General features: G+C 30.4%; 7 protein-coding genes, 1 long non-coding RNA gene and 1 pseudogene across 18 annotated transcripts; 4 read left to right on the forward strand and 5 right to left on the reverse strand.

The window, feature by feature from the left end:
• Nucleotides 1–11,762: 11,762 nt before the first annotated feature.
• On the forward strand, nucleotides 11,763–13,484 carry LOC111288393 (transcription factor JUNGBRUNNEN 1-like). Of its 2 annotated transcripts, none has more exons than XM_089760316.1 (3): nucleotides 11,763–12,007; nucleotides 12,461–12,755; nucleotides 12,852–13,484. In XM_089760316.1, exons 1-3 carry the CDS (start codon nucleotides 11,781–11,783, stop codon nucleotides 13,257–13,259), a joined length of 930 nt encoding a protein of 309 aa, XP_089616442.1. In that variant the 5' UTR covers nucleotides 11,763–11,780; the 3' UTR covers nucleotides 13,260–13,484. The 2 variants fall into 2 exon arrangements, with proteins under 2 accessions (XP_089616442.1, XP_089616441.1); XM_089760315.1 differs by having other exon boundaries at nucleotides 11,763–11,971; nucleotides 12,434–12,755.
• Nucleotides 13,485–16,619: 3,135 nt separating this feature from the next.
• Nucleotides 16,620–20,417, forward strand: LOC111287236 (elongation factor 2). Its single transcript, XM_022877616.2, has 4 exons — nucleotides 16,620–16,765; nucleotides 17,137–17,175; nucleotides 17,286–17,373; nucleotides 17,719–20,417. The coding sequence occupies exons 2-4, from the start codon at nucleotides 17,173–17,175 to the stop codon at nucleotides 20,157–20,159; spliced, it is 2,532 nt and encodes an 843-aa protein (XP_022733351.2). The 5' UTR covers nucleotides 16,620–16,765; nucleotides 17,137–17,172; the 3' UTR covers nucleotides 20,160–20,417.
• Nucleotides 20,418–35,117: 14,700 nt separating this feature from the next.
• LOC111278514 (aminoaldehyde dehydrogenase 1, peroxisomal pseudogene) lies at nucleotides 35,118–35,956 on the forward strand (annotated as a pseudogene).
• A 9,301-nt stretch (nucleotides 35,957–45,257) lies between these two features.
• Nucleotides 45,258–47,088, forward strand: LOC111287654 (Ubiquitin carboxyl-terminal hydrolase family protein). 2 transcript variants are annotated; one of them, XM_022878328.2, is made up of 2 exons: nucleotides 45,258–45,489; nucleotides 45,597–47,088. In XM_022878328.2, the coding sequence occupies exon 2, from the start codon at nucleotides 45,686–45,688 to the stop codon at nucleotides 46,865–46,867; it is 1,182 nt and encodes a 393-aa protein (XP_022734063.2). In that variant the 5' UTR covers nucleotides 45,258–45,489; nucleotides 45,597–45,685; the 3' UTR covers nucleotides 46,868–47,088. The 2 variants fall into 2 exon arrangements, with proteins under 2 accessions (XP_022734063.2, XP_022734064.2); XM_022878329.2 differs by having other exon boundaries at nucleotides 45,656–47,088.
• Nucleotides 47,089–64,194: 17,106 nt separating this feature from the next.
• LOC111287509 (putative BOI-related E3 ubiquitin-protein ligase 3) lies at nucleotides 64,195–66,649 on the reverse strand. 2 transcript variants are annotated; one of them, XM_089759384.1, is made up of 4 exons: nucleotides 66,470–66,649; nucleotides 65,965–66,352; nucleotides 64,930–65,443; nucleotides 64,195–64,467 (listed from the first exon to the last, which is right to left on the reverse strand). In XM_089759384.1, the coding sequence occupies exons 1-4, from the start codon at nucleotides 66,523–66,525 to the stop codon at nucleotides 64,436–64,438; spliced, it is 990 nt and encodes a 329-aa protein (XP_089615510.1). In that variant the 5' UTR covers nucleotides 66,526–66,649; the 3' UTR covers nucleotides 64,195–64,435. The 2 variants fall into 2 exon arrangements, with proteins under 2 accessions (XP_089615510.1, XP_022733854.2); XM_022878119.2 differs by lacking the exon at nucleotides 64,195–64,467 and having other exon boundaries at nucleotides 64,798–65,443; nucleotides 66,470–66,647.
• Nucleotides 66,650–78,893: 12,244 nt separating this feature from the next.
• LOC111288625 (uncharacterized) lies at nucleotides 78,894–83,263 on the reverse strand. Of its 5 annotated transcripts, none has more exons than XR_002690119.2 (6): nucleotides 82,572–83,254; nucleotides 82,440–82,485; nucleotides 81,092–81,171; nucleotides 80,878–80,975; nucleotides 79,576–79,699; nucleotides 78,894–79,146 (listed from the first exon to the last, which is right to left on the reverse strand). It is a non-coding gene; the product is annotated as an uncharacterized LOC111288625 (long non-coding RNA). The 5 variants fall into 5 exon arrangements; XR_016341477.1 differs by lacking the exon at nucleotides 78,894–79,146 and having other exon boundaries at nucleotides 79,493–79,699; nucleotides 82,417–82,485; nucleotides 82,572–82,656; nucleotides 82,783–83,263; XR_002690120.2 differs by lacking the exon at nucleotides 78,894–79,146 and having other exon boundaries at nucleotides 79,493–79,699; nucleotides 82,572–82,656; nucleotides 82,783–83,256.
• Nucleotides 83,264–87,549: 4,286 nt separating this feature from the next.
• Nucleotides 87,550–92,244, reverse strand: LOC111289098 (uncharacterized). 3 transcript variants are annotated; one of them, XM_022879971.2, is made up of 4 exons: nucleotides 92,122–92,244; nucleotides 90,040–91,134; nucleotides 88,846–89,223; nucleotides 87,550–88,165 (listed from the first exon to the last, which is right to left on the reverse strand). In XM_022879971.2, coding segments are annotated over exons 2-4 (1,425 nt in total). In that variant the 5' UTR covers nucleotides 91,085–91,134; nucleotides 92,122–92,244; the 3' UTR covers nucleotides 87,550–88,163. The 3 variants fall into 3 exon arrangements, with proteins under 3 accessions (XP_022735706.2, XP_022735705.2, XP_022735707.2); XM_022879970.2 differs by having other exon boundaries at nucleotides 88,840–89,223; XM_022879972.2 differs by having other exon boundaries at nucleotides 87,746–88,165; nucleotides 88,900–89,223.
• Nucleotides 92,245–93,005: 761 nt separating this feature from the next.
• LOC111288158 (uncharacterized) lies at nucleotides 93,006–98,839 on the reverse strand. 2 transcript variants are annotated; one of them, XM_089759386.1, is made up of 13 exons: nucleotides 98,548–98,815; nucleotides 98,428–98,469; nucleotides 97,468–97,536; nucleotides 96,884–96,972; nucleotides 95,938–95,984; nucleotides 95,778–95,858; nucleotides 95,524–95,689; nucleotides 95,192–95,426; nucleotides 95,046–95,108; nucleotides 94,613–94,729; nucleotides 94,065–94,131; nucleotides 93,941–93,978; nucleotides 93,006–93,266 (listed from the first exon to the last, which is right to left on the reverse strand). In XM_089759386.1, the coding sequence occupies exons 1-13, from the start codon at nucleotides 98,679–98,681 to the stop codon at nucleotides 93,203–93,205; spliced, it is 1,212 nt and encodes a 403-aa protein (XP_089615512.1). In that variant the 5' UTR covers nucleotides 98,682–98,815; the 3' UTR covers nucleotides 93,006–93,202. The 2 variants fall into 2 exon arrangements, with proteins under 2 accessions (XP_089615512.1, XP_089615511.1); XM_089759385.1 differs by having other exon boundaries at nucleotides 98,428–98,839.
• Nucleotides 98,840–120,143: 21,304 nt separating this feature from the next.
• Nucleotides 120,144–121,437, reverse strand: LOC111288434 (auxin-responsive protein SAUR78-like). Its single transcript, XM_089760317.1, has one exon. The coding sequence runs from the start codon at nucleotides 120,949–120,951 to the stop codon at nucleotides 120,571–120,573; it is 381 nt and encodes a 126-aa protein (XP_089616443.1). The 5' UTR covers nucleotides 120,952–121,437; the 3' UTR covers nucleotides 120,144–120,570.
• Between the last annotated feature and the right edge of the window lie 9,275 nt (nucleotides 121,438–130,712).

Raw genomic sequence — 130,712 nt, forward strand, 5'->3', positions numbered from 1 at the left:
ATATAAAATGGTGTTTACAGTTGCCACTCTTTACCCATTTTTGAGAATCAAGAATAAGACAAAAACAAACAAACAACCATTTTATTTGGAAAGAAGAAACATTGAGCACAAAATCTTTTTTTTTAAAAGGGTTCCTCTAAACAGAGGTTCAATGACATTTTTGAAAATTTAAAAAGCTCCTATGAGCAGAGTCTCAACAACTTTTAAAAATTTAAATAGGTTCCTCTAAGTAGAGGCTCAATGACTTTTGAAAATTTTAAAAAAGGCTCCTTTAAACAGAGACTTAACAATGTTAAAATTCATCATCTTGAAAAAGCTCTTCTAAGCAGAGGCTCAACAATTTAAAAATCTCATCTGAAAAAGCTCCTCTAAGCAAAAGCTCAACAATTTTAAAAATCTCATCTGAAAAAGCTCTTTTAAGCAGAGGCTCAACAACTTTAAAAATCTTATATGAAAAAAGCTTCTCTAAGCAAAGGCTTAACATTTTTAAAAATCTTATATGAAAAAAATTTCTCTAAGCAGAGACTTAACAATTTTAAAAAATCTTATCTGAAAAAGGCTTCTCTAAGCAGAAGCTCAACAACTTTAAAATTCATCATTTTGAAAAAGCTTATATAAGTAAAAGCTCAATAACTTTAAAAATCTTATCTGGAAAAGGCTCATTTAAGTAAAGGCTCAATAACTTTAAAAAAATTTATCTGAAAAAAGTTTCTCTAAGCAAAGGTTCAACACTTTAAAATTCATCATCCTAGAAAAGCTTCTCTAAGCAAAGGTTCAACAACTTTAAAAATCTTATCTGAAAAAAGCTCTCTAAGTAGAGGCTTAACAACTTTAAAAAAATTAAAAAAAACTCTTCTAAGTAGAGGCTCAATAACTTTAAAATCTTATCTTGAAAAAGCTCATATAAGCAGAGCCTTGACAACTTTAAAACTCTAATATTAGAAAAGCTCCTCTAAGTAGAGGCTCGACAACTTTAAAAATTCATCTTGAAAAAGTTTCTCTAAGCAGAAGGTCAATAACTTTAAAAATCCATCTTAAAAAAGCTTATCTAAGCAGAGGCTCAACAACTTTAAAAATTCATCTGTTCTTGAAAACTGAGTTCTCATCTTTGAACAAATAAATTTTTCTCTTTTGAAATCTTTTACTTGATTATTTTTTTTATCCAAATATCAAAATCTTATTTTTCATTAAGAAATGAAAAGTCTCTCTCCTTATTATAACTGCTCATGGATGCATGTACTGAGTGTTTTAAGTGCAATGCATGTAATGCAATCAAAATTATTCATTGTAGTAAAAAGGTTCTTGAAATCTCTCATTTTTTACTTTTTTTTATCAAAATTCTCAACAATTGCCATATGACCAATCTATTCTTAACATTTGACCATTGTATTCTTCCTTAACAATACTTTTCTTCTTCAAAAGTCTGCAACATTAATGTCTTGTCATGCCTTTCTCATCTTTTTTCATTTGCTTTTGTCAACTTTAGAAAAGTAATGCTAAGATCTTTCATGTTTATTTTTTCTTTTCATCATTTTAAGTTCAAGACAAACAAAATACAATCACACATTTCTCCTATTTAATTGTAAGGTGAACAAAAAAATCAAATGAGAATAAAGGAATGGATAGATGTTATTTCCAAAGGAAAGATAACATATTTCATTAGGCTAATAATAAGTGCATGGCAAAGTGTTTGAGTCAAAATAAAGGTGCCCCAAATAATGATCATAAGATAATCCTAAACAAAATATTCTCAGATTCTTTTTCTAAAACTAAATCAAATGACTTCTTTGATCCTTCAGAGTTCGTCAAACTACATTTACCCTCATGTTGTGGGATCTTCTCTTAATGATGCTTCTTCTTAGTACCTAAGCCATCTTTTTCAGGTTTTCAGCTTAGATACGTCATTCTTTTTCATTTTTCATTTTTTGTTTTTATTTTTTTTATCTTTTTATTTTTATTTTTTTAAGCAAAATATTTCTTTACAGCATTTGAATTTATCGAAGTAGGTAAATCACCTCTATCCATCTTCGTTAAAATCAATGCCCCACCAGAAAAGGCATTTTTCACCACGTACGGGCCTTCCCAATTTGGTGTCCAATTTTCTTGATTGTCATATTGATTTGGAAGGATCATTTTCAACACTAAGTCTCATTCTCTAAAATGACGGGGATGAATTTTCTTGTCATGTGCTTTCATCATCCTCTTTTGGTATAATTGACCATGACAAAATGCTGTAAGTCTTTTCTTTTCAATGAGGTTCAATTGCTCGTAGCGATTTCGAACCCATTCTATTTCCTCTATTTTTTTTTATTTTAAAAATTTTTTGGTAGTCTTTTCGATCCTTTTCATTTTTTGGTGCCAAAATCAAGCTCTATTTATAAAACTTTCTCGGATTCAAATCTCAGATTTTCAAGCCGAAATTCACTTTGCTAAGTTAGGTAGGGTGTTAAGTGGCTGTCGGTGGTGACGGTGGCTAGGATTTTGGACTTTCAGTGATGGTGTATTTAATACATTCATACTTTTGTCAAACTGAACCAGATAAGGAAAGAAGAATAAGGAAAAAGAAAGAAAATAAATAATAAATAAATAAAAAAATACAAAATGGTGTTTACACACGACATGCTAACCATGCATGTCTAACTAATTCTTCAATTCATAAGGATATGAAAACTTATAATTGAACTCATTAGTCATATGATAAAAAAGTTGAAGTACAAAGATGCGGAATAAACTATATCTATTTATTTAGTCTTACAATTAAGATAAAAAATTAACTCAATTGATAAAATTAAATTATATATATACAAAAACAAGATCAATGAATCAATTAATATTTCATATAGATCCTAAGATTACTAAATTAGTCTTTTTATTACTCAATTGGTCAATGTATCATAATATATATGAAAATGATAAAAAAAAGTACTAGATTATAGATGATAACGTGACCTTAAATTTTTTTTTTTTTCAATTAATGTGTAAAAAGCGCTCAATTTGGAATTTAACCAACTTTACTATAAATAGTTATTTAAATTTTAGCTTAAAATTTAGAATACTAACAAACATGTGCATTCTTTAAATTTTATAGCCTACTTTGAATTGGAGATTTTATAATTAAGAAGATATTTAATATATATCTATATTATATATAAAATGTGATAATTTACTAACTTATCTCTACTTATTTTTATTTAATATTTTTTTGGCAAATTAAAATATTGTCTACTTTTTATTTATTTTCTTATTAAAATAGTTTTTCTCGGTTAAGTCATTCATGCCCTACTTAACGTAAGCAATATGGCTAGAAGATTTAAAATAGTTTTTTTTATATAAGAATATTTTAGTGTTTGTAACACATTACACTAATTAATATGTTTTCACAATTAAATTAATTATAGAGGATTTAGTGGTAAATAAATTATAACATAGTAATAAATGTATAATAGTCTCTTTATCCTATTTTCCTTGTCCATCTTTTCTTTTTACGATGTCCCAAAATTATGTCTTATTTTCTGTTTTATATATCTAAAACTCTTATTTTTTATGTTTTAAAATTTTTTATGATTTTTTTTTAGTTTTTAACATTAAAAATCATAAAATTTTAATTTTATAAAAAAATTTTAATTTTAATATTAAATATTTTAAAGTTAAAACTTTTTTCTTAAACTATGTGAAATCACTACAAGACAAACAAATAAAGACGGAAAGAGTAATATAGTCAAATTATTAATAATTTTGTTATAAATTAGTAATAATTTAGACAAAATCAGTAGTAACTTTATATTAAATCAATAATAACTGTGTATTAAATTATAGATAACTTAATAGTAAATTAATAATGACATAATAGTAAGTAACTAATAATTTAGTAGTAAATACTTGATAAGATAGTTGTATGCCAGTAATAACATAATAATAAATATATAATAATATAGTAGTAAATAACAAATAAGTTAATAGTAAATCATTTATACATAATTGTAGATACATAAAAATATAGTAGTAAATTAAGAACAATTTAACAAAAATAAGTGATAACTTAATAATAAATCAATGATAATTTAGTAATAAATTAATAATAATTTAATAGTAAATAAGATTCGGTTTAATATTTCTTCCATCCCAGTAAAATTATCATATTTTTATTTTTGTTGGCCAATTTTTTAATTTTAATCAGTTATTATTTTATATTTATTATTGATAAAAATATGAAAAAATATATTGTAAAAACTTTAAATGAAGTGGTTTATAAATATATGTTTTATAAAATTTAATTTATTAAAATATTTAAAATAATAGATGTCAAAATAGAAAAATTTTAACAAAAAAAGTTAACTAGGATAGATAGAGAGAGTAGTAATAATTAATTGACAAATTTAGCAATAAATCATCAATAACTTTATAGCAAATTAGTAATTACTTTATAATAAATTATCTATAACTTAATAGTAAATTATCAATAATTTAGTCGCAAATTGTTTATAACTTAATAGTAAATCATCTATAACTTAATGATAAATTGATGATAATTTAGTAATAAATCAGTGATAAAATAATAATATATAATTTATAACTTATTTGTTAATTAGTGATAACATTTTTTTTATACTTGAAGTTACCGGTGATTGAATCCTAATTACTAGAAAAAGCAAAGCTAGAACTTTCATGATTAGAAACTAGAATAAACCTACCATTAACCTATTCAATAAAAACATTTAGTAAAAAAATTCTAAATTTGAATGAAACAATGATGTTATTATATAAAAAGAAAATTATCTCATATATTGTAATTGATTGATAAATTAATAGTAAATCATAAATAACTTACTAATAATTCAACTAATAACTTAGTAGTAAATAATTAATAACTTAATAGCTAATTATTAAAATGTTAATAATAGATCAATGGTAATTAGTAAATGCATAATAATATAGTAGTAAATCATTGAATTTAGTAGTAAATCACTAATAACATACTAATAAATCACTTATAATGTAGTTGTATATTAATGATAATTTAGTAGTAAATTAGTTAATCATTGATAATTTTATAGTAAATTATTGATAATTTCATAGAAAATTAGTTATAACTTTATAATAAATTATCATAACTTAGTAGTAAATTATTCATAACTTAATAGTAAATCATTAATAATTTAATAATAAATCATTGATAACACAGTAATAAATTGGTGATAACTTAATTATCAATTAGTGGTAAGTTTTTTTATACTTTAAGTTTTTAAGGATTAAACTTAGTTACTAGCAAGAATGAAGTCAAAACTTAGTAATAAATTAGTTATAATAATAAATCATTATTAACTTAGTTGTACTTTGTTAATAACTTAATGATAAATTAATTATAATTTAGTTGTAAATCAATGATAACAATAAACTAATGATAACTTATAATAAATCAATTTTAGCTTAGTAGTAAAATATGGATAACTTAATAATAAATTATTCATATTTTAATTGGTAAATTAGTGATATAACTTAGTAGTAAATCATCAATAATATATAGCAATAAATCATTATTAACTTAGTAAAATTTTTTTTTTGTTTTGGTTGAATATTGATATAGAGCTATATTTTTTTTAATATGTGTAACATATTTGATTCGTTTAAAAAATTATATTTATTGCCATTTAATACTAAGGTATTGAATTACAAATATTTGTAGATATTGTACACATATAAATAGTTAAAACAATATTCATGTACCAATTACTATAACAACATAATTTTATTGAAACAAAATCAATTTTTGAAGTGAAAATTTGGAATGACTTTATCTAAATTTGTATGTCATTGATTGTCTACTTGATAATAAATTAATAGTAGCTAGACTAATGCTATATCTTTTCTAAAAATTAATTGTTGTGTTATGTAGTAGCTTTTATAACATTGATAGCAACTATACAAAAAATTATTGTCTTTAAAGATATTTTTGAAATAAAAGAAAGAAATAATGAGTATAAACTTATTAGACAACACCATAGAAAAATTACCTATAAATTATTTTCTCAAGTACATAATATTTTAAATTAAAATATATGATTTAATAATATTAATAATAGTTTGAATTCTATAAATTATAATTTTATAAACAATATCAGTTAAATGATGAATTTTTTGTATGACTTATATTATATGTATAATTAAGTGTTTGTCTAATACAAAAATTACTCCTTTTTAATTAGAAAAGAGTTCAAATATTAAAAATATATTCATTATCAATTTTAAAGTTTAAGATTTAAAACATAGTTTACTTTCAAAATATAATAATATCTTTTGATATTTATCTAAAATAGGTCATATCTTATTAATTTTAGAATTCTTATATTTCATTATTTAACAAACAATAATAATATTGAACCAAAGTTAATTGAGAAAAGTATTTCAATATTTAAAGAACAACATAAAAAAGCCTATTTGATTTTGATAAGATATACCTTTAAGTAAAGTGTATTATTTAAACTATTATTATAACATATTTTAGTAAGTTATACATATTTAGTGACTTTTAAGAAATCAATATTCGATATTAAAAACAGTTTTAGTCAATATCCCTTGTAAATATATAAATAAACATCATTGATGATTACATTGAGATATTAATAGTTTTTGAATGCTTCAAATCCATTTTTTTAGAATATGTTTATAAATTAATAATTTTTAATTTGTAAAATTCATGTAAGTATGCATTTTTTTCTATAAAATGAAACTACAAAATGATTTATATTACATAAATAAGTACATATAAAAACAGAAATAAGTGATCATGAAAAAGAAAACATTATATATTTACTTTATTTCAAGCAACAAAAACTTTATAACAATATGGTTTCAAATTAAAATAAGGAATTTAAATTTTCAATAATAAATAGATGAAAAGCAAGAGTTTAAACGAGTTCAATGAATGATCGATTGGCTCAAAAATTTATAAAATTGAAAACAAAAATCCATTACAAAAAAAGTTAAAAGAAAAAGCTTGAAAAAAAGCATAAAATAGAGAAGAAAGGGAAATGCAAAATCCGAATTGATTGTGATAGAAGATAATTCTTTAAAATTTTTTTTTAAAATAAATAAATAATATATATATATATATATAATGAATGAAGATGATGAACTAAAATCAAAAGACTTAAAAGAAAACTTAAAAAAAAAGTCAAAATAGAAAAAAATTAAATATTTATTCTTTATTGGAATTTTAATTTAAAATTTTTGTTATATTTATTTTTTCAAACTTAAATTTATATTTTCAATTTAATTTAATATGATGATAATTATTTCAATTTTATTATTATAAAAATATTAAAATTATAATTTGGTTAACAATTACATACATATAGCACGAGAAAATAAACTAGTTTATATAAATGTAGTACTTGTATCAAAAATCCGAAATTTTGGGTTTGGTCCAGTGTGAGTGAGGATCTCTCATCTACAATTGCTCCTCTCTGAACCCATCAACATGAAATTTATTGCCGAAGTAAGATTGACAACTCAAATTTAGGCCACTGTAAATTTGAATGCAGCACCATTTCTTTCGCTTACAAAGGCTCACAAGTCGGAAGGCACTTTTTACCAATGTAAGGGCCAGAGGGCAAGATCCACAAAGAAGATGCATGTAACAATGGACTTGAATTCCAACAGCATAGAGAATGATTCAAACTTGGGCAGTGATCTTAGATCTGGCACTGACTAGACAGTCCAGCTTTAATGATAATCAGAAGAAAGAAATCTGTGGAAATGAACTGCTCTATGACAGTTAATTTGTCAGAAAAAAGGTGATTGATTAGGCCTAGCCAATATACATAGCTTGAAATGCACTCATCTCGATTCTTGAAGAATCCAAGAAAGACTTGTCTTGAAGCAAAGAATCAAACAAAAGGGGACTAAATTGGAACCCCAGAAATTAATTAATCCAAATATACAAACTACGAATTAAGGATATGCAAAAAAACAGTGTGCATGTTCTTTCTGTTACATCGTAGCTCCCTCCACATAAGTAATAAATCAGTAAATTGTTGATTTTGGACATGAGTAGGAAATATTCGAGATCAAGAGAGTAGGTAATATTCGGTCATCAATTTGATTTCAAGATTCTTACAATTTGTCCCATGAACTCAACCTGGTCATACATTACTTTTGACTCAAAATGGTCAACAAAACATGGTGTACAAATTAAGTAGTCTTCAGCTCATGGTCTTTATTTGGTTGATTAAAGTGGTTACCTTTTTACCATTTCCACTACTTCCACGTTGTGCATCATATATAACTTAAAGCATTTACATAAGATAGGGATGAAGACGAGCAAACTTTACATCTGATTTGAGCTCATTCCAATTTGCATGTCTAAGTGGAGTACAAGAAACCAAGATTTTAATCCTTCAATATTTTCTATGTTTCTTGCATGAATCATCAATCATACAGGGAAGCCTAGCTTTGAATATCATCCAACCTTCTTAAACAACAATGTGAATTTGGAGTCGTCCCAAATGCTGGTTGTTCAGGTCAAGTCAAATTATGGACTCTTCGGCAGAGGAGCCTAATCAGCTTAGAAAGAGTCTTTCTTTCTAGTTTCAAAATTTTTTTTTCACTTCCCTGTGCCAAAAACCACATATATGTACAAAATGGTTATAAGGTGAGTAATTAATTTTGGGTAATCAAATGTCAAAAAGATCTGTTTTTGAGCATTATTCAATATATAGTGATCTGAGGTGTGGGGCTCCACATTGAAAAAGGAAGCAAAGAAGAAAATTAAGTCATATATATGGGACATGAAAAATGTACATGTTTATGCTCGACAATAGCTTTATGGGCCTTTTAAAGGTCCATTTGGCGTTGTTTTCGCATTCCCAACGGTCCATTTTGACATATGGAAAAGAAAGCAGAGAAAGTCTTTCTGCAAACTTGAATTATGTAGGTTCGATTTTGAAAACCAAGAACGCTGGTTACAGTTTACCAGAAATTTAATTACTGACTTTATCATCTATAAAGCAAAGGAATAACCATGCATGAATATGCACTTCGTAGGTACAATTGATATCTTTAATTTTTTTAATAACAAGTTTAAAGTAGATATTCATATGGATGATCAAAGTTGTAAAAAAATTCGATTTGATTACATAAACTACAATCCCAGACAATTACAATAAAAGAAAATAGCAATTATTGATTTTCTAAGGCGTACCACACAGGTCAAGGCTTACAGGAGGACTCTAAAAGGGAAAGAAAACGGAGGACACCAAAGCTGAAGTTAGAAAATGGGTAGTCCAAATGCTAGGTTATGCTATTTCTTTTGATCTGCAGGATTTGGATGGGAGAGAATTTGGCCTAGTTCGAACCCCAAGCCTTCATGTCTTCTTTATCCTTTTGTTGTCACTGATTCATGAAATTGAAGGCTATATCATTTCGTTTTTATCTTCATGGAGTCAAATACATAAATGCTATATTTTTTTGGATGACATTAAACGATCCGAAATCCAAAGAAGAGAGAAAAAGTAATGAAATATAAACGTAAAAAACACAAATTTTAAGAACAAAAAGTGTAATTATATATATTATTTGGACTATTCAAATCATTATATTTTAGAATTTTTATCATCTTTCTTTTTTTTTAAAAAAAAAAATGATGTTAAGGCCTCTGTAAATAAAAGAAATAGAGAAGGTTCGAAATTATAAAACTATGGATTCCATTTCAGAAATTATAGAAAAATGGATTCTATATATCTTGACTGAGGACTTTGAATTTTGTTCAAACAGCTACAGAAAGCAAGCGGGCTTTTTCAAATTCTAAACCACGTGGTTAGATGACTTATAATTCTACAATTCTTTTGAATAATAATAATAACACCATTGTAATTTTTTACATATATACGTGCCGTAAGAGAACTGAAAAAAGGTCTGCGTATGCTGAATTATTTATTATTCATGTCATTAATGGAAAATTCATATACAAGGGAAAGCGATTTATGGCATCAAGTCAAACAACATATCTATGAAATTTGCAAAAATTTCAAATCTTTTAAGACGGTGTAATTGTAATTTTGATAATTTATGAGTAAAATTGGTAGAATTTTCTTAGAATTATATATCTTTCCCTTCTGATTGTCCAATGGAATAAAATAATTAGCTAACTGTTTAATTAATTAATCAATTAATTATTATTCCTCCATCTATAATTTTGTAAGATGAATTAGATGGATAAATTCCGTCGAAAATGATATGTTAATTGTTAAAAATACATGAAGAAAAGTCTCTTCTTAATTTTATAAAGATCATTAGTGTGGTAATTAAGATGATAAAATAATCTAAATTAGTAAGAAGATGACAACAAAGAAGATTAGCTTCAAATTGAATCAGCCATTCTTATCTGTTAAAATTTGTTTCATTCATAAGCAAAATTGATCTTCACTTGACAAGTTGATCCTTCTTGACTTACGATTTTGTGTTTAAAAAGATGTTGAGGGAACGTCTTGTATCTTTAATTATAGTGGATTAACGTTTGTATAATAATGTTTAATTTTCAGATAAAACTATTTTTAGGTGAAATTATCGTCCAAACTTTTTTTTTTTTTAATGTTGCCACTGACCACTTAATCTCTTATGCAAAATAATTAATATACTTTAAAAGTTTTTTGTGAAGAAAAATGTACTTCAAAGTTAGACAATAATTGTAGGAGGAAATAACAGTGAATGGCAAGTCAAAGCAATTCCAGCTATTATGACATTTTCTTGGATTGCAATGGGAAGAGGTTTAAAACTTTTGTATGCGCAAGAAAATAGTGTTAACTGATTTTGTGGTCAAATATCGTGCACTCAACTTCTAGAATTTCTTTTACTTTGATTTCGCAAACCATTTTTGGAATATAATATATATAAATATTTAGCCAAGAAGGAATGAAATTCTTTCAAACGCCATATTTATCAAAACAAGAATAGTACTACTGAAGATGACAAGACAAGAAAAGAAAATTTAATAGTAAAAAACAAGACATAGGAGGATCATTGATCTTTTAATTTCCATAATTCTTAATTAACACATTACATAGTCATAGTCTATAGTCTAAATATGACAGCATGAACTGATCAATCTAATATTTCTTCATGTACATTTTAAATTTTCTGTCTAGGGTTCTACTTATATGAAAAAAACAAAGATTTGAACCTATAAGTTTATTAGTAAAACAATTGTGATTTACATTGAATTCGGGCATTTGATTAAATATATATATATATATATGTCATTAATTTTATGCTAAAAAATGGGTTCAGGTTTTCCCTTTTCAAGTTGTTGGAATGAAATTTACAGAACTATCTTGATAATTTGAAAGAATTATGATTTACATTTTTCCCCTTTTCATGTTATAATGTGCATAAAATTTGTTGCAAATACTTTTTAAAGCCTTACTATTTGCAACATAACATAAAATTTTATTGCTAAATATTATATTTTTTGCAGTGAGTTAATGGATATACATATACATATCGATATTAACTTTTCTACAAAAAAAAAATGTCAATATAATATTTCCAATAGAAAAGTTGAGGCCTCTTGTTAACAAACTCTATTAAACTCTATTAAACTACTACGTATTATATATACAATTGATCATCGATGGAAGACTCTTTCTTAGCTAATTGGATGGTGGTTTATCAAAGAGTCAAGAGCATTGACTTTTGACTATTTCAAAATGCGAAGTAGTATTTAAGAAATAGGTTTTACACAGTTGAAAGTACAAAGGATTCATTTACTGCACCAAGAAATTAAGATGAACGTCCAAGATGGTATTACTGGTAAGGTGGAGGAAGCCGAAGATGTTCCACTTCCAGGGTTTCGATTCCATCCAACAGATGAAGAGCTTCTTAGGTTTTATCTTCGACGAAAGGTTGATAAGAAACCCATCAAAATCCAACTCATCAAACAGTTGGATATCTACAAATATGATCCTTGGGATCTTCCGAGTATGATCTCTATATATAACTGCTACTACTTTCTGTAATTATTCTGCATATCCATAAATATTTTCTCTACTTGTTAAATCAAGTTGCTAGCGCTGCAGCCTACAATCATCAAGTTTAGTCTCTTTTGTTTTACTTTTTTTGATTTAATTATTTCTAAAATTTTATGATATAACGTTCTATCCATCCAAAGTTATTGTGTTTTATTTAAGAGTGAAGCCTCCAAAACCAATCATCAAGCCTCTTTTGAAAAATGAAATAGATAGCTTGATAATTCTTTATTTTCATAAATTTTGCACTTTGTGTTCTACAGTAAGTAGTAATTTCACATGAAACCCTATATATAATTGTTTCGGTCAGTTTTCTTTTTTAATCTGTGTATTTCATCTAGCATCAATGGAATATATATTTCTGTACAAATATTTGCATCCGGCGGGGTTTTTTTATTTCATCTAATGTATTTCATAATCAATAATCATGCAGGACCTAGCAGTGAAGGAGAAAGTGACTCATATTACTTCTGCAAACGAGGAAGAAAGTACCGAAACAGCATTAGACCAAATAGGGTGACAGGATCAGGATTTTGGAAAGCAACCGGCATTGACAAACCTGTCTATTCACATGGAGGAGAAGGCCATGGCCATGAGTGCATAGGGCTAAAGAAAACATTAGTATACTACCGTGGAAGTGCAGGAAAAGGAACCAAAACTGATTGGATGATGCATGAGTTTCGCCTTCCTAGCAATCACAATAACACCAATCCCAAATATACTACCCAAGAAGCTGTGAGCATTAATCTTTTTTATTTTATTTTATTTTTTTTTCCCGTTGAAGTGTTTAGTTAATCCTAATAAATCTTTAATTCTGGGGATTAATTACAGGAAGTATGGACTATATGTCGAATTTTCAAGAGGAACGTATCACACAGAAAATACACACCGGTTTGGACAGAAATTGCTGCTAAACACAATTCAATTACTAACACAACAAGTTCTCAAACATGCAGTGTGGAATCCAACAGTGATGAGGAAAATTACATAAGCTTTGGTGCTCCAATTCTTCAGCATTATGATGACGATCAGAAGCAAATTGTTGATCAAATCAATGGAAGCTTCCAAAATTGGCATGTAGCAGCTGATCAATTGAGCACCATAGCTCAACCAGCTCAACCTCCATTTATTGCACCATCTTCAAGCTTTTCAAATCCAGAAAATGACTTCTTCACAAACGCAAATTGGGATGAACTCAGATCAGCTGTAGAGTTTGCTTTTGATCCCTTTCTTCTGTAAATGCATGTGTAATTATATGTTGTTGAAGCTTACATCAATAGAATTGTATTGTCAATATATTACTAGAATTCTCCTTTTTCCTTTTGTTACAACTAGAATTCTCCTTTATATATGAAACTTTTGTAGCAAAATTCACCACGCTTGTTGCCTCTACTTGAATAGCATAAGGCCTATTGAATTAGTCTTTTGGGAGAATTGATGTTAAAGGAAGACTTTTTCTCCATTGAGCCTTAATCCTGAATAAAATGTATCATATATCTATAGCTTTTGTGCAATATTTTATATTTATTCATGAATATTAAAACTTAATTTTTTATCTATCATCTTTTAAAAATATTTCAAATTCATTCATTCCATCAATCGTCATTAAAATTTGATAAAATTTGTCACCTCAAAATCTCATATATGTTCATGTGGATATTCACATTACAAAAAGTGAATCCCTTTGATTTTTTTACACTAAAATTTATGTAATACTAACATTAATGCGGCATATTTCAACTTGGAAGACAACACTTAAATGTGGCATTCTACATTATCAAATTAGCTAATGGATTTATGTACCTAAAAAATTAACTAATGGGCTTATATGTTAATATATATCATATAAAGTGATATTAGTGATGAGTTATATCATATAATTAATCAAAATAAAAATTTTTTGTTTATAATAATAACATTAAATACAAAATAACTGTAATGTTAATATTATTTGTGATAGTCTTAAAAATAATCAAATAACTTAAAACTAAAATTATAGAAAACAATAAAATGTTGATTAATCATTCAATAAACTTAGTTGTGAAAGTTTTCACGACTTATGTAAGGCTTGAGTTGGGGCAAATTAACATTCCGTTTGATAAAAAATGTTTTAATCTAATGATTGAGCTACATAACAATATTATGGTTCAATCATTAGGGTAAAATTTTTTTTCTTTTGTTTTTCTTTCTTTTTCTACCTATCAATAAAAACCCAAGGGTCCAATTATATCGTCTACACATCATTTAATTAAGGATTCTACATTTGATGTGTCAAATTTTAAATGAAATAGAGTGGCAATTGCTAAAGTGAAACTAATAAAATTTTTATTCAGAATAAAAGAGATTACTAATTACCATGTTTTGAGGGGAAGTTATTGAAATAATAGACCTTAACATTGTTAAAAAAACACATTACATTAAATTTTAAAGCTAATGAAATCTAATTTTATGTATAAAAGATATGAAACAGTACAAACTTTTTGTTAAATCTTTGCTTTTAGGTCCATTTTGCAGTTGAATGACTTTGGTTTTCATCTATAAAAGTAAACTCCATCCAACTAATTCCTTGCTCAAGTTTTGACATTTTCTGCATTAGGTTTGATTTTCATGTTTCTCTGTAGATAGACGTGACTATTAAAATTGCTTAAATTTTCGATCCTCAGGATCTTTGTAATTGTATAAATGAATTGACTTTTTACTGTTTTTTCATTGCCTCGCACTTTTGCATGTGCCTTTCAATGTTATCAGTATGGCTGGTGTACCAAAAGTCTTGGTGTATTTTGAAAGTAAAGGTCACGATTCTTGTATTCGTGTGTGTGGTGTAAAATTATTTGTATCAAATTTTGAATCCAGGGTAAAACCTTAAAATTATGAGAGAGAGAAAAAAACGATTAAAGATAAAAGTAATGAATGTTTTTGTATTTGTATGCTTTAATTAGATCGATTATAAAAAATTAAAAAGAGAGTAAAACAAAAAGAAATAGAAGAAATTAAAATCAACACTTGAATGACTTTATTTATAAATGGAAGGAAAGAGATTTATGAAATAAATTGATATGTGATCGAGTTGAGGTGGTATTGTAATGTCAAATTGACTCAAAACTTAAAAATATTTTTGGTTGTTGGTTAACAGTTCTTAATAAGGGAAAAAATTTATTTTATTCTTTGGATTTAAAAATATATTTAATAAAAATATTACAATTTGTGTATTTATATTATGTTTTATATCAAAATTACATATTATAATTCTTATCGATATGAAAATATAAAATATATTTTTTAATTTTATTTAATTTATATATAATTATTACTAAAATTTTACATTATGTCATATTTATTTTTTTATTATTTGGTATCATATTACAGTTTTGTATTTTAAAATTACCAGATTTATTTGGATGATGGATTGGGTGGGTTAATTTATGTAATGATGAATGCAAGTATGGGTCATTTCGGAGTAGGAGTGGGGAATATCTGATGCATACTAGTGCAAAGAGTGTACACAGCAAGAGAAAGATGAAGATGGTTATCCCAAAATCGTTCCCTGGGGAAGTGCCGAAACAGACTTGTTCTACGAACGAAAATTATGATTTTAAGAAATGATGATTGCTTTATAATTTTATCTTTTATGATTTTCTTTTGCCCTGCTTAATTATGTACTTGGAAATAATAGATATATATATATTTATAAATATAAGGAATTATACTGAAGACATTGGTTTCTGAATATATTGTGTTGTTCAATAAGATTTCTCAGGAACTCTAGTGATAAAACTGGATGTCTGGGGGAAAGATGTTTGCTTCCCTGCAAGTTTTCTTCTGATTGATGGTCTGTGGTATACGAAAGAACCACGTTGAAGCGGCAACAACGGAATTGCCAAAGTGAATATTGCCATTACAATTGCACGAGGCACAGAAAGAAAGAGAAGAACTTGGTAGTCGACCTGTCAGGAATTATGGTAAATGGCCCTTCAAGATAGTTTATGGGATTCAGTTTTGCTTTATAATGCATTAATCCTGAATAAAGATTTCTTTTGGAATGTTTTCATGGTTTTATGCGATATTAATTAATCTTGATGTTGTTTATTAATATCCTCTGGAACCTGCTTATGTGGCTTTCTCTGCTCTCATCCGAGCAATGCATTTTCATGGTTGGCTTGGCTATATCCTTTTTCATCCTTCTTTATTATGTACTGTGAGTTAACAAGCTTTCAATTGTTGAAGAGTAATTTGTCTGGCACTCTCAATCTTTTGAGATGGTACCGCAAATCTAGGTCTGGCTTTGTTACATTGAGCAAAGTTTATTTGCTGGTTTGGACAAGCATTTTAATTCTTGATCCTGGTTGCATAATTGTATTGACATAACTTAATGTTCTGCTCATAATTTTCTGCCTCCAATGACCTGAAATCAAACATAATACAAAATAAAATAAAGTAATTATCAAGGATGATGAAAAGAATAATTAAGAAGAATTGAAAATATCCAAAGAAAGGAAATTAAGATTTTTTTTAGATACCTAGCAACATCAAAAGCCCAAAGCCCAAAGCCCAAGCCCAAGGCGGAAATGCAAAATAGAACAACCCTAACTGGCACCCCTCGCACTCACTCTCTCAAACGAACTTCGTCCACATCTCATCGAATATAAAGAGGCATTTCCATTAGAGAGAGCTTTCCTAAAATCTCCATTTCTTTCCTTGCTCTCTTCGTCTCTCTCTCTCTCTCTCTCTCTCTCTCTCTCTCTCAGGTTCGCTCTTCCTCGTTAACTTTTATCAAAATTGTCTCGATTTAATATTATTAGATATTCATTTCTTCTTGCTTTTAATGTTAGATCGCGATTTAATTTTCCTTTCTTCTATGTGATCGGAAATTTTAATCTGTTTAGTAAATAAATCGTGCAGTTACTTTAATCTAGAAAAGCTGTTGGATTATTTTTTTAAATTTTCTGGGTATTGAATATTGAGTGTAGATATGTATAGCTAATTTGATTTCAGATCTCGAAGTATTCATTTTTTTCATCGGATGGTTTTGGATTTTTCAGGCTATGCATGTTTTGATGTTACTGTGTATTTATCCTATTTGGAAGATTAAGAATTGTGTGTTTTGTTTGCTGGGCAGGTTTTGATAGTTCTGGGAATTTAAGGACAACTCAAGATGGTGAGTTGAATTAATATATATTGTGTTTTTTTATTGCTGTTTTTTTTGTTTTGTTTTTATTTAATCTTTTGCTGTGACTTTTTTTTTATGTGAGCTATGTTATGTAACAGGTGAAGTTTACAGCTGACGAGCTCCGTGCTATTATGGACCGTAAACACAACATCCGTAATATGTCTGTTATTGCCCATGTGGATCATGGTATGCTTTCTTCGTTCATGTTTGTTATCACTAAGCCTTATGTGAAAAGTCTATCTTGTTTGAGTAAATTTGTCCTTCGACAATGTTGATCGTGTACATTGGTCATGGTTCTGTTTATGAAATTTCATCTGTGTAAGATTTTTGAGAACTAGCTGGTAGTAATATGAACATGTAGCCTATACGAAAGTTATGCTAGATTAGTTGCAAATTGAGAGCCAGTTTTGTTTGTTGCTGTGAAAACACTTCACTTCTTGATGATTGACAAGTATTAATGCAAGTTGTTATGTTGTTGTTAAGTGTTGACTTTGTTGGCATTAGTTCTGATTTAGTTTTTATGATATGCAGGGAAATCTACTCTTACTGATTCTCTTGTGGCTGCTGCTGGTATCATTGCACAAGAAGTTGCTGGTGATGTTCGAATGACAGATACCCGTGCTGATGAAGCTGAGCGTGGTATCACAATCAAGTCTACCGGTATCTCTCTGTATTATGAAATGTCTGATGAATCTTTGAAGAACTACAAAGGAGAGAGACAAGGGAATGAGTACCTCATTAATCTTATTGATTCCCCTGGGCACGTTGACTTTTCATCGGAGGTCACAGCTGCTCTTCGTATTACTGATGGTGCACTCGTGGTTGTTGACTGTGTTGAAGGTGTTTGTGTGCAAACAGAGACTGTCCTTCGTCAAGCTCTTGGAGAAAGGATTAGGCCTGTCTTGACCGTTAACAAGATGGACAGGTGCTTCCTCGAGCTCCAGGTTGATGGAGAGGAGGCTTACCAGACATTCCAGAGAGTGATTGAAAATGCTAATGTCATCATGGCCACCTATGAAGATCCTCTTCTTGGTGACGTTCAAGTCTACCCTGAGAAGGGAACAGTTGCCTTTTCTGCTGGTTTGCACGGTTGGGCATTTACCCTGACCAATTTTGCTAAAATGTATGCCTCAAAGTTTGGAGTAGATGAGGCAAAAATGATGGAAAGACTCTGGGGTGAGAACTTTTTTGATCCAGCTACCAAGAAGTGGACCACCAAGAGCACTGGCTCTGCCACCTGCAAGCGTGGATTTGTCCAATTCTGTTATGAACCCATCAAGCAGATCATCAACACTTGTATGAATGACCAGAAGGATAAGCTCTGGCCTATGTTGCAAAAGCTTGGTGTCACCATGAAATCTGAGGAGAAGGACTTGATGGGGAAGGCCCTAATGAAGCGTGTAATGCAGACTTGGCTTCCAGCAAGCAATGCCCTTCTGGAAATGATGGTCTTTCACCTTCCCTCTCCTAGCAAGGCTCAGAAGTATCGTGTTGAGAACTTGTATGAGGGTCCTCTTGATGATGTCTATGCCAATGCTATCAGGAACTGTGATCCTGAGGGTCCTCTTATGCTTTATGTTTCGAAGATGATTCCTGCTTCTGATAAGGGCAGGTTCTTTGCTTTTGGTCGTGTCTTTTCTGGGAAAGTCTCAACTGGTTTGAAGGTCAGGATCATGGGTCCAAACTATGTCCCTGGTGAGAAGAAAGACTTGTATGTTAAGAGTGTTCAGAGAACTGTTATTTGGATGGGTAAGAAGCAGGAAACTGTTGAGGATGTGCCTTGTGGTAACACAGTCGCCTTGGTTGGTTTGGATCAGTTTATCACCAAGAATGCTACTTTGACTAATGAGAAGGAAGTTGATGCCCATCCAATTCGTGCCATGAAGTTCTCTGTCTCTCCTGTTGTCCGTGTTGCTGTTCAGTGCAAGGTTGCATCTGATCTTCCCAAACTTGTTGAAGGGCTGAAGCGTTTAGCTAAGTCTGATCCTATGGTTGTCTGTACCATTGAAGAGTCAGGAGAGCACATTGTTGCCGGTGCTGGAGAACTCCACCTTGAGATCTGTCTCAAGGATTTACAAGAAGATTTTATGGGTGGTGCTGAGATCATTAAATCAGACCCTGTTGTGTCATTCCGTGAGACTGTCCTTGAGAGGTCTTGTAGGACAGTGATGAGCAAGTCTCCTAACAAGCACAACCGTCTGTACATGGAAGCTCGTCCATTGGAGGAAGGTCTTGCTGAGGCCATTGATGAAGGACGTATTGGTCCAAGAGATGATCCCAAGGTTCGTTCTAAGATCTTGGCTGAGGAGTTTGGTTGGGACAAAGATCTTGCTAAGAAGATTTGGTGTTTTGGTCCTGAGACCACTGGTCCTAACATGGTCGTTGATATGTGTAAAGGAGTTCAGTACCTTAATGAAATTAAGGATTCTGTTGTTGCTGGGTTCCAATGGGCATCGAAGGAAGGTGCAATGGCTGAAGAGAACATGAGGGGTATCTGCTTTGAAGTCTGTGATGTGGTTCTCCATGCTGATGCTATCCACAGAGGTGGTGGTCAGATCATTCCAACTGCCAGGAGGGTTTTCTATGCTTCTCAGCTTACAGCCAAGCCAAGGCTTCTTGAGCCAGTTTACTTGGTGGAGATCCAAGCCCCTGAGCAGGCACTTGGTGGTATTTACAGTGTTCTTAATCAGAAGCGTGGACATGTCTTTGAGGAGATGCAGAGGCCTGGTACCCCACTTTACAACATCAAGGCTTACCTTCCTGTCATTGAGTCTTTTGGATTCTCTAGCACTCTGAGGGCTGCAACATCAGGACAGGCATTCCCACAATGTGTGTTTGATCACTGGGATATGATGTCATCAGATCCATTGGAACCTGGTTCCCAGGCAGCAGGCCATGTTGCTGAGATCCGGAAGAGGAAGGGATTGAAAGAGCAGATGACCCCACTTTCTGAGTATGAGGACAAGCTGTAAGGTAGAGAATAATTGAGAGGGTATAATTGTGCGGCATATTTTCATTTTCTGGTGGATTTTAGTTTTGTTTTCAGTCTCTTTATATTTTGATGGTAGTTGCTTCTTGGGTGCTTTCACCCATTTCTATCATGTAAGGTCTTTTTTAGATGGTTTTTAGAATAGACTCTAGAATTGGTCTGTTGGTGTTAACATTTTTATGTTTTGATGATGATTCCAATAGACACTGGTTGTGTTAAAGTTATATTTTTTTCACATTCATATTTCTTTTGTGATTTATTTGCAACGCTGATTGCTTTTATCATTTATTTTTTTTTGTAAATATTTGTGGTATATTTAATGTTTTATGTTATTAGGGATTTTAGTTTGTGTTTTGGTTTTAATTCTGACTTAAGTTATGTAAAGGGAAGTTAGTGAATGGAGAAGATGAAGGGCATTTGAAGATGGTTTTCTGTTGTCCATTTTTACTTATTTTTGTGATGTAAATCATAATGTCATTAACTCAACGGCTTTGTTAGAGGCAGTTGTGATTTTAAGGCATAGCAAATGGCTTAAAACTGCGGATTATCTGTGAAGATGCATACCAACCACTCTCTATGATTCAAAAGTCAGAATAACCTATATAAACAAAATCACAAGTGGTTCTATGAACATTAATGACAGTTAAGATAATATTCTTGATCAAACTTCCAATCTCCCAACCCGCGGTAAGTTGAACTAGGTATAAATAATTTATCAAATACTAATCTGTTCAATTGGTGTAAGTGAGGATTTAGTTACTAAATTCACTTTATCATTTAACTATGTTGTCACTTTCATTTTCTTGTATTATTATTGTCTAGAGGTTAAGGTGAATCTCTTATTGTTCTTATTATTCATACTGCACTCTTTCTCAGGTAATCGGGTCTGAGTCCAAGACAATATGGAAATTAATTATGCTTCTTCATTGGTGCTTAATTTTGGAGACATGCATTTTTAACATAATCAAGCTCAAAAAATATGGAGACCAAGGGTTAGGTGAGAAAATATTGAGAGTCGAAGCAGAATTTGAAGAAGGGAGCAAATCTCAAACTTTTGGAATGAAGGAGCAAAAATATGACCTACTGGTTACTTTGTTGTTGCTAATTTTATGACTCTATAAGCCTGTTTGGTCTAAAAAACTAGGTCTTTTTTTTTTTTCCTTAAGAAAAGAAATGGGGTGGCCTAGTTACCGTCTTAAGTATTAACTGAAACAGATTTGGCATGGTGTTTTTGTATTCTCAAGGGGTGAAGATGAATTTCATACCAGCCCCTACTGCTTAAGTTGGATGTTACCTTGGCCATACTCTGTTCTTGAACCCATAACCCAATCCTCAAAATTCAAAAAGCTTAAAAATATTTATTGCACCATATTATTATTATACAATAGAATTATTATTATAAAATAGAGCAGCGTCGCCTTTTAAAAGTTAGTCAAAAACTGAAATGTAAACGTCACACACACACACACACACACACACATATATATGTGTGAATGCAAACTCAATGGAGGAATAAAACTAGATGGTAGGAAACTCTTTACTTCGCGCCCGTTTAACAAAGAAGCCATTATTGGTTTACCTTAAGAGTGATCTGGAAATTAGCAAAATAGATGGAGTTAACAGTCTTGGATACAAACTTATTTAATTTGGTTCAAAGTCTGATAAAAAAAAGAGTTATGGATGGCTTGCCATGGTGCTTTGGGAAAAACCTCATAGTATTTAAGGACTACGGTGGAGACTTGAGGCCAACAGATTTTGTCTTTGATAGAGCCATGTTCTAGATCAGGATCTACGGTCTATCGTTGAAAATGATGCATAAGGGAGTGGCAGAAAGAATCGAAATGAAGGTTGGAGTGTTTAAAGCAATAGACAATAACATGTCATGCTCAGCGGGGGGAGTTTTTTGAGGGTACGAGTTGAAATTGATATCACAAAACCATTAAGGAGATTTGTATCACTAGCTGGAATGAATAAAGGAGAGGCAACTTGGGGCAGATTAGAATACGAGAGAATGCCAAACTTTTGTTATATCTGCGGGAGAATAAGTCACACTGATTTGGAGTGCGATGAAGTTATAGAGGCAGACAACGAGAATAAAGTGAACCAATATGGCGAATAGATGAGAGCATCCTCAGTCAAGAAGGGTAAATGGCTTTTTCTGGAATGACAAAAAACTTTCCTACAAATCTAAAAGATGAGATATTAGATGAGATGAATAGGAAAGATTATGGAGCAGCTCATGGAGATCAGGATATAACACAGAATGGAGAGGAACAGGGCGCAGAATAACAAGGAACAGAGGAAGATGGTGGCGGCGAGGCGGTAACAGAAGGGTGCAAATTGGGTAAGAGAGGATTTTCAGGAGAGAATCAAGCAAAGAGGATCATCTATGAGAAGGGAAGCGAAAATCATGGGATGAAAGGGAATCATGCTGATAGAGACTAGTGGGGGTCAAAGATGGTACAATCAATTATTACAGTTGGAATAAATAGAAAGGAAAAAAGGGATAGAGGATTTAAAGTATGGGGAGGAGGTTACGTTGCATGGGATGGTTGAAGAAAGGACATGCAAACACGGTATCATTAATGATGTGGCTGCTTTGCATGATGTGGCAGTGTTTGAGGTGCAAAACTCTGGAGGAAATGACTTTGAAGGAAAAGAATTAGAGGAATCGAAGAGCAAAGATGGTGGAAGACACACATGGAAGAAGAGAGCGAGGGCAACATCAGGGAGTAAAGGGGTGGAAATTGCGAAATGCTTGAACGGCAAAAGGAAGGCTACAGATAAGGATAGTGATTTCGTAGAGGTCGATACTCAGGGAAAGAAGAGTAGAAATGTTAACTACGAGGTAGCAGGTTCACAAAGCATATCGGTGGCGACTGGAAACCAGTCCCTCAGGGACAAATGAGGTGCTTAGCATGGAAGTGCCGTGGGCTTGGGAACCTACGTGCAATTTGAGCTCTTCGAGACTTATTGTAGAGGCAAGAACCTAATGTAGTTTTATAAGCAAGACAAAACTACACGAGAATAAGATGGAAAGAATAAAACAGAAATGTGGCATGCATGGATGTTTAAGTGTCAATGATGAGGGGAGCAGGCGGGCTCGTGTAGGGAGAAAGAGTTGAACTAAAATTAGTAAATTTCTCTAAACATCATATAGATATAGAGGTTAGTGATGGTATGGGCAAGCTATATGGAGACTGACAGGTTTCTATGGTGAACCAGATGAGAGGAAAAAGCATGAGTCTTGGGCGTTGATGAGGACATTAGCAGGGCAAACTAATGAACTATGGCTATGCATGAGAGATTTCAATGAAATATTATGGAGTCATGAGAAAACGGGGGGAAGTGTTGAGACAAGAAAATCAGATAATGGAGTTTAGGAAAGCACTGAAAGACAGCGAACTGGAAGACTTAGGGTCTAGTGGGAGATGGTATAACTAGGAGAGGGGAAAACAACAGGCAAAGAAATGTCCTAGAGCTATTTGATCAAGGATTCGGTAATAAACAATGGAGTGAGCGGTTCTCGAACTATAAGGTTCAAATTTGGAAGTGTCAATCTCAGACCATCCATCTTGTTGAACATCGAAGAGAGGAGCTCAATATGAAGGCACCAAAGAGTTAAGAAAAGGTTCAAATTTGAAACAATGTGGGTCAAAGAAAATGAATGTGAACGGTTTGTGAAAGATGCATGGAAGGGTAACTTTCTGGGACTTGGCACTTATCAGCTTTTGAAACATGTTGAAAGTATGCTGGGGAATTGGCACTTATCAGCTTTTAGCAGTTTAAAAGTGGACATAGGAAGACTTAGAAAAGAGATACAATATTTCCATAACTTGGCACCGACGATGCTTTAAAAAGGGAACAAGATCATGCTTGGAGAAAGAGGAACTTTTCTCGTCGCAAAGGGCCCGAGTAAATTGGCTGAGAGAGGGGGATAGGAACACTGCTTTTTTTTCACAGGCAAGCTCCGGTTGGAAAACATAAAAACACTATATAATGGTTAGAAGATGTAAATGGTATTTGGTGCGAGGAGGGGGATAAAATCCAACAAATTGCCACTGAATACTTTAAAAAGCTATTCTCCTCCAAGGAAACTACCACCTTTGTATATATATTGAAGGCTGTAGACCCTTGTGTGGCAGACGGGATGAACAAGCTTCGTCTTGCAAATTTCAAGGCATAGGAAATTCAAATGGGCATTAGACTAATGCACCTTACCAAATCACCTGGACTTGACGGTATGCCTGCTTTATTTTATCAACAATTTTGGCATATAGTTGGTGATGATGTAGTTAATTTTTGTCGGGGGGGGGGGGGGGGGGGGAGAGATATGACTTAAATCAACCAAACCAACATTATTCTCATTGCCAAAATAAAAGACCCTAGGAATATCATACAATTCCTACTTATTAGCTTGTGTAATGTTATTTAAAAGTCATTGTGAGTAGGCTTAAGATTATCCTTCCTATTTGTATTAGTGAATCACAAAATGCTTTTGTTCTAGGTCAACTAATAACAAATAATCTTTTAATTGCTTATGAGCTTTTGCACAGCTTGAAATTAAAAAGACAAGGAAGGGAAGGATAGAATAGGGTTCCACACAAATTGGATTTCTTTAATGATGAACCGTGTTACTTTTGTTTCATATTCTCTTGTTATTAATGGTGATATGACTAAAGCCTTCAAACCAGAAAGAGGACTTGATAAGGAGACCCTCTATTGCCCTATTTGTTTTTTATCTATACAGAGGGTTTATCAGCTTTGTTTAAAAAGGTAGCAATAGAACTTTATCAATGGAGTCAAAGCCAGTCATCTTAGTCCAAAAGTTACCAACCTTTTCTTCGTTGATGATAGCCTACTATTTGCCAAGGCAAACAAAAGCGAAAACGAGAGGGTGAAGCATGTGCTACAAAGATATGGGAAAAGCTCAAGACAAAAGATTAACTTTGATAAATCAACTTTATTTTTCAGTAGTAACACAAGGGAGGAAAAAAAGAATGACATTAAAAACTGTTGAAGAGTGATCCAAAATTTAATTAATGTTTGGGTTCAATGTCCTGGTTTTTAGGATATAGTTGGTAGTAGTTATTATACATGGTTGATTCCAATATTGAGCCACTTTCTCCACTTTCTCATTATTTGTTAATTATTTGAGCTTTTTACTCTGTTAGTTATCTTGTAAGCCTATTAAAATGATGATTGAATTTAATAGAAAGGTAGAGCAATTTATATGCAATTACCCAAAATTGATTCTTTCCTTGACATCAGTAATTTAATTCCTTGACATCAGTAATTTAATTTTAAAAAACCTACCTCTTTTCCCAATAAATTTTTAGTATCAAAGCCTTAAGATCCTTACCCATTTTTTGTATCCGCTGAATTGTCAATGATGGCAGTTCAAATGTAACCCAACCTCTCATTACCGTGTTCGACGAAAAACGTTACGACTTCTAGTGTATCAAGATAAAAACACTTTTCAAATCTCAAAATCTTTGGGATTTTGTAGAGATTGGATATGACAAGAATGATAACAATGAAGGACGATTGAAAGACAACAAGAAAAAAAATTCCAAAACCTTATTTATCATTTAGCAGGCAGTTCATGAGACACTTTTCTCCAGGATTGTAGTAGTCAGCACTTTAAAAAAAGCTTGAAAAACCTTGTAAAAAGAGTTTCAAGGCTCTTCAAAAGTTATTACAGTGAAACTCCAAACTCTCATGAGTTTGAAACTTTGATGATGACAAGTAAGAAAATAGTGTAAGATTTTCTTTCTAGAGTAATTTATATCGTTACTCAATTGAGATCTTATGGTGATAAGATTACTAATGAGACTGTTGTTTTCAAAGTTTTACGAAACCTAACTTTAAAGTTTGATCTACAATAGAAGAGTCTAAGGATCTATTTTTTTTTAAAACTAATAGGTTCTTTGCAAGCTTATAAGGCTAGGCTGAATAGATCATAAAAAAAAACTGATGATAAGGCATTTTAAGTGAAAGGAGAGAAACTAGAAAAGAAGTGTTCGTTGGCAACAGATGTGGCAAATGAAGCTTTTGTGGAAGAAGATGTGGCAGAGGTAGAGGAATAGGTTGTTCTTATGGAAAAGAGAGGCAATTTGTTGGTGAGTAAAAAAAGAAACAAAAATTCTATCCAGTGTTACAATTGTAAAAAATTGGACATGTAAAGGTAAATTGTTGGAACTGAGTGAGTTGTGTGGAGGAAAAAAGCAAAGAAATTAAGTTATTCATAACTCATTTACTTATTAATAAAGTTTCAAATGATGTTTGGCTTATGGATAGTGGGTACTCAAACTATATGACTCTTAATAGATTGCTGTTTAAGAATCTTGATAAGTCATAAAAGTTGCAAGTTAGACTTGAGAATAACAAGTAGATGCAAGTTGAATGAAATTGTACTATTGCAACGGAAGCAAGCAATGGTAAAATAAAATTACTTTTTGATGTCTTCTTTGTTCCTAATTTAGCATATAGTTTGTTGATTGTTGGATAACTAATGACTGGTAGATGTGCAATTGTGTTTGAAAATGGAGAATATGTGATTAAAGATATATTTGGGCAATCTATGGTGAATGTGCATCTAACAGAAAATAAGATGTTTTCACTTAAAATTTCTAACATGAAAAAGCAAGCTCTTATTGTTAGCAGAAAGTATGAATCGAAATTCTGACATTTACGATATGAACATCTTAATATCAAAGGCTTACAGTTACTAAGTAAGAAATGTATGGTTTTTGGATTACCTCAAATTGGATCTTTTGATTTATATGAACGGTGTATTTATGGGAAATAAGCAAGAAAGTTATTTCTAAGTAGACGGTTGTGGAGGGCCTTTGAATGCCTTGAATTGATACATGTTAATCTATGTGGGCCTATAAGAACTATATCACTTGGTGTGAGTAAGTATTTTTTGCTCTTTACTGATGATTGTAGTCCAATGAGTTGGGTTTATTTTCTAACTAACAAGTCAGAGACTTTTAAGAGTTTCAAAAAATTCAAGGCTTTTATAGAAAAGTAAAGTGAAGCTTTCATAAAGACTCTTTGCACTAATCCAGGAGGAAAATTTTTATCTAATAAGTCTAACTTTTTTTATGAAGAAAATGACATTCACAAGGAATTGACTGCACTCTACACTCTAGAGCAAAATGTAGTAGTTGAAAGAAAGAATCGTACTATGAAAATGGCTAGAAGCTTATTGCAAGCTAGAGTACTATCGAATCATTTTTGAGCTAAAACTATGGCAACTGCTGTTTACTTGATAAATCTTTTTCTTACAAAAGCAATCCTCAATCAGACACCTTATGGAGAGATACAAGATCGATGGTAAGCCACTTGAGGATTTTTTGTTGTGTTGCATATACTTTGGTTAATTCTCAGGCTCATCACAAACTTGAAAAAAATTCTAAAAAATGCATTTTTGTGGGGGTATTGCAATCAATCCAAAGTATATTGTCTATATAATTCTTTTAACGATAAGGTGATTATTAGCATAAATGTGGTTTTTGATGAAAATACAAGTTGGGAGTGGAATGGTATAAATGAGACAACTCAAATTTTGATTCTAAGTGAAAGTGAGAATCCACACGAGAATGCAGCAAATGAAGGTGTTGAATCAACCCCTATGAAATCTTCAGTCAGTTCTTATTCACTAGCTTCCTTATCACACTTTTCCCCTTCAACCTTATGACAAAACCATTCACTTTCTTTGAAAGAATTATCAGATAAAACACCTCAAAGAAAGTTCAGATCTTTGAAAGATATTTATGAAACTTGTCAATTTGCTCTTTTTGTTTCAGATCCAATAACTTTTGATGAAGCAACGAACCAAAAAGAATGACAGAATGCAATGCAAGAAGAGATGATGGCAATTCAAAATAATGAAACATGAGAGATGGTAGATCTACCTAAAGGCAAAAACACAATTGGCCTCAAATGGGTGTTCAAATGAAATACCATGCTGATGGAACCATCAAAAGCACAAAGCCTGGTTGGTGGCAAAAGGATACTCATAACAACAAGGTATTGATTTTGAATAAACTTTTTCTTCGATTGCTCGATTTGAAATTGTGAGAATTATTTTAGTCTTGGCTGCACAACTTCATTGGGCTGTTTATCAATTTTTTGTCAAGTCTACATTTTTAAATAGAGCCTTGAAAAAATATGTATATGTTAGTCAACCTGAAGGGTTTGTGATCAAAGGCAAGGAGATAAAGGTGTACAAGCTAAATAAGGCATTTTAGGGGCTGAAACAAGTGCCACAGGCATGGTATAGTAAAATTGATAGCTATTTTTGTCACAATGACTTCACAATAAGTGAAAATAAGCCTACTCTTTATATGAAGAAGAAAGGAAAAAATGATCTTAAGTTTACCTTTATTAATGATATTATTTATATGGGCTCATGTGATTCTCTTGTTGTTGAATTTAAATCTAACATGATGAAAGAATTTGAGATGTCAGACATGGGTTTGTTGCATTATTTTTTAGCACTAGAGTTGAAGCAAGATATGGATGAAATTTTCATTTCACAAAGGAAGTATGGAATAGATCTACTCAAAAGATTTTATTTACTTAATTGCAATCCAATTGCCATACTTATGAACATAAATGAGAAGTTACAACTTGAAGATGGTTCAGAAAAGGCTGATGCAAAGACTTTTAAAAGCTTAGTATGAGGTTTGATTTATCTTACCCATACTAGACTAGATATTGCATTTTCTATTGGTGTAATATCCAGGTTTATGCAAAGTCCCACAAAAGAGTCTTATGTTATATTGCAGAAACTCATGATTTAGGATTTGGTATTGGCAAATTACAAACTTCAAGTTATATGGCTTCATAGATAGTGATTGGGCAAGTTCGTTGAATGATAGAAAGAGTACTTTGACAAGTGTTTTCACTCTTAGATTAGGTGCGGAGTTCAAAGAAACAAGCTACAATAGCTTTATCATCTTCAGAAGCTAAGTATGTAGCAACAACTGCAGTAACTTGTTAAGCAATTTGGATTAGAAAACTTCTTGCAAATGTGAATTTCTAATGTTTTAAATGAAAACTTTTGAACTTAGATGTGAAACTCTAAGTTTATTACATGTGAGCCTTTGAACTCAAATAAAAAGCTTTGAATTTTTGGATGTGAATTTCCAAAATTCAAGTGAAAAGCTTTAGATTTTTGGCTATGAATTTCAAGTTTGCCAAATGAGAACCTTTGAAAAGCCTTGAACTTTTGGATGTGAGCCTCCAAAATTCCAATGAGGATCTTTGATACGAGTCTTGCAAGTTGCAAAAGTAAATCTTGAGATCTTGCAAATTTGAACGAAACTAAAATTTTGAAAGTCAAATTTTAGTAAATTCTTACGAAGTTGAAAGGTTCTTGTGAATCTGAACCTATGAATGTGAACTCAAATTATGAATCTTTCAGTTCTCATTACAAAATTTCTTCAATCACGATCTATAACTTATTTGGACATGATTGTCAAGGAGCCATTTATTTTTCAAAGTTTCGTTACCTCTATTTAGAGGAGCAATTTACTTTCTCAAAGTCGTGGGGCCTTTATTTAGAGGAGTAATTTACTTTCCAAAAGTCGTGGTACCTCTGTTTAGATGAACAATTTACTTTTCAAAAGTTATGGTGCCTCTGTTTAGAGGAGCAATTTACTTTTCAAAGTCGTAGTGCCTCTGTTTAGAGGAGCAATTTACTTTCCAAAGTCATTGAGCTTCTGTTCAGAGGAGCTTTGAAAAAAAAAACAAAACAAAAAAATTTACCTCTGTTTAAAGAAGCTTTGTTTATGTTTTTCAAAGTCGTTGAGTCTCTGCTTAGAGGAGCTTTGATCAATTATTTTTTAAAAAAAAAGTAAGAAAACAAAAAAAAAGTTGCCTCTACTTAGAACTTTGTTTATGTTTCTTAAAGTCATTGAGCCTCTGCTTAGAGGAGCTTTGATCAAAATTTAAAAAAATAAAAAAATGGGCAAAAAAAAATCCAGTTGAGTCTTGATTGGGTGTCTACGTCTTTGCACAATTTTTGTTTCACAAAAAATATGCAAAGAGGGACAGCTGTAGACATCCCGTTTTGTTCGAGATTTTTTTAAAGTTTAGTTGTAGGGATTTTTATTCATTTTTATTTTAAATTTTTTTTATTTCATATTTATCATTTTTATTTTTATTTTTATGATTTATTTTCTTTTTTTTCTTTTGATTATCTGATTAATTAAAAAAAAAAGAGGGAAAAAAGCTGAAAGATTGAGATTAAGCTTGGTGATTGTGATGATTGTTATCTAGATGCTAATCTTTAGCATTGGATGACTAATTGGAATTGAATTGAAACTCTATCAGCATGGGTCCATATATCAACAATAAATATACAAGCTGGAAGAGAAGAAAAAAATGGAGAAAAGATAGAGGAGGAATCCGAATAGGGGAGAAAAGATAGAAGGAGAATCCGAATAGGAGAGGGGAGGTAGCAAAAGAAAAGGCCAAACAGAAACCCAGAGAAAGGGGATGAGGGAAAAAAATAGGGAAGAACGGGACGTGAGTTTCCTGGAGGAACTTATACAAGTTAAAGAAACTGCTCTTTTTTGTTTTTCTGTTAACCGAAACAGCCCTCATTTTTCCTCCTGTTTACCACCTTTGCCACAGCCGCCACCACCACCATCAACATCGTCATATCATCAATCCCCGTGTTAAGATAGCAAGGCTTTCTCCCTTTGAAAGTCCCTGGAAATCGTTCGCCCTTTCAGAACCCACCAGTGAAATATTTTGTGAAGTTTGTGTGGCAATGTTCTGGTGCCCCGATTGTTCTTGAACCCAGGTTGGTACTTCAGAACTTAGTGATATCGTCAACAACAACCAGATCAGAGTCCAAATAAATGTACTACTCCTTTGACTCCTGTGTGGCTAGTTTACGGTTCTGAAAATGCTAGGAATCTCGAGGTTGAGTGTTTAAAGAAGGAGTTGGGACATATTTCAAAGCAGCTAGCAGATCTGGAACGAGAGTGTTCATAGTTTAAAAAGGAAAGAAATAAGAAGGATCAGCTTGCATTTGTGGATTCAAATAATGAGGTGAACGTTGCTAATTTTCATAAATCGAGAGACGATCGTCCGATGCAAGTATAGCAAAGACCTCTCTTCATTTGGTTCTCTTCCTTGTCTTCATTGGAACTATCACCAGATTTCAAGTCAAGGAACTCTCAGGCAAAGGAACGTGAAGCTGCTGGCACCAAAAAAAAAAATTCTAAAGAGAAATGACTCTCTCTTTTATACAAGTACCTTTTTATTTTAATAATCTAGGGTCTGAAAATTACAGTGCTCAACAAAGGAACAGAAGCATTAGAAAAGACAAATGCCACTAGGAAAAAAATTGAAAGCAAGAAAAAGAGATGCCATTAGGAAAGAAATTGAAGGCAAGAAAGAGTTGCTGTTGAGTAAAAAGAATAAATTGGCATCAAAAACTGCATTAGAAACTAGAGCTAGAGATGCACTTGATTTTTACGTGTCTGGGCTTTAATCCTATCTAGTGCTCGATAGGGCAGTGCAACTTGAGAAAGAACTATCTGCCCTTCAGTCTGAGTTGGATCGGGTCTTGTACCTGTTGAAGATTGCTGATCCAACAGGAGAAGCTACTAAGAAAAGGGATACAAAGGCACAAGCTCCTACACTGGACAAATCTAAGCCTTCTGCTACTGCTGTCAAAAAGTAGTCTCTAAAAGAACCCGAATAAATTAGTACATCTACAGAACCAATAAATTATCTCATACAGAAAGAGGGTGATGCAGATGTCTCTATGGAATCAATCAAGAAACCAAAAAAAAATATTGTTAGTGATACAGCTAGGAGGCATGTAAGAGGATGCTATTGAAGAAGCAGAGGATGATGCTGATGAAGTGACTTGGCAAATCTACAAAGGACAGCTTACAGAGAAACAAAAAAAAAACCCGTGATAGGATAATAAAAAAGATTGAAAAGGTGATGTCAAATGGTTTGGCTAGAAAAAGACTTGAATGTCATCAAAGAAGCTAAGATGCGAGAAAAGACGTTTGATCGAGAAGCTTCACTTAGATGAGCAAGGGTAGAAGCATCTCTTTCTGATGATGTCTCATGAGGCAAAGAGGAGGAGAAGAACTAAAGGGAATTTACGCCAAGCTCGTGATTGTTATCGTGGTACTGCTGATCTGCACACTCTCGCTTTTGTTTTCAGCTACAATTAGTGGAAATCACGGATTTCTCCAGCCTTCTGAGATCAACGTAGAAGAACTTACGAAGGTACCGAGGCTGGCGACTGGAAGCCATCATCTGTTCCAACCACAAATGGTGGGCTTTCCATGCTTATATATTGGCAAGGTTACTACGGGTCAACTAATGGCTTTCTTCCTTAGCAGCAACCTTTACTTCGACTCCCACCTGGCTTGCCAATGCCACCTTCCATGCAGTAATCTATGCAATATCTAGCCATGAATGTGTCATTACCTGTTACAGCTTCTAACTTGCCAACTTCTCAGTTTTCTGAAAACAGTCAGTTGTTGCCACCTTTTGCTCAGAAGGACGTGAAGACTGTTCGTGTGTCATCTCCAAAATTGACGTTAGCACCAGACATCTCTGTATTTATTCGAAAAAGGGTAGCTACCTATCCTATGTTTGTGATGATAGAGAGGAATACAATTAGCAAAACCAGTTTCAAAACAGGCTCACCTAAGACCTTATACCCGAGCCATTCACTAATCAAAACCAAAGCCTTGAGTTGGAACCTATTCAAGAAATAATTAGGCTTGATTCAGAAAGTTGACTTAAATTGGTTTTGATCCAGGATTAAGCTCAATTTTTGGTAAGATGTTTTCTTTCCCGTTTTGATTTTTTTGGTTGTAGCATGTCATTTATTCACTCATTTTATTTTGTGTTTTCATGATTTAAAAACATTGGTTAATAATAAAAATAATAATTTCAAGAAAAAAAAATATTTTTGAAGAAAAGTTGAAAGTATCAATTTTTCTTGAAAATAAGCTTTCCAAAAAATATTTTTAGGGAAAAGTTGAAAATATCAATTTTCCTTAAAAATAAATTTTCAAAAAAAGGTTTTTGAGGAAAAGTTGAAAATATCAATTTTCTTCGAAATTAAAAGTTTTCAAAAAATATTTTTGGGGAAAAGTTGAAAGTATCAATTTTTCTTAAAAATAAATTTTCAAAAAAAAGTTTTTGAGGAAAAGTTGAAAGTATTAATTTTCTTCGAAATTAAGGTTTCCAAAAAATGTTTTTGAAAAAAAGTTGAAAGTATCAATTTTTCTTAAAAATAAATTTTCAAAAAAAAGATTTTGAGGAAAAGTTAAAAGTATCAATTTTTCTCGAAATTAAAGTTTTCAAAAAATATTTTTGGGAAAAAGTTGAAAGTATCAATTTTTCTTGAAATTAAAGTTTTCAAAAACAAAATATTTTTGGGAAAAAGTTGAAAGTATCAATTTTTCTTGCACAAAAAAATCATTCTTTTCTTTTTTTTTTTATTTTTTTTAATGTTAAATAATCCGACGATGGAGCCTCTGCAAGTGAAACAGTAGTTTTCTTGCATACTCCTGAGGTGAGGGTATTTTCTCAATTTTTTGCTAAAAGTATTAGAGTCAATTGAGAATAATTTTTAATAATTAATTATTTGATAAAATTTTAAAGCTCATTTGATAACACAAATTTAAGCTGGTATTATTTTTTTATGGGCGTTGTGAGGGTGCTATAACCTTTCTCACACGTAACCGAACTCCCGAACCCTGTTATGATTAGTAGACCTGAGCTTATTCTTTTAGGGACCCTTAAACTTAGGTGTTCCTTGATAGGACAGATTCCTTAGGTGGTCAATCGTACCTTGATAAAAAAGATTGGTGGCGACTCCCTTAAGTCAATGTCTAGCGATAGATCCTCGGATCTAGACGTTATGACAGCTTGGCGACTCCGTTGGGGAAGTTCGAGAGTCAGGCCAGCAAATAAATTTGTGTTATCCAAAAGCCTAATACAATTGAACCTTTTTATAGATGTTTTATTCATTCATGTTTATTTACTTTATTAATTATGTCATTCATATGCATATGCATAACATGAGCTCTATACCCGAGCTCCGTCCCTCTAGGAGAGAGTAAAGTACCTATTGCTTTCGTGAGGTTTAATACCTCCGCAGTGGCTAGCGAAATACTCCCATTCAAATTAAATATTTTCCTCTTGTAGCCTGTAATGGGTAAGGATTAGGGTGCCTTACTAGTCTGTGATGGACAATGATGTAAGGAGCAATTTGGAAACCTTTAGATTTTAACCTTGAACCACATATAGTGAACCTTAGAAGTGCCTAAACCTAGGATAGAGCCCTTTCTACCCAATGATAGATATATCCTGAAATTAAGACACAAAAAGGGTGTTTATCTAATCATTTTGATTGTCTGACTTTGTGCATCATTTTTATTATCATATGTAACATTATGCATCAGCATCATTTTCATTTCATCCATGAAATTAACTATATTGTTTGTCTGATTTTATGCATCTGCATTACTTTCATGATCATGTTTTAACACAATCATTTGCATCCATTTCATATTAGATTTTATTTAGGAAAATGTACATTTCATTTATGTATCAACGAATCATACATGAAGCATAGCATAGCATTTTTAATCATAATTGTGATGTTAAAGGTCCAAGGATAGCTCCACCAAACAACCTCATTCACCAATACAATACAAGAGCTCAAGCCAGACTAATGAAACAAGAAAATTTTAGTCGTCTCGAGAGAATAGAAAAAGTTAGAAGGGGAGTTGAATAAGATTTTAGAGGCTTTGAACAAGTTAAATAAGGGAACACGAGTATAGAGATTAGGGAAAGATCATAGAAAAAAAAAAGCTTCTTAGACACTGGTTTAAGGATGAGAGTGAAACAAAAAAAAAGGGCAAACTGATTTAATATGGTGATCTAAATTTTAAGTCGAATGTTACTCATCGACAGCGAGTGGAGAGAGCCTGTTTTCAAGAAGTGAATTTCAATTATCTATCATACAATTGAACAGAACATCGATCATATTCCAGCAGCTACAGCTGAAGATGTGAAGCTTACGGTGGCTGCTACTCAGAAAGCTTTTTCTAGAAACAAAAGCAAAAATTAAGCTTCAGCTTCTGACGTTGTTCATGCCAAGTATTTACGGGCCATCGTTTCCAAAATAACAAAGAGATAATTTGAATTAGCAAAGCTTGAGCAATTGATTATGGGAAACCACTTGATGAAGCAACTTGAGATATTAATGATGTTGTTGGATGTTTTTAGTACTATACATACCTTATCGAAAGTTTAGATGCGAAGCAAAAGGTTGTCATCTCTCTTCCTATTAAGACATTTAAGAGTTATGTGCTTAAGGAACCACTTGGGGTTATTAGATTGATTACTCTATGAAAGTATCCACTATTGATGGCCTCCTGAAAAGTAGCTCTTGCTTTGGCTGCAGATTGTGCTACAATACTGAAGCCTCTCGAGTTGGTATCTATCACCTGTTTGAAGCTGGTTGACGTGTGTAGGAAGGTTGATTTTCCTTCAAGTGTCTTGAACATTCTGATTGGATCAGGCCCGAAAGTTATGATTCTTTTGGCATCTCATTCCAATGTTGACAAGATTGCCTTTACCAGAAGCACTACAACATGGAGCATGATAATGGAAGCAGCCGCTCAAATAGTCAAGCCTGTATCTTTAGAACTCGACAGGAAAAATCCAATCATTTTATTTGAGGATCAAGAATATGAAAAGTCACAATGAATCAATGGGGCGAGATAAAAATCTTTCACTGGATTACACAGGGACATGATTTTAAAGAGGATGTTAAAACTGATTGAATGCTACTTGTCATTCTCAGAGTTCTTTTAAAGTAATGTTAAGATTTTTTTCTGCAATATGATTTCACTTGATATCATCTTAATAAGGGCAAGTTAATGCATTTAATTACATTTTCTCTTTCACTCGACCATTATTCCATGCCCTGTTACCTTTCATAACTTTACATTTCCATTCTCAAATTTTGGATGATGAATATTTAGACAATGATAACAATAATTTTGAGATTTAATTTTGAAAACTCATCCACATTAATATGAGAAGATGATTTGAGCAAAAAGTAAGCTGTTACTAAAGGTGAAATAGATATATCTTGAAGATGTGTAATCTTTTATACAAGTTCATGAGCTTTTTTCAATAAATAGTGTTCAAAAAAGGCATTCATAATTGAGATGAAAAATGGCCATATTTCTTTTACCATTCGAAAAATCATTTATTGCTACCCCTTTGAGCCCATTATGATTTTTTTTTTTAAGAACCCCAACCAAGGATCACCTTCTACACTAGAGGGTAATTTTTGAAAAAAATATCACAAAAGGTCTCAAAAATAAAAAAAAATAAAAAATAAATACCACACATGACTTAGGGTAAAATAATGAGAATCTTTTATGTGAAGAAAAAAAAAGTAAAAAAATGATGTAGGGGCAAAATGCCAAGTTACATCAAGTGATCCTTCGGTCTTGAACCTTTTTAATATATGTTTTAAGCCTATTATATCCATTTCTTTTATGACCCCTCGCCTTGACCTACATTACAACCTTGAAAAGCCCATTTGGATCAAGTGTAAATGCTTAACTTGAATGATCATATGTTGAGCGAAGGCATGCTCATGATGAAACAATGGAACCATGCTACATTGCTCTAAAGTTGGATGTATGAAAGATATCAACAATGGATGAAAAATGAGAAAAAAAGAAGATGATGAAAAAAAAATAAAAAAAAATTAGAAAATGAAAAAAATATATTCAAATTGAAAACTTGAAAAGGTGATTTTGGTAGAAAAAGATCCAGGTCAAATGGTTCACATGAATGAAAGATCAAAGACATCTGAAGATCCCTCAAAGACTGGGGTAAAGTTCGCCAAGCTCAAGATGACTTCAATAGTAAATGGAATGAGTTTTGAAAAAAAAACCTAGATTAATGTTGAGAATTGTCTAAATATTCATCATTTGGACATACCATTCATCCCAATGACATGTATCCAATTTATTTCCTTTCCCATTTATTTTGTACCAAAATAGATCTTTATTGATTATCTTTACCATAATTCACCTTGTGTTCTCTTATTGTTACACCCCTAGAATAAATTGAAAAAATGCTTGATTGCATTGTATTTGTCAAGATTTGAAATGATAATGAATGAATGAATATGTGTTTAAAAGAATCTTGCATTCATTTGAAAAGAAATCTAAGATGATGGTGGTAATAAAATGAAGAAATGGTAGAAACCTAAAAGAGATGATTTGGAAAGATATATGACATGATCAAATGGAGAATATAATGGGACAAATCTTGAAAAGTGGTATAATCAAGTGATGAGTACAAGGATGAATTGGTCGATATGACTTGCAAGTTATGATTGAATGATGAAAACAATCAGTGGACAAAGTTTGTTTTGGAATGGTTAATGTTGAGACACCTATGAGTAATGACCTAGTGATGGTGGATGAAACTTGTTTTGAAATTTGTTAGTGCTGAGAAGTTCATTGAATAATGGTCAAGTGATGATCGATTGATGAAGCTTATTCCAAAGTATTGAGAAACTGAACAAGAGAAAATGTGATATGGTAGGGTCTTGAGGACCATATTCCATAATTATTTAAAATTTTGTTACATAGACATCTGCATTACATGCATCATAGTGACATCATTGTTTAAATAGTACATGCACATAATTTGATGAATTAAACTTTGTTTAAACATGCATGGCACCATGAGAATATAGGTTGCCGCATTTGCATCATTAAGAAGGCATGTGCATATTTGGTCATGACATTTATTCATACAAATTTTTGAGTCACTTGAAAAACAAATTGTGAATATTTTGATGAGAATTTTTGAGAACTCAAATGAGAGTCTTTGAGGAGTGAAACCCTAAAGTTCGTCAAATGTGAATCTTCGAACAAATGAAAAGTTTTGAACTTTTGGATGTGAATCTCCAAAATACAAAGCTTCAACCTTTTGGATATGAATTTCTAATGTTTTAAATGAGAACCTTTGAACTTAGATGTCAAACTCTAAGTTTATTGCATGTGAGCCTTTGAACTCAAATGAAAAGCTTTGAATTTTTGGATGTGAATTTCCAAAATTCAAATGAAAAGCTTTAGATTTTTGGATATGAATTTCAAGTTTTCCAAATGAGAACCTTTGAAAAGCTTTGAACTTTTGGATGTGAGCCTTCAAAATTCCAATGAGGATCTTTGATGCGAGTCTTGCAAGTTGCAAATACAAATCTTGAGATCTTGCAAATTTGAACGAAACTGAAATTTTGAGAATCAAATTTCAATAAATTCTTACGAAGTTGGAAGGTTCTTGCGAATCTGAACCTATGAATGTGAACTCAAATTGTGAATCTTTTAGTTTCCATTACAAAATTTCTTCAATCACGATCTATCACTCCTTTGGACATGATTGTCAATGAGCCATTTATTTTTCAAAGTTTCATTGTCTCTGTTTAGAGGAGCAATTTACTTTCTCAAAGTCATAGTGCCTCTGTTTAGAGGAGCAATTTACTTTTCAAAGTCGTGGTACCTCTATTTAGAGGAGCAATTTACTTTTCAAAGTCGTGGTGCCTCTGTTTAGAGGAGCAATTTACTTTTAAAGTCGTGGTACCTCTGTTTAGAGGAGCAATTTACTTTCTAAAAGTTGCGGTGCCTCTGTTTAGAGGAGTAATTTACTTTTCAAAGTCGTGGTGTCTCTGTTTAGAAGAGCTTTGAAAAAAAAACAAAACAAAACAAAAAAACAAAACAAAAAAAATAAAAAATAAAAAATAAACAAAAAGAAAAACAAAAAAAATTACCTCTGTTTAAGGGAGCTTTGTTTATGTTTCTCAAAGTCGTTGAGCCTCTGCTTAGAGGAGCTTTGATCAATTTAAAAAAAAAAAGCAAGAAAATAAAAAAAAAGTTGCCTCTATTTAGAACTTTGTTTATGTTTCTCAAAGTCATTGAGCCTCTGCTTAGAGGAGCTTTGATCAAAATTTAAAAAAATAAAAAAATAGGCAAAAAAAATTCAGTTGAGTCTTGATTAGGTGTCTACGTCTTTGCACAATTTTTGTTTCACAAAAAATATGCAAAGAGGGGCAGCTGTAGATACCCCGTTTTGTCCGGGATTCTTTTAAAGCTCAGTTGTAGGGATTTTTATTCATTTTTATTTTTATTTTTTTTATTTCATATTTATCATTTTTATTTTTATTTTTATGATTTATTTTCTTTTTTTTCTTTTGATTATCTGATTAATTAAAAAAAAGAGGGAAAAAAGCTAAAAGATTGAGATTAAGCTTGGTGATTGTGATGATTGTTATCTAGATGCTAATCTTTAGCATTGGATGACTAATTGGAATTGAATTGAAACTCTATCAGCATGGGTCCATATATCAACAGTGAATATACAAGCTGGAAGAAAAGAAAAAAATAGAGAAAAGATAAAGGAGGAATCCGAATAGGGGAGAAAAGATAAAAAGGAGAATCTGAATAGGAGAGGGGAGGTAGCAAAAGAAAAGGCCAAACAGAAACCCAGAGAAAGGGGATGAACAAAAAAAAATGAGGAAGAACGGGACGTGAGTTTACTGGAGGAACTTATACAAGTTAAAGAAACTGCTCCTTTTTGTTCTCCTGTTAATCGAAACAGCCCTTCTTTTTCCTCATGTTTACCATCTTTGCCACGGCCACCACCACCAACATCGTCACACCATCAATCTCCGTGTTAAGATAGCAAGGTTTCCTCCCTTTGAAAGTCCTTGGAAACCATTCACCCTTTCAGAACCCACCAGTGAAATATTTTGTGGAGTTTGTGTGGCAATGTTTTGGTGCCCTGATTGTTCTTGAACCCAGGTTGGTACTTCAGAACTTAGTGATATCGTCAACAACAACTAGATCAGAGTCCAAATAAATGTACTACTCCTTTGACTCTTGTGTGGCTAGTTCACGATTCTGAAAATGCTAAGAATCTCGAGGTTGAATGCTTAAAGAAGGAGTTGGGACATATTTTAAAACAGCTAGCAGATCTGGAAGAAGAGTGTTCATAGTTTAAAAAAGAAAGAAATAAGAAGGATCAGCTTGCATTTGTAGATTCAAAGAATGAGGTGAATGTTGCTAATTTTCATAGGTCAATGGACGATCATCCGATGCAAGTATAGCAAAAACCTCTCTTCATTTGGTTCTCTTCCTTATCTTCGTTGGAACTATCATCAGATTTCGAGTCAAGGAACTCTCAGGCAAGGGAACGTGAAGCTGCTGGCACCAAAAAAAATTTTAAAGAGAAATGACTCTCTCTTTTATACAAGTACCTTTTTTTATTTTAATAATCTGGGGTCTGGAAATTACAGTGCTCAACAAAGGAACAGAAGCATTAGAAAAGACAGATGCTATTAAGAAAGAAATTGAAAGCAAGAAGATGCCATTAGGAAAGAAATTGAAGGCAAGAAAGAGTTGCTGTTGAGTAAGAAGAATAAATTGGCATCAGAAACTGCATTAGAAACTGGAGCTGGATATGCACTTGATTCTTACGTGTCTGGGCTTTAATCTTATCTAGTGCTCGATAGGGCAGTGCAACTTGAGAAGGAACTGTCTACCCTTCAGTCTGAGTTGGATCAGGTCTTGTACCTGTTGAAAATTGCTGATCCAACAGGAAAAACTACTAAGAAAAGGGATACAAAGGCATAAGCTCCTGCACTGGACAAATCTAGGCCTCCTGCTGCTGCTGTCAAGAAGCAGTCTCCAAAAGAACTCCGATAAATTAGTACATCTATAGAACCAACAAATTCTCTCATGCAGAAAGAGGGCGATGCAAATGTTTCTATGGAATCAATCAAGAAACCAGAAGAGAATATTGTTAGTGATACAGCTGAGGGGCATGTAAGAGGATGCTATTGAAGAAGCAGAGGATGATGCTAATGAAGTGACTTGGTAAATCTACAAAGGACAACTTACAGAGAAATAGAAAAAAACCCGTGATAGGATAATAAAAAGGACTGGAAAGGTGATGTCAAATGGTTTGGCTAGAAAAAGACTTGAATGTCATCAAAGAAGCTAAGATGCGAGAAAAGACATTTGATCGAGAAGCTTCACTTAGATGAGCAAAGGTAGAAGCATCTCTTTCTGATGGTGTCTCATGAGGCAAGGAGGAGAAAGAGAACTAAAGGGAATTTACGCCAAGCTCGCGATTGTTGTCGTGGTACTGTTGATCTGCACACTCTCGCTTTTGTTTTCGGCTACAATTAGTGGAAATTATAGATTTTTCCAGCCTTCTGAGATCAATGTAGAAGAACTTGCGAAGGTGCCGAGGCTGGCGACTGGAAGCCATCATCTGCTCCAACCACAAATGGTGGGCTTTCCATGCTTATATATTGGCAAGGTTACTACGGGTCAACTAATGGTTTTCCTCCACAGCAGCAACCTTTACTCCGACTCCCACCTGGCTTGCCAATGCCACCTTCCATGAAGTAATCTATGCAATATCTAGCCATGAATGTGTCATTACCTGTTACAGCTTCTAACTTGCCAACTTCTCAGTTTTCTGAAAATAGTCAGTTGCTGCCACCCTTTGCTCAAAAAGACATGGAGACTGTTTGTGTGTCATCTCCAAAATTGACGTTAGCACCAGACATCTCTGCATTTATTCGAAGAAGGGTAGCTGCCTATCTTATGTTTGTAATGATAAAGAGGAATACAGTTAGCAAAACCAGCTTCAAAACAGGCTCACCCAAGACCTTATACCCGAGCTATTCACTAATCAAAACTAAAGCCTTGAGTTGGAACCCATTCAAGAAACAATCTAGGCCTGATTCAGAAAGTTGACTTAAATTGGTTTTGATCCAAGATTAAGCTCAATTTTTGATAAGATATTTTCTTTCCCGTTTTGATTTTTTTGTTTGTAGCATGTCATTTATTCACTCATTTTTATTTTATGTTTTCATGATTTAAAAACATTGGTTAATAATAAAAATAATAATTTCAAGAAAAAAAATATTTTTGAGGAAAAGTTGAAAGTATCAATTTTCCTTGAAAATAAGCTTTCCAAAAAAATACTTTTAGGAAAAAGTTGAAAGTATCAATTTTTCTCAAAATTAAAAGTTTCCAAAAAATATTTTTGGGAAAAAGTTGAAAGTATCAATTTTCCTTAAAAATAAATTTTTAACGATTTTTGAGGAAAAGTTGAAAGTATTAATTTTCCTCGAAATTAAGGTTTTCAAAAAATATTTTTGGGGAAAAGTTAAAAGTAACAATTTTCGTTAAAAATAAATTTTCAAAAAAAAGATTTTGAGGAAAAATTGAAAGTATCAATTTTCCTTAAAGATAAATTTTCAAAGGTATTTTTCAAGAAAAGTTGAAAGTATCAATTTTTCTTGAAATTAAAGTTTTCAAAAAAAAAATATTTTTGGGAAAAAGTTAAAAGTATCAATTTTCCTTAAAGATAAATTTTCAAAGGGATTTTTGAGGAAAAGTTGAAAGTATCAATTTTTTTCGAGATTAAAATTTCTAAAAAATATTTTGGGGAGAAGTTGAAAGTATAAATTTTCTCTGCACAAAAAAAATCATTCTTTTCTTTTTTTTTATTTTTTTTAATGTTAAATAATCCAACGATGGAGCCTCTGCAAGTGAAACAGTAGTTTTCTGACATACTCCTGAGGTGAGGGAATTTTCTCAATTTTTTGCTAAAAGTATTAGAGTCAATTGAGAATAATTTCTAATAATTAATTACTTGATAAAATTTTAAGGCTCATTGGATAACACAAATTTAAGCTAGTACCATCTTTTGATGGGTGTTGTGAGGGTGCTATAACCTTCCTCACACGTAACCGAACTCCCGAACCTTGTTCTGGTTAGTAGACCTGAACCTATTCTTTTAGGGACCCTTAAACTTAGGTGTTCCTTGAAAGGACAGATTCTTTAGGTGGCCAATCGCACCTTGATAAAAAAGATTGGTGACAACTCCCTTAAGTCAATGTCTAGCGATAGATCTCCGGATCTAGACGTTATGACAATTGCGAACAAGTTATTACCAGGAATATGTCTAATCTCAAATACTATAATGAAGGATTACTGCCATGAAGAAAATAGGATATGATATGTAGGGGAATGTCCAAACAAATATGGATGTCTTACACAAATGAGTGTTGCATGGGATTAACAATTTCTAAATTTCAATTTTTCCAATACCAAATGAAATTCAATTATCTTATACGCATAAATGAAAACAAAATTTTAATTCGTTATCTAAATTATACATTTATTGATTTCTTAAATATTATTATATGTAAAGAGAATTATGTTAATTGATTTACTTGATCATTTCTTTTGAAAATTCAAAACGAAATTAAAGTTCACATTAATCACTTAACGTACAATCTCAATTAATTACCTCTAACTAAAGGTATCTTAATGTTTGAAAAATGCATTAGAAATGTATTGACATTTAATGGAGTAAATTTAACAATAGAGATAATAAATTATTATATTACTCGGGATTTATATTTACCCATTAATAGGCCTTGGCAGTTTCAAAAAATAGATCCAATAATAAGAAATTATATTAATAGGTATAAAGTTTTTAAGAGTAAATTTGTTTTTTAGAAATTAAAGTAAAAATCAAGTTTTCATATATTGTTAGTATTGATCAAATCGAGTATTATTAACAAAGTAAAATTAAATGAGAATTTAAACCTCTCAAAAGATTAAGAGTTAAGAATTGATTTATCTAAATGGCTTGTACAATAAATATAATATTACAATTATTTCCTTATAAATAGCTAATGTTTTTGCCTTTTATGAATAAATTACAATTCAAGTTACAATTAAAATTTAATTTTTCATTATTGTTTACCTTAAATTGATTAAAATTAAATTACATTCTTAACTTTTAACATTCAATATTGACACTACATAAAAATAGGAGTTTGCTTTGATGCATTATCATTTAATAATTAATACTGAAAATTTTAAATTTTAAATTATTATCAAAAAACCAAATTTCAATTTTATATATTGTCTTTCTAATATTATAATATTACATTAAATGAAAGATTTCTTTTCTATCTCATGAGAAAAGAATTTGTGTTACTTCCAATTAATTAATTCATATAAAAGATATATTTTAAAAAATTATTATCTATCAACTATTTGAAATTTGACCACAACTTATAAAATTTGAAAACTATATAGTTATTTAATTAATAACTATATACTTTTTATTAAAAAATTTATTAATTTCATTATCTTATTTATATAAATTTTATCCTACATTAAATTAGTACTACGTACTCTTGATTTGATTTTTATATCATCTAATATTTTATATTTATAATCTTGCCTCAAATATAATCTTAAAATATATGTTAAAATATATGTAGATATCAATGGGAAAAAATGTTATCCAATAAATGTGCTTGCTGATAAAATCTTTTAATTTATTATTTAATGGTTAATTGATAATGATAAATATAAGTGAATTTACTGTAATTAAATTATTAAATTTTTTTAACATATAAAAATAAAATTTTAAAAATTAATTTTAACCTATATTTTTTAATTATAAATTTTTTTAATGTTTTTATTTGATTGATGAATTCATAAAAATTAAAATAACTTATTTTAAAATGAGTGATTGTCTAATCATGAATTAATTTTATATTTTTATGTTCTTTATCACACATATTACACTAAAATCTAAATCTCTTCTTTTAGTTTTATGTCACCAAACCTAATAAATAGGTTGTTGGAAAAATAAAGACAAAATATGCTTTCCAATTTTAAATGAAATTTTTTATGGAAAATTTTTTATATTTTAATCTCATATTGAAATAAATACAATAACAACATAAATTTAGTTAAAAAATATATAATATTATCATATTAAATTTAATTAATTAAAATAATTTTATAAAAAAATAAAAATTATGTTCATCCGATCGATCACAAACTAGTATAAATATGATATATAGAGTAAAATCAACTTGTGGATTAATTAATAAAATCAATCCCCTTTACAGTTTTTTATATTTTTTTAAAATAAATCATTACGTAGTATTAATCTATTCCTTTAACTCTAAACAATTAAAACATATAGTTCCGATCAAATTAGCGATTGGAACATTTGTTTTTTCATTGTTTTTTTAAATTTCTAAAATTTTAAATATTTTAACTCTAATTAACCGGTTGAGCCGAGGCTTAGTTACCCTCCTCAGCTATTGAGCGGAGGTTAAAGCATAGGGAGATATACCTTACTTCGTCTCCAAACGCCAGGTATTGTCAAAAATCCCTTCACATTTCTAACTTAAATTCCAATCAGACATTGACTACGTCAACTAAGATCTGTTTTCCGTTTCTGGTTTTTTTTTTTTTCAAATTAGTGTTTTCGATAATATTGGTTTTGGAATTTGCACACCAACTGTTTGAGGTTTTGTCTCAGAAAAGCAGTGTCGTTTCATATTACTTGATAATGAAAAGAAGATCGATAATGACGTTGTCATCTTCAACAATCCCATGTCCAAAATCAGACTCTATGTTTGTTTCAGTGAGGCAAATATCAAGTGGTGGAAAGAGATCAAAGAAGAAAATATACCATAGAGACTATCAACTTGACAAAGTAATGGACTTGCAAAAGAAGCCATCTTTAATTCTTCAGCTAAAGTCCATTATCCAATCTCAAAAGCATCAATCTCTTCTTCTTCGCGACCTTGAAAAGGAAGTTGGGTTTGTGGAAAAATGGACCTTCGTGTCCATCATTGAGAAGTACCCTTCAATATTCCATGTTGGTGGTGGTAGTGGAAAAGAACTCCCTTTTGTTACACTCACTCGGAAAGCCCAAAAGATTGCAAGTGAAGAGGGTGAGGCGAGGAATTTGATGGAACCCATTTTAGTTAAGAATCTAAGGAAGTTGTTAATGTTGTCGATTGATTGTAGGGTGCCATTGGAAAAGGTTGAATTCATTGGAAATGAACTTGGTTTGCCTCTGGATTTTAAAAAGTCACTGATTTTGAAATATCCCGAATATTTTTCCATCAAAGATATCAATGGTAGAGCATATGTTAACTTGGAGAACTGGGATTCTTCACTGGCGGTGACTGCTCGCGAGGAGAGATTTGCGAGTGAAGGTGTGTTGCAGTCTGCTGGGGGTCGACAGAAGGTTAGGATCATGAAAGATGGTAACTATCTGGGTCCATTTGCATTTAAAATGTGTTTTGCTGCTGGTTTTAGACCGAATAAGAGTTATCTTGAGGAGCTTGAGAGGTGGCAGAAAATGGAATTCCCTTCTCCATACTTGAATGCAAGGAGATTTGAACATGCAGATCCAAAGGCTCGGAAAAGAGTGGTGGCATTACTTCATGAGCTCCTCAGTTTGACTATGGAGAAGCGGATGACATCTGCACAATTGTATGCATTTCATTCAGAGTACCTGTTACCATCTAAATTAGTGCTATGTTTGATAAAGCATCATGGTATCTTTTACATTACAAATAAAGCTGCAAGGAGCACCGTACTCCTTAAAGAAGCTTATGATGGTACAAAATTGGTAGATAAATGTCCTATGTTGATGTTCAATGATAAATTTATCGCCCTTAGTGGTAGAAATGAGATCAGTTCATGTAATAGTTTGAATTCTTCACAGGCTTTTATGTGAAATTTTGATTCAGCTACATCAATAGTATTGAATAAGGGTTATTTAAAAACTAGTTGATGTTAGATATTAAGCATAAAGTGAAGCTCCCAAAATCCAAACAATTACACTCCTAATATGTTGCAGTCAACATTTAATGTTTCATCTTGCTGAAACAACTAATAGTGTCATTGCCTATGTAATGATATCAAACATTTATATCCAGATATAATGGATTTTTTCTTCTTGTTTGTTTTTGGTTTGAACATAGCCAAGACTGGTATATAGTAATAGTGAAATGCCTTCATAGAGTTTCTTGATATACTTAAATTTTGATACATAGGAGTTTATGAGACATAGTATCACACTGATGATTATAATGATGGTATACTATAAGTACCATGACCGAGAGACAACATTTTAACCAAAATGCAACATGTAAAATCCTTTGATACCAACTCACCGGATAAAATGATCCAAACCCCCAAATAAGTTTCATTCTTTAATTTTTTACATGTTAAGAAAAGAGTATGATTTCAACCTTACGAGTTTTTGAGTTTGTATTAAGCATTACCATGATAGTGTATGGTGCTAATGTACTTGATATAAAAGCTGACCATTTTATGTCTTTGATTTGGATGGAGAAAACCAGTTGGTGGAATTCTTTCACTGTCTTGCCTCATTGAGAATGGAGGGCAACTCTTTCGTTTCGTGGTCCTCTATTTTAGACAACAGAAAGAACCTCACTTATCCACTGTTCCAACATGTTCCAATAGAGATAACTTCTCGTTGTTTCCTCTCTATGTTCCGAGTTCTCTGGGTTTGGAGAATCCTTCACAATACTACATTCAGTGAACAAGGCAAAATAAGAAAGGCTGGAGAATTCAAGCTCAACAATGCCCTACAATTAAGGTGAAGTGCTTATGGGACCTTATTATTCATGAGGCCTTAAGTGGTTTCACTATAGTTTATACTTTTCAACTCAATTTTTTTTAATAAACTTATGGGCTATAGTTTTGGGTCCAAATACTAATTTATAATTTATAACTTTCAGTCCAACAATTTTTTATTAACTTATTAGGTGTAGGCTTTGGCCCAAAATATAACCTATATCTTTTTGTCTATTTTTTAGTTTTTTATTAACTTATTAATAATAGTCTTTAGCCAAAATAGTAATCTACAATTTATAACTATCAGTTCAACTTTTTTTTATTAACCTATTGACTGTAAACATCAACCAAAATATTAACTTATGACCTATAGCTTTTGGTCAAAGTTTTTCTTTTTATTAATCTATTGGCTTTAACTTTTGTCTCAAATACTAATCTACAGCTTATAGCATTTGGCTCAATTTTTTTTTTACTAACCTATTTGCTATAGCTTTACATCAAAATAGTAACCTATATCCTATAATCTTTAGTCTAACTTTTTTATTTATTATTAACATACTATTTAAAACCTTTGGACTAATATTACTTATAACCTATAGCTAGACTTGGCAATTTCTATTATGATGTTGTGTTTCATTTTAAACACGATTTCAGATTTGACACGAATACTTAAATGACATGAATAACTTAAATACAAATACGATATGTTTATTATACATGTTACGCGTGACACGACATAACTAATACATTTAAAATTAATTTGTTTAACACAACTCAAGTAACACAACATAAATAACACAATTAGATACGATTAATTCATTTATTTAAAAAAATATATCATTTAAATTAGTATTTAAACAAAAAATTATTTAAAAATTAAGAAAGATCTTTGCAGCAAAAATCACAAGAGACATGAGCACACAAATAAGGAATAAGTTAGAATGGAATTGGCACAAGAATAGAATGTAACATGCCTGAAATGTGGCTTTGATGCATAATCATTCCCAATGCTACCAATTTTGAAAAAGTCATAGGTTACGAGCTTGGGAGGCTTTAAAAAGTGAACTTTGCTGAGCTTAAGTGGCTACCAACACACTTCACATATGGCTATTTAGCACCCTTCCATTGGACCACACATTGAAGCTCACATGAAAGAAGAATGATATGGACAAAAGAGCACTAGCAATTTCAATTTTTCTTACCTTTAAAATAGTCTATGTTTGACCTGGGATTTTGAAGGTTGAGTTGTATTATTAAAGGTCATTTATTGGCTAAAAATAGACCTAACTTTACCTTTAAATAGAACATTTTAAGGCTAAAAGAAGGAAGCCACCTTTGGGTATTTTTTTTTTTCTTTTTTTCATTACCTTAGGTGTAATTCAACAGACAGCAGCCATTGCTGATCGTGTTGAGTTTTTTTAAGCCCTATTTTAGCTTTGTTTTTTTGCTTTTAAGTAGCTTTGTTCTGTCTTTAATTTATTTTATTGTATTAGGCCTTCACTCCTTTAAATTTTAAGCTTTAAGCTTTATTTTCGTTCAAAGTTCAAAAAATTTTCAATTTCCATGCTAATCCATTTTCAATTTGGTTTTGCTTTGATTTTTTGTCATTTTTATGTTGTTTGATATTGGATTTGGCTTAAATGTGAAACTTAAGGTGACATTGAGTATGAGAAATCATTTAAAGGGTACTAAATGGCTTAACTCTATTTTAGTTTATTTTTATTTTCAATTTTTATGTATTATTTTCAACCCAAATTTTCATGATGTTGTGTTCAATTTTTGGAGAGGCTTATCTATGCATTTTTGCTTGTTTTTAAGTCTATTTTCAATACATGTTTTTAGATTTAATGTATTTTTCATGTACCTTAAATTATGCTAGCATTTAGGCAGAAAAGTCGATGTTGTTCTCATTTTTCATGGTGTATTTTCAATACTACTTTAGTTTTTGTTTTATTTTTAAAAATTTGTTCCTATAGATTTTTGTTGCATTTTAAGTTTACTATATGTTCATGATGTTTATTTTGATAGATTCCTGCATTTCCTTTAATTTTTCCTTACATTTTAGCTCATAAGTACATTTTAGTAGTTAATTTTTCTTCTTTTGTAAAAAGGTTGTTTTGATTCTATTTAGGCTATTTTGTAATTTATAAATCTACATTTTCAAGTTGTTTCTAGTTCTGTTTAATTTGTTTTCATGTCATTCATACTTAGAACTCATGTTTAAGTCAATTTGCATGTAGCTATTTAGGTGTATTTTTGCTTATTTATGTGATTTTCTCTTGTTTATGTTTCGGTTTAACTATACTATTTAGGACCTACTTTAAATCTATTTTAAATGTTTAAATATAGCATTTTAAGTCAGTTGCATATTTAAATCTTGTTTATATAATGTCTTACATGTTAGGTTAGTGTTGGCGTTTATTTTAGATAGTTTAGTAAGTATTAAATAATTTTTTCTTGTTTATTTTTAATAGGTTCTATTTTTCAGTTTGCATGGCTATTTAGGTTTTATTTCTGGCACTTAATCTTGTTAATTTTAGTTTTTAAATCATGCCTTTACTTGTTTTATGAGTATGTCTATAAATATGTTTATCCTCTAGCTCATGTATAATTTAGGCTTATAAATTGATACATTTGTATTTATTCCATTAGATAGGCCAAATACCATCTAGCTCATTTTAGGATTTTAATTCCATGCCTTATTTTTTTTCATGCATCTACATGCCATTTAGGGTTTAGGTTATCATTTAGGGTAAATTGCATTTTTATTCATTTTTGTTCTAGTTAACTTTATCTTGTGCATGTTTAGCTATTGCATTTTACTTTTATAATTTTTATATTTTAATTTAGAGCCTTTTTATTTAGGGTTAGAAATTTTTCATTTTTAGTAACTTTCTATTTTAGGTAACTTTTTAATTTTAATAAGTTTTACGATTAATTTAAAAGTGTCCATAATTTGTTTGTAATTAGGGTTTAATTTCACTTGGTATAATTTTTATGTTTAATTAATTGGTAATGTAGGTTTAATTTAGTTAATTTAGTTTAATTAAATAATAATTTCCTTACAAACCAAATATATCTTAGATGTCTAATTTCAATAATTCATCCTAAGCTAGAAACCCAATCCCTAATAAGATAATAACTCAAAATACTTCCAATCTATATTATTTGTTTGGCCCACTTACAGCATGACTAGCATAAACCTTGACTCAAATAATAACCTATAACTTTTGGCTCAAAAATTTTTTTTTTTAAGTAACTTATTGGCTATAAGCCTTTGACTCAAATACTAACTTATAGCTTATAGGGTTTGGCTTAACTTTTTTTTTTTTTTTTGCTTACCTATTGGCTATAACCTTTGACCTAAATACTAACCTATAGTTTATAGCATTCGTCATAATTTTTTTATTTTTACTAACCTATTAGCTATAGCTTTATACCTAAACAATAATCTATAATTATTGGCTTAACCTTTTCATTCATTAACCTTTTGGCTATAGCCTTTGGTCTAAATACTAATCTATAACCTATAGTCTTTGATCCATTTTTTCATTTTATTAATATATTGGTTATAACTTTTGACTCAAATAGTAACTTATAACATATAAGACTTTGTCAAAATATTTCCTTTTATTAACCTGTTAGTTATAGCATTTGACTTAAATGCTAACCTATAGCGTATTGACCTAATTTTTTTTTTCTACTAAACTATTGGCTTTAGCCTTAGACTCAAATAGCAACTTGTAGCATATAGCATTTGGCTCATTGTTTTCTTTATATTAAACTGTTGATTATAGCCTTTTGACTTAAATACAAACTTATAATCTATAATATTTGTTCGAACTTTTTCTTTTTATTAATTTATTGCTTATGATTTTTGGCTCAAATAGTAACCTATATCTTGTAATCTTTTACCTAATTTTTTCTTTTTACTAATCCAATAGCTATACCCTTAGACCCATATAATAAAACTATCATCTTTGGTCCAAATCTATATTATAACCTATAGCCTTTTACTCTATTTTTTCTTTTTTTAACCTATTAGTTATTGTCTTTAGACCAAATAATAATTTATAACTGATAGGCTTTGGTTTAACAATAAACTAGGCATTTGGCTTAGGTTAAAAAAATTAAATTTTTCTTTGGCAGCATGAATAGCAAGTTTATGCAAACTATCAACCCTAAATTTTTAAAAAATTTCATTATTTTCAAATTAATGATGAAATTTGAAGCATTTGATTGATTTTGACACTTACTCAAAAACAATGACACAAGGAAACGCTCTCAATACGAACATAATCAAATGCTCTATTGGCATTTATTGTGTTAAGTATCTCAAAAGCTAAAGAAATCAAATTATGTTAGAGTTTTTTACTTTGACAAAAATTTAGAATTTAACACATATGTTGTACAATAAAAAACAATAATAATAAATTAAGTCTTATATCCCATAACTCTGGAGTCAACTGTATAAAAAGCCAAAAAAAAAAAAAGAATTATGCTAAGTTGTAATTTTGAATTTTTATACGTCACTCATTTCTATTAAAAACAACATTGTCATCTGTTACCTTAAGCATCATATTATTTTTTATTACTTACATCCACATCTTTCATGGTTTACTTCTAAAAGCTTTAGTCTGTCCCAACGCTATAAGCTTATTTCTTGTGATTGATGCACAGATAAGCCTAAGTTTCACATGTCCAAACTAGGGATATAAATGATATATTACTACTCACAAATTACTTGGGTTTGTTTTGAATTAAACTCGAATTTGGCTTGGTTATTATCGAATTGAGCTCAAACTTGAGTAGTTTAACATATCGATCGAGTCGAGTTCTAGCATTTTTATACCTGGCTTAAGTTCTTTGTGAGCCTAATCGAGCTTTTATATTTCAATATATTTTAATTATTTTAATTGATAAAATATTTCAAACTTGAGTTCAAGCTCGAGCACAAATAAACGAGCTTTTGTTGAATATAAGATCAAGCTTATATTTACATATTAATTGAGCTTAATCGAGCGAGCTCGAGTAGCTCAATTTATATCTCGAGTCGAGCTTGAACTAAAAAAATAAAACTCAATCAAGTTCGAACCGAGTTTCGAACATCGAATTTGGAGTCGAGTTTGAGTTCAAGCTTAGTACTTATAGCGATTCAAAATCAATCGATTATACCCCTAGTCCAAACTATCTCAAATGGTACTCTCTTATCTTTTTCTTAATTCAACAAATCCTTAATTTTCCTTGAATACCTTCATTTTTTATTTTATCTTTTTTAGTCTTGCCACACATCCATCTAAGTATCCTCTATGCTTATTTTCTTCTCATGTCATTTTTTAACGGCCTAAGACTCAGTCTCATATAACAATGCAAGTTTTACAGTTATTGTATGCAACTTTACCTTTAACTTTAAAGGCATGTTGCAATCACAAAACATATTCATCATATTTTGCCACCTCACTCATCATGCTTGAATCCTATGATTTACATCTCTTTCTATCTCAACATCACTTTGAATAACTGATTTTAAATATAAAAAATGACTATTATTTGGTATTACCTCACAATCTAACTTAATCACATTATCACTTGCTTCCCTATTACTACTAAACTTACATTTCATATATTCAATTTTAGATTTACTTAATTTAAAGCCTTGAGACTCCAACTTATGCCTTCATAATTTTAATTTTGTATTAAGATTATCACTAGTTTCAGCAACTAAGATTATATCATCGGCAAATAACATACACCATGACACTTTATCTTAGATATGTCCAATGAGCTCATCTATAACTAATACAAAAAGAAATAAACTTAGTGCTGAGTCTTGATGCGATCCTAATGTAATGAGAAAGTTATTAGTCAAACCTCCAAATGCCCTCACATTTGTTACAACTCTTTCATACATATCTTTAACTATGTTAATGTACTTTAAAGGAACTCATTTCTTCATTAAGGCCCACCAAAGCACCTTTCAGAAAACTTTATCATATACCTTCTCCAAGTCAATAAATATCACATATAGAGTAGATCTTTCTTTTTTGCTCGAAAACCCTTCAACAAAAGTCTTAATAGGTGAATTACCTTTATGGTTAAACGTTCTGGTATAAACCTAAATTGGTTCATATATTCAGTTTTAAATCTACTAAATTTAGAGTTTTAAGACTCCAAGGTATGCCTTCATAATTTTAAATTTGCATTAAAATCATCATTAGTTTTAGTAACTAAGACTATATCATCAGTAAATAACACACATCATAGTACTTTGCCTTGGATATTTCTAGTAAGCTTATCCATAATTAATTTTTAAAAAAAAATGAACTTAGTACGGAGCCTTGATGCAATCTTAATTTAATGGGAAAGCCATGAGTCAAACATGGGATTTCACTTCTTTTAAATATTCTCTTTCCTTTTTTAAAGAAAAAACACCAGTCCTCATTTAATGGGAAGAAAAAGTTAAAAATTTCATAAATATTTGGTATTGCCTCCAGTGGATGCATATTGTTTGAGCGAAAAGTGTCATCTTGACATCCTGGTTAATGGTTATACCATAATTGCCCCTGACAGGATTGTGCTTCGAATAAAATTAGGCATGGTATGAAATGATAGGTGTTGTGGGAACTGATATGAAAGGATAAATAGAAAAAGAAGGTATGAAGCTTGAAGGGGATTACTAGGAGTATCTTATTCTGCGAAAGATCAGGATTAATTATATTCAACTTTTTACTTTGCTCAAGCTTTGCCTAATTCTATATTTGGCAGAAATGATGTGACCTTCCACTTTGAGAGGATCAGAGAATATAACAAAAGAAAAAGAGATAAGTTTGCCCTTCGACCGAGGTAAGAATATTGCATCAGTTCAGCACCAATTTTTCCCCTTCTGCTGTTACTTTTTCAACCTTTTTCCATCATTAAGAAAACCTTTTTTTTCCTCCTATTGTATATGAAACAAGCCTTTCATGAATATATATTTCTACATCAATACAGCGCATTTAGTAAAAAAGAACATCATGAATAACCTTAGCAAAACCGACACTCAACTTGTGTACTTCTGGACAGATTTTTATGTTTAACATGCATATCATTGTTCATTATGTTTTGTCGTTAAACTGTCAAACATCTCAACCATATCAGCTTTGTGGTAATATGCTAAGCAAGATGATATCGAATGCCTGAAAATTTCAAAAACAAATTGAATAAGAGTTTGATATGAATGAGAGAATGAGTGGACAAAATCATCCCGAAATTTGCAAGTGGGGCTCTAAATTGATGTTTGGTTAAATGATAAACTTTTGTAGCTTTATATCATACAGATAGCAATAAATAATTCCTTGAGGCAAAAGATTTAATAACTTTTGTAATTACATTGAACTTTTTGGTAATTTTGCTGCTGCATCTTGCTGTGTTGTGATTTTTTAGGAAAACAATGACAAGAAACAAACAATCTTTTTTATATATTTATGGTTGCCTCTAGAATAAATGGGCCTTCGTTATTAGAACATCTATGTCTGGTTTTCTGAATAATGTGTTTATGAAGGGTCCTGTACCTGATGTGGTGTATGCCCAAGGGTGGGACGGGTCTAGCCTGTACAATTACTGTCATCATTCCATTATAAGGCTGAGAGTCAGATTTTGAACAAAAAAAGTCGGTGTTTGATTATCGATAGGGCAGGTAATAATTATATCATTCATGGTGGATCCCAATATGAGGCCCAATATATTAACGTTATCCTGTCCTGTTGTTTCGCATGGCCCGTTTGGCTTTTCTTTGATTTAGGCAGGCTAAACCCCTATAGCATCATTAATGCTGTTAGAAAACAACAGGTTGTTTCCATGTCAGATGATGGTGATAACACCTAGCTAGTTATAGTGATTGTCAATAATTTCATCAGTAAGTTTGGCTGTTAGTTTCAGTAGAATTTCTGTGAGATTTAAAATTACATAGTTTTTCTTTCTATTGACTGATCAAAGAGTTTTTCTATGTAACTTACTGATCAAAGACATTAATAGAAGATAAAATATTTGTCAATAGCTAAGTAACACTATTTTATTGATGTCCCATGGGAAAATGAGGGGAAATGAAGGGATTGGTTGTGGAGTGGAGCAATCTTGTCTTATCCGCATGCTGAAATATAATTGGAAAAGGTTTTAATAGCTTCAGATTTTTTTTCTTCCTTAAAAGTTTCTAACTACATCTAGAAACCACTTGCTGAACCTGCTACTGGGCCCCATGTTTTAGCTGATAGCATTGGCCACCGCGTATTGGTTGACAAAGCACCAAAATTCCCTGTCCTGTCCTGTGAAAGATAAAAGGAGATGCTAGTGTTGCATTGACATGTTTGAAATTAACTTGAACCTTCCAACATGTTGATTGATTGATTGATGAAGATTAAAAAAATTGATGTAATCTTTAGGATTTTGCTTTAATCCCTCCATTAATAGCAGAAATAAAAAAGAAGAAGAACAGATTGATTAGATAGATAATAGTGCTATTAAAGTGGAGGCAGCTGGTCAAGTTTTCATATATATATATATATATATATATATATATATATAGAGAGAGAGAGAGAGAGAGAGAGAGAGAGTTTGAACACTGCAGTAACACGTTTTCTCTCAAAGTCGGTCCATATACAACCTAGTTTGGTGCAGTCATGAAAACATGAATTATATCCCCTCCCAAATCGTTTAAATTTATATGTATATTAGTGCTGAAAGCATGTTGGTGTCATAATCATCTATCTGGAGTTGTGATTTTTTAGGGACAAAAAATTTTGTATGACCCATTCATCGGTGGGCAAAATCTTCCTCCCTGCATTTGCATAATGAATTGTCTGAGAGACAGCACAATACATATCATGCATTCTGATATTGGATAATAGGATCATATATTTTCTTCCAATCTATCTAGTCCAAAGTAATGGCTGATTCTTTGTAATGTCATCTTCAACTCCATGATCATGTCTTTGTCACAGTTACAATGTACAACTTTGAAAAATAAAAGGGGGTGGGGTGGGGGGGACAGGGAAAATGGAGAATACAGAATAAAAACATAGTACATCCCATCTATCTTTGTTATTGGAACTGGTCATTGCATTTGCACCAGAAGCACTTTTAATTTTTTGGACCTGTAGTTCGTCCAATCCAGTGTTGTCTACATATCGTATCCATCCACATTGAAAAATTCATACTATTCTATGTTAGAAATCACGTGTGCCCACTTTCCTCAACCCAACAAAACTACATGAATGATTTGAGTGGTTGGCTTTTACATTGGTTGCCTAATGTAGACAAGATGGAACTATTTACAAACACTTTTAGACAGAGTACCCACTCATGAATAGTGAGAAAGAGAGAGAGAGAGAAAAAAGAGGCATAATGATTTTACCCAAGAAGGGGGGGAAGTTGGGTTTGCAACCACAATCCCAAGAGCCTATTATGGTCTTGGGCACATGGATATTGAGTTAGTGGGAGAAGCTGATGTTTACACTTGCACAACCATCTGTCAAAACCTAGAGAAAAGAAGAGAAAAGAAGAGAAAAGAAGAGAAAAGAAAGGAAAAGAAAACAAGAATAGATGCAATAATAGTTTCCTTTGCCTTTTTTTTTTGTGTGTGTGTGTGTTTCTTCAGTTTCTCTTTTCAATGTTTCATTCATTTAGTGGGGTTTGCTGGATTCAAATTTGCAATAAATAATGTCTCTCTGTAATCTGTAGCCTTACTCCACCCATCACACCAAATTGTGATCCCATCCAAAAGTAGACTCATTGAAGCAGGTCATTGTGTAAGATACGATTTCTAGGTGATTGGCTTACGCACTCTTCGTTCTGGGGGCATGTGGGATTCTTATCTTGACTTCCTAAAGATAATTATATAACCTATCATCCTTTCATTGTTGAATGAGAAGAGTGCATTTATAGTTAAGAGAACGGGAATCATCACATTCCCTTATTTAGTCAAATTAGGTTTGTAGAACCCCAAAAATAGTGATTCATCTTCTTTTTCTACTACTAATAACTTAATACTCCTCCGCTCCTATTTTAAATATTCATATTGTTTTTAGATCCCCTAAAATAAAGTTCTTTTTAATTTTTAAACATCTTATACTCTAATCTTCATTATATTTAAATTTTATTTTTCAAAATTTTTTCTTTTTTAACAATAAAAAATATAGTACATTAATATTATAAAAATAGTTTGGATTATAATATTAAATACATAAAAGTTAAAATTTTTTCTTAAAATGAGATGGAAGCAGTAGTATATTTTTTACTGCCCACAAGAGCTAAAACAAGATACCTTGACAGAAAAAGTTCCAATCCAACAAGTTGATGCCATTGAAGATTGAAACTTCTTTCTTTATGCCCATGATGATCCTACCATTGAAATTTGAAAAATGAGCTGTAAAACTTGTGCTAAACTTGATTCCCATGACTCCTTTGAAATGTTCCCAATCAAGTACCAACATGATTTTCACAAAGGCTTCTTTTCTTTTTATATTTGTGATTCAGATTTCACACTTATTAAGAAATGATACAGTGAAATGATAGAGTGGGGGCCAATTTGATCTAACTTGGGTCCTTTCAATCATCTCTTAATTGATGACTTGTGAAATGAGTGGGAGTGTGGGGTCATGACTTTCAAAGAGAAGGGAAGAAAAAAAATTATGTTAGGAGAGAATAAATTAAGGGAAGCAACAAAATCAATTCCAAGATGATGGACTTAGCATACATGACTGCCTTCTTTCACAAGGGACGAAGAAAAGTTTGGGTTCCCATCCATCCTTCTTGATTGGATCCATATCCTAATGCTTTTGCACAGTCCATTGCCGCACACTCAACCGAATTTTGGAAAGGAAGAAGAATTTTTTGGTAGATTATTCTGATTTATGTATTAATGTCAAACAATTATTATCGGAGAAGAAGAGGGAAAAAGATGCGACCCACAATCAAAATGATGCGTGATTCTATGGGAAATGGGACCAAAACCAATATGGTTGGTTTCAGTTTATTCACACATCTTTTTCTTGAAAGGGAGACATGAAGTCGTGTAGCTGTTGGTTGCCTTTCTTGGGCAATCAGTTATAAAATCTTTGCTTTGATTCACGCTTTGAGTAAAGGCTTTTCAAGTTTCGTAAAAGGAAAATCAGGATTTGGGATTCCGACGTGCAATGCACCACTTAAACTTAAAAACTTTGACTTTGATGATGACAATCCCTACAATCTTCAAAAATACCACATTTTATGCATTTTTTTTTTTTTTTTTGGAATTGAATCTATACCTTAAGAAATTATCAACCATTACCATTTAATTCAAGAGAATTGTTTCTTTTCCTTTTATAATATTGGCATTAGGATGCGAGTGATGACGCTGAGATTAATCGATAATTAAGCATATGATTCGATCATAAGTACAAGAATTAGTATTTACACCGCCAGAAAATGAATCCTCTTTACTTGTCAACAAAGAATCAGTATTTGCGGAAAATATTTTAAGAATAAAATTTTAAATGTATCTGAGAGAATACTCATTTAAAATCGTTGAGGGAGAATAATGCTCCTTTGAAATCTAAATTCAAATACGGAATCAACAACTGGCAAAGAATATAAGACCAAAATCAAATGTGCACGAGATTTGAACATCAAAACCATATTAAATAGTGGGCCATAAATGATGCTTCAATCGCCACAATAAATCCCAAAGAGATAAAACTTTGACAACACACATAAGAGGATGGATCATCATTATTTCTTTTTCTAGTAAAATTGTTCTCTCAACTTTTGATTCCTAGTCAAAAACACTTTTTTCAATTTAGGTGAGTTCATTTTACTGATAAAATGTATAGAATATTAATCTAATAATAAAATACCTTATTCTCCAACTACATAATCTATGCATAAAATTATTAATTACAATGAATGTGTTTTTTTGTTCTGAAATGAATTTATATATGAAAAATCTATTGTACTTCTTCAATTTAAAAAAATAAAATTATTAAAACAATTTAATAAAATCTAGAACTAAAATTTAGAATTGTGCCAAATTTATGGAAAGGAAAACGAAAAAAAATCAATCATAATAATAAAAAGAAGAAACTAGGGAATCGGATTCGTATGATTTGGAGGGCATGCCGGTCATAAAGGGACAGATGGTCCCTAAAGGCTCGAATATCCTTCAAACAAAATCTTATTTTACTATTATTACTTTTTTATTTATTTTTGTGATTTTGTTTTGTTATTTCTTGTGGACCCACATTCTTATACCCAACCTAGTTCTAAAATTGGCCACCTTATTGGACAAAATTTGAAGCTTTGATTTTGGTTGTTGAAATTGAAATTAATGAATTGAAAGGTGACATATTTCTAAATAAACGGACATATTTTGGGGACCCTTGATAAACAAGGCAAAGATATAAAAAAAAGAATTATATGATGTGGTTATAAAAAATTAAAATTTCCTTTTCAAATTTTTTTATGTTTTCATAAATGAAAAGTTTGTTATTAAAAGCTTTCTTGCAAATCTTTGTTGAAGATTGTGAGAAAATAATTTATTACATTAATCACATAAGACAATAACATATGGCTAATAGAGAAAAGGTAGTGAAGCTATTCCTCACTTGATAAAATAAGAAACCTCCTTTGTTAATGAAAAAAATAGATATACATACAATCATTAAAACACATGCATGAACCATTAAAAAAAGTTACTTGAAAAATTTATGAATCCTTAAGTCATTTTCAACTTATGATAAGTGGCAATCAAAGTATACAGCCAATGTCCCGTACCCTTATCTCTTGTTTTTGTCAATATATATGCATGTGAACATGCTAAACTCATCCTAAATACAAAGGAATTAATGAAATATGATGAAATATCCTACATCAAGTAAACATGGTTATAGGTACCAAATTTGCCTGATATATTATTATTATTATTATTATTATTATTATTATTATTATTATTATTAATTAATCTTTAAAAAAGAAAAAAAAAGTAAAAAAAAAAAATGCATGTTTCAACTCTGGCAATTGAAATTTTTTTTCCTAATAATGCCTAACTTGACAACTTGAAATTCGATGATCAAAAGTCATTGGACAAATCTTCAAATTTTCCACAAAAAAAATTTCAAGATATCTAAGATTTAAATCCTAGAAGCTTTATAAATAAAGTTAATTTCTACAAAACAAATGAGGGAGAAAATGGTGAAACTTAGGGATTTTGAAAAAAAAAACAAGAAACACATAAGCTATATAAAAAAAAAAAACTTATTCCTCTTAACGAGGAATGAGCAACAAACATAAAAAAAAAACTTTTTGGGAATGAAATTCTCAATTTATGAGGTTTGAGATTCTTTTTTAAAAAAATCTGATTTTAAGAGAGTGTTTAGAAAACAAAAAAAAAATTAATTTAAGATTTTTTGAAAATTTTTGAAAAATTTTTTTGGTTTGTCAGAAATTAAAAAAGTTTAAAATTTTCAACGACTGTTGAATTTTTTTACCACAAAAAACTAAAAAGTTGGTCAAAATCTGAGAAACTTTGAATTTTTCAGTGCCGTTGAAGATTTCAACTATCGGTGCACGGCGATGACCAACCATAATCTAGGTTGCCATGGTGACTGACAAGAGAGGCTGGGTTTTTAGAGAGAGATGCTCGAGGATAGAGAGAGGGAAAATAAAAAATAAAAAAATTGAAATAGGCCTTTTATAGGCATTTCAAAACGCGCCGTTTTAGGCGTCTGAATCGCAACTGACCCAAGTAGGATTCACTTGTCAACCCTCGAGCCGACCCGACCTGTTTCGCAAATTTTCTCTTTTTTTATTTTCTATTTTGATTTTGATTTTATTTATTTTATGTTGATTTTTATGTTGATTTTTTATGATATTATTATTATTATTATTATTATTATTATTTTATTACTAGTAATAATTCTTTTAGAAATAAATAAATAAAATTAAAAAACAGAACTAAAATAAAATATGACTTTAAAAATATAATATAGAAAAAATTAATAATAATAATAACTATTTAAAAAAAATAAAATTTTATTGCAAGCAAAAATATTATTTAAAATTTTTAGAATTTCGTAAAAAAGTCAGGATAATCTTAAAATTTTTTTTAATAAATTTTGAAAACTCACCAAAGAATTGAGATATTCTTAAAATCGTTTTAATAAATAAATAAAATATTTTATGATGAAATTTTAAAAATTTTGTGAATGGTTAATTTTTTTGAAATATTTTTTAAATAATGATTTTTTATAAATTTCATCAAAGCGTTTGAGAATTTATATAATACGAAATAATAATAATAATAATATTATTATTATTATTATTAATAATTTCATAACTAAGAAATATTTTTATTATATAAATAAATTTTAAAAAATTAAATTTAAATATAAAAAAGATTATACTCCTGTGTAGGTATCAAAAGACCTATTATCAAATTTATAGGATTATCAAAATTATAGGTTAAATCGAATGGACGAATTGAATGTGTTGATACCTTCTCCACTCGTAACCGTATTCTCGGATTTAATTTTGATTTCGTAAACTTAAACTTCGTTTAGTAAATCTTAATTAATTTAAAAATTTTTACTAAAAGATGATATTTTAGGTGACCAATCATATTTTACAAAAAAAAATTGGTGACACACTCCAAAAATTTTCTTCAAATCTAACGAATGAATCTTTCCAGACTAAAAATCGTTATGACAATAGTCATACAAAATTAAAATAATTTAAAAACTAAATAATTAAATTGTAAATTTTTTATATGAAGTCAAAAAAAAATTTAAAGTTTTACATATATAAACTTATTGATTTCAATCTAAGACAACTCAAATTAATTTTAATTTAAATTGATTTGACTCAAAATTATTTAATTTCAAAATGATTATAATTTTTCATTCAAAATAATTCGAGTTTTTCTTGATAAAAATGATTTAACTTGAAAAATGATTTAATTTAAATTTAATCTGATTTGTTAATTTGACACATCTAGTTACATCATCTTAATTATCAATTACTATAATTTATTTTTTAAAAAACTTACTATTCTCTCCATCTCATTGGGTTTGTCCACCTCTTTTTTTTTTTTAGATATCCTAAAATTATATCTTTGTTTTTAATATCCAAAACTCTTACTTTCTATATTTTAAAATTATTTTTAAAATATTTTTTACATTTTGATATTAAAAATTTTAAGACTTTAATTTTATAAAAAAATTTTAAATTTTAATATTAAATACATTAAAATCATTTTTTAAAAATTTCATAAAAATCAATATATAATAAATATTTTAAGATGAAGAGAATATAACTTTTAAATAAAGTACTAATATAATTATTTAAAACTTAAAATATGAAGACTTAACTGATCTTGTAAGATAAACAAAAAGATGCGTGATAAAATAAAATATACAAAAAGGTATTCAAAAGAAAAAAAATATGATTTTAAATTAAAAGAAAAAAAAATGAAAAGAAACTATTGAAACCGTACGTTTTGTCGTGTCATGTGTGAATGAGGAAAAAAAAATAAAGAAAAGGGTCGTGGGAGTAAGCTTAATAATTTTAGATATGATGTTACAATATGAAAAAAATTATATATATATATATATTTAAAAGTTATATGTTTGTATTTATTTATATTGATATGAATTTTGATATGATATAATTTGTATTATATATATGTTAATTTATTTAAATATGTGATACGATATAAATAATATATTTAATTTAATTTTATTATATAAGTATATGTTTAATCCATTTAACATATTTTTTTTATTTATTTTAATTTATATAAACATATAAAAATTATTTTAATTTTTAATTTTTTAATTATGATACTTAATTAATTATTTAATTTCATATAAAAATTATTTTAAACATTTAATTATGATACTTATTTAATAATTATTATAACATTATTTTTATATTAATAATATAAATACAATACAAATATTAATATTAGTCTTATACATTATTATTTATTCTTTAATTTTTAATAGTTTATCATTTTGAATTTAATTATAAAAATTAATATAGTTATGTAATATAAATTAAAATTTAAATATATATTAAATACATATTAAATGAATATTAAATTTTTTATTTTTTTAATATGTAAGTATTTTTTTTATATCATTAATATATCAAAATTATTGAGATGTAAATTATATATATTTTATAATTATTTATTATTTTAATTATATTTTTATATATATTCATATTAATTGTATTTATTCATATATATTCACATATATTCATATTATTTATATTATATTTAAGTAAATTAATTATATATATTAATCATATCATATTATATATAATATATATTAAATATATTATATTTAATATTTAAATATATTTTATAATTCGTATCATATTTTTATTTTAATAAATTATATTATTATATGTGTCAATCGATACAAAATACGAATTATCGTGTGTATGGGCGGGGATTACCGGCAAACAGCGGCATTTGCGCGCGTCCAACGTGTCAGCTTTGACTCACAACAGTACCTTTTCACTCTCACCTTGTTGACTCCAGCTGCTCCACCGCGTCACCCCTGCGCTCGTGTCTACTGTTTGCTTAGCTTCTTCCCTCTCTATCTGTCGTGTAGTTGCCCTCGTTGGGTCCCACACTTTCCCTTCCAGCTTTGTTTTTTAACTTCCTTTGCTAACATACGCCGTCAATTTTCTAATATGCGCCCATATTTATTATTTTTTTAACTGTTTCCAGACCGAGAGGATAACAGAACAGAGTAAATGTTAGAAGCAGAATTAATATAATTATCCGAGTTCGAAAATTTCATTTAAATCTAATTTGATCCAATTAATTTGATTTAACAAAAAAATCAACAATCTACTCAAAGCAAACGCGATACATCTTGAATCCAAATTAACATAAATTCACAATTTACTCCATCTTGTCCTAAGATTTACGAACTAAATATTATAAGTAACGAAAACTAACGTACTTATATGATCTAAAAACCAAAGTAAAAAATAAGAAAAAATAAAGCATTAATCTAACTAATTACAAAAATTTTGGTTCCAACATTTCTTCTTGAAACATTTTGTTTTTTATTTTTTTTTGGGTGTGTAATTTATATTTCTTCTACGACATGTTAACATGAACATAAGCATTTTTTGTGGATTTACAAATAGGGCAAATGAGAAGACTAGACTCACAAACAGTACACAAGCATAAATGCCTGCATGGTAACAGCAACACACTCGATTCTTCCTTCCTACAATTCCTGCACAGCCTGCTGTCTTCTTGGTCACCATTATTGTTATTTTCCTTCAATTTTTTCTCCGCTCCTTCCTCTGCTAACGTGCGCCTCTCCACTTCCCAACTGCTGCCACAACATGATTGCGCATCGTCAATCTCGTCTGACGCTGCCTCCTCGAATCCTACGCCACGGGTGTGGTCCTCCTTAACCTGCGCTGCAAGGACTTGTTCTAGGCTGGTCCGTAGGGCGTTGGCCGTGGCCTCATTGGTTTGAGCCAAGTCTCTCCAAATTTGGTTCTCTATACAGAGTGACTTCACCCTTTCTTCAAGTGCCCAATTTAATTTTCCAATTTTCTCAATTTCTTCCTCTTTGGCTCTTACTTTCTTCATTACTCCTTCTTCAATGGCCTCCATTATTTTCCTTGCTTGCCTTTTCCTATTTTCCTCTATTTCCATCTTCACTTTATTCATCTATAAAGAAAACCCAAAAATCAATCAATATTAAAGTTTTAAAAAATAATTAATAAAATTAATTCATCCTACTTTTTTATTACAAAATGCAGAATCGGAAAATAAATAAATAAATCTTGAAATCAAAACTTTCAATTGAGATATGTTAAACTGCCACAACAAGACAGGCTTAAGATTTTGCAAATTTATTATATTACAACGGTTAAAACTTTAAATTTGATTTAAAATGTATTAAAAATAGAAGAAAACTAAGGGTTACATTTTTTTTATTTAAATTTATCATATATTAAAATTTGACTATTGAAATTAAGAATTCAATTATATGATGATTATTTATTGATAGTTACATATTTTTAATCCAGTGAGTTTTCAAGTGATTTAAAGAAAATGTTCAATCTTTCATGAAAATCATTATTAGTTGATTAAGACTTCATTTCAAAGCACAGAAAAGGATTCTCACTGCGCTAGAGTATTAAAAACCGTTTTACCCAGCAGGAAGCGTAATATTAAGAGAGACTTACATGTTGGGAGATGAGGTGATCAATATCCAATTGTTGCTGCTCCATATGAAGGGAAATATCATGGCCAAGAAAAGAAAAAGGAGAGCAAATTGGGTTGATGTTGTTGTTGTTGGTGTTATGGGGTTGTTGAAGTGGACAAGGGAAATAAAGGATTGGATTAATGGAATCTCTCGAACGCTTCCTCGGTAACGGAAGATTGTTGTTCGTCAAACTACTCTCTGATTTCATCGCTGCTGCAGCCTTTTGATGGATTGAATCAGTAACCAAAGAGTTGTATAAAGGAAGCAATCCATCTGTTGCCGCCGTTGTTGTTCCTAATAATGGTACCCCATATCCCATCTGGGTTTGAAACATATTCCCGTTTGCTTCAATGGGATTCATCATTTCCCTGTAAAAAGATTTTAGGAAAAAAAAAAAAACGACGTTAGACGACAGACGTACAATGTTTCGTTTAAGTATTTGATTCAATATTATTTAAAGAATGGAGTTTTCAGAAAGAACGAACCTGTTTCCTAAGAATTGAGGTGGGAAGAGATTGATATGCCTAGCTTCAACAGCCATAGATTGTAGAAAAAGATTGCGTTTGAGTTTGGTTTGCTTTGGTTTTTAAGCAGGGGATGAAATGAAAAAGAAAGAGACAAATAAGAGGGGCATGCAACAGAAGTGGCAAGGCTGTATGGTGGGGATTATAAAGTTTGGTTCGGTTTAGGGATAGAGTGAGAAACGGGAAAAAAAAAAAACAGATGAAGTTAGTTCGTAATTCTAGCAACTTTATAGGGGTATTTCCGGAATAGAAAAATCGGGTTTACCGTTTCCTAACTTAACTGGCTGTGATGAAAGAATTAATAACTTACAGTCAGGGTATCTGCCACGTGTAATTCCACGTAAGCAGCTGATTGTTTCCCCTCTCCTGAAACAACTTGAAAGAGGTGGGGTCCAGACTACAAGTGTGGGACAGGGTGAGAAAGGGAGGACAAAGTAGTGGGGCCCACGTGCAGATTGTCAAAAGATGAAAACAACAAGTGAAAAAAGGAAACTAATTAGGCGGAGCAGGCGTTGAGAAAGAGAGAAATGGGGGAGGAGTGGCGTTCCTTTGGCTTTTTTTGCTCATTTTGATTGAAATTGATTCCACGATGATCGCATGGGAAACGTAAGCGTCATTTTTTTGGGATCTATTCTGCCACGTGTCTAAATTTCCATCCTTCTTATTATTATTATAAAAAAAATCAACCATAACCACAAAAATTTTAGCTTAAATACAAATTTATCGTTTCATTAAATTGGTATCTAGGCATGGAAAACGTAGGGACAAATTGTCCTAATAAATTAATGCAGTGGGGCCACATCTTCAAAAGATGAGTGAAACTTGCCTCAAAATAGAATATAAATTTATGGGTGGATATTTGATTTCAAAATGAAACATTTAATGTAACTATGTTTCTTAATATACATTGTCGTACACATACATTTGAGGTGCCATTAGTCTTCAAAAAACGTGTTTAATGTTTAATAATTATCTTTACTTAAAGTCAAGCTTTTAGTTAAATACTAGAAGGCAAGGGCTTTGAAAAATTAAAAAGTGAACATTCAACTAAAATTCGTCATAAAAAAAATATATTACTACTACACATGGGTTCACACTTGCTATTAATTTAGCAAATTTATTGTTATTAATTGTTGGATTTATGTGTGTTCATGTGAGAAATTTTAATAACGTGTTGTAACTTAATAATTAATTGAGCATACTATGAGTTTTAGAAACCATTTATATAACTTCTTGTTTGATGAAAATAGTTTTCAAAGAAATTTTGAGTTTGAATTTCGATGAATCATAGATTTTTTTTGGGATAAAAAAATTAAATACAAATGCTTCATTAATAGAAATAAAAAAGATACCCTTCTAAGTGTTTAAAGAAACTAAACAAATTAAAGTCTAGATGGTTGACTTGATACTTCAAGTTTCTATATTTATACATAATATGAATATACATAATTTTAAAGGTGTTATTGATTTTTTTTTAGATTAAAAAAAAATCAAATTCAACATTTTTTATTTGAGAGCTTCACTAGGTTAAAGGCTAGGATACTTTATAAAAACTTATTAGATTTCAACTATATATACAAAAAGTAAGTATGTAGATGTAATTCTATATATACTAGAAAAACTAGGTTTAATTGAATCTCCTTCCTTTTAAAAAAAAAATTATATAAAATATATTTTAAAATCTAGTATTATTAATTTGGTTTAAGGATATGTGCATGAATCCCTTAATCAAATCTGAGTTGGAATTTTCCCTTTCACAAAATAAAAAATAAAAAACTATTTTTAATTATTGTTTTCCAAGTCCCTTTGAGGCTCTTTGGTTTGATCATATTATAGCCGGGTATGAAGATGTGCCTTAACCAAAAACATGTAGATTTGAGTTTCTTGATTTAAGACACAGGACAAACACAAACAATTTTATGTCACATAGTAACACTAATGTAGTAATTGATGCTTCCAAGGCAAATCAATCCATCTTGGTTAATTAATAAACTTGATTTTTGACATATATATACATATATATATCTGACTGTATAACTTTAGCATTTTAAAAATAAGGTTATTTAAGCAAGATTATACAACTTAGCTTCATTTAAGGAGACAAAGATGACAATTTGGGTTTTGCCAAATGCTAATTGAAGCTGCCGACAAAGGTTTTTCAGATGTTGTACTTATTCCTGGTAGCATTGATCGGACATTTTGAGGAGAGATAATCTTATATCCTAATATAAAAATATAATTTAAGTTATAGGTTATTAAAGTTTTGATTATCACACAGTACTACTCACAGGGTAATTTTATCAAATTAATTTATAATTTATAAGGTAATGTTCCTTGCAAGGCAGGCCGTCGAGATAAGAGAAAAAGGCAACCACCAGACAACTGCTTGGCAAAGAAGTAATACTAGAGATTAGATAAAGAGAAACGCTAAATTAAATGTGAAAATTGTTGCAAAATATAATTGCATAGAAAAGATAGATGTACTCGTTACTAGGAGAGAGTATAATATGTAAAAGAGATTGATGGATTCTTTGTTCATTGTACTTTTCTTCAACTCTCTTTTTTCGTTTTCTAGCTCTATTATTGCTCACAAAGCTCCAATCCTATGAACATTACTCTCAACCAACCAAGCACCGAAATCATAGAAGTAAACACCAAAAAAAACAAAAGTATATTATTATAATGGCGATCAGCTTTACTTTAATGTTTAAAAAAAAAAAATTCCAGTGAGGCTTTATCTTAACAGAAAGGCAATTCTAAAGCCTTAATGTTTCGGTTTTAAATTCCGTCGTATGTAAATTCGATCTAATTTTATATTAAATTTATTTAATTATATGTTAATTTATTGATTCAATTTAATTTATTAATTTTTATATAAAATATAATATTTAATTATAATTGTAATTAATTATTACTCGTAACTTTATAAAAAATAATTAAATGCTTAGGGATTATTCTTGAATGCATGTTAGATTTATTCAATTTTATCTCTTGTATATTTTCCTTGACGTTCATCTTCTCTCTTCGTTTTATCTCTCTTATCAAATATAACGTTACTGAAACGCTCGATGTACGGGTTCTGTTTGAGCTATCATTATTTTTTGTACCGGAAAATACAAGAAATAAATTCATAAATGTTACGGCATATAATAGTAAAAAAAATATATTAATTTTTTTCTTAATTTTCAATAAATAATTAAAAATATTTTAGTTATTTGTATTAATCTGACATGTCAAATTAATCTGATATGTCAGGTCAGTCTAACATTTTCAGTGCTACCTCAACTTAACTCTGTTCTAATTGCTTTTTTTTTATCCCCCAACTTACCTATAAATATGAAGATTTAGACAATATGAAGTCAAGTTTATCTAATTCATATCTTTTTCTCCTTTTTAGTTTCTCATTTCCTTTATGACTTGATCTTTATTGACTTGCACGTCGAAGTGCAAACGTAGAGAATATCCCTTATCTTTATCTCTAACCGTCTTTTTTTATATTTAAAGGAATACCCTCAGGTCGGAGCTTGACATCAATATTTGACGCGCCAGGTAAGGGATCAACATTTTCATATCAGCTGACCACAAAATAATGCCACTAAGAAAAAAAACCTAAAAGGAAGGAGAGACAGCCGCTCTAGTTAGAACATAAACTCATCAAAGTTAGCATTCTATCTACCCAGCTCAACCACATGCAGGTCCAATCATAGAGCAACTACAAGCCCTCAAGCAAATGCTACAAAGGATAATCCCACCATAAGTTTCTAAAATGCCAGACTTAGTCACATTGGGTCGAAAAGCTGTTGTCAGGCAATCGAGCTACGAAAAAATGAAAACTTCATCTGCTTCCAAAGAAAAAGAACACACCAATCCAACTTCTCACCACCCTAGCTACAATTCTACATATGCCACAACCAAAAGTCTAAACAAACAACTATGAACTTCAACCAAATAGAGATTCAGAAGCTCGGATGCAAGCCATGGAAAAAGAGTTGAAAACAAAACTGTAGCATTGAAGGATGAGCTCAAGTTCTTAGAGACCTCAACCTTTACTAAGGAAATTGATAGAACTATGCCTCATAAGGGATTTAAAATGAAAATCTTGGAGACATATGAGGATATTTATGACCCTTTGATTATTTGAAATTTTAGAGAACTAACATAATGATACAAATGGTGGACGAGGCCCTGATGTGCAAAGGTCCGACCACTATGTTGAAAGGCGTAACTTTATCTTGGTATAACAGTCTGGAGCCAAGGTCAATCACTACTTTCAAAAAACTCAGCTACTTATTCTTATCCTGATTCGTAAGTAGTCGAAGAGCTAAAAAAACAACCCTGAACCTGATATCAATTCATCAAGGGTGAAATAAAACTCTAAAAAGCTATGTTACGCATTTTAACGTGAAAGTTTTTTAGATTAAAGACCTAGAACAGATAGTCGCTGTTGCCACACTGACTAGTGGACTCAATGATAAGGAGTAGCACTTAAAATTGACATTGTCATTGGAACCGCCCAAAACTCTGGCCAACACCCTACTAATAGCAAAGAAATATATCAACGCTGAAGCTATAATGAAAATAAACCAATGTGAGAGAGGCTCATCCCCCCTCCTCAGTGGTTAAGGTGAAAGAAGCTTATCCCCTTCTTCGATTGTAAAAAAGGTAAGAAATTCTATAATCCTCTCCTAATAGGGAGACAACACAAGGCTAGAAACTTTAGTAGAAAATGAAGTTATACTACACTAAACACCTTTTGAGAGAGGATTCTGATGTAAATCAAAAGAAATCTCGATCTCAAATGGCCTAAGCCACTGAGATAGAATACAAAATAGGATCTAACAAAAAATATGCCTTCCATCAGGACATCGACCATAATACTGAAGACTGTATCAATCTGAAAAATGAGATTAAAGCTTTGATAAGGTGAGGTTAGTTGAAAAGATTTGTTAGATAGAGAAGACAAGTCCAATTTAGAAAAAACTATAGAAATAACCACAGAGCGCCTACCTAGGGTAAAGAAAAAAGATCAAATCAAGGAAAAAAAGATGCCCAAAGAGAATAGTTGAATTAGAAAGAAGATCGAGTTAACAATAGCAGGCTAATTATTGAAATGATTAATATGATCACAGGAGATAACTCCACCTTGGTGAAAAAAAGGTTTAACCTGAGCATTGTAATGGCAATAGACACCTTGGCTAAAAAAGAAAAAGACTTGAGAGACGAGCTAACCTCGTTCAGTTTAAAAGATTTGGAAAGGATCCAACACCCACATAATAAAGCCATAGTGTTCAAAGCCTTAGCATATAACTATGTAGTCAAAAGAATCTTATTTAACAATGAGAGTTCTATTGACGTTATGTACTATGGCTGCTTAAAAAAAATAAAGATTGACAAAGATTAGTTAAAGCCTATCATTACAACATTAGTAGGGTTTAAAAATGAACAAGTACTAGAAGATGAACTATCAAGCTCTCAATCTCCCTGAAGATAGAGCTAAAGATGATTACCTCAATCGTAAAGTTCATGGTAGTAGATGTCTCATCTACCTATAACATAATATTAGGCTGATCTAACCAGTCTATTATGCGACTCATAAGCTCAGTTTCTTACTTGAAAATGAAATTCCCAACACTTGCAGGGGTTGAAAAAGTTTGGAGAGACTAGTCCATGGTATAATAATGTTATGTCATAACAATGAAGGGTAGGACTGGGAATAGACAGTCAGCTTGGCCAATATCAAGGTGGAAACCAAAGAGGAATTGACATAGAGAATTGAAAAAGAGCAAAAAACCACCAATAAGAGCACAAACGTAAGACTAATCTGAGATAAGCACACTTTTAAGCCGCTTTGAGCTTTTAAGTTATGTAAAAAGTTCAATTTTGTTCAATTTTAAAAATTTTTTAAGGCAATAGTAGAAATGATCGAGCTTTTAAGTCGACGTAAAAATTAATGTTACTTGGACTGAGCTAACATGTCGACCAAAATACAACATTAAATGAAGAACATACTTCACTTCTATTAATATGTTCAATAAATTGTTTAATATATTGATCATCACGTCAGGACTTATTTTCATAAAAAATGATCTTGACTTAATTGAACAAAAAGAGATAATCAGTTAAAAACTGGACTCGAATGCAAATCGACCCGAGTCAGTTAAGGACCTCATAATAATTTTATTTTAAAACAACATTCCTAAAAAATACATATAGATCAAAGCCAAGCTTCAACATAAAGACCAACTAATTTAACTCATAAAAGATAATACCGACTTGTTTACCTAGACATTATCCAATATACCCAAGATTGATATCTAAATAATGGTCCACAGGCTACATACTAATCATGAGGTTAAATTAGTTTAGTAAAAGAAAAGAACTTGCACTCCTGAAAGACAACATGCCATTGAGAAAAAGGTTGACAAATTATTACGAGCTGACTTTATCAAAGAGGTCTACTACTTTAAATGGATAATCAATGTGGTCATGATAAAAAAGTATAATAGAAAATTGATAATGTGCATGGATTTTACCAACCTGAATAAGGTTTATTCGAAGAATAGCTTCCCTCTATCTAGCATAGATCGACTAGTAGATGATAGTATCGAGCACGACCTTTTTAACTTCATGGATGCTTATTCTAGCTACAATCAAATTAAAATATTAAAAAAAAACAAGGATAAAATAGCCTTTATTACTAAAATAAAACCTTTACTACTATAAGTTTATGCTTTTTGAATTAAAAAATATAGTGCTGACCTACCAAAGATTGGTCAACAAAGTATTCAAGGACTAGATCAGTCGTAATATGAAGGTATATGTAGATGACATGATAATCAAGAGCAAGAGATTGATTGAGCATCTGGAAGATCTTAAAAAAACCTTCAACACTTTAAGAAAGTATAATATGAGACTTAACCTAAGTAAATGTACTTTTAAGGTTACATCAAACAAGTTCCTAGGCTACATAATCAACCAAAAAGGGATAGAGGTGAACCTCGAAAAGGTTCAGGCAATCCTAGAAATGAAAGCGCCAACTTCGGTAAAAGAGGTGTAGAGGTTAACAGGTAGAATAGCCACGTTCAGCCAATTCATGTCCAGATCGACAAAATGATATCTACCGTTCTTCAAAACTCTTAAAAATGTTTCTGACTTCATATGGACTCTTCAATACCAAAAAGCTTTTGATGAACTTAAAGAGTTTTTATCCTCTTCACTTGTCATGTCAAAATCAAGGACTGACAAAACACTATACTTATATTTGGCTAGCATCGATCAGGCTGTTAACTCAGTTTTAATCTAAGAAAAAAAAAGGGAAACAATGATCGATCTATTTTGTAAGTAAAATATTGACAGGGCCTGAAGTTAACTACAACAGTATAATGAAATTGGTCTATGCCATGATCACATTGGTCAAAAAACTTAGGTCATACTTCCAGGCCCACACGATCTACATTCTGATCGATCAACCACTAGGACAAGTTTTATAAAAACTTGAAATGTCGAGAAAGCTAATCAAATAGGCAGTAAAGCTTAATGAATTTGATTTACAATTTTTATCCAGATCGACATTAAAATTATATGTGCTGGTAGACTTCATAATAAAGTGTACTTCGACATAATTAAAAGGACAACCTAAGGAAAAGAAAGAAATTTTAGATAAAGATGACTAGAAACTCTATGTCGTTGAATTCGTTACAAGCCAAATTAGAAGAGTCGACCTCATTTTGATTAGTTTAGAAGGGCTATAGTACCTATACACCTTGGGATTCAATTTCAAGGCATCTAATAACGAAGTGAAATACAAGGCATTGATAGTCAGCCTAAGGTTAGCAACCGAGTTGAATGTTCAACACATAATCACTTATAGTTACTCCCAACTAGTAGTTGATCAGGTCAATTGAGAGTTTGAAGCTCAATAAGATAGAATTCAAAAGTACTTTGACAAAGTATTAGCCTTGATAGTTAGCTTCAATAAAGCCGAGGCGAAAAAAATATTGTGATAAAAAAATTCAATAACCGACTTCTTGTCTAAGTTGGCTTCAAAAACAGTAATGGGAAACCTGAACCAAGTTATAGTAGAAGAATTAGTGCATAAAAGCACCAAAGATAAGCTCGTGGGATAGGTCATAAAGAAAAAAACCTGGATGACATCAATTAAAGCATACCTGACCATAGAAATGCTACCTGATGAAAGAGTTCTAGCTAAAGCATTGATGAGAAAGGTCATCCGACACATAATGATCGAAAAAAAATTATACAAGAGATCTTTTACTCTACCTTCTTGAGATGTGTTGATGAAGAAGAGATAGAGTACGTATTGAAAGAAATCTAAGAAAAAATATGTGAAAATCACCTTAAACCTTGACCTTTAGCTTATAAACTGTTGAGGAAGGGCTATTACTGGCCCACTATTAGAAGGGATGCAGCCAAACTGGTGAAAAAATACAACAAATGTCAAAGGTTTGCCCAATGTAACATTTCCCTTTAACCAAGTTCACTCTTATCATTAACCTGTGACCATTCATGCAATGAAAGATGAAAGTTCTCAGACCATTCAACCTGACCATAGGTTAAAAGATATTTGTCTTAGTGACAGTAGATTACTTCATAAAATGGTTAAAAGCCAAAGCCTTAGCCACTACCACAAAAGCATAAATTGATAAGTTTGTGTAGAAAAACATAGTTTACAGATTTGGACTACCTTAGTCTATAATAATAGACAATGGCAAACAATTCAATAATCTGAGATTTAGAGAATGGTGCTTAGATCTTCACATTAACCTCAAGTTTACGTTGGTTGTCTACCTTCAATCCAACGAGCAGGTTAAAGCTATAAATAAGATAATATTAAATGCTCTGAAAAAGAAGCTTGATGCAGTAAAAAAGAAATAGGCCGATAAGCTGCCAAGAATTTTATGGGCGTTAAGGACAACCACGAAGGTTTCTATTGGTGAAACACCATTTCACTTGGCATTTGAAACAGAAGTCGTAGCACATGTTAAGATCAGCCTGTCGAGCATAAGGGTTGAATTGACATCGAAAGAAAAAAATAAAGAGGCATTTAGGGCTAACATTGACTTCTTCAAAAAACAAAAAGACATAGCTCTGACTCGAATTGCAGCCTATTAGTAAAAAGTAACCAATTATTATAACAAGAGGATCCAGCATAAATACGTCAAAAAATGTGACCTGGTACTTAAAAAAGTTAAAGCTTCAGGGGTAGATGACCGAGCTGGCAAGTTAGCCTTAATGTGGGAAAGATCATATATTGTTAAAAAGGTCATCCATGATGCAACCTACAAATTACAAAATCTAAACGGTAACATCATCCCAAGCATTCTCTTTATTACACCGTTGCCTTTCCTCGGACATCAAATTGAACCAATGGGCTGACTTTATATAGTCACGGCCTTCAATAGTAAGGGGATCAGGTTATCATCTTGCTACCCTTACTGACCTCTATTTGGCTTTACCTTATAGCTCTCAGCCCCTTCAAAACTCATACTAGAAAACAAAGTTAGAAATACATACCAAAGCGAGTGTAGAAAAAACTTTAAAGGCAAAAGAGTTATGGAGATAAAAAATTTTAGGTCAGATTGAGAACAAAGAAAGCGAAAGATTGAAAGCTAAAGCCCTATCAGCCCTTTTATATAGACGCGTTTCAACTAAAGGGATGGCACGATCCTTGCTATGTGTTGAGGCACTAGCAGGTAGATATATTTTTATCTTTTTGCTTTAAATCTCTTTGTTCAAATCATCTCTTTCTTTATTTAATGTTATCAGACCCAATTGGAAGAACCCCAGATCAGATCGATTGGACCAGATAGCCATCAAGGATAAACATAGAGCCTAGTTCATTTCTAGGGTTCAAAATAGAGACTCAAGCCCAAATTCTCGAAAGAAAACACAAGTCTTACCACAGACATACGAACCAACAATAATCTCGAATCACCTTAGACAATTATCACTTTAGCAACCTTTAAATCGATTATACATTCATCCCAAAATACATGTGCGAGATTGGATAACCGTCAAGTCAACCGTGGCTCAAAGCTAGTCGTTATCTAGAACCAACCTCCTCTTGCAACGTCTACCTTCGACGAAATATGCAACCACTTACCCCATTCCATAGACGTCGGTAACAAATTTAGTAATCTGATACTTAGACTGCTTAATAGAGGATATAGTGTTAGGGGCACATAATGGTTAGAAAAGGCACAGTGGTTTTTTCTTCTCTCTTAGTCTTCAACAAATAACTAGAAGTATCTTGATAATTTATGCCAACTTGACATTTCAGGTCAATCTAATATCTTCAATGTCACTTCAACTCGACCCTATCCTAATTATTCCCTATTTGTCCTTCTCAGTTTATCTATAAATATGAAAACTCATGTACTACGAAGTTAGGTTCATCTAATTTATATATTTCTTTCTTTTTTATTTTTTCACTTTTTTTTCGACCTGATTCTTATTGATTTGTACATCCAAATACAAATATAAGGAATACTATTTACTTTTACCTCTAACTATTTTTTTCTGTATTCAAGTCCAAGCTCGACACCAACGATAAATTTAATTGTTAGGTTTAGCCAAGAAAGATACTGCACTTGTGGGATTCAATTGTAGTAGAGCTATAAAGGTACATGATTCTATCTTCACAATATGCTGACATTCATAATTTATTCAATTCCCTCAAATCTATTCATTTTTCTTTTCTTTTTTTACTCATTATTGAACTAAATGATTACTTTTTGGCAGGGCAAACGTGACTTCACTGTCAACTTTGCATGAATAAATGCAAATGACAACTAAAAAAAAAAATTACAAGGGAAATGGACCTGAGCAGGCAAGTGATTTTATACTTGCTATATCAATGACACATTTTCCACTAGTCTAACGATGATAAAGTTTTTTTTTTTTTCAACCAATTAAACGTTGATTTTTTTTTTTTAATGAAGAATCGACGATAAAAGTTCTTGAAATAATCCAAAAATTAAATCCAAATAAAATTTAAAATACCATAGTTATTATTACAGAAAATAACACATTTCCCAATATACCATTTCTTAATTATTTCACTTCCACTCTGATCTGATCTTTTTTATGTGCATAATTCCCAAAGTAGTGGTCCTACTTTAAGACAAATTTATTTGACATTCATTTCGTAAATCTGTTAGCCGAAACAGTTTAAGCTCGTGGGCTGGGGGGGGATTGGACCAGCATTTTTTGTTTTCAAGGACAATTTATTGAAGAAACAGCGATAGATGTTGAGTTGCTTTCACAAATTTTGACATGTTTGTACACTGAAATATGTTACCTCCAATTGTTTGCTGCAACAACCAAAAGCATCAGACTATATTGCAAGAACCACCGACCATTTGGACAGAAATTAATCATCATAGCTTCACAGCTAATATATTGTCTTTTTTTTTTTTTTAATTCTATTTTCTACCTTCTGATCCTTCTTCCTGTTGCATTTATTTTCTTTTTTTTTTTTAATTTTATTTTCTTCCTGTTGCAATTATATATATATATATATATATTTGGAAAGACTATTAAAATGTATTATGATTACTTAATTTGTATCAAAAGTAAAAGTTTCTTTGCTGAGATGATTAGAAAATTGAAATTGTCACTAATCATAAATTCAAGTCTGAATTGTCTCAATGATTTGTTTAAAAATGCTATTATTTGAAAATTTTAAAGCCCGAATTGCGACTTAAACAAAGATCTAATGGAAAAGGTCCAAGGGAGATTATTGGGATTGCAACCCAATTTCTTTTCAGATTTGGGCTGCATTTCGTCTCTTTCAGCCACAAACTGGTTTTGGTCCACGAAATCGATATTAATATATCGAAATACCGAGGACATTGGTGACGACCGGTTGAAATTGGAGATTTTTTTTACTTGATTTTAATCGTTATTTCCATCTAATAGCTACTTTTTGGATTAATTATAAAAAGTAAAAAAAGAAATTGAAACAAAGAAAGATTTGTACTTTTCAGCTTTCACCACAGTAGAATGTTGTGTTTCTGTCATATAATTTGATCAAACTTGAGTGATCATTTTAAGTCGGTCGAACTTGTTTATTAATATTTATATAGCTTGGAGACGCCTCTTTGTTTATAAGATTGTGTAAAGCAGGCACTTTAATCAGTTGACTGCAATTAGACAGCAATGGTATATCATTAATAGACATATAATAAGTCTAAATCTCTATAAAGCATTGTGGTTGTCTATCCTATAATAATTCACTTTATATCATTATAAAGCATTGTGCTTGAATAAATCTCTATAACCAAACCCAAATACAACATAAATTCTAGCCATATACTCATGAATTTCTATAGACTATATAACACATTATGCATGCAGCTCCATCAATCAGATCATTTTTATGTATTTTCTTATTTAATTTATACGCGTTTTGGGCTCTCTTGTGAACTCCCTCCAACAAAGTTAGCTCCAATACAAATATATACATATATATAAATAATACCTATATGTCAACTCAAACCAATTTAGCAATTGACTTTGAACCAACACATTCCGATCTGATCATTCCCATGCAAGCACTTTAATTAGATCTCATCATTCATCAACATGTTTCTCTTCCGGTTTAGTCATGCCACACTCTGATCAACAAGAAGCTCCAGCTGGTGGGTGGTTTTTTTAGAAAATTTATACATACTAGAAACTGCGGGCTCAAAGTTTTTACTTGTAATTAATAAGATTTAATTAAATTTAATAGATAGAATACATTTTTCTGTATTTTTTAAAAGAAAATACATAAAAAATTTACTCCTACCCCATCACCAAAGCCTAGATAAAAATAAAATATAATATAATCCTGAAAGATATACAATTATATGATAAATAAAAGAATAATATTTTATTTAGATAAAAATGAAATGCCAATCAACATATAAGCTTTAAACAATCAACATGCAAGCTTCATATAGATGTAATAAACAAAAGATAAAAAGTGTGAATTGTTTTCTTTTAAGTAAAAAGACAAAAATAAGAATAATAAAGTATTGAGTGACAGAAACAGAAAGAAGCACCTTTTTATGCAGAGCCGTTAAATTAGAATCCCTAAATGCAAGTAACCAACTATTAAGAGAAAAGTATCACACCACATGACCATAAATCTGCCTTTGCTTCATCATAGCTTTTATTGTTGATCACCTACAAAATGATAGCACAAAAACAATAAATAAAAGTTTAACTGATATATATATATATAAGTTTTCATGTTAATAAAGAAGCAATATCAAGATACAACATGTTTTCTATGTACTTTGACACAAACAAATGTACTGCAATATGTACTTTGACACAAACAAATGTACTGCAAGAACAACTTCAAGATAGAATAATAACTTTAACGCACAGGTAATCAAGATAAACATATTTTGGGAATGAGATCTTAAACTAATTAACCAACAAAAGCAATTTTATCTCTTCCAAAAGTTTCAACTTACAATTTGAGTATTCCTATTGTTTCATACCCTCCAAAATATCTCTAGTTTTCTTATGACAACTGGTATGTCCAACTGAATGAGAATTTTTTTTCTTTCAAAATCAAATAAAAAGGGCAATTTGTGACAAACAATTGTTCAACTCCACTTGATGGTCTATCTTTAAGAAGAGATGTTTCATGACTTGAATCTTGATTCAACTATCTATTAATTACAATCAAAATAGGGGAACATGGTTGGTTAGTAAGGAACACTTTTAGCATCATCTCCAAATCAGTGTGTCTTTTGTTTATAATGCTACAATAATCAGGGGAACTAAAATAACAATCATTGCATGGTTATTATATGTATATTTATTTATTAAATACAAAAGTGGTAAATTTTGAAACTTAATATGAATAACTTGATAGAAGCTTTTCTATGAGAAAAAGAAGATTTTGGATCATCTCAAGCTCAATGCCAAACTCTAAATGTGAGCGCACACCAACTATAGAGTGTTGTACAATACATTCATGCAAGAAATCAACAAAGCAAATAACTAATTACAATCTTTAAAAAACAATATAATCTATAAAACATCAAACAAATGCAACAAAGTTTCTGGAATATAAAAGCCTAAACAAAGTAAATGAAATATAGCATTAATTTTAGTCACTTGAATATGCATTCTAAAAGATGTTGGTCAAATCCCTTTGTCATGCAGAAAAAGAAAGTATGAGGATTTCAGTAATATTTCACAAAGAGAGGACCAATTATATTAACATCCTTAAAATCCTAGCACCACAACAAAGCCTCCAAAATAAACAAAGTTTTATATAAAACACCAATCCATCTAATAATAGTTAGCAACCAAATCATGGCCGATATAAACACCAAATTCCTTACCTTGAACTAATATGTTTTTCAAATGCCTCTCAGTACTTGTCCTAAAGCTGTCGAAAAAAATCATGAGGCATCTTCTGACTACACATGTTGTATATAGTCTTGTAGTAGTTCCAATTAAAGAAAAATGATGAGCATAAAATACCAAATAATTATAAATAATAAATACATGACTAAAACAGAATCAATAAAATTGAAACTAAGTAATTAAGGATACGTGTAAAGCATCATATATTTTTCTGAGCTAAACGGAGTCTCCAGCAATCCTTCAACAATCCTTTTTCAGCTCTGTAATCCCTTTTTCATATGAAGAAAAAAGCAGAACCAAAATAAAATATAAGTCAATCTCCAATAAATATGAAAAATTTAGAAGTTCCTACCTGTACAATTATATATATTGTCAATATAGATGATGCTCATGCAAACATCAAAGAAGTTCACTTTCTGCCACTTTATCCAGTGGCCAAACATATTGCAATTACATAAATTTACTTTGATGGTAATTGGTATTGTGCCAGCATAGGAGATCATAAGGTTCCCATATTCTTAAAGAGAGTTGGCTCATAATTCCATGAGGATTGGTTGCTAATTTTTGCTAGATGATAATCCTGATTTACGTTTCGATCAGGGCCTGGTTAAACTTTTTCTATGAATAAAGCAGAGCAAAAGACAAAGTAATAAGATAAATTCAACCATAAATATATGAGATGGCTTATTTCTGTTGCTTAATCACTTTTAAAAACCATGAAGTAAAAATATCATTGTTTCTTCTTTCTAAAATATGAATGCTGATCAATCTTGTATATGTTTGGCCCTTACATTTTGTATTTGCCACATCAACTTGAGCTTAAGTTTGCATCATAAGTTTTATCTAAAAGTTTATGAGCCAACAAAATCTACTTTACCATCAATAGAATTGGATTTTTGTTTTTCTTTTTTACTTTTCAATTTTACCCCTAAGTTTCTACAACTTTTTCAAGTTTGGTATAGGTCTATTTAAGCTGCCTTTTGTCTATTTGTTACGGTAAATGTTGTTGTAGCAAAACATGAGATTTAAAGTAGGAAGAAAATAATAGCAAAACATGAGATTTAGAGTGGGAAGAAAATAACTATCATATCAACCCATTGCCTTTGATGGCAAATGACATGAATTATAAAAAATCAATCTTTACTGAGCATTTGAAAAAACCATTCCTCAAATGAAGTCTATAAAATCAACTATAAGAAATCAACTAAAAATTCTTTATCACGCAACCACCAAATCATTACTAAGCATTTGATCAAATTACCAAACACGTATAAAATCATGAATAAAAAAAAAATTGAAACAATGAAAACCCAAACACCGAAAAAAGACAAGCAAATAAACCTCATTCAGTTCATCAACTCTTTGACAACTATTGGGTCTTGAAAGTGTGGCAGTATATGGTAAAACCTTATCTTTATCAACTTTTACTTTCATTCCACCAGTTTTAATGAAGTGTAATCAATGATAATACAATATACTACATTCATATAGCAATCAAAACAGATTAGTTAAACCTCAAAAAGGGGAGACTTCCTACAAGTCATATGAACCATACTTTCTCTTCCAGAAAGATCAATTACATGCTGCAATTCAAATAGAACAAATACTTAATTAGAACATGAATTGAGGAGAAGCCAAAAGAACCCAAATTTTTGTTTCATATACTTACAATGAAACTGTTATTAGATGACACAACCATGTGGGCGACATGGAAAACATGTTCTCGCTCTATTATGGCAGTCCAAGTAACCCACCTCGCAAATCAACCAATTTTAACTTTAATACTTGTTCGTAAAATATTCCAAAATTTAACTAATTAATCACCATATATAAGCAATAAAGATAACTTTTTTGTAGCATTTGCCTTTTGTGACATATACCTTATAAACGATGTTTTTTTAGCGACGAACATCGGCAACGGAGCTGCTACATGACGACAATAGCGGTGACTCACAATGAAACGGGGATTTGAGGGAATCAAGCGGATCAAAAGGTAGATAACGAAGAGGGAAGGAAGGAGGAATGATTTTCAGCGATCAAACAGCGGTAAATGACGAAGAAAGGTAGCAACGATTTTAAGTTTTTGGGGTTTAAAAGCAGGACTTTAAGGAGCTTTTTGGTAAATCCTAAACTGGGGAAGTGAAAGAGGGGCCGAAGAGGAAAAAGCGGTTGAAATTTGGATTGAAATGGGGGCCCGAAGAACCATGGACAATGGTGGGAATCGGCAAAAAATTAGTGGTCGTCACCTACAGTTTGATTTCTAAAGAGAGAGGATAAAGGTTACAAAGGGGAAGTAATGAAAAATGAAATGAAGAGATAAAAAATGAAACCGTAAAAGATTAAAAAAAAAAAAAGCAAAAAGAGTAAAATAAAAAACAATTAAATAGAGATAAAAAAATCCAGATTTGATCTTGTGAAGAGTTATTTAATAATAAAATCTTGAATTATCTAATTTGGTGTGAGAGAATGCTTTTAAAATCGCCCTAATAAAAAAATATGACAAGCAAACTTAACTTGTAGATAATCTTTGTCACTATTATCAATACATATATATATATATATATACATAATTTTTTTGTTACATCAAAAAAATAAAATTTTAAGTAAAAAAAAAAATCAAACTCGAAATTAAACTTTTTATATTTTCTCAAACGTTTTTAACTACTAAATTAAAAGTTCAGAGTTTATATATACACTGCACATCCACAAATATATATATATATATTTGTATAAGACCTTAGATATGTGAGACTCACGCACCACCTCGTGGACGAAGCTAATGAAAATGTGCATTTAGGATAATTGAATCCATGTATGATGTACCTTCATCTTCCTTTTTGCTGATAATTCATATTCCAATGCCTAGATTGGCAAAGGGACTGCAAGTAAAAATTTTGGTGTAAAGTTGGTTTTGCCATGCAATCACATTAAGAGCAAATTCATTAGTTAGTTTATTTTTGTTTTTCAGATCAAATATAACAATTTCAATCAAATGTATAATTCTATGTTATAAGTAAAGCTTGATTTTGAAGAAAAGATTTGAATGAAATTTTTAAATGAAATTCATTAAGTTTTCAATTAAAAATGATTAAATAAAATTGACAATCGAAAATTAAAATTAATAGATTGAAATGTTTTATTACATAAATCAAATGTAAAAGTTTTGAAAATTTTTTAATGAATTTTGATATATATTTTTAAATAAATATTTTTAGTAAAAATATTGATAGAATTTTTATTATTGAATAAATATAGATCAAATTTAAATTATAAATAATATTTTTAATAATTTTTTTTACATATTATTAATATTCATAGTAAATTTTATCAAAGTGGGGCTTGTCTCCTTCACTTCATGCTTATGGCAATGAAGCTGAAGTGCCCTTCTCTTGGTGTCATTCTTTTTCTCCATTTGTTTACTTTTGACAAAAAAAAAGTGTAAAAATGATAGAAATTTAGCATGGTGCAAGCTAATGTTTTGTTTTTAATAGAAATTTCAATTTTGAACCGTTCATGTAAAATTTGAGGATAGGAGAAGAATTTTTACTGTTTATTGCCAATTTCTCATAGTTGTATACTAAAGCTGGAGGAGTTAAGGCTCCGTTTAGTTGTTACTTTTGCTGACTGCTATTTGCTTTGGGAACTAATAAAAAAAAAAGATGTGCCCTTGAATATAACAAATTTTTTGTTAATGGTAGTAGTCACACATTAATTGAGTTACTGTTAATGGTTTATATCTTAGGGACATGTTTATATAATCCTAGGGTGATAGCTATTCTGTATAGGCTAAATCCATTGACGATGCTCATTTTGTTCCTCAAATGCTGCATCTTAACAAAGCAATACTTTCGCAGAATGTAAATGAGGACACCGATGAGATGTTTAATGATTTGATGAAAAAATATGGAAAAGTCTCCAAGTGCTGAGCTTGATGATGATTCCGAAAGCTTATCGTGTAAATTCATCTCAAAATTAACACAAAAGCAGGGTACTTAAAACCAGTGCAAATCTGTGTGATGTCAACAACTTCCATATTACTATTTCAGCTTTATCTGGTAATTGGATAGATACTTAGCTTCGCCTTAGTCCTCAAAGATCATGAATTCCATCCTTGACCTTCATGCTCCCTTGTGAATCATTATTGCCTTTGTACTTGTAAGTAGTAGTAGATCGCTCTGGCTCCGCTGTGCTTGCCCACAGTTTTACTGGTTTGGCGTTGTTTTTGTATATCTTGTATCTATGTCCTGTCTTTGTAACTATATAAAGATGGTTCCCTCCAAGTTCCTCATATCAAGGTGCCTTTTATTCTTTTAGTGCCTTAGGTATAAGTTGATAGGCCGATTTGGCTGCTCTCAACTATAACATGGCATATCACTTTTGATAAAGGACCATTGTAATGCATTCTAGTTTGACAGTGACTTGTTAAGCTCTGGCTTTATAAAATGTCTGGTCATCCTTAAATATTGAAGCCCTTAAGTTCCGCAGCAGCAATGACTGCCAACTATGTTGTAGTGGATAACTCCAAAGCAAAGTATGATTTTGTCCTATTAGTTTCAATTGTAGCATGCTTGTGAATAATTGGGAAATTAAGAAGGAAATTATGCGATCCTGTGAAGGTTACCAGAAAGAATTTACTTAACACAATTCATTGTGCATGCCCTGATACTTTCCCAAATAACTAAAATTTGCATGTACTTTGACAATTTTTTTTTTCCTTTGGGGAAATGGTTTAAACTTTGAAGCAGTTCTTGAATGGATTTCTTTTCTTCCAAGTTTCATTATAGATCCAGAATAAGATATTTGGCTGAGAAAGTATGGAAAAATTCCATCTAGAGATACAAAACCAAACTCTTGGACTTTTAGACTTTGGTAAGTAGTCTAATTTGACAATTCATTGACACATTTGTTTTATAGTAATTGGCATAGGACAATGAACATAAGGCAAATTTTGACTTTAGGGATGAAATTTGGTGCCAAAACAATCTGATGCAGCCAGCATAGATTTTGTGCCTTCTTACTATCTTTATTCTTTCTCTTGTTTCTTTTCCATATATGGCAAATATGAAACAGGCTACAAAAAGCAAGGGATATTTTGTTTAGTCAGCCCGGAGAAACATTTTGGAAAATTGACTTAAAGGGCAAACAATATTTGCAAGAAATAATTTGTAAATACTAAAAGGTCTATTTATAAAACTGGAAAAATCTATTTGATCATGATGTTGATGAGCATGGAAAGAATTACCATAACTGGCACACTAAAATCCAGCGATATCAAGGCCCTAGCTCAAGTAAGCTAGTTTCCTACTTGTTAATCTTTTAGCAATGTTTCTTGCTGTCATAATTCCAGGTGATGTCGTTATCTACATATTTCTTCCTCAACAAAGTTTACAATTTGGAAGAGCTTTATGGAAATGCGACCCTTATTGAGCTGCCTTCTGAAAACCAACCACCACTTCGTAGTTGAAAGTGACTAATTCTGAAGGAATCAAAAGCACTGACTGACAGAACTCACATGTTGGAGGTGTTTATCTCCGCCAGGTTCAGTTAGCACTACATGCTCATCACCTCAATCCTTGCAGGGAGGCTTGATCAGGAATTCAAGGGGCGCAGTTCCATTGCTGGTACGTATCATTCACTATTCACATGGAGCAGTTTGCATCTCCACTATTATATGTTCGGTTTGCTTGTTTTCTTCTGGATAATGTCCTTAAATCATTTCCTTACTAGGGCTTGTAAATGTAACAGCTGGAAGCAGTTATGCTGTTAGGCTTGATGAGTTCTAATGAATCTATGGATTCTCATTGCTTTGTCTGTGTCTGGTGCATAAATGTAGGTTTGACTTGTACTCCAGAGGTTAAATTTAACTTATAATAGTTGGAATGATTAGGTTGGAAATCTAACAAATCTAAATTGCTCCCAAGGCACATCCAGCTAAAGTTTCCACTAACCAGTGTCAAAGGAGCATTTCAGATCATGACAACTTTCCTGAAAACAATGGTTGGATCTTTAAAGTTTTTAGAACATGGGGACCAAGTGGATGTTAGGTAGGAGGAGCTGGCTTTTCTGTTTCAATGTGAATTCTCGTCTATATTTAACCTGATGTTGTTATACAAGCAATTTATAATCAAACATTCTTTATATGCCAAACAAACCAAGTCGAGTTTCATGCATTGAAAGTTTTTTGTATTTACGGAGCTTCGAGTAATTTGTGATTGGAAGTTTTGTTTTTTTAATCCCCAAGCAATTTGCTGCTTCATTCTGCTGTGAATTGGTGGTTGAGGTTTCTTCAATTACTTTTCAATACACAATTAATCACCATAAATATAAACCATGAATTCCACATGGATGCAAATGATTAAGGGTTCACGAAGTTGGAAGTGCCAAGTCCTGCATATTGCATTTCTTCGACCTTGCTAAATATATAATCTGCCCCGCAATGTGGATGTCATACAAAATAGGAAGATGTAACCAATCCCAGCGGACAAAGAAACTTGTTGAAGAACATGAAGTTGAAGTGGAATTACATTATGATTTATGGCTGCGAATCAATTGACTGGACCGGCAAGCACAAGAGTTGTTACAAAACATATTAGAAACCAAGGCAGAAAATAATGGAATTTTCGTCAAGACGACCGAAAAACACCATGGAAGAAAGTCTAGACCATGGGCCTTTAAAAAATTTAAAACTAAAGAAAAAGATTACCCTCAACCAAAATATTAGCTAACTGGTTCCATTGTTCCCTAAATTCTAGCAACCAATACTTTAGTAGGTTAGTTATACGATAACAAGCTCCATAACCTATTTGTAAAAATTGCATCAACTGCCACACTGAACCAGCAACCTTCCAGCAAATCATCAAACCGAGATGATCCCTGTTATTCGTCCATTTCTTCTCTACAAAGTGAAATCTGAAACATGGAGAGAACTTACGAATCCAAAAACAAATGACCAAGAAAGAAACTCAAGACCAAAGAGTTAATTTTCCTAAAAACTAACTATTTACAGACACCATGTATTCATTCGTTTACAGACATGTATGGTGACTTGGTCTTGTTTGATACTTGAACAGTGCAATCCAGTTCAGTTAACGACGGGCAGGGATTTAGGCAAAACAGCTTATGCCGTGTTGGAACTGCAGATTGATTTTTGCAGACAATATTCATTTGCTTGCCGACAAGAAACCCACCAAATTGAGATCTTGCAAACCAACCAGGTACAAGCTAATTGAGGATAGGTGCACATGGGAAACTACAAGGTGATTCCTGCGAACAAAAATATAAAACTCATTCTGTTAAAAGCATTCAGAAGTCAAAAAGACAAGTGGGGGAAAAAGCAGAAGAGAATCAATATCACTTTGTTCTCAAGAAGGGTTAAAATATGGGGAAATGGTGCAAGACAAGATTCAAAGAATCAAGTATTTGATTGGAAATCTCCATGTCATGATGGGGTATGGCATTAAAGAGCATCACATCTCAAAGAAAGGTTGAGACACCAATGTCTTGGATGAAAAGTGCATTTTACCATAAAAATTATGCTTGCACCGCATTGCACCATCATGAACAATGAGTTATGAACAAAAATCCCCAGAATGAAATCACCCACCAATGCCACTACTTCAATAAGATACAAGCTTTATAGTCCATGAACATGGTTGAACTATGTTCAAACAAAAACCAGTGAATAAAAAAATTGTCATAAGGGGCAAGGAAAAGTAAATTGTACTTTGCATTAGTTGGGGGAATCTATGTAACCCATTAAAGTGCAACATCCAAATCTCTTAAGTATATATTCATGTCAATGCAAAACCAATTTACGTTAATCAGCATGTTCAAAATACTCAGGGTTAGTGTCAAGTGCCTGATAAATGCTAAACATGAAAACTAAATTGCATTTGATGAATGCTTGCATAACAATGAAATATAAACAAGAGAAGTACAGTTACAGTTTGCTGAGTGTTGATTGGCCTGTCCAGGTTCCGTTAGGCTTAATTCCATACCATGAGTTGCGGTCCAACCAGGTTCATATGCTTCAAGAAAACCAATCTTTGCCTTATTAGGTAGATCATGGGGATGAACAAACGGCACTCCATGTGGCCACCCAATTTCCATTCTAATATTGGCACAAGGGCTACCTGGTGCATGAATGTGATTCTCACACTCTTTTAGGCTACAAAACCTTAGTTTGATCCCCTTCTTATCTGCAATCTCCTGAACCCTTTCCTTAAGCACTCTTTGTGCCTCAAGCCGTAATCTCTTGGAAGGAGGCAGAGGTTTGCATCTTGTATTATTCTTCCTTCTTCTCATCAAGGGCTTCATAGATCCTGTACCAGCATTTCATTGATCCAAGGACCTGCTGTTAACAACTTCTCACTAAGGCTACTTGGAAAAAAAATAACAAGGATAATCAACATCAAGATGGCTGAGCAAACCAAACAGCAAAAGTTATTGTTTGGATCAAACTGTTGAAAACCCTATCTTCTCCTTGTCTTCTGACTTTTGAGTAAAAATATTAATTCAACAATTACCCCAGTCCAGGATTGTCCAACTAACACCAAACTAGTTAAAGACAGTCTTATTAGTTTATCATGAATATCATGCACATTTCTAGACATAATCTAATTTTCTTCACTTGGAGAACTAGTCAGACAATGTTGAAAATACTTTTCCTACTATGCATTTTAAATATTGTGTAAGCAAAAGCTTGAGTGAAAACAAATGACCTGTCACTGTTAGTTTCCTGGCTCCTCGTGACAAAAGTCTAGAATATATCTAGTAAACAAATTTTAAAAAGAAGCAGCTTAAGCATTTTGATCCAATCTTAAGTACATCTATAATGGTAAAAAACAGATATATAATAGTCTGTCTAGACTAGTTGGGGAGAGTAAAAGGATCAAAAGGAAATTTGACTTAAAATCTGGTGAGAAGAGAAAACAAGCAGAACCATTTCAGATGGCAACAACTTAATACTTCAAGGTGAGGGAACTAATTTTCAATGAGAATCAGCCGCTTAAAACTGTGGAAAAAAGATGAAAGCAATAGCTCAAAACCACAAAATATATCCCCCTTTCATTTTATTGCTTTTCTGGGGCCATAAGTAGCATAAGAAAATACCATATGTACTAAGAAACACCACCTACCATCTTGGGCTGTGGGGAAATTGAAATTCTGAAAAGTGTTTCTATTAAAGAGCTGATCTGTTGGGTGAGATCTCTGCATGAAGTCATCCACTGGTACTGGAAGCTGGAACTGAGCTTCAACCCCATGACCAGCTGCTCTCATCTCTGAGCAACTGAGACTGGTCATAGATTTGGGCATGAGTTTGAAAGCCAAGGAGCATCGTCCATACATGTTACCTGGCATATTATTAATCTCTGTCCTATGCAGTGCCGGATTGACATAACCTGCAGTCGCTTGATAAAGTGCAAGTCCAGGATAAACAACAGCTTCTTGAGGACCAAGGTCCCCATCTACAAGAATCCACCGACCTTGAAAATCTCTTACATGCAATCCTGCCTTATCTGACTTTACAACAGATATTAAGCTTTTATCAACCTGGTGCTCATGGTCAGGGAACATGATCAATTGGCCATCATCCTGTGTTGTTAAATTGTGGTGTTGTGCCCCCTGAAAGGAAGGCCTTGCATGACAGCACACAGATAACACTGAAGAAGATATTTCCCGGTTTCTTAAGGGAACATTATCAAGTATTTCAGTAAAGGGAGAGCTGCGCAAGTTCAAATAATAGCTGATCGCATCCAGTATAACTCGCACTGCCTTAGCAAGCAAGCCAAATATGTCAGGTAAAGCACCTGGAAGAAACTCCATTCCGTTGCTGGGCTCTGTAGGAGTTAAGCCTGGTCTGTAATCATACGTTTCGTGCCATAGGTGGGGATCAGCATAGTAACCAGATGTTTTGCACCACTCATGAGAATCATTTGTGTGAATCAGGTCTGCAGATGGGTATGCTTCCTTTTGTTGGAAGTAAAGGCGAGCAGAATCTAAACCAGATCTCAAAAGAGCTCCATCACTAGCTGGAAACTGAATGATGGCAACAGAATATTGAGCAAATGATTGTGATAAAGTAGAGACTGATAGCTTGTAAGAGTCAGAAGGAAGGCCTTCAGAGGGTATGAGATCAGTAAGCTTTACACGACCCAGAGATGGCAGGCCATTGCCTGCCATTAAATTCTTTCAATGTACCAGCTACTTAAGTTTCAACAAATAGTTATGACCTATTGATAATACAAATTAAATTTGGCATCAGTCAAAGGACTTAAGACATCAGGTACCATCTGTCGTACAGGAAATTAAAAAAAAAAAAAGACATTTAACCACCATAAAATTAAACATTTTAAGACTATAAAGAAAGATTAGGCATCACTGACAAATATGAACACCAAAAGTTATTTCAGATTGTTCAACATTGGCAACAGTAAGCAATTAAAAACATTTCTTAAGACTATGGATTAGAAAGACAGCAGTGAAGCAGATCAAAAATAAAAACAATCAAAGGATAGTTATCCCCTGTTGCATAAGAAATTTGGCGGATTAAAATTCCTACAAGGCTGAAAATAGGTTGTCCTCGGAAACATCTTCAGAAGTGAACAAGTTCCAAAGCCGGGTGAAACTCAGTTATTGACTCGGTTTTATTTTCTACAAGTAGGTCAAGGAAACAAAAACAGTCAAGGTATTTGCTTGTGGACGGGACTAGAATTTTCTTTATTTTACAGCTTGCAAAAGATGAATATAGAACATAAAAGTACTTTCACTGACTTTGAAATTTCGTAGTGGATAATAATTGGAAACTATATTGCAGCTACAATAATCCAAGCTAATTTTTATACCAATTGGTTTCCCTAATGAATTGAGGAACACCATAATTTTTTCATTTTTCAGACCCTATTTATGTATGTAAAACTCTAATCAAATCTGGAAATAATCAAAGTAACCCATTCTATTACATACATTAAACATTCCACTTACTAAGAAATAACTGCAAAAATCAAAAAGTGAACTTGCTTTAGAGTTTAAATTTTGAGTTAAAAAAAAAAAAAGAAAACCAAAACCCAATTCATAAAATAAAATAAAATAAAAAACTGAACAAAAAGAAATACCCATCAACGATCGACCCACATAAATACAAAAAATAAATAAATAAATAATAACAGAAGAAGAAGATTCTTGATTTATTTAATGGAAAAAAAAAAAAAAAAACTTGCCTTTGATTGAGTAAAGCGTCTTCCTAGTCTTATAGTAAACGAAGCGAGGTAATTAATTGAAAGCTGAAAGGCTAAAGATGTGCACGTCAGGAGCAGAGGGGGAGAGGAGGATGGAATTTCCTCGAGAGAAAACAGCGGCACTATATTTTTTTTTTTTAATTCCTGAAAGGTGTTCATGGGCCGTGCTTGGTAGGTCCAGATTTTTTATTATTGAAATAATAAAAATAATTTTTATTAATGTTCTTTTAATGTTTTATTATGGAAATACATATTTGTCAGCTATTGACTCGTACTACCATATGGAGATGCATAGTGTTCAGCCATCTAATTAGACTGCTCATAAAAATATAAGTGTTCGTTAATTTATTATTAATATTTACGTTATTTATAAATAATTGGATTTTAGACAAAACATACGCACGCAAAAGGAAAAGAAAATTATAATCTCATTGAACATATATTCATATATTCATATTCATATATTCATATTCATAAATCAAAATTTAAGCTTTGATTCACGTTATTTTAAAATTTAAATATTTATTCATTCGATATCTCAAATCAATTTATTTTTTACGATTTATACTTTTATTAAATATTATTTGTTTTAACATATTCTAATCTCATAATTTTATTCTAAAAAAAATAACTTACAACAAAAAAACTATATGAACCATTACATATCTTAATAACCTTCTTTTTATATATGCTATAAGATTCAAAATTTCTTTTTATATCTGTGACACATGCGCTTACCTTATGACATCGATGACATCGAATATTCGAACTTCTATCCTTCAAGTCTTGTTAAGACAAGGGCTAATTTAATCGATTTTTAATTAAATTAAACGGTTTATCAACAAATTTGTAATAACTCGATGAAATTACTTTTGAAAAAAAAAAGGACAGAAATTTAGGGATAGCTAGAAATTGTTGAGACAAGTCGTTGTTAGGGTTGATGTTGTTAAAAGCCAATTAAGTAGATCACAACGGAAATAAGTACTTTCGAGCAAAAGTCACTACAAACTCTTCTATTACATCATTCCACAAGGAAGGCAATAAAAAATCCCGTCAAAATAATCTATGGCTTACGAGGAGGCGAACTACTGCTGCTACTGTTGCTGCTGCTTCTCCTTCTCAATGGCCTGCACATGAAAAAAAAAGACATCCCTTGACGTCATAATTTGGTGAAAACTCTGATAAGTTCAAATCTGCAGAGAAATTTTCAAGAACAAGTCCATCTGTTTAACTGACTAGGTAGAATTTGATGTGTTTCGGCTGGATCTAAACTTTCCAAATATTTCATTGTATTTATAGTCAAACTCCCAACTTGTTTCTATTATGCATCTCAATGACTTACTACCAATGGTCTTGTACAGAGTATTTGCGTTCACCTACTGGCTTCTATATATTCCATGCCTGGAACTTGTTTCAAGATCATTCAAGCTTAAAATTCTTCATGAAATAAGTTCAATTCCTGGAACTTATAACACACACCTATGGCACTATTACTTCCCCGCAAGAATTCAGAAATCCTAATATCCTCCTCTAGTAAAATTGTAGCTTTGCACAAAAAAAAAAAAGCATATATTATCGATTACTTGGCAACAATAAATCAATGTTATATTACAAAATTAAAAGAAACATTTCAATGCTCGTGCAAGCAAAGCCTAGTCTTCATGAATAGACAGCATCAATCACAAATGACTAACAACAAATAAATTAAGAAAAAAAGAAACCATCTAGAAATGAAATAAAATTTTCATTTAAAGTGCAAATTGTTTAGTAACAAAATGAATAAAATAAATAAACAAATTACCTTCTAGGACTGCGACTCCTTGAAATCCTCCTTGTTACCTGTCATCATTGAAAAAAAAAAACGCCAGATATTAAATAACTAGTAAATAAGTTACTTCATTGAACCAAAAATAACAAATGCAAACCTTCCGCAGACTTGGTGATTTGGAATAGGATGATGATCGCCCACGTCTTGCCGCTGGTCCTCTGCCTCTGTTTTAAAGATAAAATACATAAGATCCCAGTGGTGGAAACGCAAGATTACAAACAACAGTAAATTTCGTGTTTTTTCATTAATAGGTATTCCTTCTTCTTAATCAACTAAATTCTAGCTTTCTAATTAAAGAAAAAAAATGATATGCCCAAAAAGAGGGAAAAATATGACTACTACCCACACTTCTGACCCCAAATACATCATATTTTGGTCAATTCTCATACTGCCAAAGCCCATAGGGGCATACAAAACCATAAAAGGCACCAGCACAAGCTCAAATTCACTCATTCAATGTAGTCAATCAAATTACTAGTAATTTCAGCCCATACAAATAAATTTAATAAGCTTCTCTATTTATCGTCACTTTTCTTGAGAATATTTAGCATATTGCAGGAAGGTAGAGAGTGAGATAATGAAAAAGAAGACAGATTGTTTAAAACAAATGCAGCAGATGAAAGGTTTATGGTATTAATGTTTTACCTCCTAGGTGAGATTGACCTTGAACGAGAATGAGCAGGTCTACGAATTGGAGAACGGCTCCGTCTACGACTGAAGGGAGACCTTCTTGGAGGACTACGGGCATGTCGAGGAGGTGAACTGTAATAAAATATAATAGTGTAAGACCCAGGTTACATGAAACTATAGTTGCACCAATTGGTCTGAGCTCATCCACACTTCATACAACAAAGATCAACACCAAAGTATCACTTATAACAGCCAACATGAATAAGACATAGTATGACTACCTAAATAACAATTCTAAGCTTATCTTTGATACATTATAGTACTCTTGATTCCTTAGTCAGTAAGATCTTATGCATTTATTCATTTGTTCATACGTTGCGACCATTTCACTTATACCTTAGGGCAAAAATATTTAAGCCTTATGAAAATAGCTAAAATGTATTATTACCGGCGCCTTGGAGGAGGAGAACGTCTTCGGATTGGACTACCACGCATCCTACGAGGAGAGGTCCTGTGAAGAAGATTAAATGGGTCAAATTTTTTGAAAACAGTTCAATAATTAAACAAGCTATTAGCCTACTATAACAACCAAACCTTGCTGGAGATCTAAGCCTCCTTGGAGGAGACAATGGAGAACGACCTCTAGCAGGAGAGGCAGGTCGGCGCCTTGGAGGCATTTCAGCACGACGGTAAGGGGATTCTGCACGACGACGAATAGGAGAATCTACTCGCCGACGTGGAGATTCTGTTGGTCGTCTAGGAGATCCACCTCTTCGACCCACAGGCGATCTCCTTCGCGGTGAGGACAGGGGTTTCCGTTGAGGAGAAACTGATATCCATCAGTTAATAAGTTGAATAACATGTAAGTAATTAAATATACAAATCAAAGCATAAATTAAACAGAAATTTTACTACGTTAAACATACATTCCCGTGGTCGTTTTATCCCATCCCTCTCAATATCAGCACCAGCAGTGTCAGGTTTTGGAGCATCACTTTTAGTAGCAGAAGCAATAGGTTTTGGCGGTGGGGAAACTTTTGGTCGTGGAGGAAGTGTAAACTTCGCTCTTACAACATTGCCATCAATCTGGGCCTGCATTAAAGCAACAAAAAATATCATTCTTGCAAAATACTAACTCTAACTACTACTACTATTACTTTGGCATTATAGCAAAACCTACACCATCCATGTACAGTAGAGCTTTTTCAGCATCTGTCCTCTTCTTGAATTCAACATAGCCATATCCTCTTGGAAGATTAAGCTGTTAACGTGAAACATGTCAAATAATAATAATAATAATAATCGAAACCAAGATATGAGTATGACTGCTAAGAACTTACAGCACGGTCCATTGCCAGATCCACATTTACAATTTCACCAAAATTACCTACAAAGAGGGAAGATAAAGACAATTATGATCAGCATTGAACCGTTGAAGAGTCTATTTGTTTAAAAACATAAAGGAAACAAACACTGATCCGAACATAAAAGTAAACAAAATAATACGCATTTCAGAAGTAGCAAACTATTATCCAAATTACATACAATTCTATAATCTTATTCAACATATAAATATAGCAGGCATGGAGATCAAATGAATGCATAGAATAGGAATCCCAAGACGCATAAGATCATGTGAAAAGTCAAAGTCTAAACTTCACCCCCTTTCTGTTAACACCCTTGCCAAAGGCATAATATAATTTTAATAATCTTGAACTAATGTAAAGACAATGGTCTCAAACCCTAATGAATTGGCTTAAATGGACTCTTCCTTAAAAGCATCAATCCTGAAAAAGAAGCTGCTTTTGTCACCTGATGGTCTCATTGTTGCACAAAACCAATGTGGGACCTATTACATGGGTTTGTGCGGTACCAATTTGGAAAATATCTTTAGAACCTCCAAATATGTGGGGAAATATTTCATAACAGTTCTCCAAATGATATTTATGAGATTAAAAGACAGGACAACGTTTCTAGAACACAAAGACAACCTCAAAGGACATAATAAAACTCCTACAGCAAAAAAAATTACAGGAAATATTAGAACAAGATCTCAAACAAGTCGAGATAAAACTTACAATGCCCTCGTAAATTGACCAAGTTCTTTCAATTAATTAAGAGTTCATTAATAGTAGACAGTATCATGTCACAAAGTATTTAACAAGCCAATCATTCAATAAAAGTGTTATACACCATAGGTTCTTGAGTGCCTCAACTCTCAAGAAGCATTAACTATTCTGAGTCAAGCATTTACACTACTCAAAGGTTAAAAGGTAAAGCACAAACCGAATATTTCTCTTAGATGGCCTTCATTGACGTTCCTGCTCAGCGAGTCAACATAAAGAACTAGAGACTCATGGATAGGAGAAGCCTTCCTGAAATTAATGCCAAGAACAACATAAATACATGAGTATAAACATAATCCTTTTCAATTACTGTATTTTTTTTTCTTTTTTTTTTTCCAAAGCATTATCATATTGTTAACCCCCTTCCCATCTTATCAAGTAAAGCATAATGTATGTTTGCATATATTGCACTAAGACATCCAAACAAGTCAGCTTCTCTGGCAGAAAATAACTACAATTTAAATAACAGGTACCCTACAAGAAGAATAACTAAAATAAAAACTGCTTAAAAGAATTATTGATTCTCTCTACCACTAGAAAGCCGGATACACTAACTTGAAACAGATTAAAAACAAGTTTCTTCATCGACAGTTCTGTCATTTTCTAAATCATTTACTAAAAACCTTTAAAACATCCATTCCCTAGTAGTCAATAATACAGAACACATGCAATACATATAAAGTAAAGCTTCTGCAAAAACTTAAACTCACAATACTGGTAAATCTGTAGTGAAAATAGCTTTACCTTGGAGTTGGAGATGCCTTTTTAGACTGTGGCAAAGGGGAACGACCTCGCCTAGGTGCATCAGCTGGACTGTGTCAGGGAAAGAAAGACAACTCCAATACAAATATTAATTAAACTTTCAAAAGGGTAATAACCACATGCAACCAAAAAAAAAAAAGGTGGGAGGGACAATTGCAGTATCTTAAACTTGAGACACCAATATCAATATAGAGGATGGCATTCCCAATTGCAGAAGACATTTGGATCCAACAATCTTAGTTTTAATTCATTAAATTGACCACATTACAACCTCTCAATTTGTAATTTTGATCCAACTCTTGTACATCATACATATATTTAGATTCCAACTATATCAACTGCCAAGAAAATGACAGAATTTGCGCTACCTACTATTCCAAGAAACTATAACTAAATGAGTTAAATTATTGCATAAGGTGAGTTGGATGAACTAGAATCCCATGAGCCAAGTTTCCAAGTACTTATTATTAGGTAAATCATGCATTTTCGGCTATTAGCAACAATAACGTGAACTAACTTACAAACTATTAACACAGGAAGGAAATTTTGATATCCCTAAGATTCCAAATAGGGCTGCCTTCGGTTGTTACTCTAATACTTTATTTTATTTGTTCCTGCTTCCTAAGAAATAGAAAGCAATCAAAAGCAAATGATAGAAACCAAAATTAATTGATTAAAAATGCAAAAATAACTAAAACATAACACAATTCTAACATAACTGTTCCATATAAAAGTCAAACGACTGCCTTTTATTCTCCAATTTTTTTTCTTATATTGAAACCAGTAAAAGTAACAACCAAACAGTACCAAATCAATTTAAAATTGAATTCTTTGGTTTCCTTTTACTATTAACAAAATGCATCTTTTTTCATGAAAATTTTCAAAACTTATGAATTTATTAAATGAGTATCAAAAATTTGAAGAGAGAAGTAAATAAGTGACCTTCGACGCTTAGAAGGCGGGCTGCGACTTCGAAAGCTAGCGCTGCGAGAAGGAGAGGAAGAGGATAAGGATCTAGACCGAGAGCCAGATGGAGAAGCAGATGTGGACCGGGAGACAGACCGAGAGCGGGAGCCGGACTTGGAGTCTGAACCGGAGTAAGAGCGGGAGCGAGACCCGGACCGTGACCGAGAACGGGATGAGGAACCGGAGCCGGATTTGGAGGGTGAGCGACGGCCTCTCGTCTGCTTCACCATTAGGTTAATAGAGAAAAATGAACAGCCGAAATCCGAAACCCAAGATAATCCCTAAGCGGCCGTGGGTCAGCGTACAGTTAGGTAGTGTTTTGCTGTAGTGAGGACGCGATTTATCCGAACCTAAAAAAAAAAAAACCCTATCGAAGTCATTTCTCTTTGTTTTTTCATAATACTTGTTGGCCTATTATTTTTTTTTGGCACATGTGCATTTAAAAAATTATTTTTAATTTACATATAAAATTCATTTTAACTAGCAGTAGACCCGACCATTGTCACGGGCAATTTTTTTTAATGAAAATGAAAATATTGTATTATATAATTTTCGAAATTAATGGAAATCAAGAAAGATAATGACGGTTGTATTAAATAAGGAAGGACTAAAAAGAAAAAACAATAAAGAGTTAATCATTTAACGTAATGAAAGGTATAAGATTAGAATGTAAAAGAAGTATGATAGTCAAACTTAAAATTACAATAAAATAAAAAAGATATTTATTTCTTATCAAGATAAATTATTAACTCGAAAATATTTTTTTACTGTAGTAAAAAGATAATAACCACTAAAAGCGATTGTCAATTACAAATTTTTTTCATCCTATTGTAAAAGATTTGTTTTTAGCATTGTAATTTATAGGTTAAGATTGCTTTTCTCAAGAAATCAACAAAGTGATATATGTATATTGCTTAGGCATATATTTATGAAAATATGTGATTGATCATCGCGAGTGAACTGTGCTTAGACACTTTATAAAATCGCACCGATCTACGAAAAGAGCTGATGGATGAATAGGCTTCCCCTTTCAATTTACGGAATGCGATTTGTGACACAATGGGAGTTTTAGGATTCAAATTTGGTTCCTTGCCAGTCAAAAATATTGAGGTGTCCTTTATTTCTGGCAGACTCAGTGAGAAGGAGTGTAAGCCTCTAATTGATAGAATTCTGAAAAGAATAAAGAGCTAGACAGTCAAGCATATATCTTTTGCGGTAGATTACAGCTTCGAACAACCAACATGTTTGTACTATTCCATGTTTCAAAGGTCTTCAAGGGCTTTAGGGCCTTGCGAGAAGACATTCTATCATTCTTATCATTATAATATGTTGTATTGTAAGATGTTTTAATAATAAATGATGTAGTTGTAAGATCTTCCAGGGTCTTCTCAATGCACGATAGGTCAATCCAAATGGGAAAATAGCCACTGTTTTTTAGTTGTAGGTCCCTTTCAAGCACAGGAAGGATTAATAAGATCATGTTCGACCAAGAACAAAGCCTATGATAGTTGGCTAGATCGAGTAGATGCTATTTATGGCGAGATGTAGAAAGAAATAGGAATTTATGTCCTTATCCAATTCTCAAGACATGAAATCAGCATGAACAATGGACTTATTGGGGTTGCACTTCTGGTATACCGTATCATAATAACATAAAAGAATCGTTAATAGAGTATCTAATTTTATAAATCAATTTTTATGTATAGGTGAATCAAGGATATTTATGGTTGAATAATATAATAATATATAATCATAATTTATAGATAATTTATTACAAAGATGCAATGTGTTTTGGTAGTTGATTGGATTAACAAGTAATGAACATGGTGAATTTTAATCACTATCATTTTCACCTTGTATCATTTGAGGGTGATAAAATTGAGCATGATAATTTAATTTAGAACTTGAATCTTCAATCTCTATAATTTTCATTGGATCTGAGATATTGTTATTAGAAGAGCTTACTTGGGTTGTTGAATTTTCTTTAAATGGAATAACAAGGAATATGATGATTGCAATTTGGTGATATAAGAAATAAATCAAATGGAAGTGAAGTAAAAGTATTACTTTTTGTTGGTTGAATGCCCTCTATCATTATAGTGGTGGCCAACTCATAATGCAAAATAACTTCAAAAGTCATATTATTGTTGTATGTGAATGTTAATATCTCTTGATATTTAAGATAATGTGCATTTACAAATTTTTTCCATTAATTTCGAAAAAACAATTGGTTATCAATCATTATTAACTCCATTTTTAAAAAATTCAGTAGAAAACCTTTAATATCCATAAAATTTGAACTTTTGATGCCTAACATGCATATTTGAGCAAAAACTTCTAGAATTTTTCATAATAAAATTTTTTTGTTAGTTTTTCAATACAATTTTAAGAATATGGATGAAAAAAATTAAAGACAGTTGGTTTATAATTTTGTTGATAAATAATAGTTTATAAATTGTCAATCTTATAAATTCAAAAATTGTAGATGTTTATCAATATAATTTTAAGAACATAGATGAAATTTTTTAAGACGATTGGTTTATAAATTTGATGACAGATAATAATCTATAAATTATTAACCTCATATATTAAAAAATTGTTAATGCATGGATACTTTGTGCATTAATAATTACAGGGAACAAATAGATTAAATAATGATTAAAATAGTAGAACTACAAAATGAAAAAAGATAAAACATAAGTATTAATGTTTAAATCAAGAATGAATGAGCAAGGAAACCATGTATTTATTTTGCTAATAAACAAATATGTAATCATGAAAAATGAGTCTTCATAGGTTTGCAAATAATCGAAATAATGATCGACTTAACTACAAATATTTAATACCAATAAATAGAATATTGTTTCATCAGCTTTGTTTTAAATGTCGATAAAATTAAGTAGGTAAATATTTGGTATGAATAAATTTAAAAAAATGAAGGTAAGATTATTTGCCTAAAGGGCAAAATACTTATGGATAATAAAAGGAATGAAATAAATAGAAATAACCTTAGTTTAAAATTTTAAATAAAATACAAAATGTGAAAAATAGATGAACAGCAAATGATGAAATTGTTTTTAAAATATTGAAGTAAATGATATGAAATAACGAATAAAATATAAAAGAACTTAGTTATGTTTGAAGTTTTTTTACCATACAATCTTGAGCAATATTTTCATGACGTAAAAACTTGACAAACCATAAAGGATTATTGAGGTTTCTACCATGTTCGATGGGAAGATAATTATTATTGGACATTTTTTTTAAGAAAGTAGTGGGATGGTTTGTATAATTGAAATTGTGAGTTTTAGTTTTAATAAGCAATTTTGGTGATTTTTGGTTGGATATGGATGTAAAAAAGTTAGTAAATTGATTGGTCAAAATTTTTATGAGCAGTGGGTGGAATAATTAATATGTGTATTTAATTGATTAAAGATAGTTAAACTGTGATATGTTGTGAACATTTGTATGAGTTAGATGTGTTTTGTGTTTATGTTAATACAGTTGACCTATAGAATGGGTAAGCAATATATTTAAAAGAGTTGATAGGTTTGTAGTTTGGTATTTTAATTAATATCAAGAATTTGCTTAAACTATGGTAGGGGCTATTGTTGTCTATTAGAACAATTAGATCATGCATAATAAAAGCATGAAAAAGATTTAGCATATAAATTGTATATAAGATTAAATATTAAGCTATGGCTACTTAAAGTTACTACAATTAAAAGAACCAAGAAGCAGCCAATACAAAAGTTATAAGTTATTGTATAAACTTTCATGACTGATTAAAGTTGGCAATAAAAAAAAACCAAAATATAGTCAAAAGATGAGTTATAAGCTATTGTAGAAGCATAATAGTTTAATGACTAAAAAGTATCATAACAATTTAAAGAAAAGTTTTAAAAAAGGTAGACAAATGTTATCAACTATCTCGAAGACACAATGGTCACCAAGAGTTTAAATTATTATCTATCATAAATCTCCGTCAACCACCAAGAAAGTTTTATTATGGGTAAAGTACCTAAAATAGATAAGCCAAGTTATGCATTTTTTTGGTACTATCAAGATGACTTCAACATTATGTAGAGGGAGGTAATTTTTATATAATGCCGCTAAGATATGCTGTATTTAAAAATGTTAAAAAAGTTCAATCCATAAACTTAAAATGGTCATCAATAATTATGAATACATATTTTATCCAAATATTTAAGTTATTTGAATATAAAAAAGGGCATAACGACAATTTGTGTATACTACATTATTAGAACGAATGATGATTGAACATTTGTCTTAGTCATGGTACATTGAAATGATAGATAGTCAGAATTGTCAATGTCACTTTCATTGTCAACATCCTCACTAAACTCTGTTTTGATATGATAATCTAATTCAAAAGTTGAATAATTAAGATAAATAATTTCTTTGGGCAACGATTTTTTGCCTTTCAATGTATTAGACTTTTGTTGTTTACTCTTTGAAGAGGTTTCCTAACCCATTCACTTTTTTTCAATTATGGAAATGTAAATACGAAGATTAAAAAATAAGATAATTTGATTATATGAATAGAATACAATTGAAATTAAAGTATTATCTATTCTTGTTTGAAAGATATTTTCTATGATAATAAAGTTAGATCTAGCATAGAGAAAGAGATGAAAAGTCATGTTTTGCTTATACATCAATGTGAATATATCACCACATTGTAGGTATTGCACGTCAACAAATTTTTGCACGTCAACAAATTTTTTTAACCATTTTTTAAGCACAGTTGACTATTGATCTTAACAAAATCTGCTTTAAATTTAATAGATATCAAACTTGTAATATGTATAGTCATTGGAATCTTAATGTATAATAGTTGCATCTCCATATACCTTTGAAAGCTTCTAGTATGATAAATTTGATATCTAATGATTTATTAATATAGATTTTGAAAAGAAAGTTGTATATGTTGTTATTCATGATTAACAAATGTTTCAACATTGAATATCAAAGAATATAAATTCACAAAAATCGTTTGTTGGTTTTAGTCATAAGTGTATATATTCATATAAACTTTTAGATTGCATTTATAATGCAAATAATGAATGATATCATTTTTTTTTATATCAAGCATTATTATCTTAAAGGATACAAAGGCTTATTATGCAACAACATTAACAAAATGGACAATAGGGTAAGGAGCAATCAATAATTTACTATCAATTCATGTTTATATATATAGATCAAATAAAATTAAATTAATAGGAAAGACTTTATATGCATATATAAAAGAAAGGAATCAGGGGATACATGCAAATGAGGTATGTATGTATGTAAATGAAATAAAAGATAGATGCTTAAGTATATATTTGAATAGATAGAAACTTGATTCAAAATATTTGATAAACATAATGGAGCTAGAGCGAGAAAGATAAAATGGGTCATATATTCTTTAAAAAAGATAAGCAATTCATGTAATAATAAAGAAATTCTTTTTAAAATTTAACAACAAATAATTTTATAGATAAAAATAAATTAACATATGCATTTTCGATTGGATTGTATGATAAATAACTAATCAAACATAACAAAGTATATGATGAGAAAATTAAGTAATGGTAAAGGTTAAAAAGAACAAAGAAAATAAATATGTTTTCATAAGATTGAAGAATGGTAAATGTAACTGATAAAAAAATACAAAGAAACAAATTGAAATTAAATGATTTTGTCATGCAATATCTTTTGTAACATCTTCGCGACACAAAATCTTAAAAGTTATTGGCACATGATCAAGGTTCCTAAGATTTCGAATAGGTGAATGATTTTGATTGAGTATTTCTAATGTATAAGCTAGAACATGAGAGATTCTTGATCTTTACAAGATTTACAGTTTAGGGTTTTGTAAGTACAGAGATTGGGGTTGAAGTAAGTTTGACGTTTGAGGTTTGAAAGATTAAAAGTCGAAGTTGAATGACTTTTAAACTCAAAAAAATTCCAATTTTTTTGAGTACTTGTTTGTCTTCTTGTTTTGAGCTTTATTTTATGTGATAGTTTTTTTTGGGTTTATTTTTGTTTGAACTATGCTATCATGGATTTGTGACTCATCTATATGGTCTAATACCAATCCATCTTTGAGTTGGGTTAACGTGAAAATTTTTTAGGTAAAATTTTTTTATCTAAATTAAAGTGAAATTACATTATATTTATAATATTTGCTTGTTTTATTCAAATATTCCCAATTAAGAATTTTTTTTTTGGCCATAATCTTCAAACATCAAGAATATCATAAAAAATTAGGCTTTCATTTCTTTTTTTTTATCAATCATTTTTTTTTTCATTGTGAATCACTATTTATTTATGATAAAAGAATGCAAACCCAAAAATTTCAACCGTTTTAAATAATATAATATTTTTTTATATGTTAATGAGTTATAAATACAAATGAAAACTTAATGATGGGTATATAAATATGATTATCAAGCATTGTTTAAAATTATAACCATATTAATATAATTTTTTTATTAAAATAAATATAGTTAACTATAAAAGCAATAAAAACAATCAAATAATGTACACAATAGTATAGCAAATAAATTATTATATATAGGTCAATTGTAAAGGGGGAAGGAAAATTTAAAAATAGTTTAAATATCAAAAGAATTAGGATTTTATAAATCATCAGGATTAATGTATTGTTCCTTTAAAAAGTTAAGTAAATGATAATGAAATCTCAATCATAATATTCATAAGCATCCGTAGAGGTCAATCTTGAACAGACACAAACGATAGTTATTTCCTTATACATCTTCAGCATTAACATATTGATATATGTTTGGCTTCTCAATTTATCAAAAAATTTTAATTTTTGGATTGTTGTTAGTGAATTCGACAAACCCTTCACCAAAAAACAAAAAAGGAATGAATATTGTGATGATATACCAAACAAATTAACAATGTGATTTGTTTGACATTCCTCATAATACATAACTAAAAAGCTATCAAAAAAACCAAACCAAACATGGTATGAGATATTGATATAAAGGATTAGTTTCATTAACCTTTAAAAGCAATTAATCTTTTTCTTTTCTTTTCCCTTACAAGTATCAAATAATAATAATGAAAAAATTTTGTATTTATATATGTTACCTACCAGTTCAAGTGACATTAAAAAAACTTGAAATAGCAATAAATAATATTATTAACTATGGTAACTATTTTAGTAGATGCATGTTTCATTATAAACTGCTAAAAATCCAATGTGCGCTTTAATTGTGATGCACTTGGTTCTTTTATGTTGTGGATATCAAATTTTATTCGAGTTGATTTGAGTTTGTTGATTTTATGCTCGATTTGAACATCTCATTTTAAGCCTATTTAACCACTTTAATTGAATTTACTTAATCAGGTTCGTTTGAATTTCATTTTGAATTATTTATTTTTGGATCATTTATTATGAAGGCCCAATAAAAGCCCAAAATGTAATTGTGAGCCCAAATCCATTTTTAATGCTCAATTTTATTAGAAAAAACCAAAAAATGAAAATTTTCAAAATTGCAAGAAATCAATTTTGATTTGTCCTATGCTTTCTTTTTATCCCAAACTTTCCCTTCCAAGCTTTTGGATTTTTCTCCTTCCGTTTTACCCATCCATTTTAGCACTAATTGATGGAAGACCTTTGAAAGGTTGAAAGCTCATTCCCAAGCCTTCCTGACTTTTCCACCAGAACAAAGGCAACAAACTCTTTTGCCCCAAGGACCTAATCTCCACTTTTGTTTCTATAAGGATAAAAAAAACTTCATAAAAAAAGAGGGACATGAAAAAAAATTCACAAACCACTCAGCCATAAAAATTTTTTTTTTTAACATTCCCTAACATCATTCGACCAAGAAATCACTCACCCAGGCCTTGATTGACACACCACCCAGCTCCCTATCATTATCATTTTCTTTAGCTAAGTCGATCCCTTATTGCCACTATCATCTCTCAGTGAACCACCCATTTTCCATAGTTCACCACCATTGCAACCCCCACGAGCCTAAACTACCAACAAACACCAACTTTTCCCTCATTCACATTTAGCCATGAAGAAAAGTCTAAGCAAAAAAATCCCAACTCCCTAACACCATTGATATCACTCCCGCATCCAAAACCTAGCTTTAAGAAAAAAAAAACACCATCCATTCCAGTGAATTCATTAACTACCTTTATCACAACCCATTATCATAGCCAAGAACCCCTTTCAGGCCTCAAAACAAAAATATTTCACAGTGTCTTTCCAAAAACCAAAGCCATCTTTACAAGAAACCACATCTATACACAACAAATTTATATTAAAAAAACATTAAAAAAATAATCAAAGCACAAAACCACAATTTTTACCATCTAGTGAGAAACCCAGTAAAAAAATTTGTGAACTATTTGGGCGTCAACATAAAGGAGGAAAAAAATCAAAAGAAAAAGAAAGAAAAGCTCTCAATTGGGCCATTCAACGAAAAAGAATAAAAGAAAAGAAGAAGGGAAAGAAGAAAAAAGAAAAGAAAAGAAAGAAGAAGAATTGAAAGAAAAATAAAATAAAGGTTATAAGTTGGGTCATTTAGTGAAGAAGAAGAGAAAAAGAGAGGAAAGAAAAAAAGAGAAGAAGAAAAAAAATGAGAAAAAGGAGAAAGAAGAAGAAAAAAGCAAAAAAAAAAAGGGTTGTCAATGTGAAATGAGCCAGAGAAAATAGAAAACAAAAGAGAAAAATAAAAAAAAAAGAAAAGAGGGTTGATTATGTCAAACTCGGTTTGTCAAACCTAGCTTGACTTAAATCGCACTGGCCCATGATCTTGGATAGGCCCAAATCTGTATAAATGCATTCTTATATGGTACATTCAGGCTTAGAAATTTGGGTTTGGATGGAAAATTGGACTTCAAATTGATTTAAAATTTTAAAGCACGTCACTCATGGATTTGGGCTGCAAATTAGGTATATTCTCCTTTCTTTTTATTTTATTTGTATTTAATATTTATTTAATATTCAGTCTTGAAAATAAATTTATTATGAATGATTTTTTTTTAAGGAAATGATTTCATAAAAAATACATGATGATGTTTCTAAAAAAAATGATTTGGGAAATCCTGTCTAGATATTGAAAGGAATTTGAATTATATTTTGATGAATTAATTTTCTCAAAATTCGCTTAAATATTGAGGAATTAAATGAAACTTTCCTTCATATAAAAGGTAAATAAATAAAATTTCTTTCATATTTGATTTTCTTTCAAAACAATAATAATAATAAAAATAAGATCAAATGCATGTAAGATAGGTCAATTTGATTAATTAATTGTACTTGCATCATTTATTTATTTCATATTACATTATACCTCAAAATAAAAATATGAATTAATAATTGATAATTCTAAAATTTATTTTTTAAAATAATGGTTAATATGCCAACAAAAATAATCGTTGAAACCTTACCTAAATATTAGAGAGTTTTTTAATAATTACTTTTTACAGATGAATATTATGCTAAAATTTAAAAAATATCATGAGAATTCCAAGCAAAAAAATACTTTTTGAAATTTTGCTTAGATATTGGAGAATTAAAAAATATTTCAAAACTAAAAATTTTAATCCTATTCCTAAAAAAAAGATTTTATCCCTAAATAAAAATTAATAAAATTTAAATATGTGTTAGATGAATTTAATTAATTGTCTGCATTTTAATTGGTATTCACATCAAACACCTACTCCATATGATACGTGCGCATCATACACTTGTTCCATATGATATGCGCTTGTATTTCGTTACTTTCAAAAAATTAATAAATGGTAGTTTCTAGAGGACTATTTTAAATAATAAAAAACTAATAGTCTTAAATAAAAATAATCGTTACGGCCTTACTAGATATTAGAGGGCTTTTAAATAATTACTTTTTACGAAGGAACATTACATCAAAATTTAAAGAATATTGTGAGAATTTTAAGTGCAGAAATATTTTTCAAAATTCTACCTGAATATTAGAGAATTAAAAAATGTTTCGATATTAAAAATTTTTATTTTATTCATAAATAAAAAAATTTTTAAAAAAAAAGATAAGAAAAAAAGATTTTTACAAAAAAAATAAATTTTGAAGGAATCACTTTTAAATATTAGAATTAAGACAATTTTTATCATTAGTAAGAAAAACATATGAACAATTGGTACAGTCTTTCAAAATGGGCGTTGTAAATGTGCTAATCTTTTCTCACGAGTAACTGACTCCTAAACCCAAATTTTATTTTTGTGGATCAAAATTATTTTTTTTATAAACCTTAAACTTATTTTATTATTTTGTTAAAAAGATAAATTTTTTAAATGGCTAATCACACCGAACAAAAAAGATTGGTGGTAACTCCTTTGTTTTTTATACATTTAAAAATTTTCACCTAGCGGTTTCCAAAACCATTATGATAACTTGACGATTCCACTACAGACGTCATTTTTTAGAGGGTCAAGCTGAAATTGATCTTATGGTATCCTAAGTCTTGATTTAATGTTCTTAATTAATGTTTAAATTTGATTTCTTTAATTTTGATTTTTTTAAAAATTGTTCAACATTGCATTCATATTTTAATTATGTCATTTATTTTATATTTTTGTTGTGTTTTTTTATACTACTCTTAATAAATGTTAGGGCATTTATGATCAGGGTTTTAATGTTATAAAGTATTTTTGTGTTCCTTCAGACACTCACATGTGCATTGCATGTATAAACTCTACATCCAGGCTCTTACATTTTTAGAAAAAAGTGAAATATCTATGCTTTTATGAGGCGAATGCTTTCATAATAGCTAGCAAAACACTTTTACTCAGATTGAATCATTTTCATTCATAGCTTATAATGGGTGAGGATCGAGATGCCTCATTAGTCTATGGTGGACGATGATGTAAATAACAATTTAAAAACATTTAGACGTATAAAATCCTAGCCTAACATATAGTGAACTTTAGAAAGCCGATTTTAGATAAAGCCTTACCAACTTTTTTTGTAAAAATTATCTGAATTAGGATACATGGGAAACATTATGACACAATATGCATTTAGAGGTAATAATGGTGTGAATAAAACTAACATTTTGAAAAAATGAATAATAAAAGAAGAATATTTTTTCAAAAATTTTTTGTTTGAAATGTAGTTTAATTCGTTTGCTGTTGGTCCAAGATTTTCATTTTAAAGAAAAGTTTTGTAAAAAAAAAATTAGTATCATTAAATAAAAAATAAAAAAGAAGTTTTTCTTAAATTCTTTGTTTATTGACAAAAAAAATACAAAAAAAAAGAAAGAAAAACTTTTGAATCCTAGTTATTTTGTGTGATAAAAAATGTGTGTTTTGAAACTTTTTTTTTCCTCTTTCTAAAAAAAACATAGAGATTTTTAAGTTTAAATGTTGTTTCATCTTTTGCATTTCATATGATCATTTTCCATATATTTTTATCATGCTTTTGAAGTTGGAAACAATAAAACAATACATGCATCCTATCTCATGTTCATTCTAATAAGACAGTACATGCACCTTACTTCATGCACATTTTAATATGCATTCCATCTCATGCATTCCATATCATCACAATGAGATACATGTATTCCATCTCATCATAATGAGATAGTACATGCACTCTATCTCGTGTACATCTCAATAAATAGTGCATGCATTTCATTTTATGCATATCATAATGAAATGTTAACTATATTCCATCTCATGCATATCTTAATGATAATGTCAATTTCATTAAATTTTTGTAATACATGTATTACACTTCATGTAAGCATACCTTATCATGCATATAATATGTCAGTGCATTTAACTTAAGTGTGTTTCATTAGTTATATACATGCATCTCATTATTCACGAAGTATAGCATTGTGTTTCAGTCATTTGGATTCACGAGTGATATAATTTGGATAAAACATGCATTTACAAATTGTATTTCATATAAACACATCTCACCACCATTATAACATGAGTTGTGCCCTATACATACATATTTACATAAGTGGTATGATTTTTGTCACTTAGGCATTATATGTATATAAATATTCATCTTTCAAGCATCCATACACCTTAATAGTGTTTTGCATCACACATGCATCCATGATCATGTTATTCACATTCACCATCATGTAAAATAGATTTGATCTCGCTTATTTTAAAGAATAAAGGTTCAATAATGCTAATTTCTTATTAAATCTTTTAAGAGTAATTTTGTTCACAACATAAAAAATTATAGGACCAAAACATAAATGATTGAACATGATCAAGAAAAGATAAGGGAAAAGGGTTATGAAAATAAAGTAAGATTTTGAAAGATAATTAATGGAGTTGAAGCGATAATGTTAGGACTCTCAAAACGAAAGGGACTTGTCGAAACATCTAGGATAAAGGAAGAAGTAGCTGTTAAAGAACCATTGCACCCACTCAGGTCGCACATCTTTATGCTTAGAATTCCCATATTGCACAAGCACCATTACAAACCATCAACCTTACACTGATACTAATATTTCTACTAGACAGTCCTAGATTCAGATAAATACAATTTCAAGTTTGCTCCTTATGATCATATTGCAATACCTAACCTGGATCATTCCAAAGAATGAAAAAGGTTGAAACGGGTACCAGAATAGGTCGAGAACACAAAAATAAAAAACAAGTATTACTTGCTAGAGGAGTGGTTAAAGGCCATTGAGGGGGCACAATGTATATGGAAGAATTGATGCTGTGTTTGATGCTTGATCTAGCTATTTTGACCAAGTTTAAAGTTTTAGATTTAAAAAGTATGATGAGACCCAATGCCCATTGGTTTATATCCCAATGTATTACTAAAAATTGACAGGTCACACTCATAATGATAAATCGTTAATTCACTATTTTTAAGATAGTCTCATCGAATTCATAGCAAGGTGATATGCTTATTTAGATCAGAATAAAATTCATTCCTAGAAAGATCTTTGCCAAGGCTTTTATTACACAATATAAGTATGTGATTGACTTGGCTCCTGATAGATTATCTTTACAAAATATGCAAAATAGAGCTAATGATAGATTCAAAGAGTATGCTTAAAGGTAGAGAAATGTAACTACCCAACACAACCACCCCTGATAGAGAAAGAAATCATTGTTTTGTTCGTCAACTCCTTGAACACTCCTTATCATGAAAAAATGATTAGAAATATTTCCAAAAACTTTGCTAACATGGTGATTTCTAAGGAAATGATAAAAAATGCAATTAAGAATAGCAAGATTAAATTGAAAGATGTGACTGATGTTGAAAATGATAGTACATCAAAAAAAATGAAGGGAAGGTGCAAGCAATCACATTTGAGGGGTATTTATCCAAAAATTTTATCCCATGCAATCTCATCCTCTTTACTAATCTTATTTCCCTGTTATAGGCAATATCTCCCAAAATCCATATCTTTGTCAACCAAGGCACCATTTAAGCTTCCAAGTAAATTCTCATCCTCAAATAACCACTCATAATCTTGTCCTAACACTTGAGCCTACCACTCAACCAACAAAGAGCTAAAAAAAACTAGAAAATGACCAAGAAAAACTTTCAATCCCCATTTATCATTTTTTTTGTCTTTGCTAATAGAAAGCAGGCACTTTACTCATGTGCTTTTGAAAACAACACCAAATTTATCGACAAAAAGTTATGATCTTACTGGTAAATATAATTGTCATATAGAGGCAATTGGCCATTTGAACAAAAAATACAGGCAGTTAAAGCAATGGTGGATCCAAAATTTCAAGTTAGGGGGGCCAAATTAAATAATAATTGTAATTTGAAAATTTTTTACTTGACATATAATATGTTATTATTTTACTAAAAGATAATATGGTATTATTTTATCAAAAGTTATAAAAAATTTAAGTAAAATATGACATTTTATAATGTAATCATAAATAAAATATACATAAAAAATTCAAGTATTGAAAAAATATATATAATTATTTAACAAATACATTTATTTTTTAATGAAAACTAAACTATAATATTAATACTTAAATTAATTAGAATTTGATAATTGAATTTTTTTCATCTTAAAAGTTTTTTTAAAATTACAAATATAAATTATAATTATAATTAAGTATTACATAACTAAATAATCAAACAAATAAATTAATCAACAAATTAGAGCATAACTATATAAATCTAACATAAAATTGAAACAAATTTACATATAATGAAACTTGAATCTAAAATCTCAAGGTTCTGAACATTTATAATCACAAAGAAAAACTTTTTTATTTTTTTTTAGAAGAGAAATTTTTAATTTTTAAATAAAGCACTTATAATTTATATAAATTGTATCAATATACATTAAAAGGGCTTGAAAAATCTTTGTGGGGGCCATGGCCTTTTTTGGTCTTAATGTGGCTCCATCACTAAGTTGAAGGAAAATGTTGAGGATCTCATCAAGAGTAGTATTTTAACTTTAGAACTTATGGAATAATGAAAGTTAACTTTGTCTAATCATAGAATATGAAAAATATGAGAGGGGGTTTCGGGTTTTTGAATGATTAAGATAGTATAATTCTCTTTCGAAGCTTTGATATTTTATTTTTTGTATTTAATGTTATGATTAATCTTGTTAAAGTTTATTTAGAGAAATGGATACTTTGAAGTTTTTATATGAAATTTGTCTTTATGCAATTGTTCATAATAAAGCCCCATATGATGAATTTGCAAAATAGAAAAATTGTAAAAAAATGAAAATGAAAAAATACCAAATACAAAAAATGAGAATTTTCTTAAATAATGAAAATGGTCTCAAGAGAATTTGTGATCATTATGGACCAATCCCATTTTTCCCTTTAAATATTTCCTGACTAGGCCCATTTGAATGAAAATCACTTGAGAGCCTTATTAATTCAAGGAATATACATTTAAATTCCTTGAATTGTGGTTTCATTTAATCATATCATGACAAAAAGGGTGATAATTTTTGTATGGACAATGAATAATGAACTAGTTAATTTGAGATTTTTTATGATGGATTTCTTGAAAATTAAGCAAACTTCGCATTTTTAGGCTCTAGTGTTGGTAGTTTAAAATTTGTTAAGATTATGCTGGAACTTCACTTCAAAAGCCACCTACTTAGATCTTTTCAAGTGACCTCAAGCCTTTGCTTCATATCTTAGGACATATTGACCAAGAGACTAAAACCATTCATTGCCTTTGCGATGACCTAAATTATGACAAATCCTTTCCATTAGTGGAGTGACACAAATAACTTGAGATCCTAAACAAGTTCATTAGAGGTGGCATATTAAAATTAGGGCATCTTCCACCCATTGTGTTTTTGGTGAAACAGATTAATGTATGAGTTATGAGGGTATGTAAAAAAGGGAAAAAAAGATAAAAAAATAAAGATAAAAAAAGAAAGGAAAAAACAAATGATTGTTACATCATGTACTTGAAAATTTTGGATAAATTCCAACAAAAACTTGAAAAAATCTCAAAATTTTGAAAGAAACCAAGAAGACAAAACAAGATAATTCAAGATAGAAAGAAAAGTCAAGAAAACCATAAAAAATTCAAAAAAAGAAAAGTTTGAAAAAAAGAGAAATTTTGAAAAACCTTTCTTTTAACTTAGTTTACAAAAGGGAATCGCCCTTTAACTTAAGTGAACACATTTGATATGACAAATGACTATTTTTCATCATCATTTTACAAATATATAAATTTATCCTTTGTTGCCCCTTGAAACTGATAAAATTTTTCTAAATAAACCATAAATAAGGAATACCCTCTACATTGGTTCAAGAATTATGCATGATAAAGACTTTTTCTAAGTATAAAAAAAAGAACCCTAAGCATCAATCAGACAAATGTTCAACAAGATGAATTTTCAAAAAGTTTTGCACTCATTAAATTAGAAGTGGATGTGGGCAAAAAACTGTGAAGAGAATAAAAGGTAAAAAAAATGCAAAATAAAAAGCAAGAAAACAATGAAGGAAAAAGTAAAAAAAAATGATTAATAACAAATGTCAAAGATAAAGATAAATATCCCAAAGGGAATCCTGCATATGATGTGAATGGATCATTGGATTGATCACCATTAAATATATTTTGGGCCTATTTATCATTTTTTTCAAAACCCTATACCATGACCTACGTTATGTACTCTGAAAAGTCCATTTTGAACAAATATGAATGTTTAAATTGAAGAGCTTTCCTTTGTGGAATCACCATACAACGTATGAGTTTTTTTGTCTTCTTTCATTGTTCGGCTACTTGTTTGAACCATTAACCTATTTGGATGAAATTTGGATTATTAAGTTCAAAATGAAACAATAAAAAGAAATGCAAAAGAAATAAATGAAGAATTTGGCTATTGGGTGAAAACTCCAAAAAAAGTAGTCTGGAGTGAAATTGAAAACTTTGAAGCAAATCCTAATGCCTAATAAAATAAAAGAAGCCAATATGAAACAACCTAGGCATTTGGAAGATTTGAGAATATTGATGCTTTGAAAGTTTGAAATCTATTAAAAATATTGACTCTATCAATTTAAGCCTTATGCTTCCATTCCCAAATGGCCTTGTAAAATTTTGAGCCTATCATGGCTATCTTGACATGTATGGAAATATCACATTTGGAAACTAAAAGAATGTTGAAGTTTGATTGCACTTCAAAAGGATTTCAAAAAAAATTTGATTTTTGAGAAATTCATAAATTTAAAAAATTTGTGCTTCATTTGTAAGCCTAGATGAAAGATTGTTTATTATTTGTTACCAAGTTATGAGACATTCTTTGATGAACCAAAACCTTAATGTGTTAAATGGTCAATCTATTTGAAAATAAAAACGATCACCTCATTCATCCAAAATAATGAATGCCAATTCTTGAGAGACTTGAAAGTTACTTTTTTGAAATATTTTAGTTTCTTTCATCGTGACATTAAGTTATAAAGGGCAATTTTATTAGTCAATTCTATGTCATTTGTTAGGCTTTTCTATAAATAATAAAAAGATCAATTTTGGTATAAAAAAGAAATTACACTTGGAGAGAATTTTGCAAATGCTAGGTGAGTTTTGATTTATGAAATAAAATATTTTTTAATTAAAAAAATCTTCTAAAAAATATTTTTTTAAGAAAGAAAAGGAAAAATCGACTTTGGTGCAAAACAAATAAAATCATTTTCCAATGACAAGGGTAAGTGCATGTGATATTGTGGCAAAAGAAACGTGAAAAAAAATGTTTCTTTCTGTAATAAGAAGATATGTTCCAATGAGAAGCATTCAAAGAGTAGCAAGAACATGATGGTTTGTTCTCATGAATTTTTCATGAGATATAGAATGGGCATTGATCATATGTATGTTGCATGATGGGGTTTGAAAAAGTGAATAAAAGAGAAAATGAAAGAAGAATAGTGAGAAAAATGGAATCGAATAGAAAGGAAAATCTTTTAGAAAAAAGATGAAGAATTATTCGAATGAGAAAACATGAATAATCAAATAATTTGGATTTGAAAAGAAAAGAATTTTGCAAACAAAAAGAAGGATTTTTTTAAACAGTTGTATCAATGGTAAAGAATTTTGCATTTGCATGGGGCATAACTTTTTCATTATTAGTAAGAATATTTATGTTTGCATCATTAAGAAGACATTTGTACCCTCTTCAATTCATGTATTTGCATCATCCAGTAAGCATGTGCATAAAATTTAATGGTTAGATTTATGTCTTCGTTGAGTGTATTTGCATTTGTATCTCGATAGGATTTTTTGTATTTACATAAGCATTTGCAGATTTGCATTTAAAGATTTTTTATTGATCGTTGTGGTTGTCGATTTGCAAGCTTTAGGAAAAATGAAAAAGAAAATATCTCTCTGAAAGTTTACAATGTTCGTGAAAAAGAAATTTTTGAAAAAATTGATTGTAAAGAAAAAATGAAAATGAAAATGAGATTGAGATTGAGATTGAGATGATTGAAGGATTTGAAAGAAAATTTCTTGAAATAAAAAATGATGAGATAGAGATTAAAAAGTGGAAAGAGTTTCAAACTCGAAAGAGAACCATTCTGAAAAATGCCTGTGGCCTTTATGATGAGATGATCTAACAAATAAAAATGATGAGAATTTAAAGTTATAGAGCCTTTATCTAGAGCAGCATAGATGTTAAAATTTTTAATACCTTTAAGCTAATAATAGTGTGATAGGATAGATATCAGTCAAATGTAACAAATAATGCATAGTGTAACTGGTAGATGGACTTTCTTTGTAACAATTTAGCATCAACAATCAGTAAGTCAATATGTATCTTTGTTGCTGAGGAATTATAAAGGTTTGTTTCCCTGTAGCACAATGCATAATTAATTTTAAACAATTATAAAAAAAAAAACATTTTAACAATGGAATTTAAGTAGTTTTAGTGAAGCTCACTTTAAAATTTCTTGACTGCCATTTAAGCTAGCACAATAAAACTATTCATATGACCTTGAAAAAAAATTTACTTCAAAATGTTTGCATTTTCAACCCATAACATAACATCAATTGTGTCACCACTTGTAAAAAGAATTAATAAAAAAAATGTAAATCAAAGAAAATATGTTACAATGAGAGAATAAATAATAGATCTCACATTATTGTTCATTTTAAAGCAAAAGGCTTTGTCTATCCATAACATCTTATTTATCTTCGTTGTGACCTTCCATAACTTCATTGATTCATATAAGAATCCCTGACATCCAGAACTAAAAGGTTTATTTGTAAAGCAAGATTTAATAATCAAGGAACAAATTGAATATGTATTAAAGAAAATTGAATGTTAACAAAATAAAATTAGATGATAAACTTGTTAATATCAAATTTTACAGTAAGGGAAAAGGCTTGAAATCAAAGTAGTGCATTAGGTGTGGTGATGGTATGTCAGGAAGCTAAACCACTTTGGTTGTACAAACAAAATGAATCATCAATTCAGCATTAATAGAATTAAAAGTGTTTTTCCTTAGGCCAATAAAGAAATTGATTGTCATATAGAATGCCTTTTTTGAATTTTGATCTAAAAATGCTTGCATCACATTTTTAATCGAAGTTTGCGTTGCATTTCCCTACAATCACAAAACAAAATATAATCACAACGATCACAAAATTTTTACAAAGTAAAAAGTTAAAAATATAAAATCAATGATAATGTGGGAACTTTTTCATCAACGACCAACAAATCAAAACTAAAGAATTTCCTTTCAACACTAGCAAGGATTTCAGCACTAGCTAAGAAGAATATTAGATCGGCATTGGATGATTTTGATTGTATATTGCTTGGTTGTCTTATTAACCTGTCCAAGTTTTTTGGATAAAAAACTAGAGTAAAAAAGAATTAATATGTCAAAGAGATATTTGTATATTATTTGGTATTAGTATATATGGATGCTTATTTGGTTTATGTAATAATTTTTGGGATAAATATTATTTATTTATGTTTTATTTGGCATAAGAATTACAAATAAATATATATATATCCATTAACAAATTAAATAAAAATACATAAATAAGTATTTTTCGTGAGGGTCTTAAATCTTTTCAGTAAATGATATAAAGTGTCATAATAAATGTCACAATTCTCAATAAAGATAATTTTAAATGAAGATCAATGCAAACCTTCACTAAAAATAAAAACTTTAAGTAAAGGTTAATAAAAAACTTTCACTAAATACAAAAAATATAGTGAGAGTCAAATTTGACTTTCACTATAAGTTTTATATTTAGCAAGGATCAAAACTAACCTTCACTAATTATTTACATTTAGTGAAGGTCTTTTAACCCTCACTAAATGATAGATATAGTGAGGATCACATTTTATTTGTCATCATATATAATTAAAGAGAGGGAAAATTTATAGCGAGAGCTTGTAAAAGTCACATTGACTATTGCTAAAGGAATGATTGAGGATTATATAGAGTTTTAGTGAGAGTTGTAAGCTTCACTAAAAGACTCTGTTCTTTTAACAACAACTATGAAACATCATTGCAAATATAATGATATTTTGTAATGATATTTTGTAATGATATTTTCAATTGTTGAAAATTTAATAATATTTCAAAATGATTTTTTTTTTCATCATTATGAATATGGTAAGGATATTGTAATAGATTTTTTTGTTGTTATATAAAATATTTAAAATATTAATTAGACAACGATAATTAAAAGTCATTGCAAATATAATAGAATTTTATAACAACCTTTTTTATCATTACTAATTTAATAGGAATTCATAATAACAAAAATTATGGTTGTGTAAAATATAAAAAATTCTAATAAACAATGACTATTAAAAATCATTGCAAATATAAAGAGATTTTACAATAATATTTTCAATCATTGCAAGTTATGGTTGCTAAAACCTCAGTTTCTAGTTGTGAAATTCATTGCTGGTTAAGCAATTCGGAGCGCCTATGCTTGGTTTCATTGTCACCCAAATGCAATGAAACACAAAGATCTTCGTCACAGCCATTCCTTAATGAAGCAATATTTTCAGAAACAACAGTTTCTCTGACAGGTTTTTATGCAATGAGGCTTGGAAGTTGAAACAAACTGATGCTCTACGCTAGGACCAGCTAGCTAGCATTGATACCATATATCTTCCAATAACGAAACTCAGTTTCTGTTGCTGATGATGGATTGATTCCAATCTAATTCTAAAGGGATATGCTGAATCGGAAAACCCAATGACTCAAATTTGTTTTCACTTTAGAAGAACTTCACCCGAGGTTGAAGAGTCTGAGTCCCCAGGCGTGGTGGCAATAGCTGCTGCTGAGGCAGCTCTTTGTTCTTGATGAACTGCCACTATAAATAGAAAGAAATGAAGGTAACATTAATATGAACAAATTTTGAGTCTCATAGCCAGTTTGTATGATGCATGCCCATCCATGAATATATATGGCCTTTTAAATTTACGTCATCAATTGTATTGACAATGCTGGATGATTCCTTTGATATATAGCCTAAAGACCATAATTGTCTTCAGCTGCTAGGCCACTAGGCCAAGCAAGTCTTAAGAAAACATAAGGCTGGCGTTCGACCCCAGCCTTGTTGGAGGGCTCTGTCTCCCTTGAAATAAAAAAAAAAAAAAAGACCATAATTACTACAATTTTTCTGTGTTATCATATGGGTCCTCTTTCTCTGTCTATCTTGCCAAATGAAACTAGAAAACTATAAAGAGGAGAAATTAAAAAGGAAATACAACACCAAACACTTAAAGACCCGATTACTCATACTTTATATATGTACTTGACTTGATGTACATGGCTTCCGAGATGCTTTTATTTGCATGGGATTTGCCAACAATTTCGCTCGACACTAATCTGGTATATTTATGTAAGCCACCACATCTTTAATTCATGAAGCCTCAGTTGAGAACTTGTTTTCCTTCACGCTGTGCTTTGGCTGGTAAATTAATACACATGAAAGGATCCCTCTCAACTTCATCTTTTCTCTTTCTTTTTTGCTTTTTTTTTGTGCTTAAGTGGACGTACGTAGTTTGTGTTTAGTGTTCCAACCCACTAATCCCCCAGATTTCAAAGCCAATCTAAAGAAAACGGCAGGATATGAACCTGGACGATATGTACCAACAGATTATAGGACTATTAATTAGCAAATTTTATATTTTTTAGAAAAGGGGTAACAATCATATATTAAATTAAACCTTGGTTTTTGGTATATAACAATGAATTGGTTACATGGTAAGTAATTTATGTTATAATAAAATTAATTAATTAAAAGAAAGTATACAGGCAGTAAAAACTACAGCCAACTTTTAATGACATCTAAAAAATAACCATGCTTCAGCCTCTATTTGTTATGCTCAAGATTAATAAGAATTTGAACCTAAAAAACAAAAAAAATTAACAAAACTGCATGACTTCATACTAATAATAAGTACTTGGTCAGTCAAAATAATTAGCAACAAAAAATTAATAAGAGGTCATAGACAGATTATCATATCAAAACTCTGAATCATCATAAGGAGTTAAGCATGTTACAAGAATATTACTTGACCATGTTTTCCTTTATCTTATAAAACAAGATCAAAATATTAAAAAAAAAAGAAGAAGCATATATATATATATATATATATATATATATATATATATATATATTAGCTGCTGATTCAAAACACATAAAGGTCAGCCAATTCTTCCAAGGAATCCAAAATGAGATTTGGATCTGAATTCTCAAGCATCCATAAAAGATGGTCAAACACAACTACCTCACATTTCACCAATATGTCTTCCCCTCCATGCTTCTGTTTCGACCTCTCGATCAACGCATTCAACAAAGGATGGTTAAGGTACTTGGAACTAACCACATAACGTTTCCTGGTACTCCCAACATAAATTGTTTCCCAATGTTGATTATCTTCTCTCATTTTATCCCATAGTTGATGATCTTCCCTAACCGATTTCGACCTTAGGCTGCTATATGAAGATGATCGTCCTAGTTGTCTCGAAAAGCTTTTGCATTTCCTAAGTATGAGATTGATCTTCTTCATTGGATCTTTTGTTTGTTTTTGTTTTTGTTTTTTTTTTTGAAGAAAAATCAAGTTTAGGGATAAGAGAGAGATGATGAAGCGAATTGGAAGCAAAAGGAGACTTGATTTCCACTCAGGAAGAAAAGAATAGGGTACTTTAAGGGCTGGGGGGAGGATGGATTGGTGGGTGCAAAGTCATTGTATTTCGGCCGGTGCTAATGTGGGTCCAACTTTAGCAACCAAACATTTTAAATTTAGTGATACGAAGGAGTCATCTTTTCAATGAATTGGAGGTAATGGAGGGCAGCTTTTACACTCACAAAAAGACACTATACTCAATTAGCTTTCTGCTCACAAAATTTGTGTACGGGTAATTATTAAATATCATGGATTTTTTTTTTTTGCAGTTGGAAAATTAATGGAAGAAAATATGAAAATATAGAAATTCCTACGTGAGGGCACATTTTGTTTTTGGAATCAAAGTCAAATTTGTCATAGCTCAATATTGAATTTTGTCAAATATTTTAATATTTCATTAAATTTTGCTATTATACTTTTAATTTAATTGATTTTTAAATAAAAAGTAATAATTTGAAATTTTCATTAATGCAAGTGGATGACACTATTCAATTTCCCCATTATATATATATATATATATAATATTCTATATATTAATTTTATGAAATTTGACTTTGCTTCGGAATAGCATCATGACAATTTATCTATTTTTTATTTAATTTTTTCTTTTTATATCTAACAAATATTTTCTTTATATTTAATAATCTTTTGTGTGGGACTCATTTGATATTATTGATGAAAAAGTATTTTTACTTTTCTTATCTTTTCTTTTTTAATTAGATAATTTTGTAAAAAAATTATATTAATATAGGTATCAAAATAGCATATGAATTTGGCTTTTTCAACCTTTTTTAGTTTTTATTTTCTTTGTTTTTTAATCTATAATAAAAATTTTGCAAAAAAAAATTTTCATAATTTCAATGTGTAAGAACTCCAATTTCTTTTTTTTTTTTGTTGCTTTTTGACTTTTTTTAATTTTTTAATTAGATAAATTTTGTGGAAAAAAGAAAGCCAACAGAGTTGTTCACGTGGCATCCTATTTTTTTAATTTTTAATTAGATAATTTTTTAAAAAATTAATTGGTAAATCTATTTTATAAAAAAAATAAAAAGATATATAACAAAACAATCCATATCTAATAGATTTTGATTCATTTAGCAATCTAATATGTGCATTATTAAATGGGTTTGAATCAAATTTTTTTGGAAATTGGGGTTGGATTAGAATCTTATATATAAATTTTACACATTGTAACTTTTATTTGACCATAATTCAAGGTGTTTATGTGGCACCTTATGTTTTCTTTTTCTTTTTTTTAGCTTTTTTGTTTTTCTTTTGTTCTTTTACTTTTTTTCTCAACTTTTTTTGGTTTTTTAAAATTTTTTAAATTAGATAAAATTTGTGAAAAATAGCAATAAAGATATCCACGTTGTACCCTAATTTATTTTTTTTCCTTTCATATTTTTAAAATTTTTTTAATTAGATAAATTTTATAACAAATGAATTAATAAATAAGGATAACAAAATAATTCGTATCTAATGAATTTTAATATGACATAATCTTGTATGGTGTGAATTTAAAAAAATTAGATCGAGTTAAGATAAAGTAGGTTTTGATAAGAGAAATAAAGTCAAGTTTATGGCAGGTTGATTGTGTTTTATCCTAACTCAACTCAAGATATATATAAAAACTATATGTTTTATACTATTGCACATTTTGGCCTTCATATGTTGTCTCCTTTAATTCATTTTTTTTCATTTTTCCATTCTCTTTTTATATTTTTTTTTCTCTTTTTATCTTTTTTTCTTCTCACCATATTTAACAAATATTTTTTTTAGATTTAGGGTGGGACTCATTTGGTATTATTAATTAAAATTTTTATTATTATTATTAGATAATTTTATGAAAAAAAAAAACCAAATGAAGTATTCACATGGCACTCGGATTTGTTTCTTTTTTGTCATTTTCTTTTTACTTTTGATTTCTTTTTTGCCATTTTCTTTTTCTTTTTACTCTTTTATTTTTTAAAATTAGAAAACTTTTGTAACAAAAAGAAGACAGATTAAGTGTTTACTTAGGAACTTATTTGGATTTTTTTTTCTTTTTTGCTTGAATTCTTTTTCTTTACTTTTTTTTTTTTTTATCTTTTTTAGTTTTAGATTCTTTAATTTTTTATTTTTAATATAAATCTTACACATCCATCCATATAATAAATCCATACATATTATAAATTTTACACATTTTAATCAACCTTTGACCTCCTCCTATCATATCCACGTGTCAACTTCTTCAACATTTCTTTCCTTTTTTTCCTTTTAATTTTTTTAGAAAATTTAATTATTTTTTTCTTAAAAACAAAGAGTGACGTAAGAAGATTCTTCTTCTAGAAAAATTACAAAATAGGATGTTGAAATAAAATCATTTATTAATTAAAATTATGACAAAGAATAATTAATAAAAAAATTAATATTTTAAATTAATTAAAAATTCCAATTATTTTTTACCCTAATATTTAATTGAATATAAAATTATAATATGTACAAACAAAATATGTTGTATGCATACTTAATGAAAAAAAATATTATATGTATATCAATAACCTTAAGAAATTAAGATAAATATGTATATTTAAAAGTTATGCTTGATAGTTCATTTATTTTAACAAATTTTCTGTTATCCTTACATTAAATGTTGTAAGATTTTGGGAGTAATGGGATGTTTATGTGGCACCTCCATTAACATTTTTTTTTAATTTAGCCATTTTCCTTTTTATTTTTTTCAATCAAATAATTTTATGAGAAAATAATGCCAATAGAAGTATCTATGTAGTACCTTTTTTTCATATCTTTTTGTTTTTATTTTTTGTGTTTTTTAATTTTATAAAATTTTTATCAAATGAATTAGTTAATAGGGATGGAAATGTAATCAATATATGATGAGTTTCAATTTATTTCGATTTGATATGAGTATTTTTGTAAAAATCTATACCGAATCAAGTGGGGTTGAGTTAAAACTAAATTTAAGTTGCTCTAACAACCCTGTGATATATATAAAGTATATATTTTATTTTTATTTAATTATATATATGTATTTTATTAAATAAATTATTATTTGATAATTTAAAAGATTAACATTTTATGTTCAACTGGGATGTTCATGTGGCACCCCTATGAGCTCACTTTTTTGTTTTCTTTTTTTGTTGTTTTTCATTTTTAATTTTATTTATTAATAAAATTATTATTTGATACTTTAATTTAATGGATTAACATTTTAAAACTCAATTGTGATATTCACATGGTACCCAATGAGCTTTTTTTTTTCTTTTTATTTATTTTTTGGGAATTTTTGTTTTAATTAATTTAATTTTGTCAAAAAAAAAGTTGATGGAGTTGTCCACGTGGCATCCAAATGCCTTTTTTTCTTTTCTTTTTTTGTATTTTTAATTAAAAAAATTTTACAATTAAATATATCTATTGATATAGATGACAAAATAATTTATATTTGTTGGATTTCAATTTATCTCGATCTAATAAGAAGTAATTTTTTTTAAATAATGATTGAAATGGAATAGGTCAAGTGTAAAAAAAAAATGAGATGAGACGAAAATGTGTTTAAGGTGTTTTACCTTACTCATTTTGGGGTATATATAAAAGTATATTTTATTATTATTTAATTTAATATTTATATTTATGTATTATATTAATAAAATTATTATTTGATACTTTAATTTAATAAATTAATATTTTAAGTTCAATGGGATGTCTATATGGCACCCTTTATTAAATTTTTTTCTTTTTTTTCCCTTTTTAGTTTTTTTAATTTTTTGATTTTTGTGTTTTTTTATTTTGGTTTTGATTTTTTTATTAGATACATTTTGTGAGAAAATGAGGTAATTAAAAATGCCCATATGTCATCCCATTTTTGTTTGTTTTTACTTTTCACTTTTTAATTTTTTTAATTAAGTAAATTTTATAACAAAAAAATTAATAATAAATATAATAAAAATAAAAAAATTTTAACTTGCCACAACACACGGCTATCCATCTAATATATATAAAAGAAACTTTGGACAAATATGTAAGCAAGAGAGGGGGGATTTGAGTTGTCCCACACGATGGAAGGGCTTGGCTAACTGCCTCGTCCTATTGGTTGAGCGACAAAATGGACATCTTTGTTAGTCACTCAGCTAATTAAATTGCTGAGCCTTTCTCAGATGCCTCCCTTATTAAGCCAATTTCAATTGATCAATTTGCCTTTTCATATATAGCAACAACTCGTGCATTGAACTGCAAAAAGAAAGGGGTAAATTTAGGGTTTTTTTATTTTGACTTCTTAATTTTCACCAACCAAACAATAACAATAAATAATGAAAATAATAAATAAAATACTTTTGGACCTTTAAATTTGGGCTTAAAATCAAATTTCATAATTAAAACTCAATTAATCCAAAAATAATTTTAGAATTCAATGTCGAGATAAAATTCGAAATTCATTTAATATTAAAAAAATTTTGAAAAAAATAGGGTGTTTACATTTGCTTTTATTATTGATTGTGTATTTAGGTTTATTGAGTTTGTTGATTATGGTTTTTTTTATCTAATTTCTATGTTTATGTCATTTTTTAAAAGATTTTTTTAATCTATTTTTTATTTTTTATATTGAAAATCTATTGAAAATAAAAATTAACAAAAAATGAAAAAAGTCTAAATCTAAATAAATAAATAAAAGAAAAATAAAGAAAAAATATAATTTAGTTTAAGTTGACCTTATAATATAATTTGAGATTAACCTAATTTATCAAATTAAGTTCAATTAATAAATCAAATACCAAAAAAATTTATCTAAATAGGAAAAAAGGTTATGGTCAATTTGATAATTTATGTTTTTTATGTGTTATTTTAAGTCAAATTTTAAATTTAATAATTAATTGATGTATAAGAATCGAATTTGAATACAAATTAAAATAGAAGAACTAATTCCATCATTTAACCTTAGTGCAGAGATGAGCTGCATAATTTGAAAAAAGTTTATATAGAATAATGATGACATGTCAAAAAGTTTTGCCATATCATCATCTTTGATCATGAGAATAAAATCATTCTCTAACAGTGAATAAAGAATTCTTTGAGAGTAGTTGACACAATTTTATAACGTGAAAATAACAACTTCAAATAATTATATATATCTAAAATTTAAACTTCTTTTAGTTAATTAATTGATTGATTGATTAATTATAGGTTACGTTGCAATTTTGGGATTTTAAATCTAAATATAAATTATGATTATCAACTGTTAGAATTTAGAATTTACAATTAAAGATACTAAGATTTGAATCTTATAGGGATAGGATGGGACCTGATCTCTTGTGCACTCAACTCATATTTGGTAACTTTGAAATTGAAAACACTAGACAAAATTTCTCCTCTCAATATTGACTTGTAGTCCAAATTAAGATCAGCTAACAAAGTGAGACCAAAATGGAAGCTGAAAACAACAAACCATGATCAGTTATTTGTGTTTGCATGAGGATCATTTATGAACAGAAGATATATCATCAGTCTGCATTCCAAAGTCACTGCAAAGTGAGTTGCAAAGCAAAGCCAGATTGTGACAATACAATAGCAAATTTAGTGAAACCCCTTAATCATGCTTATCCAAAAATACACCTTGTGTATAGTTTCTATCACTTAAAATAACTTAAGGGATAAGGTGCAAATTTGTGATTGTACTTATGTGACTGGTTCAAATTTATTATTACTGTTTTTGAGCAAATAATAAACGGGATCAAGTCGATTTCATAAATGTTAGTAACCAAATCATAACTTTTCGTAATTAGATTATTAAAATAAAACAATCATCTAATGATGGATGACTAAACCTGTAATTTACCTAAAGAGCTTTTACCCTCTTTCCATAGAAATTAATTTGCCATTAGAGTCTCATAGAAGCTCTATTAGTTCAATTTTCTGGTAAGATATACTGTATTCAACCTTCTCTTTGATGGCTACTAACTGTCCAACAGAGAAATGCATTGGGTTTTTATTGTTGATTATATTTGTTGGCACGTACCAATTTCAAGCTGATTTTTCCTTTTCTACTTTGGGATATATTTTCATATATAGTGCCTTACCCTAAAAATTAATGAAATAAGGGGAATTAATATCTTAATTAGTAAGATATGTAAACATTTCCAAACAAATAAAAATAATAATTAGAGTTAGGAAAATATTTACAAGAATTTAGAAAGAAAATTAGGTTGCAACAGCAGAAGTTAATTTGATGGGTCTTTTTGACCTAACTGTGACCAACTTCCAAGTTTTCAACTAATTACAAATCATGACAAAAGAAGATTGAGTACTATCAATGAATTCTGACGCACCTTACTTATGTTTTCTGGTTAATTTGTCCAAAGGTCGCATGGCATACGACATTTTTTTTTTTTTTTGGGTACAGTATTTACAAAGGCCTACAAGATTTTTGACTAATTCATAGTTAAAGAAAAAATTGCTGAAACCTAATTGGAAGAGAACAAGTATATGCTGCTTGAAACAAGTGTTTTGATGAGTGTAGACATCCTTAATTTGCATAGGTTGGTATTGCATAGGTTGATGAGTGAAGGATTCAGAATCCTATGCTTGGGTCTCCTTTTTATCTTATATATAAGATAATTGATAATGATATGATCAGGATTGATTATAATTGATGAAAAGTTTATGTGTAGCTCGAAAAAAGTCCATGTGAATCAATATGTATTGTATTTAATAATCTTAAACTAATATAAACTGTATTTAATGATTTCAAGTAAGTTGGAGGACAATTGATCTATTATAAAGTGATGTGTTGATGAAACATTAACGAGGGTACATAGTTGAGTTAGCTCTTTCCATGGGTGAAAAAGTCTTGACAAGCAAGTATGTAAGGGGCGAGCTTGTATTGTGACGAAAAGCTTAGTGTCAATCCTTCTTACCGCTTATGTAGCAATTGAAAGTATTTTGATTTAATGAATATGAAGGTTAATCTTGTCGACTGAATGATTAGATATAACAATATTTTTGACAAGAAAAAACAATTTTTTTATTTCATATGATCTTAAACTACACAATAGATAATAATATTTTCACTTTTGGTAAATTTTATCTTTTCTTCGTTCAAGATTTGATCTTGAGAGGTTAAGGATAATAAAAAAAGTACGTAACAACAAAATACGAGCTCTTTTTTTTTTTTTTTTCTCCGAAGATAAATGGTTAGGACAATTCTCCAAAACCGACCGTTACATAAACAGCCAAAAATAATCCATAGAAATGATTAAAAGACATGTACAGGAAGAAAGAACCATCTAGCCAACTACTAATTAAATCTCTTTCTTGGGAAAGCAATTGATGTTTTATCCCCACATTATTGCATTTCTCAAATAATAAACCAGAGAAAACCAACAAGAAATTGTGACCAGGATCCAGGTTGTAGGGATAGGAACTTCCACCTTAGCTTCATAATGATGAAAACAACTTTGAATTCTCGATCACTTTCACTTTCTTAGAAGCAAAAGCATTGATCTATATGTATATTAATAATCGATCAAAGTATTAAAACAAGAACAAGAATAAGACTTTGCCCTTAGCCTTAGGCCTAAGTTAGGCTGTTAGGCATTATTTGGACAGATGTGTAAATATGTTTTCAATGCAACAAAGAAAATCAAGCGTCTTCCAGAAAATGCAACAAAGTAGCAGAAATTAGTTGTTTGAAATGGTGTCCCAATATATACGGGTATATATTCACAGATGAATAAAGTTACAACCTCTGAGGTGAAAATGCAGGGGGGGGGGGGGGGGATTTCGTTTCCCTGTTGTTTACGTTTTGAATTATAAACAGACAATTCCAATGGCAGATCAATCTCCGAATTAATATATGTATCTCTTGGTTTAGAATTGGTAAGGGAAGAATATCAATCCTATACTATTTGCCTGACGTTGGCTGAAAATACAAAACCAGTGAAGCGACCATTTGTTGTTCGGTGCTTTGACAGTTAAAAGAATTAAGTCATCAAACATTCAAACGAAACAGCATTACATCTCCTTTTTGTACTATGTAATCTTGACGTATCCTCAGATCTCAACTGCAGATAGGCAGATTAATATGAGCGAAAGAGAGTGAAATAATATATACATACATATATATATATATATATATAGTAGCATTTGGTCAATGTGTGTGTGTGTGTGTGTGTGAGAGAGAGAGAGAGAGAGAGAGAGAGAGAGAGAGAGAGAGAGAGAGAGGTGAAGATAATTAATAAGCAAGCTACTAATTGCAACTAGTCAATCACTCTTAAGAGACTTGATGCTAACGACATTTCACCTTAATAATTAGCTTGTACAACCTAAGTTTTGTAACCAAGAAAAATAAAAGCATATTACTAATCAATAGAAAACTAATAGAACCTGACGATATCCCCACTCACCCCTCAAAGTCAACTAGTCAAGGTTTTGCTGGATGGGGCAATAGGAACCTAGCTAGCATCATTTCGAGGGAAAAATATTAATAAAGACATGTAAAACAATTTTCATTTCCTGATCGATCATTGCATTTTAAGTGAAATTCATGCAAGGTATTGAGGAGCATATACCATTCAAGAAATTTATTACCTAAAAGAACTTATATATAATAGGCTAATAGCTATGTAACAACTTATAAGTCCCTTTCCCTTGCTGCTGCGCTTGTGAACCAGCAGCAACAAAATTATCATAGGATACCTACCTATTAAGAATATATATATATATATATAAAGAAAAAGACATCTTTTTATGAGGTGGTGATGAAAAAAGAAGCCTATAAATGTATATTTCATACTCATAATCAATGATTCCACAAATATAGTATCACTTAGCGCGTGTGTATATATATATATATACACACACGTACATACATATCACTGAACCATCATACAACTTTGCTACAAGCAGATATTGAAAAAGGTAAAAAATTGCCCCGTACCGCTTGCTGATAACCGCAGGGAAAGTAGCTGACTGCAGTGCCAGAGACAGGCTTGTATAAGCATTTTTTTTCCTTTTTCCTTTTTTAATGGAGCAAAAAGTTTGAGCTTAGCAACATTTTTCAAGGCAAAAGACAGCAGAACAACAAATAGCAAATTTATCATGTTCACTTATATATTGGCAAATTTTATGTTTTCATTCTAACTCAAGCTAGAGATCTATAGATAATGCCACACACTACATGCTACTTCTAGTTTGTTGTCATATTTTGTACATACGAAGAGATATCAGGAGAAGCAAAGGGTTTTGATTTGAATTTTGAACCTGAATCCTCCCAAGGAGGAATCACAACCATTAGGCCGCGTTTGAAAGGTTATTTCCCAGTCGTTGGGTCAAGTTTGTATTCTTGCCTTGCTGCTTTTTCTTGTGAATGATCTTGCATAGAATAATGAAACATAGAGTCTGGATGAAAAGCATTGCTGATTTAGGTATCCCATTAAATTAGGACTGGGGACAGGCAAAGCATTCTGTTTGCATCGAATTCCGAAAAAAATGAAATAGAGGAAGATGGAAGTTCCTTTTTAAAGTTTTTGTGGGGCATTAAGCAGTCACCGAATGGTGCTGGTGTGCATATGAAACAAGAGCAGAAGCAAGAGCTAGAGATGTAAATGATATATTAGTCATCGCAAATTATTCAGATTCAATTTGAATAAAAT

The sequence above is a fragment of the Durio zibethinus genome, chromosome 4 (genome assembly GCF_047325235.1).
Source record: "Durio zibethinus cultivar Kanyao isolate XHJ-2024 chromosome 4, ASM4732523v1, whole genome shotgun sequence".
Classification (NCBI taxonomy): Eukaryota; Viridiplantae; Streptophyta; class Magnoliopsida; order Malvales; family Malvaceae; genus Durio; species Durio zibethinus.

Coding starts and splice junctions, on each gene's coding strand:
- LOC111288434 (XM_089760317.1), bottom strand. CDS start 120,951: ATGAAGAAGATCAATCTCATACTTAGGAAATGCAAAAGCTTTTCGAGA.
- LOC111289098 (XM_022879970.2), bottom strand. CDS start 91,084: ATGGCAGGCAATGGCCTGCCATCTCTGGGTCGTGTAAAGCTTACTGAT. Junction 89,224..90,039: donor TTTCCCCACAGCCCAAGATG/GTAGGTGGTGTT, acceptor ATGCTGGTACAG/GATCTATGAAGCCCTTGATG.
- LOC111287654 (XM_022878328.2), top strand. CDS start 45,686: ATGAAAAGAAGATCGATAATGACGTTGTCATCTTCAACAATCCCATGT.
- LOC111288158 (XM_089759385.1), bottom strand. CDS start 98,681: ATGGTGAAGCAGACGAGAGGCCGTCGCTCACCCTCCAAATCCGGCTCC. Junction 94,132..94,612: donor AGGTCAATCTCACCTAGGAG/GTAAAACATTAA, acceptor TCTTTAAAACAG/AGGCAGAGGACCAGCGGCAA. Junction 93,979..94,064: donor AATCACCAAGTCTGCGGAAG/GTTTGCATTTGT, acceptor CAATGATGACAG/GTAACAAGGAGGATTTCAAG.
- LOC111287236 (XM_022877616.2), top strand. Junction 17,374..17,718: donor TATTGCCCATGTGGATCATG/GTATGCTTTCTT, acceptor TATGATATGCAG/GGAAATCTACTCTTACTGAT.
- LOC111288393 (XM_089760316.1), top strand. CDS start 11,781: ATGAACGTCCAAGATGGTATTACTGGTAAGGTGGAGGAAGCCGAAGAT. Junction 12,008..12,460: donor TATAACTGCTACTACTTTCT/GTAATTATTCTG, acceptor TGCAGGACCTAG/CAGTGAAGGAGAAAGTGACT. Junction 12,756..12,851: donor AATATACTACCCAAGAAGCT/GTGAGCATTAAT, acceptor GATTAATTACAG/GAAGTATGGACTATATGTCG.
- LOC111287509 (XM_022878119.2), bottom strand. CDS start 66,525: ATGGCTGTTGAAGCTAGGCATATCAATCTCTTCCCACCTCAATTCTTA. Junction 66,353..66,469: donor CCTCAATTCTTAGGAAACAG/GTTCGTTCTTTC, acceptor ATCTTTTTACAG/GGAAATGATGAATCCCATTG. Junction 65,444..65,964: donor ATCACCTCATCTCCCAACAT/GTAAGTCTCTCT, acceptor TTTTCTTTATAG/ATGAATAAAGTGAAGATGGA.